The sequence below is a fragment of the Glycine soja genome, chromosome 13 (genome assembly GCF_004193775.1).
Source record: "Glycine soja cultivar W05 chromosome 13, ASM419377v2, whole genome shotgun sequence".
Lineage (NCBI taxonomy): Eukaryota > Viridiplantae > Streptophyta > Magnoliopsida > Fabales > Fabaceae > Glycine > Glycine soja.
Window position 1 is genome coordinate 22,217,378 of NC_041014.1, and position 142,379 is coordinate 22,359,756.

The 142,379-nt window shown below is 31.5% G+C and overlaps 18 protein-coding genes, 2 long non-coding RNA genes, 1 other non-coding gene and 1 pseudogene across 35 annotated transcripts in view; 8 read left to right on the forward strand and 14 right to left on the reverse strand.

The window, feature by feature from the left end:
* Positions 1–706: 706 nt before the first annotated feature.
* LOC114381156 (protein ELF4-LIKE 3-like) lies at positions 707–2,628 on the reverse strand. Of its 3 annotated transcripts, none has more exons than XM_028340340.1 (2): positions 2,435–2,628; positions 707–1,294 (listed from the first exon to the last, which is right to left on the reverse strand). In XM_028340340.1, the coding sequence occupies exon 2, from the start codon at positions 1,243–1,245 to the stop codon at positions 901–903; it is 345 nt and encodes a 114-aa protein (XP_028196141.1). In that variant the 5' UTR covers positions 1,246–1,294; positions 2,435–2,628; the 3' UTR covers positions 707–900. The 3 variants fall into 3 exon arrangements, with proteins under 3 accessions (XP_028196141.1, XP_028196142.1, XP_028196143.1); XM_028340341.1 differs by lacking the exon at positions 2,435–2,628 and adding an exon at positions 1,429–1,549; XM_028340342.1 differs by lacking the exon at positions 2,435–2,628 and adding an exon at positions 1,415–1,536.
* A 4,860-nt stretch (positions 2,629–7,488) lies between these two features.
* Positions 7,489–8,666, reverse strand: LOC114381708. The gene is made up of 3 exons (XM_028340935.1): positions 8,652–8,666; positions 8,047–8,413; positions 7,489–7,927 (listed from the first exon to the last, which is right to left on the reverse strand). Exons 1-3 carry the CDS (start codon positions 8,664–8,666, stop codon positions 7,920–7,922), a joined length of 390 nt encoding a protein of 129 aa, XP_028196736.1. The 3' UTR covers positions 7,489–7,919.
* A 3,749-nt stretch (positions 8,667–12,415) lies between these two features.
* LOC114381709 (stress-response A/B barrel domain-containing protein UP3-like) lies at positions 12,416–13,072 on the forward strand. Its single transcript, XM_028340936.1, has one exon. It carries the CDS (start codon positions 12,416–12,418, stop codon positions 13,070–13,072), a length of 657 nt encoding a protein of 218 aa, XP_028196737.1.
* Positions 13,073–13,705: 633 nt separating this feature from the next.
* Positions 13,706–15,403, forward strand: LOC114381819. Of its 2 annotated transcripts, none has more exons than XR_003660084.1 (3): positions 13,706–14,122; positions 14,485–14,618; positions 14,992–15,403. It is a non-coding gene; the product is annotated as an uncharacterized LOC114381819 (long non-coding RNA). The 2 variants fall into 2 exon arrangements; XR_003660083.1 differs by having other exon boundaries at positions 14,485–14,593.
* Positions 15,404–16,739: 1,336 nt separating this feature from the next.
* On the reverse strand, positions 16,740–17,858 carry LOC114382012. The gene is made up of 2 exons (XR_003660140.1): positions 17,469–17,858; positions 16,740–17,380 (listed from the first exon to the last, which is right to left on the reverse strand). It is a non-coding gene; the product is annotated as an uncharacterized LOC114382012 (long non-coding RNA).
* A 5,650-nt stretch (positions 17,859–23,508) lies between these two features.
* LOC114382022 (transcription factor MYB23-like) lies at positions 23,509–25,211 on the forward strand. The gene is made up of 3 exons (XM_028341255.1): positions 23,509–23,746; positions 23,849–23,978; positions 24,456–25,211. The coding sequence occupies exons 1-3, from the start codon at positions 23,614–23,616 to the stop codon at positions 25,105–25,107; spliced, it is 915 nt and encodes a 304-aa protein (XP_028197056.1). The 5' UTR covers positions 23,509–23,613; the 3' UTR covers positions 25,108–25,211.
* A 5,047-nt stretch (positions 25,212–30,258) lies between these two features.
* LOC114382002 lies at positions 30,259–33,903 on the reverse strand. Its single transcript, XM_028341233.1, has 11 exons — positions 33,767–33,903; positions 33,560–33,627; positions 33,377–33,432; positions 33,210–33,285; positions 33,062–33,107; positions 31,863–31,976; positions 31,720–31,751; positions 31,523–31,583; positions 31,201–31,292; positions 30,887–31,123; positions 30,259–30,645 (listed from the first exon to the last, which is right to left on the reverse strand). The coding sequence occupies exons 2-11, from the start codon at positions 33,602–33,604 to the stop codon at positions 30,496–30,498; spliced, it is 909 nt and encodes a 302-aa protein (XP_028197034.1). The 5' UTR covers positions 33,605–33,627; positions 33,767–33,903; the 3' UTR covers positions 30,259–30,495.
* A 2,195-nt stretch (positions 33,904–36,098) lies between these two features.
* On the reverse strand, positions 36,099–39,293 carry LOC114382754 (mediator of RNA polymerase II transcription subunit 20a-like). Its single transcript, XM_028342354.1, has 5 exons — positions 39,167–39,293; positions 38,950–39,092; positions 38,700–38,878; positions 38,534–38,623; positions 36,099–36,476 (listed from the first exon to the last, which is right to left on the reverse strand). Exons 1-5 carry the CDS (start codon positions 39,178–39,180, stop codon positions 36,246–36,248), a joined length of 657 nt encoding a protein of 218 aa, XP_028198155.1. The 5' UTR covers positions 39,181–39,293; the 3' UTR covers positions 36,099–36,245.
* A 9,658-nt stretch (positions 39,294–48,951) lies between these two features.
* Positions 48,952–51,626, reverse strand: LOC114382009 (growth-regulating factor 1-like). 3 transcript variants are annotated; one of them, XM_028341241.1, is made up of 4 exons: positions 51,017–51,626; positions 50,351–50,834; positions 49,417–49,905; positions 48,952–49,328 (listed from the first exon to the last, which is right to left on the reverse strand). In XM_028341241.1, exons 1-3 carry the CDS (start codon positions 51,204–51,206, stop codon positions 49,419–49,421), a joined length of 1,161 nt encoding a protein of 386 aa, XP_028197042.1. In that variant the 5' UTR covers positions 51,207–51,626; the 3' UTR covers positions 48,952–49,328; positions 49,417–49,418. The 3 variants fall into 3 exon arrangements, with proteins under 3 accessions (XP_028197042.1, XP_028197044.1, XP_028197043.1); XM_028341243.1 differs by having other exon boundaries at positions 49,417–49,899; positions 51,017–51,625; XM_028341242.1 differs by having other exon boundaries at positions 49,433–49,905; positions 51,017–51,623.
* A 3,369-nt stretch (positions 51,627–54,995) lies between these two features.
* LOC114382274 lies at positions 54,996–68,329 on the reverse strand. 7 transcript variants are annotated; one of them, XM_028341576.1, is made up of 20 exons: positions 67,911–68,318; positions 66,640–66,933; positions 66,146–66,334; positions 65,868–65,951; positions 65,211–65,270; positions 64,215–64,259; positions 62,973–63,172; positions 61,750–62,223; positions 61,111–61,237; positions 60,817–61,014; positions 60,586–60,672; positions 60,012–60,074; positions 59,423–59,497; positions 59,261–59,311; positions 58,672–58,749; positions 57,392–57,526; positions 56,958–57,065; positions 56,268–56,333; positions 55,279–55,369; positions 54,996–55,190 (listed from the first exon to the last, which is right to left on the reverse strand). In XM_028341576.1, the coding sequence occupies exons 2-19, from the start codon at positions 66,925–66,927 to the stop codon at positions 55,301–55,303; spliced, it is 2,397 nt and encodes a 798-aa protein (XP_028197377.1). In that variant the 5' UTR covers positions 66,928–66,933; positions 67,911–68,318; the 3' UTR covers positions 54,996–55,190; positions 55,279–55,300. The 7 variants fall into 7 exon arrangements, with proteins under 7 accessions (XP_028197377.1, XP_028197374.1, XP_028197376.1 ...); XM_028341573.1 differs by having other exon boundaries at positions 54,996–55,369; positions 66,640–66,927; positions 67,911–68,317; XM_028341575.1 differs by lacking the exon at positions 67,911–68,318 and adding an exon at positions 67,237–67,880 and having other exon boundaries at positions 54,996–55,369.
* A 5,489-nt stretch (positions 68,330–73,818) lies between these two features.
* Positions 73,819–79,160, forward strand: LOC114382377 (12-oxophytodienoate reductase 3-like). Its single transcript, XM_028341752.1, has 5 exons — positions 73,819–73,998; positions 74,112–74,252; positions 75,217–75,347; positions 76,924–77,106; positions 78,193–79,160. The coding sequence occupies exons 1-5, from the start codon at positions 73,919–73,921 to the stop codon at positions 78,852–78,854; spliced, it is 1,197 nt and encodes a 398-aa protein (XP_028197553.1). The 5' UTR covers positions 73,819–73,918; the 3' UTR covers positions 78,855–79,160.
* Positions 79,161–82,815: 3,655 nt separating this feature from the next.
* Positions 82,816–85,073, forward strand: LOC114381274 (12-oxophytodienoate reductase 3-like). Its single transcript, XM_028340496.1, has 4 exons — positions 82,816–83,061; positions 83,145–83,275; positions 83,868–84,050; positions 84,175–85,073. The coding sequence occupies exons 1-4, from the start codon at positions 82,853–82,855 to the stop codon at positions 84,816–84,818; spliced, it is 1,167 nt and encodes a 388-aa protein (XP_028196297.1). The 5' UTR covers positions 82,816–82,852; the 3' UTR covers positions 84,819–85,073.
* Positions 85,074–85,625: 552 nt separating this feature from the next.
* On the reverse strand, positions 85,626–85,707 carry TRNAS-GCU. Its single transcript has one exon. It is a non-coding gene; the product is annotated as a tRNA-Ser (tRNA).
* Positions 85,708–87,232: 1,525 nt separating this feature from the next.
* LOC114381710 lies at positions 87,233–88,089 on the forward strand (annotated as a pseudogene).
* Positions 88,090–88,609: 520 nt separating this feature from the next.
* LOC114382573 (O-fucosyltransferase 35-like) lies at positions 88,610–94,475 on the reverse strand. Its single transcript, XM_028342092.1, has 9 exons — positions 93,806–94,475; positions 92,799–92,939; positions 92,569–92,641; positions 92,404–92,474; positions 92,233–92,321; positions 91,613–91,745; positions 90,952–91,184; positions 89,408–89,884; positions 88,610–89,280 (listed from the first exon to the last, which is right to left on the reverse strand). The coding sequence occupies exons 1-9, from the start codon at positions 94,274–94,276 to the stop codon at positions 89,088–89,090; spliced, it is 1,881 nt and encodes a 626-aa protein (XP_028197893.1). The 5' UTR covers positions 94,277–94,475; the 3' UTR covers positions 88,610–89,087.
* A 4,026-nt stretch (positions 94,476–98,501) lies between these two features.
* LOC114380834 (F-box/LRR-repeat protein 15-like) lies at positions 98,502–102,518 on the forward strand. Of its 2 annotated transcripts, XM_028339902.1 has the most exons (6): positions 98,695–99,053; positions 99,321–99,754; positions 100,082–100,243; positions 100,843–100,918; positions 101,629–101,784; positions 101,940–102,518. In XM_028339902.1, exons 1-6 carry the CDS (start codon positions 98,727–98,729, stop codon positions 102,084–102,086), a joined length of 1,302 nt encoding a protein of 433 aa, XP_028195703.1. In that variant the 5' UTR covers positions 98,695–98,726; the 3' UTR covers positions 102,087–102,518. The 2 variants fall into 2 exon arrangements, with proteins under 2 accessions (XP_028195704.1, XP_028195703.1); XM_028339903.1 differs by lacking the exon at positions 101,940–102,518 and having other exon boundaries at positions 98,502–99,053; positions 101,393–101,766.
* Positions 102,519–103,454: 936 nt separating this feature from the next.
* LOC114380937 lies at positions 103,455–105,477 on the reverse strand. Its single transcript, XM_028340071.1, has 9 exons — positions 105,328–105,477; positions 105,044–105,248; positions 104,880–104,929; positions 104,622–104,658; positions 104,480–104,548; positions 104,262–104,366; positions 104,024–104,177; positions 103,837–103,913; positions 103,455–103,725 (listed from the first exon to the last, which is right to left on the reverse strand). The coding sequence occupies exons 1-9, from the start codon at positions 105,402–105,404 to the stop codon at positions 103,660–103,662; spliced, it is 840 nt and encodes a 279-aa protein (XP_028195872.1). The 5' UTR covers positions 105,405–105,477; the 3' UTR covers positions 103,455–103,659.
* Positions 105,478–106,865: 1,388 nt separating this feature from the next.
* Positions 106,866–107,822, reverse strand: LOC114380728. Its single transcript, XM_028339742.1, has one exon. It carries the CDS (start codon positions 107,783–107,785, stop codon positions 107,153–107,155), a length of 633 nt encoding a protein of 210 aa, XP_028195543.1. The 5' UTR covers positions 107,786–107,822; the 3' UTR covers positions 106,866–107,152.
* An 813-nt stretch (positions 107,823–108,635) lies between these two features.
* Positions 108,636–111,644, reverse strand: LOC114380729. 3 transcript variants are annotated; one of them, XM_028339743.1, is made up of 6 exons: positions 111,487–111,644; positions 111,267–111,416; positions 110,259–110,411; positions 109,871–110,046; positions 109,534–109,663; positions 108,636–109,047 (listed from the first exon to the last, which is right to left on the reverse strand). In XM_028339743.1, the coding sequence occupies exons 2-5, from the start codon at positions 111,402–111,404 to the stop codon at positions 109,561–109,563; spliced, it is 570 nt and encodes a 189-aa protein (XP_028195544.1). In that variant the 5' UTR covers positions 111,405–111,416; positions 111,487–111,644; the 3' UTR covers positions 108,636–109,047; positions 109,534–109,560. The 3 variants fall into 3 exon arrangements, with proteins under 3 accessions (XP_028195544.1, XP_028195545.1, XP_028195547.1); XM_028339744.1 differs by having other exon boundaries at positions 108,636–109,056; XM_028339746.1 differs by having other exon boundaries at positions 111,495–111,643.
* Positions 111,645–115,816: 4,172 nt separating this feature from the next.
* LOC114380929 lies at positions 115,817–117,452 on the reverse strand. Its single transcript, XM_028340061.1, has one exon. It carries the CDS (start codon positions 116,783–116,785, stop codon positions 115,913–115,915), a length of 873 nt encoding a protein of 290 aa, XP_028195862.1. The 5' UTR covers positions 116,786–117,452; the 3' UTR covers positions 115,817–115,912.
* A 6,857-nt stretch (positions 117,453–124,309) lies between these two features.
* LOC114382214 lies at positions 124,310–127,103 on the reverse strand. The gene is made up of 2 exons (XM_028341482.1): positions 126,711–127,103; positions 124,310–125,059 (listed from the first exon to the last, which is right to left on the reverse strand). Exons 1-2 carry the CDS (start codon positions 126,962–126,964, stop codon positions 124,609–124,611), a joined length of 705 nt encoding a protein of 234 aa, XP_028197283.1. The 5' UTR covers positions 126,965–127,103; the 3' UTR covers positions 124,310–124,608.
* Positions 127,104–142,104: 15,001 nt separating this feature from the next.
* The window catches only part of LOC114381711, a 3,621-nt gene continuing 3,346 nt past the window's right edge, over positions 142,105–142,379 (forward strand). Inside the window, exon 1 of the mRNA XM_028340938.1 lies at positions 142,105–142,155. Within this exon, the coding sequence (XP_028196739.1) occupies positions 142,105–142,155 (51 nt within the window). The remainder of the gene's footprint in view (positions 142,156–142,379) is intronic.

Here is a 142,379-nt window from a genome sequence, read left to right on the forward strand (position 1 = left end):
TTTAATTTCCCAGCCAATACCAGCCATTGGGCATAATAAAATAAAATTTTAAAAAAAATTAGTCAAAAGCTCCTCTCATCGCTTATCTGAGATTCTGTTCTTGTGGTGGCGTGTGATGGGGAACTAAAAAATATTTTATCTTATATTCTAAAGCTGCTTTCTTCCATCTGTTTCAGAGCATCTTCACACATATGTATGCAGTTTTCAGTTCTCAGTTGTCACTCCCACAGGGAAACACATGAACAGGAAAACCAGGTGTAGTTTTCTTGGTAAGGAAACTCTGGCTACATGGGCATAGGCCAAAAACAGTATGTGCAACCCCTTCTAACTGTCAGTTCTTAGCTAAAGTAAGAGCTAGCTGGGAACAACATTTTGGTTCAAGATATAAAGAGAATAAAGGTATTATATTATGAGTTTCCATCAAAACTGTCTTTAGCCCCTTTTGACAAGCAGAAACTCAAGAAAAGTTTATCAAAGCTAAAAGCTCTTATCTCTTGTAACACCTAATCATATCATAGAAAAAAACATTTAAACAAGAAAAGGTCCATCTCATGTTCAAATCCAAAGGGAAAAACAATCACGTTGAATAGGAAAGAAAAATGGGTGGTTCTCATTTACCTTTAGAAAGACAGCAGCATGATTAAGTTAGCACACAAGCATGTTACATTACTATTAGATCCACAGTCACAAGGTTATTATAATAATATTGAGAAGAATTCTGGAAAATCATTTCTTTTTATTTGAAATGTAGTAAACAGTAAGTGATGAGCTAGAGAAAGTTCTGTAATACAAGAGGGCTTTTGCTACAGAACCCAATCTTGTTCTATCCCTCAACACAATTGTTATGTCGTGCATCCCCACCAAGCAAAAAAAAAGGACAGAAAAAAGAAAAAAAGCTCCCTAAAGAGGCCTGTGTCGCTTGTGGCCAGCTTTGCCATCAGATTTCACAGCACCACTTGAATCCCCTTCGGAAGAAACTTCCATGGATTTGGTGAAAGAACTTGAAAGATCCGCATAAAGGTCAACCACTCTTCTGATGTTGTTGTTGAGCTCCCTAATAAGTCCAACGTTTCTGCTGAGGTTGTCAGGGACCTTGGACTCATGATTCTGGTTTATCTCATTGATGAGTACCCGGTTCTGATCCAAGATGTTCTGGACTTGAACAAAGCTTTTCTTAAATGTCAGCAAGATCTTGCTATCAATCTGGGTACCATTGCCAAGACCAGAGAATGTGTCACCCTCCATAATTTTTCTCTTTTAAGGAGTCAAAAGCTTGATCGAGTCAGAACCAGCTCTGCATCATGGTCGAAAAGAAGATGATGAGAAGAAAGAAAGAACAAAAAAGATGTGAAAAATTGAAAGCGTTTGGAGATATTTTTTTAATTTATCCATACTCATATCCTCCTATATGTACCTGCCTGCACTAACCTAAACAGAGAGACAAAACATAAGCAGTTTTGGAATTGTTTAAGGCATTGGGCAGATGAGACAAGCTCTGTAGTAGAAATCATGACCACCATGAGTTCCTTTTCCAGAGGAATCAGATTATAAACATCAATTATTATTATTGTTATATTTATATTTATTATCATTATAGGTATTTCTACTGTTGCTATTATTACTATTATTATTATTTATATTGATGGGGTAATTTAAAAAAAAAATGATGAGATGGGAAAAAGCCGATCCCATTTTTAAAAGGAACCTTTTTATTAATGTACTCAGGAAATACCTACCTAAAGCACAGAGTTCCAAAGAAGAATCTAAAAGCCACCCCCCACCCCCCAAAAAAAAAAGAGTCAATGATGCAGAGGAGGTGATATTACGAAGTACTATTGCAGAGACAGTACTATTTACCTTTTTCAAGCAAAATTACGGAAAACAAAAAGTAAAAGAAGTAACCGTCCAAATAATGAAGAAAAACAAAATCCCATTTAATAATCTCAGATTGGCAAGAGTTAATAGTACTCAGCAAAATCCGAATTAACGTGTTAATATCAGGAATTAAAATGTTCCAACCCCGCTTCTTGGAAAACTTGCAGCAGCATAGCAAAAATTGCTTTCAGTAGGAAACAGAATTTTGGTCAAATAAAAACATTTGAAGCCCAAGGCATCTCAAAACCAACTAAATGCAATATCTGAGATCTCTTGCGAATATTTCAGAAGAAGAAGAAAGGAGAAGAGGTGATAAAATCAATGTCTCGGTGAAACGGGGATCAAGAAACTAATCATGAAACAGTGGAGGAAACGTTGTCAGATAGAAACAAAGACTAGAGAACAAAATTCACATTTTATGGAAGCATGGCATGGCAAGTTATTTATTTATTTGTTTGTTTTGCCAAATTCATATTAAAAGTTAAATTAAATAAGTGATTCAAAAGGTGGTGGTGGTGTTGTTAATAATATAATAATTGGTATGAATGGAAAATCGTACCTTGAAAATCTGGAACATTATATGGAGGGAGAAGAGACGGAGATTGAAAGGGGGGAGACGAGGGATTCCCGAGAAGCAGTGAGTAATAAAGATTGGCGATTGAATCGAATCTGCGGAGCAAAGGGGCTGTCCTGTGAATGAATTCAGAGAGAAGAGAGAGAACAGAGAATATGTAGATTTGACAGTCACACTCGGACCCCTTTGTGTCTTAATATTTAGTACTATTCTATAATGAATATCCACCTGTTTTCTCTTTTTTTTTTCTTTAATAAGATATAGCAGTTTACTAAAAGGTATTTCCAAAATGAATTTTTTTAAAGTGAATTATTCAAGTTATTTTTTTATAATACTTTTTGGTTCCATAATGTTATGTTGTAAAAAAATTATATATAATTTTTTTCTAATGATAAAAGATTCTAAGAAATTTCAATAATTTTTTATTTTTTATTTTTTTATTTTTTATTAATTATGATTTAATTGTGGTGTTATTATATGTTCGCAATATTTTAAATTTGTTTTATCCAAGCATATAATAAATAAAAATGTTAATAACAAAATATTTGATACATTATTTTGGAAATTTCTTGAAAATTTTAAAAAAATACGCCTCACTCTATTTGATTGCGTTCCTTTATGGTTTTATAATTTTCAATTAACATCAAATCATCAATCATTGATAGAGTGTGTTAAGAAAAATATGTTTTAGGGTATATTGGGAACAATTATTATGATATTATAAGGAGATGTTTTGTAGGTTTTTTTTTTAACTTTCCCAAGAATCTATGAATCTTATATTGTAAATTTTAAACTTTTACATTCGGTATGCATATTTTAAAGTTGATTCTCAGGAATCCAACACTTCTAATATCGTTTTTTAATTGAATTTCTATTGATTTTTTAACCAAAATATTCTCATGTGAAAGTGTGAGAATTTAATTTTTCCAAGTTAAAAAAAAATTAGTGTGATAAAAAATAATTAAATTTTTTTGTTACTCTTATTATATTATTTAATTTAATAAAAATTTAAAAAATTTGATAGAAATATTATGCTAATATTTTATTTCCAAATATATTATATAAATATTCTCATAAATATTTATGACCAATAAAATAAATTTTAATAATTTATAGAAATCATAATTTTCAAGAGTTACAATTTTTAGGAATCACGATGCACGGGTACAAAATATTTTTTTCCTATACCAAACACTATCTATGTTATAGTTTAGGTTGTACCAAAAAAAAAAAATAATCAAAGTTTTAGTTTTTTTTAGTGCAATCAAAGTTTTAGTTGATAACATATTTTTTTGGGTGAATCTAGTTGATAACATATAATATTGTAAAAATATGTAATATTTTATATTAGTTAGGGTTCTTTAAGTTTCATTGTTCAATATTTATTTATTTTTAGCGAAATAAAATAACACTTAAAGAAATTTAATTTACAAGTCCGTATATATAACGGAGAATATATAGAAAAAAAAAATAAAACTTCTTGTATAAATTTGTGTCCTTCGGAAAATTAGTTGTTGATGTTTGACAAAAAGATACCCTGAGCAACGATAAAGAAATTACTCTATTTATCATTTGATGAAGAAAATGGACTGTGGATGAATTCTTATAAATTTTTTAAATATTTAAATTCAATTCATATAAATAAATAAAGAAAATCGCTTTAATCTTTTGGAAGACAAAATAATATGTATAGTGATAATATAAAGATTTTTTTTTTACCGTTATTCAATCATAATTTTTATGTACCAAAAGTTCATTTATTATTGTAATAATTATATTATAAACAATAGATATTAATATTATTAATTATAAAATGATTTTATCTGATTTAAATGAAATTATTTGAAATGAAAAAATATATGTAATTTAGACAAGATAAATATAATTAATAACAGTTAATTGATTATGTAAAGTTTTTTATATATATGAAAATGAAACTCTTTTCAGAATAAAAAAATATATTTATTTTAAAGAAATTTCATTTCATTTGTTGTTTTTTTAATTAAGAAGTATGGGAGAAAAAGTCTTCGTCCGACGGAAGGAACACTCGAACGATATTTTTTGGTTCACGACACGTGGCTGGTTCATGATGTAGAGATTTCCATGATGAACCCTACTTTTGCCAGCAAACCATGTACCAATTCTTTCGTTAATATTGAGAATCAAACATATTATGATGCCCAATGACACGAGTTCAAAATATTGTGTCGGCCGTTTTAATATTTTATTTATTGTATTCTATTGATACTTTTAAAATACTCATTTATAATATGCCAATATCTCGTTGACTTGATTAAATCTAAATTTGATTTTTTAAATAACATATTATATTTTTTATTATTTATATTAAGAAAAAAAATCTTACTCAAAATAATCAAGTCAATTTTTTAAAATATTTTTTATGTTAAATTATTAATATTTTTGTTAAATTATTATCAACAAAAATAATAAACATTTTACATCAATATTTTTTATTCAAATTTACCCTCAAGCACTAAATATTAACAATGTTTTGGTAGCAACAAAGTAACTTATTTATAGTAATTTTTTAACGGTATGTTTGAAATGATAAGAAGAAAGTGAGCGAAAAAAATAAAATAAACAGTTAAAATTTTCTTCCTAAAGTCAATTTTTCTTTTTTTCAACTATCCAACAGAAGATACAACATTATATTTTCTTTCTTCCCGATTAACTTAACATAAAAAATTGTACTAAATTATGAATTTAAATAGCTTATGGAAGTAAATTATTAATTTTGGTTTAAGGAAAAATAAATAAGAAGAAAGAGTGATGAACTAAAATATTGCCTAACAAATTAACAAAAATGATCGTCATCTATTTTTACAAATTAATAAATATTTTTATTAAAATTCAAAATAAAAATATTTTTCTTTAATAACTTTTTAAATGCAAGGTTTAAATTTACTTTTGATGCTCATACTTTTACTGTCATACGATTTTCATCCTTGAAAATTTTTTCTTCTACATTTGATCCCTCACATTTTTATGGTTGAACAATTTTGAACCACCGATTATTTGTCCTTAACTTTTAACATAAAAATATTGATATAACATGTTAGTTATACTCACATGATTACATAACAAATAACAAGTAAATGTATAATACATAAGTGACAATGTGCTAATGTCAACACATATCAATATCACGTTAGAACACTGTTATGTAAACATGTGTATCCTCTTGTCAATATATTAGTACTATGCCATCATTAACTTGTTACATTAACAAGTTTTGTAAAAAAAATTGATGACAAACAAAGGATGAATCAAAATTGTTCAATTTTAAAAAAGATTAAATGATGGATCAAAATTATTCAACTTTAAAAAGGACTAAATGTGTGATGGAGGAAAATAAAAAACCAAAATTTCACAATGATAAAACGAGAGCAAAAGTGAATTTCAGCCTAAATGTTATAATATTTAATAGAAATTGTTTTAAACTTGTAACCATTACGTTAAAGATAATAATTAATGAAACTAATTATAAAAAAATAAACTCATTGAAAAATATATGAAACATGTACATATCTGGTTTACAAACAAATACTTTAAACTTTACTTTCTCTTAATTAATCTATTTTTTTTGGTAACACGACGAGTATACAATATCTTAATTAATGTTTAAAATAGTACTACAATCGATTGAATGAATCCATCTCTTAAATTTGGATTCTGACCTAACCGGAAAAAAAATCCTTGATTCTAAATTTATACGAAGAATCATAATCATTCTTCTAGTTCTATTTTCTATTTACTTTCCCTCACCTTTTAAAAATCTCAGAGTACTAGTTGAGAAATGAAAATAAACAAATAAAGCATGATCTGCTCCCTCAGTTTCCCACGGTCGGCTTCGCCGGGGAAGGAGGCACTAGAGCCCAGCGAAAATCACAACATTCCAACATATAATGTCTCTCTCTGACAAGAATCGAATAATTCTGCATTTTGAAATAGAGAGACCATGCCTTCTCTTCCTTCACTTTCCGTTTCAACTTCCATATTTCTCCCGAGTCATGCAACCGGAAATTGAGAGAGGTGCTCAATTCAATTTGTTTTATTTTGAACAACTAATAATTTTGAATATATATTCATTTATTTATTTTGCGAGGATAGTTTGGATATCGAGTATCCATCGACCGTCGTCTTCTATCTTGACTTGTTAATCCTGTCCTGACCTCTGGAAAGTTCTTTAACGTGAGAAATCTTTTTAACACCTCACTAATGTAATAAATACTGATAGCAACAATTTACATAATTTGATAATGATATATTAAATATTTTTTCCGTTGAAATAAATGAGAAATGCTTAAAAGGATATTTAACATGAGAGAGAGAGTATTTAGAAAATATGTTATTTTCAATTTATTTATTTAATTCAGTTACTGGAATCATTGAATTTAAATAATTGATTCGTGTGGTGGGCGTAGTGATGGTGATATGAGGTTTAATAAGATATTTTATGGTTAAGTTGCCTTCTGTAATAATTCCCATAAAAAAACGTCGTGCTTAATAATTGGATGGATACCGTATACTATAATTGTACGAGAAGTGGAAATCCAAACGGGTCAACACGAACGTGATTCTCCATACGGAACGGCGACGTCTAGCAAATGAGAGTTTTGTTTGGGTGTACAAGGAAATCTGGGGGCGAATGAGAGAGGCACACGTAGAGTGATGACTATTCTCCTAAGTGATTCATTGATAATGTGGGTCCCATCTCAGTTGGAGAAGTGTGTCACGCTCACGCCCAAGCCCAAGCCCAAGCCCAACTTGCTAACTGGACACGCTCCCCAACACAACATTCATGCGTCTGCCCCTTCACGCTACCCATTTCCCAAAAATATAGACGCCTTTTACCTTGTTTTTCCATGAATTTGAGTGATAAGTAAAATGTTCTTTTTGTCCTTTTTTTAAATTTGATAATTTGTTTTTTATAAAAATTATTTTTATCTTTCATCTTTTAAAATCAATTCAAAATAGGTTTTTTTTTTTTTTTTTATCAATTTGAAATTAATGGCGTCAACAAGATATTATTATTAACCGTTAAAAGTCAGTCCCAAAATATAATCTCTTCCTCTTCTCCTTCCTCCACTCCCTCTTCCTTTTTCTTCTCAATCAACCCAACAGAGTTATTCCTAAACGAGATTGAACCAGAAGATGATAACGGACAAATCTAAGACCAAATCACAAATTGGAACAATAATTTTTTCACTTCACTATTAAAAACTTAATTGGAGCCACCGTAATATTCATCAGAACCACAATCAAGAACACAAAATTTTCCACTGCCAGAACAAGGAAAACGTAGACAAAACAACATGGTAGCACCAAGTCGGAGGCGGCGGTTCCCCTCTCACTAAACCCAAAACTGCCCCACACCACCACGTTCTCCTCCCCTCTCCATCGTTGTGTCTTATGTCGTCACCAATCGCGCGTCCTGTGTCGTTGTGGATCACACATCTGCAAAAAGACACCCAAAAATTTCAAACCCAAAATCGCAAAGGAAAAGATCAGACCAACACAAATAGACTTACACCAGTGGCGCAACCAAAACGTGATTGAAAAAACAAAGCAGCGACCTGCATACGACGAAAACCCATTCTGACTATAGCGGCGCAATTTGAAGCTCCGACAGTAAGGAAAGGTGCGAGTCCAGAACTGAATTTCATACATTTGCAGAGAATATGGAGTCAAAACCAAAGATGGCGCCTCCTCTTCCTCTTGCGTCAAAGTCACGGCAACCGCGAGATGTGAAAAGGGCGACAAGATGTAAAGGGCGATGGTGATGCAAGGGAGGTAAAAGGAACCACCGGTTAAGGAGAGGTAATTGGAGGATCTGGTGGTGAAGCAAGAGAGAATGTGATTTGGATTTGTGATTTTCAGTGTGGGAGAAAAGAGATTAGGGTTTATGGAGTTATCAAACCTTTTTCCGTATTGTAGCGACCGCTAGTATCTGAATATTAATTAACGTGTCACTGAAGTATAAAAATGAACTTTTAAAAAGATTAATGATCAAATTAAAGAAAATCAAAATAAAAAAATCATTTGACTAAATATATATATATATATAAGGAGAAAAATACGGCGGAAAATAAATTAAATTAATTAATAATATATATTATTTTTTCAAAATTATTTTTAAAATTATTTGATCTCTTCATTTCATTTTTTTCTACTTAATTACTCCAATCCTAGTCATTTAATGCAAAAGATAATTTAAAAACAGACAAATAAATTTCAAAAAACTGTCTTATTTATAGAAATAGAGTTAATAATATGATAAGAAAATAAATGTATAATATAATTATTTTTTTCATTTTAATGTTTTATATATATTCTGTAAAAAAATTATATGAATCCAAATATAGAAGCATAGAAGCTTGCATTCTGTTTTTCAGGATATAAGCAAAATTATAAAAACAATACAATTTGAAGCTAGTAACGTTCTTTTCTGTCGATTTTGGAGAAAAAGTTCCGTTAATCATAATTAATTACTTTTTAGGAAGGCTAATAATACAATTTTAGCCTATTCTTTTGAATATAAATTTGTGATTCCAAATAAATTGTAATCAATACTAGAAAGAATATGTTATACAATGTACTGCTAACAATTTTTTTTTTCTGATTGATCGCGGTTAATATTTATACATCATTTAATTCGTAACTAGCATCGTTTTTATTAATCTCCGTAAAAACAGATAAAGGCAGCGGTTGCAAGATTTGAATGCTACATTGACTTATTGTGGTCACTAATATGATGGGAAAAAAAACTTCGTCATCTCTTGATGTTAGGTTAAATGTAACCCAGAAAATGATATCGATAACGTGAATGTTGTGTAAGTAATGATCGTGCGAACTTAGAAGGGAAGAAAATGGGCAACCATTTAATTTTGACCTTGTTTGTTCTTTATCATCTTTCCATCATATCTGTTTTTTTTATTATTAAAAAAAAACATTGGTTAGTTTCATTAGGATTGTCGCATTCAACTAGTCAAATTAATCAAGTTTAGATATTTTATTTGAGATTAAAGTTTATTGATGAGTTTTTAATTTTTTTTAAAATAAGTACTTTTGAAAAAATATTTTTTAATAAATAGATGGAATTTTCTTCTTGAAATAAGCAAAAAAATTACATATTTTAAGTAAAAATAGTTTAAACAAACACATTAAAAAACATAAAATTACTTATTTTTTTTAAAATAAATGTTATTTTGAAAAAATAATCTTAGACAAACTTACGCATACAGAAGTGTTTCATAGGCTACATCATTGTTTTTCAGAGTAAAATATTATACTACGAAGATATGGGTTTTTCAATGTTACGCGACTCCTATTTTAATTTCTGCATTTAACGAGATAAATATTGATTTTATATAATTAAAATTTATGAAGAATAATTTTTTTAATATATTATTTAGATTTTATATTTATACTGAATTAAATTATTAATAATTTATTCTTAAAAATTATTAAATTTTAATTTATTGATTTAGATTAAAAAAATGGTAGTTTGAAACAGTTAAGAAAAATAAAATGGAAAGACAAGGATGAACGAAGAATAATTCGATATAGTTGAAAGATAATAAAAATAGCAGGAGAATATTTTAAAATATACAATGATATAACTTGTTAACACATTCATACTGCAACAAGGGTATATATGTTAATAAATGCTTGTGAGATTTGCTAATTTATACATTATACATGATGACTCTTATTGATCCAATCATTGAATTTTTCTTTTATATACAAGACATATATTATGAGAAAAAACATCTTATATGAGAATGAGAATTAAATGTGAATATATTGAAGTCTCACATCCAACAAAGATAATACCGATATAAATTAAATAAGTGGGGAACAATCCTCATTTTATAAATTAGTTTTGAAGGATTAAGTTAAGCCCAAACCCATATAACTATACATAAAGATCAAAATTTAATATCATGTTACTATTTTAAAGATTATATAACTTTTAAGTATTAATTTTTAACCATTCATATTTGATTATATAATTTAGATTTAATTTTCTTATTTTGATATAAGATAGATTTATCTCACATCAACACGTCTTTTTTTTATATATATAAACAAAGGATGTATCAAAATGAAAGACACGTCAGGCAAAGATGGGTCTTCGAGTGACTGTATGTATATGGAGAATCCAATTATTCTGTTTGTACTAGAATTCTTGTATGTTGCTTTCATTTGGTGTGTAACATGATAAGTGTGGATCTAGGATGTGTAATTTTTCTGGCCTTCGCTAACAGGTCACAATATGGCTTAACTGTGCTGATAATTCGTTTGGGCTTTATTATTTGATGTGCAATCCACTTTTCCTTTAGCAGCTTAGGTTTCTCTTGAAAAAAGGGGATCGTACCCAATCGAGAAAGTGACGAGAGGGAGTGTATCTATAAGGGTAATGTATTTAGCAACTGCCAATGTTTAAAGCACAAATAAATAAGAATCTTTTAGAGGCAAATTCTTTTCATACCGTGGCAAAAAGAGATAAAACAATATGTTGTAGTTTATAGTAATGCTTGGTGAAGTTTTATTCCAACAAGTTTTAAAAATAATGTACACCTCTTTCTTTCTCTAGATGTATGATAGCATATTTATGTGTTTGTGAGACATTTTTCTATTTTGGAAGCTGAATTGGATGGGAGTCACAAGCTTAATGGGCTGAATGAGTCTTGACTCTCGAGGGGTGTGGGTGTGTAAATTGGCCAAAGTCAAAGTCAAACAATCAAAGGAGTGATTGATAACTGTTTTTTGAAAACTGGAGTCCAGAGGGGGGTAGTGACAGTGAGATTTGACCAAGTGTGAAAGGCTGAGAGCAATCTTCCCTTAATTATCTATCTATATATTTATATACAAAAGTTTTGCAATAACTTTTCACTTTTGACATTAATCCACAGAAGATGTCGATCATCGAGCATGTGCTGTTGTTGAAGGTCAAAGACGACGTTGCTCATTCACCTTACAGTGGGGCCATTCTTGCGCGTCCGAACCTCCTCCACCTCCTTCAATTTCACTCACTTCATCCACGCGCTCGAGGAGTGAGGGACGGAAAAGAAAAGAAGATAGATTAATTAATGCACTATTATCATTTACTTAATTAAAAAAACTGATTACAAATGTAAAATAGGAAATGTTTGTTTTTCTTTCCTCTAATTTTTGTTTGCTTGTTATTAGTTTTTCTAAAATTAAAATATATCATTATTTAACTTAGAGTTAGGTTTGATTAACTCAAACTTAACATCCAACTACATTGTGACATATTTTCATTTTAAGAGAAGTGAAAACTTACCAGATTTTTTATAGGCACTGAAATCAAACTTTTCAATTTTTTAAGAACGAAATCCATTGAGTTGAAGTAAGGTCTACAAATTGTAAAAAATATCCTTTCCATTCCACCACTTTTGACTTCAAAACTCTTCCGGGTGGCCGGCTAGATGTTTATACTTCATAATATTAAATGCAAGAAAAAGATCCATAGTGATATAATGCTTATAGCCAATCACAGGGAAGGAAGATCCATATATTATGCAGGACTTCTCTGCTAGCTTGCACTATATATATCGTCGCCAGCGTGTTTGGAAATTCTAAGGAATCAAGTTTAAAAAGTTGAAAAGTAGTCTTAAAATCACATGTAACGTGTAAAATCAAACACGCTGTAGTAAAATATGCTTAATAGAGTCACAAGCAATGGGCTATGAGACATACGGGATTAGGTGAGAGGAAATTAACGTCTGTGTAATTAAATTGGTCAAACAAACAAAGGAGATAGATAATTGTTTTTGAAAAAACTAGAGTCTAGAGTGAGGTTTGAGAATTTTTTTTGGGAAGGATGAGATCAATCTTCCCTTATCTATCTATTTATATACAAAATGTGTTGCAATAACTCTTCACTTTGTAACATTAATCCACAGCTAGCAACAGAAGATGTCGATCATCGAGCATGTGGTGTTATTCAAGGTCAAAGAAGATGTTGCACCGTCGGAGGCAGATACCATGGTGGAGCGTATCAACTCCCTAGCCTCGCTGGAACAGCTGCTTCACCTTACCGTGGGGCCATTATTTCGCATCCGAACCTCCCCCCCTTCGTTGAAATTCACTCACTTCTTCCACACGCGTTTCAACTCCATGGACGACCTCCGCTCCTATGTGGCGCACCCAGCCCACGTGGCCGTCGTCAAGGCCAACACGCCCTTGGTCGACGACGCCATGGCCCTTGATTGGCTCGCCGAGGTTCCCGGCGGCACCGTGCCGCCGCCGGGCTCCGCCTTGCGAGTCACGTTCTTCAAGTTGAAGGAGGGTGTTGAAGATCGTGTAAAAGATGAGATTGTGGGGGCCATGAGAGGATTTCAGCGTGAGTTCAAACAGGCCATTCAGCTCACTTGCGGGGGAAATTTCTCTCCCGCGAGAGCCAAAGGGTTCTCCATTGCTTCCCTTGAAGTTTTTCCTGGATTAAGCGAACTAGAGGCAGCGAAGGAGCTAGGGGACTATCATAAGAATGAGAAGATCAAGGAGCATCTCGAGAGTGTGATGGTGCTTGATTATGTGGTACCATCATCATCCAAAGCGCACTCAGCATCTTAATAAGGAGGTTATTTTCATGTAATAATAATCAGTTCCTGTATGAAAACCTGTCTCATTTGCTTTACTACATTGAATAATCAGCATGCTTTATATGGAATGAGACTACTTCACAAAATAATAATGACTGCAAAATTTGGTATATTTGATGGCTTTGCTTTACGTACTAATTGTTTTGTTAAATTTTTATTAAATTGATTTTGTGCTCATTATTCTTTTGGTGTTACCGTGTTAGCTAGCTACTTTCGGTGGCTAGCTATATATATACGTTTAACGTAAATTGAATAGCCTCCTGATTTAATTACACGATTCTTGTGTAAGTAAAAAGGAAAAAAAAAAAAAAGGACACGTGAGACAAGGAACCAAGCATCGTTACACTAGGATTATGAGAAGATCTGTAGAACATATAAATGCGCAATCATTGTTTTAAAACGTTGAACTGATCTACTATTGCTTGTTATAATAATAATGTGGGAAAGAAATACTAAAGTACCATATATCATGGACAGGTATAAGTAGTCAGTTTTTCAAGTTTTGGTACACAGTTATATATTAATGAATGAAGTATTCCCTGACTACAAGTATGCATGTAGATAATTAACCATTTTCCAAAACAAAAGTCTGTTGTATAAATACCTCTAACTGTTTCTTAGTTGAGGATAGTTTAATTAAGAAATTTGGTAACATATATGTGAAGAAAGCCATTTATGCTTGCTGGTATAATAGATCAGAAGAAACTCGTATTGTGATATTTATGGTGATTTCAATCTTGAAGCAATGTATGGGTATATTCTTAATTTTTACCAGCCGTTGTATACTTATGCTGCAGTACTATGATGTAGTATCAGAAGAAAGTGAGGGAAGCCGTTGCTATGATTTTTCAAACACAGACAAATTCCTAAACAGCTGAACCAAAAATCTGGATCAGATTCACTAAGCGATGGGAAATTCATTTTGTCGGTGGATTGGATGAGGAATCTTGAAGTTGGTGTATTCCAGCCCTTCTCGAGGATGGAATCAATTTGCATGTTTATGCGGGAACTATGATCTTAGGTCAATTTATTTAAACTTATTTATTAAAATAAACACTTCTTTTAATAAAATAAACAATTTTTTTTGGTTTTGTAGTGTATTTGTCTAAATTATTTCTACTCAAGAAAAATAATTTTCTGCTTATTTTAAAAAACAAATCTTATTTGTTTCTTAAAAAGCGCTTATATAAAAAAACATTTATTTTAAAGTTACTTTTTTTAAGTTTAAACAAACTCTTATGTATGACTTAGTATGTGTATACTCTTAATTGTATTTAAAATCTGTTGAGAAATCTAATATTTCGTATTTATTCATATTTATAACCTTTCAATGAATGAGTTGACAAATCCTTTTTTGTGGTGTGATGTAATTTCAATGAGTAGGTAACTCGAGATGGGTTCATGCCATGGAATGGTCTGGTCAGAAAGAATTTGCAACTTCACTTGAAGTTCCTTTTGTTGTTGATGGATCAGAAGCCGGATTATTGAAGAGGTATGGACCTCTAACTTTCCTTAAGGTATTTATTTTTCTGTCTTCACCCACATACACATATAGAGACACTTGAGCGGTAAAAACAATCAATAGCATCTTGAATTAGCCATACTTCAATATTACTTTCTGTGTGAAATACCCCAAAACTTCTAAAATGTACATACTCAGCTGTGCTAATTACTCCAATTTTAACATTATATACCAATCATTAAGGGTGATAAAGGTAGAAAAGATAACTAGTGCTTTTAATTCAATGTTAATGATCAGGATAGAATGTTAAAATTAAGGGCGATTCACAATAATGAATAGTATCTATTTTGTGTCTGCTAAGGTGAAATGCAAAATTGTGTTTGTGCAGTGCTAACAGCTAAGTTCAATATTTTCTGTAACAAAAACAGGTCCATGATGCGGGTCACATGGTTCCAATGGACCAGCCCAAGACTGCATTAGAGATGCTGAAGAAGTGAACTAAGGGAATCCTTGCTGAATCTGGAGCTGATAAGGAAAAATTGATTGCTGAGATGTGATCTCTTTTATTACTTATTTAATTAGTATAGAAAAAGGAAACATAATTGATAAAAGAAATTGCAGTGAAGTTTGACCATTAGGTAGTTTGTTGGATGTGATACTACTCCCAAACTCCCACTATTTCTGAAGTGACAGTGTACTCAGAATTACTATCATGGAAGAAAACTACTATTCAAAAGAAATTCCGTATTTTCTGCTTTAGATGCTTACTTTTGTTTCATGTAAGATCAGATTTCTGTGTGTAGTGTGTACTTCTGAATTAGAATTCTTATTTATTGATCATTTATGCTTGCCGTGAAGCATGTTATAATTGAGTTTCACTTATGATATAGTCTTGTGTTGACTCGAGACCATGTATATATATGAAATTCTGAAAGTTGGAAACTAGATATTTAGACAAGCAGTTGAGAATTGGAGCAGCATTCATGCTAAGTTAGGCTAGGAGCAGCCTCTAATTTAAAGGTTGATAGTTGATAACCACGAAAGCAAGATAAAATTGCATTTTTGAAGGGATATCAGATTTTAACTATATCGCAAGATAAATCTGTTTATTATATTTAGATAATTTTGCTGTATATCTTACTCTTATTGGATCTTTTTATTTTTTATTACATTACGTCACATTTATATTTCTCCCCCTTCTTTTTTTTTTCCTCTCTCTATCTCTCTTTTCTCCACTTATAAACCCCAACAAAAGAGATTACATAGTCCAAAATGTTCCTTTTCTTTTACACTAACTCTTAGTAGGAAACGGATTAAAATCGTTTACAGTTGTGAAAAAACTGCATTGGTCCTTTAATTTAATTTATAAAATGATAAATATATCTTTAGAATTTAGTTTAATGAATTCTAAGGATGAGATTTAGAACTGCTGCACATTGCAGTTCATTTTTAAACTGCAGAGGTCCCATTCTCTGTAAAAAAAAGAATTTTCTTCCTCTGCTATTCCTTTCCATCTTATTCGTTCATTTCTCAACTAGTTCATCCTAAGGAAACCAAAACTACTAATATATGAAATGAAGGACACTATATAACTAAAGAGACATATGACGGACCATTTTTAAATATATAAAACTCTATTAGAACTGCTAAAGTGAAGATCCTTATTCTTTGCCTACAAATTTACTTACGTACAATACGAAGGAGGAACTAAAGTTTATTCAGATGCAAACAAACACTAAGCCCAGAATCCACTGATATTATCTATTTATTACTTAAGCAAGTTAAAGGTTTATTACTCACCTGGCCTATGCTAATTACACCCAAACACTCCCCAATCCCTGCCTCAACTATTATTACACAATGGCTGGGAATTCTACAAACCTCAGCATTTGCAGAGAGGTTTACCCGGCTAGAAAACACAATGGAAAGACCAAAACCTGTTTCGGATTTATTGTGTTCCACCTTTCTCTTAACCACCAAGGGAAGAAGAGGAAAAGTAAAGGAAGAGATACAAACAATGACTATTTGTTGAAAATTATATTACTAATTCAAGCAAATGGTGTGCATTCTCAAGTAAACACACAATGATCAACATAACAAGCTTATTACACACCTTTGCTTGGTTGCAGTAGCAGTCCCCTTTCTCCTTTTTTCATATTAGTATAAATTAGAAACATTTTAAATAAATAAGAGCGACTTCAATCTTTATTAATTAAAAAGAGAAGCTGAGTTCCAAGAATAGTAGTTTCATCTGTATGGTCACCCCGGATACATTTTCATCATCATCATCATCATAATAATAGGATTGATGTTCTAGAAGCTGTTCCTCGTTATTAAATTTCACCAATCCATTTCTTTCATAAGTTTCGCTAATATCATCTCTTGTTGTAGAGCATATTGGAACAAGCACCCAATAGGAATGTTACTGGTAGACACATCAATAGTCTTGGTCCAAGAAGACAGCACTTTGTATTCTTTCATCACCCATATTTATGTATAATGGTTCGATCACACAACACATGGACTGAGCGATTCTCCAAGTACACCACCCAAATTACAAAGTTTAAAGTTGAAGTCCTCAAAATCAACTGATAAGGTACCTGACAAAAATAATCTATGTTCTGTTGTCTTCAAAAGAAAAGGCCAACCAATGAATGATACCATTCAAGTACGAACCAACTTCGTGTTAGGAACAGATGTAGACAAATAGCATCTTGCTGACGCTGAGATTAATGTCGAGAATAGGATGCTAAAACCACCACCAAATAGTAATCTGTTGATGGATCATACCCAGAACCTCGAATAAATATGGAGAACCTGAAACTCATAGTGGACGACTGAACAGGTGACCAATATACAAATCTGTGAACATCTGTTGACACTATTGGGGCCAAAAAGAACATACTTGCCTGAGCTGGTGATTTGTGAGACAGAAATGAGATTTTTCTTCAAACCAGGAACATGATAGACATCACTCAGTTACCATCAGAGATGAGGGAAAGCCATGAGTTACACACGCGTTTGAAACGGAGAAGAGATTTCACCGGCAACCGCAGTAAAATTTCAATTATCAATTCCTCCGGTAGATACACCACGTTGTTCTGCGTTCTCCTTTCTCCCCCTAAGCTACTCTGACTCTGCATTTTAGGGCTCTTAATTTACCATGTTGCATAACTCAGATAGATATAGAGGAGCTATAGGATACAGCAAAGAAAACACAGAAACCGAACGCAATGTGTGAGCAGGCCCACAAGTTGGTCCAAGACAAGTTAAAGGATTACTATTAGTCCCAATAAAATTGCTCAGTCAAAGACAATTCCAAACTATCATTTTTTCACCTCATCCTTCTCACTTCCCCTATCTTTATTCCTCTTCCTCTTTTCCTTTCTTCATTCATTCTTTCTCTTTTTTCTTTTCCTCTGTTCCCACTCTTCACTCTCTCATACTGTCAGATTTTTTTTTCATTTTCGTGATCAAACGGAATCATGATTTTGTTAAAAAAATTTACACAACAAAATTACGATTTTATTATTTTTTGTATTGTTGTTGCACCACAAAATCACAATTTCCTGATACAACAGACCATGTTGCACAAAAGAATTGTGATTCCATGGTGCAACAATAACATTAAATACAACGGAATCATGATTTCATTATATATTGTTTACCAGAGTTATATATTGTGTACCGGAGTTACACTTCGTGGTATTGTCATATTTTAATCTTCTTATACAATAGAATCATGATTTGTTTATATAATATTTTTTGGGAAGAGATAACCATGGAATTTTGAGAAATTGTAGGACCAATAACAAAATCTATTGGGACCAATAGGAACTCCTCAAGTTAAACCATAGGATACAGCAAAGGAAAGACAAGGCAATATGTGAGCAGGCCCACAAGTTGGTCCAAGACTAGTTAAACTTATGTTATTTATATCCCACCTTTTAAAAACATACCTCCATTGAAAATGTATTACCCAGAATATCTCCTTGAAACCTGGTTTGGTTTGGCCAGCCGGACCGGTCAGGACCCGGTGGCTTAATTGGATCGATTTTATTATTGGATCCGTCACACAATTGACTCAGGATGATTCGGTCAAACTCGACCAGTTTTTCTTTAAAAAATGAACTACCTTTATAACGTCATTTTGATGTATCATTATTATTATTAATTGTTATTTTGAATTTTGGAATATGAATGAACTTTTTTTACTCAAATAATGATAATTATATATTTATATATAATAGATATATATAATTTTAAATTTTTAATATATATCGGGTTAAATCAGATTAATTACCAGTCCACTATCTCGACCGAGTCAATTATCCGGATTTTACAACTATGCTGTCTTTTGTGCTATTTGACAAAGGAAACTACATTTTTTAGGGTTTAGGTACAATCATAGCAGAAAAAGAATTGCGAAAAAAAATTAACAGTTGGGTTCTAGATGAATCCATACAACTGTAGAATTTATTTCTATGTGGTACAAAATTAAAATTTAGTTTTTATTCTTCTTTTCTTTTTGTTTGAATAAGGTGAATTGTAACGATGCTATTCTAACTAAGCAATGCCAGAAATCATCTATATTTCAGAGTATTCCAAAACCCTTACGATAGTTTCACGCATTTTCGGTAACTCTTCGGCTTCAAGGATAAATTCTCCCCTTTGTGCCTCATAAAAAGAACTAGCATGCCATTTGATGTGAACCATTTTTTCTTGGAATTTATTTCAATCTCAGTAGGTTTTTGAGAGTTACTATCTTATTGATAGACTTTTAATATTAGGATTGCTACGAAGGAAACAATATAAAATCTCAAAAATGCTTTAATCTATATCAGTAAAGCTCTTCTAAGTTATCCCTTCGATGGTTCCTTTCTCCATATAACTAAGTGACTTCACATGGCATGACTTAATTTGCATAAACTTTAACTTGGTGATTACTTAAGGAAATAAATAATGAAAAAGAGAGTTAATTTATGTAAAATGTAAATACAGAAAATTGTACTTTCCATGTTAATGATAATATTTTTTATGATGTTATAATTTATCAAATTTAATTACATATTTTACCACTTAATTATCATAATTTCAAAAATTGTATCACCTAACCTTTTTTCCACACATTTTATCATCTAAGTTTTTTCTTTCCACATTTTACAACCAAGTTTTTAATTATGATGCACTTTACCACTATGTTTGTAACAAAATGTTGTTTTTGCAAGTCATTTTAAGGAACATGTAGGCACTTCGTCGTTACACATTTTAAAAATTGGTAAAATACACGAAAATAATAATAAAAAAAAACATAATGATCTGGTTACGGTGAACTACAAAACAACTGAGGCACCGATGAATCAGGCTTCTCTACTTGTGGTAGCATGTTAATCACTTTTTTTTAGGATCTTTCTCTCTGTACTCTTAGGCTCCAACCAATTTGTTCCTTCGATGGGTTTCAGTTGTCTTATATATATATTTATATATATGATTAGTATATTTAATTATTTTAGAATCATTGATTTAAATATATATCATCAGTAACTTTTATTTTTATAGTATGTAAAATGTATTTTGATGATAATGCAATTGAGCTGTTATAATGAAGGTACATAAAAATATCTTGCTTAATCGTATAAGTGATTATCATGTAACCTGCAAATGTTAAAATTTATGCTGCACAAAATATTTTTTTACAGCCTCCGTTGTTGATCTCATATTTTCAAACAGTGGTTAAATACAAAGAAAATAGTGTTATTTTTTTATTTGTATTTGTAATGCCCAACTAATTTTCAACATTGACGGAATTTTATCTACTTTAGTAAGTATATTAATTATTAATTAAAGTAAATTATTAGTATATTTAACTATTTTAGAATTATTGATTTAAATATTTAATGTAATGAAAAGTAAACCAGTTATAGTTAAAAAGCGGTCATATAATTGATTATGGATATATAGCTGGTTTTTGAATTTTTTTATATATTTAGTACACTTTTACAACCAATTTTATGCATTAATATAACAATCTTATGTTTAATAAAAATTGATTTTAAAAGTCAGAACTGAATTTTTAAAGGCCAAAACAATTATTAATCTAAGATATATAACCAATTATATAATCGATTATAGTTCTATAACTGGTTATATATTTATTTAATTTTCTACTAATAAATATTGTTAATTTAAATAATTAGCTAATATGTATTTTAACTTCTGGTGAAAGTGATATGATATCTCAAGCGGCTTTCAATCCTAAAATAACACAACTTATTTCAATTATAAACTTCACAGATGATAATATAGTAGTTAATTTTTGATCAGCCATTATACAATCATTTCGTGATCTACACAATTTAAATCAATAAACCTTGAGAAAACCTATGGAATAATTCCATTCCAAGGAAAATAGATAACTTCCACCAGAATTGCATGCAACAGGGTAGGGGGCCATATCTAACTTTCAATCTCAAATTCTTAATGAATGGCAGTTGAGTTACCAGAATTAGGAGCGGAAGAGCCTGGTGTTTTACAGTTTGAAAGCAACCCTACCAATTAAGTTAAGGCTTTCTTTCTAGGAACTACTAATGTACGTAATCTCGGGGACCCTATTTAACGTAAGATCTTCGTCCCTTCTGCTCGCTCATATTCGTTGTTCTGATGAAAACACAATGACACTGCCACACTTGCACCGTCGTTACTGCTTCTCTTCTGTCAAATTATACCCGTTTTTTTCATGCACGTGTTGTATATGCAACACTTTATATTTTTTTTTCTTTTCCCGGTTTTTTAATTTTATTATCATTTATGTACTCGTCGTGTAAAAATATAATGCGATTTTTATCCATATATACTTATGGGTCACATTCAATTATATTAAAACAAACAATGATTAACATTGGACCCCTGACGAGACTTGAGTTGCTTGTACTATATATACTTGGTTAATGGTTAATCATCGGTAAACATAACCAACGACGACCGGGAATTCCTTGCATGCATTCAGATGATAATACAGTATAGTACTCCTTGTATTTTATAATTAATTTAATGATAAATGTCAAGGCTATATATATATTCTTTTAATTTTTATTTAATTTATGTCATTACATATTTATAAAATTTTAACGCCCACTATGCCGCTAGTATAAATAGTATAGTTGAAATATATTATTAATTTTTTAATTATGATTTCAAATGATAAGATTTAAGGATAATAAATTTTTTATGAGTACAAATAGTATTTAATGTGTATCATATTATTATAATTTTTATGTTTTTTCTGTTTAATATTATTATATTTAATATAATATATATTTTAGTTTATTAAAATGGATTGATACTGTAAATATTTTTCCAGTGTCATCAAATCATATATATAATCAGGTACTTTTATATTTAGGTGATTTTTAATTTATTGATATTGTAAAAAAATTATAGTGAATAAAAGATAAACATTAAAAACTAATTTACTTTTGACTGCTATTTGTTTAACAAAGTCACATATGGCAAACAGTGGAATAATAACTCTTGAAAGTGGACAATGCAGAGCAGTGTGACGTGCTACAAAAAAAGAAAGAAAATGTGATTAAAAAAACAAATGTGTGAGGAACACGAATGGTTGAAACATCTTCCGGGCCATCTTGGTCACGACCAAAAAAATAAGACTATTGAAAATCTGAAATGTGGTGCACCCTGTACGTACCCTCATTTGACAAGCCTGCCGTAATGCTTCACAGATTTGAGGAGGCTGCTGCAACAAACTTTCCAACACCAAAAGCTCGGTGAGAAAGTCAGTTTGAGTGTCAATTTACAATACCTAATTAGGTAGAGGGTGAGAAGAAAATTATCATAATGGTGCTTCCAATTTGGCTTTTCTTTTAATCATGCAGACTAATTAGTTGGATTCTTCATAATATTTTTGTGACGAGAAAAAGACGATAGAATGAGATGCAACATTTACGTATGATTTTTTTTTAAACTTTTAGTCTCTATACCAGATGCTACATTAGACTTTCATAGGTAGATATTCCTTTTATAAGAAGATATAGAGAAGATAAAATAGAATTTTATTCAAACATTCTAAAAGTGTACAAGAGATGTATATACAGAGTACAAAAGAATAATAAAATCTTAAGTTATTTATTAAATTATTTGTAACTTAAATTAAGTTTGAATTTACATGACAACAAACTAAAAGATAAATTAGATTAAATTTTTAAATGACATCAAACTAAAAATAAATTTAAATTATCATGTAAGCAATTCCAATACGTAAATAACCCAAACGGTAAGGATGAAATATAATGTTAATTTCGAATTGGGTTCAAAATTGTTAGGATCTTTTCATATATATAGGGACTAATTTATAAATGTGTCAAGTATGATTTTTCGAAAGTCGGCTAGAAAGTTAAAAACAGTGAAAAGTGCAGATTTTTCGAAATATTCAACTACCAAAGCAAAACTCGGAGAATCATATATGCGATCCATGGATAGTTTGGAAATGATGTAAGCCAAAGTGCTGTTCATGTTAGTTGTTAGCTAAAATTAAATATAATATATGCATAGGTAAAATGAATGATATATAGATCATGAAATTAGTAACTGAAATTTTCATTTCGCTATGATCATTTTCTCAAAAGAGTAGCAGACTCTCAAAGTTTTCAACACACGTAATTAATGATTTGAAGTAATCATTGGGTCCAATTCTAACATTGCTCCGCGAGGACAAATTAAATGAGCCGGCCCAGTTGCATTTGCAACTGAAAGCCTCGAATCGATACATATTTCAACCTGAATGACGTATAATCTTTTTAAAATTATTTGAATCTCTTGTCACTTAGTGTCATTGTAAGAGTTGCGACCATATTAAGTGTGGACCACGTACACCAAAAATATACTATAATAAAGTACGTACGTAATTGCTATATATATAAGTATCCACACTGCAAAACACCCCACAGCTAGCTAGGGGAGAGCCAGTGAGGAGGAATCCAACAACAACCTTATCAGTCGGCACACAACACAAAAGGAGAGAGAGAGAGAGAGAGATGGGGAGAAGCCCTTGTTGTTCAAAGGAGGGTTTGAATAGAGGTGCTTGGACAGCTCATGAAGACAAAATCCTCAGAGAATACATTAGAGTCCATGGTGAAGGAAGATGGAGAAACCTTCCCAAAAGAGCAGGTATTCGTTATGCTACAAGATATGTATCTAATGATATATCTCATTAATTTGTGGTTGTTTCATGCATGCTAATTTTTTGTACATGGCTGGCCATGCATGCAGGTTTGAAAAGATGTGGAAAAAGTTGCAGACTTAGATGGTTGAATTATCTCAGACCAGATATTAAGAGAGGCAATATATCCCCAGATGAAGAAGAGCTCATCATCAGGCTACACAAGCTCCTGGGAAACAGGTCTCCATTTTCCCATCTTAATTAACATTTCTTTCTTCTTATAATAATTCTAAATCCTTCAACACATCTTCCTATTAATACTAAATGTATTTTATATTTCAAAGACATTAAATATATTTATTTATTTTTATAAATTAAAATAATCATGACGACAACTTATTCCAAATAAAGATGAAGTTAAATAATTTTATCGTACTTGATGTACAATTTTCTTACATATGTACTTCAAGATGAATGGTTGCAGGTATTAATTGCACCAATCAAGTACAATATGAGAGTTGTTTAACTTTATCTTTACGCGGGCTAAGCTATACAATCCAACCCCTAAATAATAGGAAAAAATGTAAGAAAATTGGTAGGAGAATATAACATTATTACTCTGGTACGTATGACATGGAGTCACGAGAAGGCCATGGTGTTTGATATAAATAGTAAGATGTTAATAGGTGATAATGAAATGTGTCATTTTCTGTGTAGATGGTCTTTAATAGCTGGGAGGCTTCCAGGACGAACAGACAATGAAATAAAGAATTATTGGAACACCAATTTAGGAAAAAAGGTGAAAGATGGCCACCAAACCACTGCAAACAACACACAGAATCCAATGCCCCATTTGGCCCCCATTCATATGGCCACTTCCTCAATCTCCCTATCTCCTCCTAAACTAGATTCTCGTGTTGTCCGTACAAAGGCTACCAAGTGCTCCAAGGTATTATTCCTAAACCCACCCCCTCACCCATCAATGCCGAACAAGTCCAAGACTGAGGCAGAGGCAGAAGCAAGGCTTGTGGATGGTGTAATTAGTAACCAAATGGAACACACTACATACGACAATGGGTTCCTGTCGTTTCCAGACGAAGAAAAAGAACTCTCAACAGATTTTCTCATAGATTTCAACGTGGGGGATGTTTGCTTGTCTGATCTACTCAACTCAGATTTCTCAAACACGTACAATTTCAGCTGCACTAATGTTAACCACCACGAGCAGTTATCGCCTTGTTCGGACCAACCTGATGCCATGTTCTCAGATGAAGTTCTCAAGGACTGGACACACAGCAATTTTGCAGACGAAGCGAATGCTTCCAACAACCTTCATTCTTTCATTTCGTTTGAGTCTACTGAGGAATGACTAGTGCAATGATATAATGACAACAAAAATTGTACGTTTGTACTAATGTCAATATGCCTTCTCCAATAAAATTCGCCAGTTAAGTCTCTTTATTTTTTGAAAAATATTTGATGGACATATAATGTGTTATCTAACACCTAAAAAGAAAGTAAAAAAAACTATAAATATAACAAATTTATGAAGTGATAGAAAAATATAAGAGATATTGATTATGTGTTTAAAACTAAAAGAATGATTAGTGTCCGTTAGAATATATATAGGAGTATTTCTTTCTGTGCTTCAACGTATTTGACGTTTATGTAAAGCTAAATAGCATGGTGGCTGCCAAATAGAACAAACAAATAAATAAAATGTTAATCAGTGCTCACTGATTATAAGTAAAATTGAAAAAAAAAAAGTAAGATAAATTTCTCTGAGATCCATCATCCATCTAAGTTCAGATTCCTACTTCACATGTATGATTTGTAGCCGATTACTGCTTTCTTACTCTTTTTTTCGTGTATAACCTTAGCCAGTAACATTACTACGTTTTCTATTTTTATTTTTTTATCAAATAATCTAAAAATATATCTCACTTTTGATTTTACTTTTATTTTCCTGATGAACCGTACATATTAATAATGAAAATGTGTAGTTTAAAATCTCACATTACACTTCACTATAGATAGTTCTTTTAGTAACTCGATGTCTGGGTATAACTCCACTGTATAACAATTAACAAGTGAAAATTGAAGTACTATAATCAAAATCAGTGCGAAGTACAAGCAAATCGGTGGGCCTCGTTTTCAAATGCAACAGGGCAAACGCATAGGGCATTTTGTCGTATGGAATCTGTTGCATGGGCCAAGGTTCTTTAATTAACATCATGCAACATTAATGACTACTGAGATACGGAATTGTGGGGATGGAAAAAGAACACGTGATGGATGCTCTACATATAGAATCTGATGGTTACCACAAGGTAGGCCATTGACCTGGCCTTCAGTTTTTTTTTCCCACAAATACATGTTTATTTCTAATTTGAGTTCATCATATCAATACTAGATCATGTTCACGTATATAGCCAATAGGGAACTCTACATATATATCAACCTATCATCCCTGAAGTAGATGTACATATTATTATGCTAACACTTTTGTCAGTTTGTGTACTCGTAGAAGTTGATTAATGGAAATGCACACTGGGCGTACTAGATAACATTAGAAGTTAATTAAAGGACTGAATGTGAGAGTTCACATAAATTAATTGAGTGCACTGACTCGCTTGATAATAAATTAGAGACATAAAAACAAAATTTGAAATGATTAATACTACCAATATTTTATACAGTATTATACAAATTAATTTCATTGAGTATTTAACTAATTTAAATTAAGTCGGATAACATCACTAAAAATAGTATTAATTCCCTCTTTCAAGTTTTACTATTTTTTTAAAACATAATTGCACTTCTAAAGACATTTGAAAGTCTTAATTAGTAAGTTAAAACAAATCTTTGGCAGTTGATTTACCTATTAATTCAGTGCTAATCACCTTCTCATTTTGAACATTAAAATGAAGAATATTTTTTTTTTTTGTCAAACTTCATTTTCGCTTATCCCTTTTTCTTGTCTTACCTCAATTCATTGAATTCCAAATCATTTCACTAAATGCATTAAACCAGACAAACAACAACTCTCCCACTTTTCCTCATTTTTAGCTTAGACAGGTATAAGTTCTACTCCCCTCCCTACTTTCCCCTCACAAATAGTAGATATATTGCGCTTGCGAGGGAAAAACGTCTTTTCTATTTCGCTGTAGTCGGATGTTGAAAAACTCTGAAAAAGTAAGCTCCGGGTCAGCTTAATCGAATCATAATCTTCACATATATATATTCTTTGAAGTGACTTGTTTTGAATTAAAAGTGAATTTTGTAAAACACTTATGCATAAAATGTATATTGGCGCAAGAACAAATAAACTTTATGTTGTAAGATCATGAATTTGAAAGTTCAAATATCATGTCCTAAAGACAGGTAGTATTCTCTAATAATCTAAATCGTATAAATTAAATAACATTTCAAGAGAAATATGTATAAATAGATAAAAATCTTGATTATGAGTTATATATTGTTTTCCCCTAATTTCTATTATAATTTAGAACTCTTAGTTATCAATTAATCGTCTAATACTATTTAATTTAATTACAGTTTATGGTCAAGGTATGAAAATATTCTCCCCCTAAATTAGTCTTGTATTGGTCATTTGAAATTCAATTTAGGGTTATTGATGAATGATAGAAATGTTTGTAAAAAGAAAATTCATGCCACCAGTTTGGTTATACAAGCTTTATGAACCATATCATTCTATAGATCAATTATGAGTAGATGATCACTAACAATAATTAACTACAAGTTAGAATGATCAATTCCAATATAGCAGTAAAAAAATATAATCAATTAAATAACATCGAAGAACTTTATTAAAATGAGGAACTAGAGTACATGATACAACTACATCACAATCTGAGCTATAAGAGTTTAGTCCATCATGATCACAATACAACCAAACATCATACAAATAAGCATTAAGGAAGAAAGAGATAAAAAAATCCTTACAAATTAAGACCCAATTGTCCTCTATAACTCTCAAAACCCTTATTGTGTATAACGGAATAAAAAAAACTCTTCTAACAAATGCCCCCAATTTCTATTTATACTACTAAAATTAAAATTGCAGCGTGGAGGTTAGCATGGGTCATGCTGGGTCAGATGTATGACGTTGATTCCAAATTTGTGAAAACTTGTGACGCCGATTCCAAATTTTGGCTCCTGAGTAGCATGGGCCATGTTGCCATGCTCAGGTGTATGACGTTGATTCCCAATTTTGGCTCTGGAATAGCATGGGTCTTGTTGTTAGTAGCACGGTTGAGCTCGGATGTGTGACGCTGAAAAATCAGCATGGCTATGCTAGAATAGTATGGCCTGCAGATAGGGGTGGGAATAGGCTAGGCCAGCTTACAGGGGCCTACAACCTGGCCTACATAAAGTCTGGCCTGATCTGACCTATTTAATTAAAAGGCTAGGCTCAGACTTTTTTAAAAGTCTATTAAATTAAATAGGTCAGGCTTAGGCTTATTAAAAAGTCTTATAAGACTGATAGACCGACCTATATACATATATATATATATATATATATATATATATATATATATATTATATTTTTTGGGTACAATTAATATTATTTTTTAAAAAAACTAGCAGATTTCATTCCTATAATTAAGTAAAATTTTAATTACAAGGTGTGAGTTTCTTTATATTTCTCATTATTTTTATTAGTTTTCTTATTTCTGTTAACAGTTCCTTTTTCTATTCCTATTAGGTTTCCTTTATTCTAGAGCAAATAAAAATCATATACTATCATATTCTACATTCTTATACAAAAATCATATCATATCATATCCTATTACGTTCCTATACAAAAATCATATCATATTATATCCCATTACGTTTCTATACAAAAATCATATCCTATCATATCCTATCTTATAGTGGATATGGAGGAGCTAATGATGAAATGACATTACTATTAATTTTATTGGTAGATATTTTATGCACCGGTTCTGTTCAAATAGAATGAAGATGTAGGCTTTATTTTTTTATTGTAATAATTAATATGTTGGTTTGATAGACTTGGATGATACTACCTCAAGTATGAGGTTTTCTTTTGTTTTAGATTATTTTATATCATTTGGTGATTTCTGTTTATATTATTAATATATTTTTAGGACCACCAACTAAATTAACGTTAGATTAAAAATTAAGACAAATTATATATTAAGGTCTTGTTTAGCCTATTATAGAAGGTGTGTTATTTTATTTTATTTTTGGTAAAAACAACTAGCAATATTAAAAATTTATTGTGAAGAAGATTTTTAAATAGGCTATCAGGCCAGGCTAGGCTTTTAAAAAGGTCAGGCTGAGCCAAAATAAAAGTCTTTGATAGGTTATAAGCCAGGCTCAAGCCTCAAAAATTAATCGTAGGCTAGGCTCAGGCCTTTTAAATCCTGGCCTGACCTGGCCTATTCCCACCCCTACCTACAGGTACAACATGGCTTATGCTCTTTAAAGATGTGCAAAATTTCCTCTTTTCTCAATTTATCAGCTTTGCTCAGTGGTTCATACTTAACACATATTCATAAGCTCTAATAATAAAATAAAGTTAAAACAAGATAAAATGGGAAAAGTTGGGGTTCAAACACAATCAAATAAAGGTTTATCAAACTCCCACATATTTCTAGATTGTGATATCCAAGCAAGATAAAAAGACATTTATTTAAAAAAAATCTTTTTATATACCAAATGCAAATTAACTTGCTAATATTAAAATCTCTTAAAATAAATTATTTTTCAAAAATCACTTTTCTTAAGACACATGCTAAATTATTTCTCAAAAACCACTCTTTTTAAGACATGCTACAATAAACCCTTTTAATAGGTAGTTCACCGTGGATCATAATTTAAAATCATTAATAATATTACAATATAGTCCACACATAAATAATTACATATGAATAAAAACAATTATTCTTAAACTTTTGCACGTGTACTACACCATTTTTGTCTAGATCACATTCTTTTATGGGAGATGATTGTCAGTTAAATAGAATTATTATAATGATAAAACTTTCCATTCAAATATTTAACACAATTACATACTTAATAATTGACTTATTTCATGGATTTATTTTATTTTTCATTCTTAAAACATTTTAGATAACGTTTTAAATAGTAAAAAAATATTTTAATAAAAAAAAAACATTATCTAAAATGTTTTAAAGATGAAAAATAAAATAAATTCATTTTATAATATAAAAAAAAAAGCCTTAAATTCAGGTAAAGTATTTAAACCATATATTTCTTGTATAAACTTTTCATTTTTTTTTCTCAATCAATCATTAGGTGTAATCGTTGAAGGTTCGACTCATACTAAAAATAGGATTAAGATCACGTCACTGCTGCTACTGCTCTATTATTTTTGTCCGATACATTGCAACAATAACCCAACAGGCACCCCGTTTATATAGTCTCTCTGAAGAGGACGTGGAATACCAGATTCTCAAATATATGCTTCACGAACTTCCTCACTCAAAACAAAAGTCACCCCAGCATAAAGTACAGAATGAGTTTTATTTATGGGAGCTAGACAGCCAATAAATAAATAAATAAAGTAGCCAGATTCTCACTTGAACGTGACACCACGTAAAACACACAGTTTTATAGGAACTTGACTCCTGAAAAAAATACAGAAAAACTTATTTCTATTTTCCTTTCTGAGTGACGAAAAAAAAACTTCAAACTTATTTCTATGATGTAAATGTAAACTTATCCGAAAACAAAATGCATTGAATTACAAATCAGGCAAATTGTCAATTATGGCGTCTATATCCGGGGTTATAGAAACACGCTTGCTGATCTCCCCAATTGTGCAACAATGTTTTTGAGCGGTATTGATAGCAACCAAATCTTGGGCACAGGCACATTTCATACCCGAGGAAACCTGCAACAAAATTTTAAAATCAGAAACGTACAAGTTTAGCTTATAGAGAAACCAACATTACAATAATCAACCTTATTAACTCATTTAACATACAAAAGGGTAAGATCACTCTAGCAGTATGACTTTTGACGATGTTTAAATTTTATTTTCATGATAAAACATTGGTATTGAGTATTTAAAAAAAGATAGAATAACACTCGGGTCTGCATCCTGTAATTTATCTTGTGAATGCAATACTTACATCATAAAGGGTATTGCCAAGCTTAAGCTTGATTGCACCACTTTTGTATACAAGCATTTTACCCATGAAGCCAGATGATAACTCGTTCAACTCACAGAGCTCCTCCACGTTTTTTGAACCCCCATGAGGTCTAGACTTCACATTAACATCGCTGCTTCCAGCAGTAGCTGATTGTTTAATCATAGGCAATTTTGTAGGCAAATTAATAAAGAACATACTTGCCTCTGGGTTGTGCTCCTACCAACAATTTGTTCAAAACACTATTATAATAAGTAAAAGAAGTTAAATTGATAAATTTAAATTCTTGTACTCACCAAAAGGTCAAGCTCCATTGCTGAATTTGATGCATTTTCATCATAAGCTCTTGGCTCTGCAGCCTCCCCAAATTCTTGGTCATCAAGAAGAGCTATCAGAAAAAAACATGTGAAGTTAAAGTCACTAGCCCACTAGATATTGCAGAGTATACATATTGTATTAGTTTCAAAGTACCAATGAACTAAATTCTCAACTCCAGTGGGAAAAAAAAAAGTAAACAGCTTAGATTAGAATCAATGAATGTAACTAAATTCGTTACAATTCTGCAAAGGAGCATAACAAGTTTTGTTACTCATTTCCAAGATAGTTCTTCGAATATACCTGGGTTTCCAGAATAAGGCCTCCTCAAGGGAAGAGTTACTGGATAATTACTGTCATAGTCCTATAGCAAAATCCAACAACCAATACTTTAGAATAAAATAAGCATGAACAATTACATCTCCAATTAAAGACAAACCAAAAAAGATAAAAACATTAGATAAATTAGACAACATATTCGTTTCATTCAGTATACTCACCCATGGCTCTTGGTATTCTTTCTCTTTCGCCCCTGCAGTTAAAGCATCAACAGAATATAGTTAATAGGAGGAAGGATCGTGCAGCGAAGAGCACAACATCTTATAACAGTCTATAAAATGAAAATGTATTGATGGTGGCATACCATTAGATGCTGAACTCTGATTGATGTTGATACTGCTCCCACCCCTGGGAATACCATATGATTTCATAGAAGTTGATTCGCCACCATAACCAAAAGCAATTTGAGAAGCTAACACTGCATGCAATAAATATGAACTATGCCATTTTAGAAAACAGAAAGAATGATGCTATTCTTGCTTTAGTGAAAAGGGAGTCATGTCAAGCTTCATTCTGAGATCTCTTCATAGACAGAAAGATACTACGTATCCAAATCATGCTACTTCGACATTAATTTTAATTAATGAAGTGCAAGGAACTTGACATGTAGAGAACAAACATTTGAGAGAGTCAATGATAACTAATTGATTCTCCAGTAGTTTGGCATGGCATGAAACATATTCTCAATAAACATTCCTATCGGTATCAGAGCAGTTATTTGTAGCAACTTACTTAACCACCAACAACAATAATGAAACCGATTGACAGTAGGTGCACACAACATATGACCTATGACGAAGAGCTATTTAAGGAGTTTAACAGAACAGAAATGTGAGACTGTGAGAGTAGGCAATGGAGAGCATATAATAATAAGAGAGGAATAGGAACAAAAAAATTGATACTAATTGTAGGGTAAACAGAGGAGTGAGAAAAAACTGACGCTCAAAACTGTATTGTTACCTTTTTTTTTTTTATAAGCAACTTTATTGTTACCATGATCTAAATAAAATACATAACTAAAGAAGCTAATAAATTTCCTAAAAATCAGAAATAGATAAGCCGAATAACAGACTTAGTCCGCTCCTAATTATGGGCAGGTTATAAAATAAGCACAATACATGCTCAGAGGGTGAATGAGACCTTACAAGTAAGAGCATTTCTCCAATAATTATATACCAAAACTGAGATATTGAATATTTATAAGTATCCCCATCTTTGACAATCTAAATATTCCCCATGTGTTGCACGGGTTACCCACACTAGTATTCTTAACAATGCCCTCGTTGTGCTTCTCTATTTAACACGGTCACATAAAATTTAAACATTTGTGTGCACATTCATTTTGAGGATTTATTTGAGAAGTAAGATCTGTTTTCATGATTCAGTTACCAAGAACAAAAAGATAAAACACCGCTTAAGATGATGAAATCAGAAAATCAATGCTGAAGACATAAAAGTCAAAGAAAGTTGGATCAGAGAATTTCAGCAAGTAACATATTAAACCTTTTTTCTCAACCTTGTACTTTGCCTTCACCGCACTCTCCCTCTCCTACGCACAATAAATAAAAGAACATTTCAATAAGGGAATATAAAGTCAGAGAAAAGTTGAATAAGGGATACCAATCAAATTAAAAGTTAAAACCATATATACATGGAAACGCTTCAGCAGATTCTCCTTAGCAGCATGTTCTGCATCAGCATCAACATCAACATCATCAACCACTTCACTGCAGAAACAGAATAGTAAGAACTAAGAAGCAGAAGATCATTAAATTAATCTGCATTACACGAACTATTGTCAAACCAAATAATCCATACGCTTTAACTTCTTGCTTTATCACTCGACGAGGTGGAGCTCTTGGTTTAAATTTAAGCTGCAATGGCACAGATTATTTGGCAAGAGAACAACAGTAGATTAAATCATATTACTTTGTGATGGAAAACAAAAATTGTATTGATAATAATGATAAGTAATATATATTGAGCAGATTCAAGGAAAACCTTCCTTGGGACGCCGGCACCGTCCTTTCCAGACTCTGAAGCCATAAGAATCTAATGTTGATCTCAAACTGATAAAGAAAACAAATTCTGAATAAGATATGGCTAAACCATAAAAACAGAGAATGTTGTTCGGTTATTAAATGGAAAAAAAATAGTATGTAGATTTTCTGAAGACACTTTAAAAAGGATCCTTGGATAGATACATACAGAACACAACGTGAGACAGATGGTGTTTGATGGAGAGAGGAAGCTATCTGTGTTTGAAAGCAATATTACGAAATACAAACTAATAAGCCGCTCTCGTTGCTTCGCCCCACTACTTAAAAACCTACCCGTCCACAATGAAACTCAACAAATGGAGAAATAGGGATTTTTATTTTGGTTAATGGGAATATTATATTCTGTTATTGAAAAGAAATCTAAATCTGTGCTCTGTATATTATTTATTTATTTTTACAAAATATACTTTATCATTATCTTTTTTATATGTCTTATCTTGATTATCATAACTTGGGACTTGAACTTTTTTTTTTTTTTATCATAGCTTGAAATTACAATTAAGTGAATATTTATTATTTATTACAAAAGAATCACAAAATATTTTAATAAGAGTTTAATAATATAATGTAAAATAATTTTAATTTTACATTATTATTCAATATAATCATATGACACTGTATAACTTATTTTCTCTTATGTGAAATGTATTATTCAAATGATTGTAAAATGTATTACTCATGTAATTGTGTTTGCTTCAATTTATTCTTATTGAATAAAATATTTTTCTGTTATAAAATTTTTCGATTTACTTCCTCTAAAGTGAGGAGAGTGTGCTTTAGAGAATAAAGTACGCGCTGATAACCATTAATTAGAAAATCCAGGGTTATGATTGCTATAAATTTTAGATTTTGTTATACATGTATCTGATTTTATCATAATCTTCAATCATGGATTTTCTAATCAATTATTGTTATTGCGCTTTATCTTCTCTTTTTTTTTTTTTTTATAAAGTGAAGTGCACTTCCTCAAACTACTAGTATAATTCTCTTTGTATTAAGAAAAATATTTTTGTGAATATTTGATTTTTTTTAACTGTCTATTGTTTTAATTTTTAAAAAATAACCTTTTATCACAATCTAACTTGTTCATTATAAATAAAAAACATAATTCAAATTTTAATAATATAAAAACATTTATCTTGTACAATAAAGACCAAAATATTAGTTATAAAAGTAAACGTTTATCACATGCAATGCACAACACAGTAGATTAAAATATTATTTTTTAATAAATAATTTTTTTTATCAAAGATGATATTAGATATGAATAAATTTAATTTATTTTTATGTATTCGGAAAAAAAATGGTATTGGCAAGAAACTTTATAGTTTACCTATTTTTTATCGTAAAAAAATCAGAATCATAATAAATCTAAAAAAAGATTAGAAATATCTTTTGAATCATGGAATTAGTTGAATGAATTAAAATATTTTCTTGATATTATAAAATACTTGTAAAAAGTATCAATTTGTTTTATTTCATAATTTCTTGATGGTCTTATAGACTTGATCTATCCACGACTAGATGTGTTAATTAATTTGGACAAATTCAACATATATTCATCTATATATGAATGTTTTAGGCTAGGGAAAGAAAGGCAACAAAACTTTAGATTAAGCCAAAAAAAAAAATGAAAAGCGGAAGAATGAAAATGTTATGCTGTGAAGGAATGAAAAAAAAATACAAAAAAAAAAAACATGAACCTGAAACACTTAATTGTGGGTTTTGAAAGCTGACACTTAAAAGTATCGCCTAAGCATTTGCTTATAGCTTATTAAAATAAGCTCAACAAATCTTTTGGATCAGTCCTAAGATATTTTTATAAACCCTCCGAACCACTCATAGCATAAGATAAGTCTCAATTGAGTTATTAATAAGCTCTTCCAAACGGGGTCTAGTAGGTCTATGAACTTTTACTCAATTTTTAATTTGATTTAACTTTTACAACATAAACACTTACCAAACATTTGATTTATTGGATTTTCGGGAATGTTATTCCTAAAAAAATATTAGGAGAATGACATTTGGGTATTAAAAAAAATATGTTTAGTTAACAGTTAAAATTGGTTAGAAATCTTTTTTATATTCCTGCAAATATTTAAAATGTGTTTAGTTCACATTATTTTATCTAAGAAATATGTTATATCACAAAAATATCATTATATTAAAAAATTATTATATTTTATATCAACAATCAATTGTTTACAGCTTATCGTGAGTCCATGCATTACAATTACCAAAATTCAATATAAAAACTCATACAACACAATGATTATTAGGCAACAATATATATATATACATATAATTTCAAGTGTTGTTAGCTTTTTAAGATAGCCTCCTAACACACGCTTATTTAAAATAGAAATATGATTTAACTATAAATGTTACAATAGCAGAAATAAAATCAGAGATAAGTAGACACAGAGTGACATAGTGGGTATTGATAGTGAAGGTATAATAAAAATTTTACACAATAAATATGATTTTATGACCATCTCAGGAAATATTTTTTTATTACTTTCTAACAAACATTATTGAAATATATATTACCATCTCCACACTCACAAGAATCCAATAAGATTTCATAAAATAAATATCCCTTACATACCCTTCAAAGGTCCTAGTTCCTAGTTCCGTAACTGTGCAGATTGAATCAGTTGGGCCAATGCAGCAGCATACTGAACAGCTGTATGCTGAGAGGTATAATTGTCAGAAAGCCCATATTCTGCATAATTTGGTTCTGTATGCATGAACTGACCGGCTAATGATTTTTTAGACACGACTTCTTTCCATATATCAATGAACTCTTCCAAAATTTGCTTGGATTTTTCAACTGACGAGATAGGGAGATACTCAATCTGCAGAAAAAGAACATTGAATATTTAAATTATAACCTCCTCTAGAAGAAAGACAATCTATGTTTTAAAGGAGAAGAGAGAGTGACAACGGTCAAATTTGTAAGGAAAGACTAACCAGATCAAATATAAGGTCTTCTCGTCTTTAAGCAAAGAAGTCATCACATGAGAGAGTTAAATTGTTTTGAATAAAAGTTTTGTATTCATATATATATATATATATATATATGAATAATCTTTTAAACTTTTTAATTCATATATAATAATTAAATTTTCATCGAGTCTAAACACCATGTGGGATACGGCTTTTTTGTTGTTGTTGAGTCTCAAGTAGAAGTTACATTTATCAAAACATTCTTAACTAAAAGGCACAAAATAAAAATAATCACATCACATTGAGATACTATTGGGTATATTTTTCATTCTTCATTTACGTTGAGTTAGTTACCAATTTACTATTGCTATTGTAGCCACTCTAACAGAGCATCGTGCACACCATATAAGGTGCACACTTGTCAAGATGGGTTCACAGTATGCACCACCACACACACCACCTCCAAAAGAAAATGTCAAGATGCATCACTCCATTTGAATCCCAGAAATGAATTTCATTCCAATCTGAGTAAAATCTTACAACAAATCTGATGGAGGAAGAATAATCAACACCAGATAACACTGTATTCTCATGATGAACGAGGGGAATGACTAAGTGAACAAACCAATGAAGAAAGTCAACTGGATTTAACTTTAAAAATGAAGCTTTCAACAAGGGGTTATCATTCAAAGGTTTATTATTCGACTCCTTAGATTACATAAAAGAGTAAAAAACTTGAATCAAAAGGAAACCAAAGGATAAATAAATAAATCTTTAGGGTATGTTTGGGAGTAAAAAAAGAGGGGAGAATATTTTATTTTTAAATTAATAATTATAAAATATTTAGATAAAAGATTAAATCATTAAATTTATGTTAATTTATCATTTTATTTCTTTCATTTGGAAAAAAACAAATTAAAGAATATTAATTAGAAATGAAAAATTAATCCTCATTTCCCTCTCCATCCAAAAAATTAAAATCCTAAATATGTTTGGATTAATGAAAGAGGATGGAATAGAGGGAAATGAAATATAATGGCATTACGTTCCATTGTTTGGATTGGTAAAATGAGAATGGAATATAATGAAAAGTAATGGAACCTTTTCCATTGCTTACTTTCATTTTTTCCTGCCAATTTGGGAGGAATGACATGGAACAGGAATTGCTCCATTCATCATAACATATCCAAACCAAACAATGAAACGGAGGTTTTCATCACCTTCAATTTTATTCCATCCCATTTCTTTTCATCAATACAAACATAGCCTTAGTTTCATACATGAGTACTAGACTATTCATGCATTCAATTCTTGAATCACACATATAAAACACCATAAGCTATCTCAATATTCAGGAGATACTCGAAAAAGAGACTAGCTAGACACGAGACAACAATCATTACAAGTTGCTGTTCTTATAACAGATGACATATGTGATGGGGAAGAAAACAACAGCAATGGATTCTGTACATTTCATTTCCAAAGTTTGATACAGGAATACTCAAAAGATGACACTTATTTAGACCACACATTTCAGTTTAGCACAGAGTATTTAAATAGCCACTATAGCATAACAGAAATCCTCCAATTCGCTATTGTGACTCCATTGCAGTGAGGCTCCCGCAAAAACTGTTATCGCAGCTGCAACAGACATCACAGTTTCGTGACTGGGATGCGAGAAAAGTCACAATGCCCCACTCCCCCATTCTTTTTAATGTTTTCATGCAGTTTATTTTTATCTGCATACAGCCGAACTTTTTAGCCACACATAATTGATTTATTTCAACCACTATGTGACTTTCACTATTTCCCCGCGACTCTATCCACTATATGATATAGCAGATTTTTGGCTTTCCACCATTTTCCACAATCTGCTATTTAATAACATTGGATCACCATACCATAATCACACCAAGAACAAGTAACGAACATGTATTACCACTAACTAGAATTCAGAGTGAGTCACCTCAATCATAATTCCTCTGAGACTCTCCGCTTGACTGGGAACAACTTTAATCACCCTGATCTGAAAGTCACCCAATTTATACAGCACTCCCTGAACCACCACCATCATCACACAGATTGAGCGAGCAAAAACAAAAACACAAAAACAAAAACAGCGGAAAACGGACCTCGAAATGAAGGGCGACTTTGGACTTGTAGGACTGGAGTTTCTCCATGATAAGCAAGATAGAAGAATCGGCCTCGAGAACAATCTTCTGGCCGCGAATGATTAAGTAGTATTTGTTCGGCTGCTCCAGCATCGATATCCCCAGAAAATCGCGAGGAAAATCGATGGTCACCGATTGGTCTGCGAAAGAAAGGGTTTCAGAGAAAACTAAAAACCCCAAAAACACAAAAGCAAAGAGGTGGTAAGGTAACCTCGTAAATTGGGTCTGTAGAAAGTGAGGGAGGCTTTGCATCTTCCTTCTTTGACGCCGTTAAGGCTTTCGACGCACTGCGAGATCTCATTCAGGACTTGGCTGTTCACAACGCTTCCTTGGTTCGGTTGCCAATGCAGAATACTAACAAACCAAATACCATAAATTAAATCACTTTTCAAAAATAACAAACAATTTGGGATTCATTTTGCTCATACCATCTGATGGGCATCCTCGCTTCTCGTTTCAAGCCTTGCTGAATGACTCTGTCTTGTGTTTTGTCTTCCTTTCAATTTCATCTCACAAGACCTTGCACTCTTATGATACCAACTCTATTTATAATTAGGTCATCTTATCAGCGTTGTTCTTTATTTACATTTAATTCAAATTATATATTTTTATCCCTCATCTAAAAAATTAGACATTATTTTTATAATTTTAAAAGACTGAAAACAAAATCAAATTTACATAAGAACTAATTCAAAAAAATCTTACTTTTTAATTAGATTTTTAAAAATCACTAATTTTTTTAAGCATGTTTAATTACTTATTTTTCCCTACTAAAGCTAATAGCAATTGGTGAGGTGGGTCAAACCATAAAAAGGAGACTTACCCCCGTAGGTAGGACTTTTGACTAACATCATCACAGATTTCAATCCGATTATAAGATTGATTTTTTATCTGTGCTTGATCATATTTAAAATTATTCACACGTTACTTTTTCAACCATTCAATACTTCAGAACTATAAGATGGGGACAATTAGATGACATGAATTGTTAGGCATGCGATGCACGTTTGACAACAAAGAGTGTTTTTTTTCATCGGAAAATTTCGTTTGAACTCTGAGCAATCAAATAAAATAGTCATCTAATAATTAAATATTTATTTAATTAACGTTTGAAGTGAATGTAGATATCTATTAATTTATAAAGGAAAGAATGGAGTTCATATTTTTTGTTTACTTTATTTCTTTTCTCACACGTGGGTATGTGTAAACACTTTGATTTTGGGTGCACGCTAAACACAACACTTAGGTAATTGATATGAATTAGCAGGAGAAAGACAAACTCATAGGATGGATGAACAAAAATAGAGGATGATGATGACATAACCAACAAGGAGCCACAAAATCAAATGAATCAAGATATGATAAATTGATAAGGGCTAAGGAGAATGTTGAGAGGAGTTCTTGCCGCTGTTGCACGTACTCAAAGATTCTGATGCAAATGGTGAGACGGTAGTTTTCTTTTTGAATTGGAATATTGACTTTTAGAAGCTCTTCATTTTTGTTATCCAAATACTATCCTCTGGTTGCCATATATATCTTGCCAACATTAATTAACAAAACTGGTTGTTAAAACATAGTATGTGGGATGTTTAACAAGTGTGTATCACTTAAATATGTTTTTATCTTTGATATATATTAGATTTTTAAATTTAATTTTTGATAAAAAATTTCTTTGAATTAATTTTTAGATATTTAAAAAGTTTTATTTCATATTTATATTGTAAGTTAACTAATGACATGTTCGGTTAATATTTAATAATATAATTTATGATGGTTTACAAACCATCATTATTTGTTTTAAAATAAAATTCTTTCTCTTTTTCGCCTCTCTTTGTAGTCTCCTCCACTCCTCAACCAAATTTAAACGAATATATCTGGTTACTCCTTCTCCAACGTCTTCCTCTAATGGTTGTACGTCTTCTCATGAACTAACTCTTTTTCAATCCCCTACCTAATCCCTTCAATTTACCCATTTCTTTTAATTAATCAGATCTGAGAAATCCTAATTTCTCTAACCCTAACAAAACCCCCGAAATGGAAGCGTACGTTGAAATGGAAGCCGCGAACAACATCCTCAGAGCACAGACCATGGAACTCATCGACCAATAGGTTTCTGGATTCCATTCTCGAGATAACCAATGAGGTCGACGGCAGTGGTGAATCCTTCGAGATTCTGCAGATTGCAATGGCGAGCTCAGTCGACGATAGTGGTGCAACCGTCAGAATCGGGTCGGGCCTCGACGGGCCCCCATGATCTCAATTCGGAGGATCCTGTTGGAGAAATTACTGTCATTGAAAGCCAACCCGAAATTGGCATCGGAAGAGGAAACACTGCGAGAGTAATCGGAGGAGGAAGAGTTCATCACCGTTCCCGGGTTGAGTAGATCCGAATTGAAATCCTTCATCCTCTAAACCACACAACACAATCACCGCCCCCCTCCTACCTCTGCAACTGCAAGCAGAGAAAGGAAGAAGAAGAAGAACGCAAGCCTATGTCAATGAATGAATGACGGTGAAATAGAAGAACAGAAGATGCTTCTATTGTGTGTATTGAAGTTTCAGTGATTTGGTGCATGGTGGGACTTGTGTCTAATGAGCGTATTCAAGTTATGTCTCAATCAAACAATGGTGGGACTCGTGTGTCAATTATCTATGTTCAAGTGTCAATGATTTGGACTATTTTGATGAATTGGTCTATGTTGTATTATTTTTATTTAATTTTTGTTACAAAAACAACATAAAAGCACAAGTTGTGAATTCTAGCCTTTTATAAGAAAGGGATGGTGGGAAGGCACCTGAGGTGTTTGATGAAATGATCAACACAAGTTTATTTATTTACTTTAATTGATTTTAACGGCTTTTAACTGTTACAAAATATAAATTTGATTAAAAAAAATTATTTGATGGTTTTTGAGTCATTACAAATATTTAACGGACATATTATTACTCAAAAGATCTAAAATAAAACTTTTTAAATATTAAAGAGTCAATTTAAAGAAAAAATTTATCATGTAAAATTCAGATATATACTAAGAATAAAAACATATTTAAACCTTATTGTATTATCATTCATTTTGTTATTAATTGGTCCAACCAATTTATTATGATAATAAATAATTTTATTAAATCAAGGAGTGACAAAGGCTACACATGACATGAGATAATATTAGTGTTTCAAGTTATATGAACAATCCTAGTAAGACTCACTATTAACTGTCTCTTTGTTTGGCAAGGTTTTATTCCCATTGCTCTTCTTTTGTCTTTCTTTTTAGTAACAAGGCTATTTTCCCACCTACTGATGAACCATTGGAAAACAAATAAAGTAGTATAGATATATTGTACTCCCAGTGACCTCATGCAAAAAAGTTATTTCAAATATTACATATATAAATAAATCTAATTAATTTTACTCACATGATATAGTTTTTAAAATACTATTCATTTAATTGTAACTTTATTTTCAAGAGTTTTATTTTATTCATGATATTAAGTTTCAATAAAAGATATTTTAGGAATAGTTTTATTTTTAGTTAAGATTAATAAAATTAAATGATTTCAACTAATTTTTTAAATATTATAAAAATAAATATTTTTACTTATGGGTTCGTAGGGAGTAACTGTACAATGCTGTTCTAAATAAATAAGGTTATTTTATCATAAAATCGATACACTCAATATTTTTAAAAAAAATATGTACATTATCGTAAACAACAAATAAAATGGGTGGCACTTGGGAGGAGAGTCTTTGTAACCCATTCCCATTTTCTTCTCCAGGTCCTAAATTCAGAATAGCGGTCTTCATCACATGAATTTCTAATTTTCTATCACAGAGAGAGGGAGTGCATGAACTGCGTAAAAGAGAGCGAAGAGCCATATAAGTTTGGGGCTTAGTAATGGCATATGATGCAAGGCTGGCGCATTGGGAGAGGGTGTCGTAAATTTGTAGGGACCATCTTGAGAATTTTTTCAATAGCAGATTTCGTGATGACCCAGTGGCAAAGAACCTCATATATTCATTCCTCACGTGCAAGACCTGAATTCAATATTTGCCCAGGCTTACCTGTGTTTGATTAGAGTTATCACATTAAAATTTAAGTGAACTTGATTTTACTGGTACGTGAGGGCATGATCTACTTTTAGTTATTGGGAGAATTTGAGAATACTCTCTTTTAAATTTAGGAAAATAGTTTTCAGGGATTTTTCCTTTTTTCTTTTTGAAAGATGGAAGATTGGAACAATTGATCAACCTATTGATATTGAAAGACTCAAATGATTCTTTCAAATGTCTAATTTTAGTCTAATGAACTTCTTAGGTATAATAAGAAGTCTTATCAAATAGAGATTTTTTCTTTCAATTGTTAATACAATAGATAAGGTCTGCTATTATAAAAAGTAGTACATAATTAATTGTGAAATATCGATTATTTATTGAACCTTATGAATTATGTGAAAGTAAGATACTTCAAATTCACCAATATGAGAGTTTTATAAGATTCTCATTAAGTATAGAAATTTGATAATGCCAATAAAAATTACTTATAGACATTAAACTAAAGGAGATCTTATGATTAATGTGTAAATTAACTAGCGTATAATTATTTTAGCTTGAGTTTAAGTAATGTATATATAATTGCATTAGTTTTGATGCTCATAATCATCTTATCCAACTTGAACATAATTTATCTTTAGTGAAAAAATAGTGTGATTTAGAACCACTATTTCATCTATGACCCCAATCAATAATTATGTGACACATGGACAATAAAAACATATATTAACTAAATTAAAGATATACTCAACTAATAAAAATTAAGTGTGTTATCCCTTAATTTAAGGAATCTTAATCAATTAAAATATTAAATTATTTGCTTATCACATAATAATTATTGGTTGAAATCATATATAAGTGATGATATTAAATACCTAATAATTTTATAGTATTAACCAATGATTAAAGAGAGACCTCATGACTTATTATTTTAATTAAATCGTGTAGACACTACTTTTGATTTAGATCGTCAATACATTAATGTTAAAAGTTTATTAAAATATGATAGTTAAAAAATTGTTTTAATTATATTTGTCCGGGAGTTGAAAAATAAGAAAACACTCTGAGTAAAGTTTAATCATGTTTGAAAAATAAAATAGTATTATAAATATCAAAACATTTACACAACATTTTTCAGTGCAAAAATAATTAAGAACATTCTTCTAAATTGGCTTTGATATCAAGTTTTCACTCAAATATGACTTTTTTTTCAAAATTATCAAATATGTTACATGAACATGCGTCATCAATGGATAACCGACAATCACACAAATAAATTTAATATCATATTTTAATTAAAAAATTTAAAACTTAAGTTTGTGATTTTTTTTTTCATTTATATCTAATTAAATTTTTTTCATTTCTACATGTGATTGTATTCTGACATATAAAGAAAATATTTTTTATTCTTTAGTATAGAGAAAATAGAAGAGAAGAAAATTTAGTTTTGTTAAAATAACACTTACCTATTCACAAACCATTTGCTTATCATTATATTTAAAAGGATATAAAGTTAACTAAGACAATTAAATTTTTTTTCCTTCCCAAAAGAAATAATTCTACAAGAGTCAACAGTTTTCTTTTTATCATTTTTTCTTCATACAAATTTTTTTTCATTTTATTTACTTTTATTTTAGCATTCAAACAAAACATTGGAATGAAGAATATAATTTCGATCCATAAAATCTCATATTCCCATATACATCCATAAGTTTGGGATATGGTTATTAGTGAAATCTCAAATAAAGCCCACAACTAGTATTAACGTAAAAGAAAGTTATGTATTGATTTGGAGTATAATAATAAAGACGAGTGTTGAGAGTAAGCGTGAGGAATGAATATTGAATGTAATTATAATTTGGAGAGAGATTGTTTGAATGTCGGGTAGTGAGTGGTAACTGAGGGTGTGAGATCAGATGGTTCAATGCAAAGGAAAGGATAATAAGTGTACGTTTAGTTCTGTCCCTACTGATTTATATTTAGTGCTCAAGTCCTTCCAGCCCTGAACCCTGCAAGGCACTACTTACCCTTTTTTTGGACCACTCACTCAGAACTCTTTTTTGTTAAAGCTGACCCAAAGATATGGCTTTCATTTTTCTGACCCACTAGTAAGCAACTCATCACTAATCATCAGAGCCATGCTTCTTCTTTTTTACATCACCCTATGGTAAGAAACCAGAAATTATTGCATGTTCAAAAAATTTGAAGATTATTACCGTTTAATTGATTTGATATTTAGAAATTTTAATTAAGAATTTGAGATTTAATCTTGAGTTTAGACATAGAGTCGCACATTCAGAGTTATTATTTTATCTTAAAATGGATTGACCTCGTATAAGATAGTCTTCTTGGGTATTAAATATAAACTTCAAATACATATTAATTGTACATAAAAAAAAGCTGATATTATGATCTTGACTAAATTAATTTAATTTTATCAAATTCTTTTGGTAAATTAAAAAGCTTTCCCGCATATCATGTAAAAATTGACTGAAATTATAAATACATAGATCCTTTTGATGCACACTGAGTTACAATACAAGAAAATGTGTGTATTGTTTGATGAACAATGAAGCAAAAGAATATAAAAATCACCAAATATTTTTATTATTATTAATTATCTTAATGTGATTCATATTAATATTATTATTATTATCATTATAAAATAAAAAGAGTGCAGAAACGAGATAATGGGGTGGGAGAGAGAGAAAAGAGAATAAAAAAAATGGGTATTTTAACCATTAAAGTAATTTGTATGGAAAACAAAAAATTATCTCGTGACTAATTACGTAATAAATAATCAGAATTTTATTCCCTTCATTAGCATTTAAGTTGTATTGTCTCAGGATATATTTTAAAATCAAATATTAAATAACTAGAATTGTCCAATTCAATAAGACTTTTTTTTTCTTTCGAATCAAACGTGTATCCATAATCTTATACTCAAACTATGGAATAATTTGTGGTGGGATGGACTACTATTCCATTTTTCTTTTTTTACTTCAGAGTGAAGAGAATGGTATCCTTCCCCACCTTTCCACGGCATTATTAAAAGGTGAATCTGTGTACTTGCAGAGAATATGCATTATGGTTTATATATACATCCTAAATTTATAGTCTAGGAGGCCAATTTGAGTTTTACCTTACTTCAAAGGTTTATAATAAGAATTTGATGGTAAATCAATTCAACAATGAAATTATTTTAACTTAATTATAAGTTTTGAGTTTAAACATTAAATGCGTATCTATATTAAATATTTGGAATGAAATTTTTTAATCTTTATAATAATTTATTCATGGTTCAAACAAGATTATTTTCTTTAAAAGAATTTTATCATCGGTAAAAGATACATTTGGTACATGTTTGATTCGAAGGTTAAAATGTTATATACATTCTAATATAAATGTAACCAATAAAAATAAGAACTCAGACTGTTGAAAAAAATACTTTTACCTCAAACTTAATTTTGCACCTAATAATCAAACATGCACCTAGTTTTTTTTTTTTTTAAAAATGGTTTTCTCTAATCACGTTAAAAGAAAAAGTGATAACCAAAGTCTAATAGAGTTAGCCCTTTTGGTTAGGCAGGTGAATGTCCAATCCTCCCAAGTGCCTCCACTTCCCCTGACCCTACCCATGTGGTAGGACTTTCTTTGATATTATTAAAAAAAAAAAAAGAATTATAGGATTTGGATAGGGGGAAAGTAGAATATTCTCCTCTTTTCTCTTATTTATCTGTAATGTGTACGAGAAATGGAAAATAGAATAAGAATATTTACATTACACTTTACGCAATACACACGTTCCCATATTTGAAATTAATATGTTTTGACGAGGATAGGATAATTATGTGTGTGTTAGGAGTGATTCACGTAATATATATTATGCCGATCGAGATTTACCGTAAAGATAAAATTATGTTTTTAATTTAAAAGTTAAAACTATTACTTTTATTTTAAAGATTACAAGAATATTAGGTGAGAAACAATTTTATTTGAGTTGAATATGATTATCAAGAATGACAAAATTTTATAAAGTATTTCATGTAATTTTATATCCAATATTCAAATTTAAGATTACTTATTAAATCAGCACAACTTGTTACTAATTTATTTACACGTTGGGTGATTACTTTGCTTATACTTATCTCCTTTTCTCTTCAATTATGGAGTGAGTGATTAATTATATATGTCATTACTCTGTTCCATTCATGTTTAACTTTTTTATTTCTTAAACAAACAAACTAACTAATACAATAGCATTTATCCTTCGTGTTTTGTTCATCTTGGGAGGGGAAGGGGTATCTTCTCTTAGAAATAAAGGTAAGACACTACTATTTGTGTTTTATTTTCTGTTTCTCCTTTTAATAAAACTGACAAGAAATGCGCTGATTTAAATAACACTAAATGTCTTTTTTTTATCAATTATGTTTTAGTGTTTTTATTTTAATATATTAAATTTTAAAATTTCACCCTGTTGTTAAAATTTTCATTTTTATCTTTTATGTTTTTAAAAGTTTTATTTTGATAGTTTATTTTATTTTTTGCTAAAACATGTTAATACTTTGTTGATAATTTAAATTTTCAAATAATTAATTATTTAATTTAATTTAATATCCCATCAATTTTTTTTTATATATCTCGACACTCAAATTCACTTACACTAATAGACTAAATCCTTTCGTGTACAGTACAGTATGATTATGCCCTTCTTCATTACCAGCGTTTCCAAAACTCTAACATTATGAATCGTTATCTCATTTTTAATTTTAAGTTATTTTTACACGACATAGTATTACATTTTAAGTAAATATGTGTGTGAATTATTCCATATTTAAAAGTTATTTAATTTTCATCCAATTTAAAATAAACCTTGGCATATTTGGGAAACTAAGCTCTGGAAACTTTTTTTTTTAATTTCAATATTTATATTTGTTTATAAATCTATAGTAACATTGCTATAGTTTAAAAAATCAAAAAAATATTTCAAAGCATTTGTAACATTTTAGTATAAGGGTTTTCTTTATTCAATATTCAAAATAACTATATTTTTCAAGTGGCACTTTTATTATAACTTTTTCACAAATTACGATAAAAACCGCTTTACAATTAAGGATAGAGATTACATTAATTAAGCCTTATTTTAAATGAGCTTGACATTTTCTATAAAATAAAAAACATTGAAATTTATTTTATTTATTTATTTAATATATTTTTTTAACTCTGACTTAATTTTTTTAAAACTTTGATCTTATTTAAAAGTTTGACTCAACCTTTCAGTAGAATAATTTAATATACAAAAAATAAGTTATAAACATTTAAATAGACTATTACAAAAATGATTTAATATCTTATTTACATTTAAAATAATCGACTAGAGTTTCTAAATGAACAAGTAGTAATACGCAAGCCTGATCTTGGTTTGTTTAGATGTTCAATGAATCAATGGTAGCAATAGGGATATAACTTAAATTAAGCCGACTCTAGCTGTTGGCTTGATCTTTAATTATGTCCATTAAAAGTTTTAACATTGAATCATCCTAATTAACAGTATGCGTAAAAAAAACAGGATTATGCAACTAAATAATTGGCTCTGATCCCATTAGAGAAGGAATAATGTGAGAGACTTTATTCAACCCCAAAAATTAGTTTAATCTGAAATTTTTTTTAGTCATGCGAGATTTGGATTATTTCTAACAAAAATTAACTCTTAATTAAGTTTAAAAATACAATTTTATTTTTGGTGCAAAGTTTAAAAAGACAATGGGTACTTATAAATTATAGCAACGCATTTTGGAGGGAACCAAAACATATATGGTAAGCATCAGGGGACACGATTTCCCCGAATGTAGTTTTTTACGTAATAGAAAATCTTGGTGTGAGCATCATCTCTGATCTTACTATTTCATTTGGATGTTGTCCACAGAACTGAGGCACATGCACCCAACCTTAATCATTGAAGGCCACTTCTGCTGGACGGTGAAGCATCAAAACAGCAACTAATTCAATAAAACGACGATAACAAAATCATTTTGGGCAATAGCAAAAACATTTTATTTTTGTTGCTATAATCAAACCTTGTTTCTTAATCATGCGTGTCTCCCCTCATTAGTTTTCGTTTAACCTTCAATAATGCTACCAACCATATTCAAAGAGTTTCAGAAGTGACAAACAAGCAAATCCTTTCCCTGGGACCATAAAAAAGCATCCAAAATAATATTGTACTACTCAACAGAGAATGATGAACAAGCAAAAAAGGACGTGTCTTTGAGTGTTAGCTCAAACCACAAAGAACACAAAATGAGAGAGAGAGAGTAGAAACAACATTGAAAGCAAATAGCACACAAACACATTGGATCCCTCCATGGAAACACAAATCAGCTTCAACAACATTTAAAAACAGATGGAAAAAGGGGGAGCAATTAAAGAGAGATCTCACAAATCACAACATGATGTGAACCCCACCATGTAAGTACATTTTTGGCCTTTGATTCAAGTACAAGGACTGAAGGACCCCACTGTTGAAAGCTAAACTCAACCATCTGCAAAAACAAAAAATGCAAGTCATAAACAATTCCCTAGCTACTGATGACCCCATAATGAAAAAGAAAAAAAGGAACAAAGACTTACAGTTATAGTTCATTACCTCGTTGGGTTGTTGAATTGAAAGTTGCAAAATCATGAGTAGAAGTTGGAATGGAAATTGAAAGCTGGGTGGTGGATGATTTATCATCCAAATCAAGCCACGATCCTCTGCTTTTAGGGGGCCATTCATCGAAGAAGCGATGAACGGTTTTCTGAGGTTCTTCTTTCCCAAGTTTCATGAATGTTTCGCACTTGACATCACTGCCTGATATGTAGCAACCTTGATCTTGTTGCGGCTGTTTTGAGTTGTTGCCATTGAGGCTCTGAAGTTGCAAGTAGGAGTACTCGTTGTTGTCATTGGATAAACCAGAGCAGTTCCTCTGTTTCGAAGAGGAAGAGGAGCTTATAGTCAGTGGTGTGAGTTGCCATGAATCTTCCATTGAGGAAGCAGAGAAGCTTCTCATAGTTCCAGAAGGTTCTGTGAAGAAGGCATGCTCGTCCACCTCCTCCTTCAGTCCATACACATACCTGTTCCTTTTTAAAGAAGAACAAAAACAAAATCACTCACAAAACACTCCACTACTTCTTCAAGCCAAGCAGGCTTGTTAGTATAAACTTCTCAATAAATACTTTACATGTACGTATTTTATAAATTAAAATTAACTTACATATTTTAACTTTTATAAAAATAAAAACCCTCTTAACTTCTTCAAAAAGTGAAGTAAATTAGTTAGTTTTAATTTATGAAACAAAGAATCATGTCAGTTTAGCTAAAAAATTTGAAAGTTATGAGTTATTTTTTTATTAAACTTGGAAAATCAAGTAGAGAACGTGTAACCAAACATGCTAGATAGATGATTGATTTATTTTGCATTTTATGTTCTGCTTCAAGTACTTGTTGAGAAGCAGCTATGTAAAGAAGACCTATGTTATGTAATGTGTAGAGTACAGCTTTTTGTTATCAGAAAAAAAAAAGAACCTGCAGTCAGTGTTGTTGTTATTCTGAGAGCAAGAAGCAGTGTCGAGAAACAAGGGGGCACTGTTGTCTTGAAATGACAAAGCAGCACCGGAAGAGGGCCTCGAAGAATGATGATAGAGGAAGGAGTGGGAGGAATGTTGCTGAGGGTGAGGGTGATGATGATGATGATGGTAAGTGTCATGAGAGAGAGAATGAGTGGTTGGGGAGAGTGCATGTGAAGGACTGTTTTTGGTGATTGATAAGATTGTTGTTGGGGTTGAGGCATCTGTGTTTGTTGCCACTGCTGCTGTCGTTGGTGTTGTTTTCAAAACTTCCACAGGCTTTCTTGAACGATTTTTCCCTCTGTGCATGTGCCTCTCACAGTACTTTGAATCTGGATACGCCTCCTTTGAGCACCTCCATTTCTTTCCATCTGTTCTTCTACACCTCCCTGGCTCCGGGTCTATTTTCCTCCCCAACCCCATTGGCAAATAGTTCCATCCAACTGCATGCACACCAACACCAAACAAGCACAAAAAAACTCAACTTTAATGTTAAGACCAAGACCATTTTTGTAAAATCATATGAATAATAGTGTATCCGCTAGTTTAGAGTTTGTTACTGATATATTGTATACTAAAAGAAGAATGATATTGATGCAGATAGAAAATGATAAGATGGGCTTACAGTGTTGAGGGTGGTGAGGCAATAGTCTTGAGGAGTCCAAGTGGGTTGTTCTTTTGATGGTGAAGAGAAGGTCAGGGGGGATGGAGATACCTGAAGCCATGTATTTGTAGATGAGAGCTTGGTGTTCAAGCTCTTGCCACTGGGAAGGAGTGAAAGGGAACCTGTTTGTGTTAACGTTCCTTCCATTCATTATCGAGCTGAGGGGAAAGGGAAAGGGAAAGAACAGGGAAAAAACTAAAAAGGAATCAAAGAGCACAAAGGCTGGTGCTGGTGGGTGATAGTAACAAATGAAACAGAAGCTAGCTATTTCAGACACACCTCACAGTGCAGTAGTAAGTTAAAGAGAGGACAGGTTTCAGGCTTAGGCTCAGGGAGAAATGTGAGGAGAGGAGTTTTGAGTGTTATTGCTTCTTGTTTGTTACTTTGGACCCTTGGAGTAGAGTAGGTATATTTATTTCAGGGACCATTGTGTTACAGTAATAAACTAATGGTTCTGATTACATAGCTGCATGCCAATGCACAAATGCACACACTCTTTCTCTCTCTCTCTCTCTCAGCTCCTATTAGTATTATGACTGCACCTCTCTGTTGCTACTGCTTCTGCGAATAAGCTGCCTCTCTGGCAGCCCTTGTCTCTGACATCTTTACGGAAATCCATAAACTAAAGGAGAGAGAAAGAAAAGCTCCTAAAGACAAAAAAGGAAATAGTTATTATTGGTATTATTGTATATGAAACTATTTAAAGAGTTGGTGTTTGAAGCCAATGCCTGGCTGAGAAGATTGTACGGTTGGAGCTTTTACTGCTACTAACTCATTTACTTTTTCTGTTCCTTTACCTCAGACTCAGACTCAGACCCCCTCCCTCTTACAATTTTTGACCTTTTTCCTTTCGAGAAAGAAATGTAGAAAATGAAATATGCACACTTGCACAGTACAGATAAAAAAAACACTAGAATTAGAATCCCCTCCCTGTAAATAATTTTTTTCAATAAAAAGAAAATGAAATTCTTACTAATTTTGCAGGTGTATGGATATTATTTAACTGGGGTTATTTTATTTTGTGTTGTCCTTTTGCTAGTTCCGTTGAAACAAGTTGGACGTTCTGTTAAAGCAAGGGTACTTAGGGAATCCAAGTTTCAAATATTTATTTGTACTTGTAGTGGTTAGTGCTCAGATACTGTGAACTTTATTCAGTGACTTGGTATTAGAACTTGATCCTCCGTTTACCCTGGAAGTTGAAGATCATTCCCATAGAAAATTTACACAGAAAACAAAACACCAAACTTTATGTAGGTCCGTACTCAAAATGAAACGGCCCTCACATGCTTAAATATGCGATATGCCACTTTTTTCTGTTTTATGTAAGACAGAAGAAAATGGCAGAAAGGAGGATTGTTTGAGTTTCATAACCAATGGGAAATTGTAGAAAACACGTGTTAACTATTTGGCTCATCTAGTCTAAGCTAATAAGTACCACTGTGTCGTGATGGTAACTTCTTATTATCAATAGCAGAACACAACACTACAATATGAACATAAATTGCAACGAAAAGCTGGTCAATAGTGTTAGAGTAGCCAACCAAACATGGTCCAAGTCAGAAGGTTTGATGGAGCAAAACCAATTCAACCAAAAAGGGGACACATAACTACGCAAGTAAAACGAGAGACATGGATTGGCACGACCATTTATGTTGTTTGGTTGCATTAAAACCTTTGGAGATATTCATGTGTTGTAAGTTTTGCAGTACAAGTGTGCGGTCTTCACTCTTTAGCACGATTTTTATCCCCCTAGTAAACACAATTGCCTAAACACATTGTCTCTACCTTTGTACAACACTCAACTGCAACCAGCCAAAAGAAAAAAAATATCCTCATTTGTGTCTATCTACTTTTCTCTTTCTTGGACGTTTATTAATTCTCAATTTTACACCATACCTTAATATAACATCTAACTCTTTTACCTTTATTTCGTTTAGATACTCAAACTCTTTGTCAACGTCAATGCTCACAAATTTTAAGTACCTAACTGGTTAACTGACATAAATACACCATGTCGCACTATATAATTTTGTTGATATAAAAGCATGTCGGAATAAAATGATATTGCACAAGCCAAAAATATTGTATTTTATGTGCATTGAAACTTGCAAAGTGAAAATTGTGAGGTCATTTCACGTAAAAAAATATTCCCTTCTGATATACAATTATAGTGTATTACTTCTTATACCATGAATGTTATAAAAAGGTAGAATATCCTTTGATAATAGCAGCATATGTTAGCAACAGCATCCATTATCTTCACCAACAGTTGAAGAACGGATTAATATTGAAATTTGAAATTTATAATGTCAGCTAGATGATTCGATCATAACATTTATTAGCAATAGATTTACAAAAATGTTTCAATTTTAATTTTTGTAAACGAGAAAAAGTGGTGCTAGCTAGCAACACCTGTACTGGTTCCATTATTTGTTTCACTTTATGAAAACACAGGGTCTATAAGCATGCCATGTACTTTATATTTTGCACTCATTAAAGTACAAATGCTTAATCAAAGCTCCACAAAACTACCAAGTTACTTAAAACGGTGACACATTTAAGAAGTAAAAGGTCCCAAGCAGGGACACATCAAATGTTTCCATTAATGTAACAGCTAGTAGGGCAAATCCCGGCATCTTTGCTGTAGCATTCTGGTTTTGAATCAAGCAGAACTGCCATATCTTGGACTTCTTGGACCACTGTCTTGCGTCCACACAACCCATGTCCCCAACTTGCAATTGCAACTTGTATCTATGTGTAATGCCAAAACTCATCACAAGTGCAAATTCAAGGCGTTAAATTTGAATACAAAACTTATGGTATGGCGTGTCCTTTAAGTTCGAGAAATTAGTGACCATCTCTTCTTCTCTTCTTTTTTAAAGTTTAGTATAATCAAGGGTTAGAAAATATTATAAAGTTTGACATTGTCAGCGATTCACTTTTACCCTTATTTTAAATAATCTAGGAAACTCTTTAAGTATTTTAATTTGAAAATTATGTTCATATAAAACAATTTATGACAAGGAACAAGTTCAAAGAAGGTTATATCAACTACCCATTTGCTTTTCAAACATAACTTTTTTTCCCTCTTCAATTACTATTACTATAGTTATGTTTGTATAAAAGTTGAATTCCATTGAACAAATAAGTAAATTTTTTTTGCTCTCACGTTTGCTGCTTTGAAAAGTGAGAAATTGAAGCATAGAATGGAATTTTTAACTTGTGATTAGTTAAAGGCTTTGGTAACAGTTATTATTCAGATATTTTCTCAAAGCAATATATTAAATCTGGTTCATTTCGTAGAAACATTTTGAGAAGTTTACTTTGATTCATTTTTTTAGGATTTCTTTCAATTGTTAGTTGTATTAATTTCTTTTCACAAAAATATCCTTAATTGTATAACAATTTTCTCCTGATAAAAAATAATAAATATAATAAATCAATTTCTTAAACCCACTCTCATTAGAATAAGAGATCATTAGCTAAAATTTTTTCTTAAATGAAAATGTTAGGTAAAAAGAAATTAAGAAAATAAATTTTAACGGTTTTAAAGATTTGAGAGTTATATAATATATTGAAAATTGAATAATATTAACTAAATTCACTACTTTTTTAAATTCTTGCTAAGTGATTACGAATCCTGTATACACTAGTAATTGATTACCTCAATAGAACCCTCTGCCTTAATTATATATTCAAACGCGTTAAAACTTCTAACAAACTATTAGTGGCACCGACATCTTCGGACAGCGTGAAAGTCAAGCATATTTAGGGGAAGGGCAAGGGGATACATCACTTGCCATCTCTAATATGAAGTTTTTTGCCACAATGCGCAAACACGGACTATATGGAATGAACTCACAAAAACAAACAATTATCAAATCTTTTAAACAAACTAACAAGACCCGAATCCGGATCTTAGTCTTAGGAGCATAAAACATTGGTCGCAATAGATTTAAATTTAGCATAAGATTAATCATCTCTTAGTCTTGTTGCATGGGGGGAAAAATTACATAGAATGAAACCCTTGTAACCCTTTTAGGCTTGAATACAACATTCAAATATATATTTACAGGTACCCCAGACACACAAAGCCTAAGAAAAAAGGGCCCGGGGACCGTTTTGGGGGCAGGGACTGCATGAAGGGGGGAAATTTTAACTCAATTTAGGAAAATTATAAACACTGAACTTGCGTTCAAGCTTGAAACTAAATATAATATTACCATAACGTTTTGCATGGCAGCCCTATTCCTTTTGTAAGAAAGAGAGAACAAGGTCTGTATACACAGAAAAAAGCTGTGTATCCACGAAAAGCTGTTTAGCACAAGGCAACAAAGGGGGGAAATAATACAAAAAACTGAATTAGTAGTCTGAATACAAATACCAAAACAGAAAGATCTCAGTTAATATAGAAAACGCTTTATCATCTAAATAACGCAAATTAGACAAAACCAGCTTAAATTGATTTGAGAATGCAACCATACGATGCATATGTTCAATTGACTTTGAAAATTTTGCTTCTCATTAAACACACTCACATGTGTTCTCACACATACTTATGGGTCAATGCATCTAATAATAATAAAATCAGGTTTGTCATTGCTGGAGACTAGCACAAACCAACTCCCTAAGTGAGTGTGCACTTGAGATGCTAGCCAAATGGTCCAACCATCCAAGTGCACAAAACACTCTTTAGATTTGTACTCAAGGTTTTGAAGAAACCTTATAGTGTCCAACTAGACTTGATGCGGTACATGAAGCTTGCCAGTGCACAATGATTTTGAAGCACCGAAAAAACAAATGATTGAACCAACTTACAGGGTCAACAGTTGAATATAAAGTCAAACCCTCTGCAATACTGCAGCTGATTAGGGAGACCTAGCTAGTCCCTACAATGTGATTATTCCAGTTAAACTCACTTAACAAATTCCACATGTTCTCAGCCTGAAAGGTAGTGTCTGCTTATTTTTTAAAAGACAAGGTTTAGCAAAATACAGCTTAGTGCAATACTTGTGATCCAAGAAATTAATAATCTGGAAGTTTCAATAACATTTACATACTAAGTGCAGATTTTGGAGTAGCACTCAACTACGGGAAATTAGAGATAATTTGCAAGTCTTCTGATCATTTTGAATTTTTACAAGAAAATTTGACTAAATTTTGCATATATAGTTTAGCACAAGGTATGGTGTAAGCTCAAGAAGAAACAAACCTTCATAAAAGGCCAATCACGATATGGGAATGAGTCAATGAAACTCTCCTTCAGAAGCAATGATACCTGAAGGTACAAACCACCATCTCAGATCTTCCTCATATTTACTAAAATATGTTATATTCAATGCATGCCAATGTTTATAAATGATGGGAAACTTTAATGCATGCCTTTCAGTTACAAATTTTTAAATTATACATAATCTTGTTTCAATTAACTTGAGCAGAAGGCAAAGCCCTGCATCATTATTCTGATAGAAGAGGTTAGGTGACAGATAAAGGTTGAGCATTAGATGCATTATCTATGGAGCACACCTAAGCTTATCTACCTGTCTCTAGATATTCTAGGACTTGGGTCACTCGTATCACTGAACTTGAAATTATCACCAACAAAGTATCATCAGCAAATCAAGGTGGTTATTGGAAACAATTTCACTCTGCTTTATTTGATCAAAGGAAAAATTATAAGTATGAACTGACTTGAATATGACACGTACAAATTTACCATCCATAACAGGGATTAATCACATAATATATAGTTGATCCTTTTTTAGGGGTAAACATAAGACCAAGTCCAAGTTGGTTCTAAATCACAATTCTCAGTCAAATCCTTATTTTCAGAGAGGTTAAAACAATTGAGATAAATATCAAAATGTCTAACTTGATTTGTTGGTGAGACTAAAATACAGACCTTATCGTCATTGGATTGTACATTGGTGATTGTGTGAGAACGGATGTTACAGCAAAGAGAATCCAAGTAAGATCTTAACACTGAAAGGAACCCCTTCGCAGCTTCAATCTGTAGGGAAACTAACACACATGAGAACACACTTAAATGTTGAGACAGTTTGACATTGCCAAGTGTGACAGAAACAACTGAAAAGTAAGAAATATCTGAGGATGCACAACATAATGAACTACTAAGAAACTGGATAAATGTTTATTGCAAAATAAATATTAAATCACTTTGACAAAATACATGTAAGCATGACTAATGTCTGTAATAATCATTAATCAAGATACCAAAGGAGGCCAAAAAGTAAGGAATGAGAGACACAGAGAGCAATAAAGAGGAAATCAGGAACAGTAAAATGGATAATGATGATTTCATTAAAATGAGCTCACCTGCACTTCTGTGCATTCATATACTGGTCTTTTCCTACCCAAGTAACTTTCTCCTACAAGAGTTTCATGATAAGGACGTAAAGAAGAGACTAGCTCTTTCTGTCTTGGCAGTTGGGGAACTGTTGGTGACTTCACCTATTGCAACATAATAGCAATGTGATAAGAAATTAAGAAACCATGTGAGTCTACATTGATGTTAGCAGATAAGCACATGAAAAGCAATTAATTGTGCTGTATGTGAAAATAAATGGCTAGCAGTCTAGAAATCGTAGAAACACAAAACAGCAATTCGAAGGCAGCTCTTTCTGTGATCTTCAAACCTGCAACAAATCATTAGGAACTTCAGATATAAAATATTCAACCCATCTAACCACTTTACCAAATCAATCCTAAGCTTTAACTCTAGCCTCCAAATTCTTAATTCTCTTCCTCTCATGGGTTACACGGTCAGCATATGAAGTATCATTTGACGAATTAATCAAACTTGCAAATTAAATTATCAAATTACAGAAATTGAATGGCCACACTACACAGGCTAAGCAAACACAAACTTAACTCCAAAGCTATAAACCCAAAACTTGAATAATGAGTCTTTTTTTACCAACAGCAGCAATCAAGCCTTCTTCCACTAAGTGGGGTTGCTTAATGGATCAAACGACATAATGGTCTACCATAAATCAAGTCTATAGACAAATTATTGACCTCTAAATCCTTCTCAATGGTTTCACCTATAGTTTTTCTCAATCTCCAACCTTTCCATCTAGCAATTCAGCTACCTCCATTTCTGATTTACTCTCCTTACTAGAGCTTCTACAAATCTTCTCTGCACATGCCCAAACCACCTAAGGTGAATTCTTACCATCTTTTCTACTGTAAGTCCTACCCTGTCTATTTCTCTAATCAACCTGTAAATAGAGAGAGAAAACAACAGACATTTGATGAATTCCATGTATTTGAATTACATGGAAGAGCATATATTCATATTAGGTGTCATAAATACAAGGATAAGTACACATAATTACAAGAATATACTGTTCTCTAATTAACATATTCTTTCCTATTTACGTTATTACCCAAAATGTTAATTTTCCAACAGATTTATAAAACTTGAATGTAAAAAAAAGGAACCAAAAACATAAAAGTTGAATGTATTTCACATGCAAACAGAACAAAACATTACAATACAGTAGAACAAAAATTAACAATAGGCAGAGTAATGCTTTCCTTCATTTGAAGCAATGGCTTTATAATTGTTGAGATAAAAAGGATTTGATTTTTACCAGGTTTCTATCGGCATCAACCAGAATAACATTGGTAAACTTTGACTGAACTTCACTGGTCTTGTTCTTAATACCGACCTATAAATTAATTTTGTAAGCAGTCAGAGACATCACAAATGGTATTATCAATTGAAAGATTAAGTTAAAAAACAGTTGAACTTGAAACCAAATTTAAAACTGCACTCTTGTAGCAAATCTAATGTTTTTTTTCCAATGTATGAAAGATAATACTAAAAGTTAGACCAGCTTCAATGTAATATATCCAATGAGAAATGCTAAGAATACACTCTCTCTTATTGGTTGAAATTTATTGAAAATTAACAAAAATTATGGGTTGCACATTCTATTTAATGATTCTCTCTCCTGATTTTGTAATTTTCAATAAATTTTAACCAATATAAGAGTGTTAGTAAGAGTGTGTTCCTAGAACTCCTCTATATCCAATACCCAAGTAATAAATTGACAAATGCAAGGGCAAGCTCTGAGAATGTATTTAGAACAAAATATTTTAAAATGCAAAAGCAACCTCATAGCCCTGCTTCAAGCAGATAATATTCCTATAAGTTAAAGCAAAGAACTGAATACTCACTACATAAGGGACAGGTGCATCTAAAAACTCAAGCATGTCATTTGGTAAAACCTGGAAAAACATGTTCTCATCAAATACCATAAGGTACATATACAAATTAATAACATATTAACATGTAAAATTCACATTCACTTTAATAGAGAAAAGAGAAAGAAATCAAACTGGCATTAACAGGCTTTGCCACCGGTAAGGCTGGATTAGCGGAATAACTGATAAAACTGAAGCAGATAGGATTCCCTGATTATGAAAGAAAATTTTAAAAATTATAAATCAAGCCAGAAAAATTATTTCTAATATGTACCAAGGAAAAATATAAATGATTTTTGCACTTAAATTTACCAAATTATTTCCCTAAAGATTGACTGTGAAGCAAAATTGTCCATATTAATCCAGATAATTATAGATATGCATATTTCATTGAGAGTGACTGATTTGTAAAACTAGAGAATAAGAATTCTGTTGCAAGATAATCAAATCATGAACATGACTTTAACATTAAAAATAAGCTGCAAAATGAGTAACATATGCACAAGAACTTGTACCAGGCAAAGAAAACAATGAGAAGAAATAAAAATAAAAATATAACTACTAATGTTCCTAATAGAGCAGGGACCTAACAACAAGGGAACATATATAACCAATGACCATATAACTTTACAGAAGACCATGATGATGATTATAAACAGGATACATTAATCCGTAATCGCTGTCACAAGATCATTGTAAACTTAATTTTAGGTACAAGACATACCAAATTAGAACAGACAACAACTATCTGCTTCTCTAGTAGAACTCCTGCAAAGAATGTTAACACCTGCAGTGTGCAGAAGAACCACACAATCAATCAAACCAACTCATATACAAGCATTATGAAACTATTACACTTCAATCACTGCATTTCAACTTCAGGAAATGCATTATTGTGTCTCTAATTTAGCTTACAGTAGAGGTGATCAAGTAAACAATTTATACAAGATCTTCATCCTGAATATAGAAGCCATGGCGATTAATAAAGAAATAACTCCACAGATAACAGATTTTACATGTAAAAGATGTATCCACAAATTCCTTAAATGCTGAAATCATGATAAACTTAGCACTCATGTTACAGCTTGAGCAGAAGTCCTCCTCCTCCTCCCCCCCACCCCCTCTACCAACTAAAAACCCTCTACCTGCATATAAGCTCAACCTTGAAATGATGCTGCCAAATCTATTGCAGAAAAAATTAATAACACATATACTTGCAAGATCAGGCATGATGATATCAACAATATATGGAAACAAAACAGATTTCATAAAGTCTTAGACATAAGCATAAAACTTACATTTTCAAGTCTCAATGTACCGCACAAGCAAGCTACAGCCCATAAAGATAATGCATTTGCCTCTTCCACCAGAAGAGCAATGTGTGCCTGAGATTAACAAACAACAATGAAGTACTGTATTTACCATAAACATGTGACTATCAAACAAAATGCTCCTAGAATACTGAAATTTCAAATCTAAAGTTCAATGAAAGCAAACTTATCCACTAAAGATTCATTATGACAACATACATCAGCTAATCCCAGACCAGTACTGGACGTTTTCAAATCAACTGTTGAATCAGCAAGACGTAGAACTGTCTCAGCTGATCTGTGATATTCCAAGGGATGCAAGTGCTCCAAAGGATGAAATGTAAGTGATGAGCCCCTGGCAGGGCAACTTAAACGGTAAAACTCGCTTACAATTTGTAGTGGTCCATGGTTATTTTCCTGGGAATTGATAAATTACCGTCAGCTACAAAATATCATCATGAATGACAACTGACAAGTCAAAAAAAGCTATACATGCTTTGTCAAACTACAAACCTTGGCCCACTCAAGAATATCATTTAAGTCATTTAAATCCTCTTGGCCAGAGAAAGATGCTTCCTCTGTCTCATTATCATCAACATCACTCCTAAAATTTCTGTCTTCACAAGGCGAGCCTTGAAAACTGCATAATAAGGCAGAACATACCTTTAAGATGAATCACCTAGTAGAAAGGGACAATTATTTTATTCAGGACAATTGTCCTATATAAGATAACTGCAAAATCACCATAATTTTTTTTAATAAATTTAGAAAATTATTGGAAGGAAATAAATAAGAAATATAATGAAAAAGGAGAAAAAGTTATTCTCTGAAGAAAAAGCAATCAAATGATAAAGGAAAAAAAAGAATCACAAGAACAACACATACAAAGCAAGGACATTAATAAAAAAGAGCACTCCAATCCCTGTGCATGTCTGTCAAGGAGTTCCTACTAAGAAACGTATAAACAAAAATGAAGGGGGCTATGAAAGCAAGCTTTGGATTCAAATGTTTCCTTAAAAGAGAGAGAGATAGACCATTTCACTTCAATGAAAGATCAAACACACTATATATACTAGGGAAAGAGAGTAAACACACCAGAAGTAAAACAAAACTTATTTCTTAACAAAACAACTAAGCTCCAGAGACATGAACCTGCAGGAAGATTCAGAACTTTCATACTGGCAATAGCGCAGAAGGGGCAAAATAGCATTAGGTAAATGTTTGTCATCTGATTGTTTGTTGGTTGCAAAAGCATCTCCATAGTGATCACTATTTTCGGAATTTGCAGGCCCAGAATCTTCTTTGGCTGTTGTCCTATCATTTACAGGATCAGTAAGCAAAGCATCGTCATAATTGATTCTCTCCTTATATGTCTGCAGCTCCCCATCAACCATTAGATGCTCTGATTGACCATCATCCACAATATTTTCAGGTGTAGACTTTCTCACTCTTGATTGAGAAATTACTGTATTTCCACCAAGTCTGTCTTCTATTGGTCCATCACTCACCAAAACACTCTCCAAGTAGCCCTGTAGGTTTTCTTCCTTATGGTTACCTTCATCAAATTCTAAATTTAAATCTCCAACACCTTTTGTCAACCGCTCTAGCCTTTCTTGTGTGAAGATGCTACAGAGATATTAGCACAATGAAATAAGCAAAAATCATGAAACCACAACTTCCCATCATGCTAGAAAGTAAACAATTTTAAGTCTCATGCATAAGTAAACATCGTGTGAGCATATACTGTCCATAATCTGATGCTAAAGGGCAGACGAAAGAAAAACAACAAATAAAGCTCCTCTTTTTATAAGTTGAGTACTCATTACACAAGACCAGAAATTTGACACAACAAACTACATCGTGGCTCTTGGGGAAGCTTGTACTTTTTTAATTATGATCAACCAATTTAAACACAGTTAGTATTTCTTATTTCCTGCAGAAAACTGTGTTAAGATGCGTATGTGAGTGTGTGTGCACATGGGTGTGCATATTCTGCCCAAGTAGGCAAGTACATAAGTTGACCGTCTTTTAAATATCTTATTATGAGTGCATTAAACACTCACCTAGTTTTTAATGGATTAATTTGATGAAATGCAAATATTCCTTCTATTATGAGTTTATCTTCACATCAATATGCTTAGTTGAACAGGCTGACAATTCAATTTTGCAAAATACTATCATACATATAATGTTTCAAAGGTACTACGGATTAATACTTAACACTTTTTTACTGTTTTGATGCATACAGGGAGTTCAAAACAGATCTACTGTTTACTGACCATCCCTTAAAAATTTACTACATTAAGTGCACAAAGAAATTGCAAATATCTTCTGCATCTATTTCCATCTGATGACTCTTGATTACAGATACCTACCTATTCAATACACCAAAGTGCAATTCAAAAGCTGGGATCCTTGAAAGAATGCAGTAACATCTCTGAGTGATTAATATATGTCGTCTCAAAGACGAGTAAGAAGGCTGCTTATCAGAAATCAGAGATAGCAATCCAGAGGGCTTTTGCACTAGTTCTTCAACTAAGACACAACACCCATAAAGTGTTGAGTTTTCAGCACCCTTCAAAGGTAAAATAAACAAAAAGAAAAAAGAAAGTAACATTGTGAGGTAACCAATACAATTTCAACATAAAAAATGAACAAGGCATTACTTGGTAGGGTAGATTTGGAAAGAAAACAAAGGAAATGGTTTATGCATATATATATAAAGGCATTATTTGATCCGAGCCTCCTAGGAATTATCCTGGGTTACTTTTTCGTCTGCACTGTAGCATACATACCCCTCCCCACACTAGGTCTTAGACCCCCAATGCACATCAAGAAAAAGACTATACTCCAAACACATCAACCAATATCCTTTCCTTTCTTTCCAAATTCACTCCACCAAATAGTGCATGCATTATGGTAAGAGAAATGTTAGCAAGACTCTCTCTAACACAGTCTCCATGATTGGCTGAAATTTATTGGAAATCACAATTTTCTGTGGGGACCACTTGTTATTTAATGAATCTCTCTCTTGATTTTGTAGTTTTCAATTAATTCTAACCAACAATTGAGTGTGATAGAAAAAATGTGTTGCTAGCACTCATCTTAAAACCAACAAATAAGTTACACTAGTAGCAAGAAAATTGTATTCTTGCATAAGAGAAATTGAGGGTTTATATCTTGGATGATGTAATGAAAACAGAATTAGCACTAGCCACTAGCAAATGCGAGGTTGATTTTTGCATCATATAAGGAGGTAGACATTATAACCATCATTAATACATAGATCAAGGGGATTAGGTCCAAAACTACTATGAAAGAATCCCTAAAACTGCTCCCGCAAAAAATCTCTTCAGATGGCTTGCTATCAACTAGTGCTCAAACTACTCTTAAGGGTATAATATTGTAACAAGGATAGATCCATCCAGAAGAAAGAGAAATGGAAATATATGTGAAGAGTACATTCCCACATGTAGTTTTAGAATACAATTTGAAAAGTTGCATGTATTCCAAATAACATCCCTAGAATATTTTGATATTACGAAAAACAGCGAAAGCTCACATAATGACCAAAAGAGGAAAATGTAACTGGCAACAAAGTAACAATAAGATTATACCTGTAACCTGAATACAAATGACAGATCCCTTTGTTTAAGGTGTTCCTGCAATTCACAAACAGACCTTTAGTTACCAATATTTAACAACTTAGATATTGATGGGCACCCCATAGTTGGTCCTGATAAACCCCCAGTTCAGGCACCAAAGAGGGACATAAATGACAAGGGTAGGATGGAAATTGAGGTGGAGGAGCCTGTTGGAGAGGGACCCTAATAGAATGAGCAGGTGGCAGCAGATTAGTGGCGAAGGGAGTGAGGGGAGCATGCGGAGTGGAAGGAATATGAGGGATGGAATGGGGGACCAGAGGAGGCATTGAAGCTGTAGGGAATTTCTTGTAGGCTTTTGCCTACGGGTAGAGTAGCATTCTTGCTTCTGAGTTATCTCTAATTTTTTATTTTCTATTCTATCGGTTATTCATATTGTTTCTGTTATGGTAAATAGAAAACTGCTCTACACAAGTATACATTTCCCTTTAATCCCAGTGTAAAAACCAGGATCTATCTGATTCTATCAGATATCCTCCAACTGTGTCAAATACAAAGTTTGATAACACTTCAGAGTAAACAAAATCTGATTATAAAGAATTTGGATGCTCCTAGAGTTTTAGAGGCCTGAGTCTATTTTCATTTTTTCTCTTTTTTAAGGGGGGTCATTCTTTTGGTCCGACCTCCTTTTTTTATTTTGGGCTTTTTAATTTTTCTGGGCCAGTCTCTTTTTTTAGTCTTCAAATTTTCTGTTGGATACAGGCTTCAATACCATATTAGAATTTGCGAGCAGACCCTTGTCCAAGAGTGAAGGAGAGTGTGTATTAGTTGGTTTAACTTGAATGGCCTGTTTGTCTAAAAATGCTTTGATATTGGACTCAGTTAATAATTAGTCAATCATTCAAGAACAGAAGGAAGAATATAATCATGCATTAATCAAATATTAAATTAAGAAAATAATTTGCATAAATTAATATTAATCAAAGCTTAACATTGCAAGGAAAAAAATACCTGCCCAAAAAGAATTTCATTCAACTCACTCATGGAAGGGGTTCTCTCAACAGCACAAACCTAAAATAACATCAAACAAAACTAAAACCTCATTAGAAACACCACATAACTTATTCACATATGAAAATAAATAAATGTAAGACAAGACAGACAAATAGATGCCTGACTCCATAGATTATTTACTGTATAAATACATAAACTACTATTAATGCAAATAATTTAAATACAGGCAATATTGTCACTATTGATCACTCCGATTTGTCAGTTACTATGCTTTAATAACACTGCATACCCACTCTAGGTGAATGGACATAATTTAATATATTACACAAACACAAATGATGTTCTCTTACTCACCCTACCCTGACCCTACCCATTGCCACTTATGTCTTATGCTACACCCCAAGTGAGTAGAAGATGGAACCTCCAACATTGTCAGCAAATGCCCCAGTCTTACAGATGGGGCCAGTGCCAATGAAGCTACAAGCTCATTGACATCTATTTTTATTCTCAATTTCAGGGGAAAAAGAACTCAATGCTTGAAGTCATTTCTGTTTTCATCTACATATAGCTTTTATAATATTAATAATAATGATAATATTTTGACATAGAAAATGAAGGAAAAAAAGATTGAAGTTCATTAAGCATACATCTAACCTCTAAGCCTCCAGGGAAGCAGAAAGAAATAAGATCCTTGCATTTAAGAGGCAGCTGTTTTTCTGGAGGGTAAACAAATAAGACCTGAAAAATTGAATACTGTTCTTGGTCCATATATATATTTCAAGACAACTAATATTAAAGACAGTAGTCAATGAAGTTCTAGTAGTCATTGTAGTAAAACTTGAATGGTAACACAGTTAACATTAGTACTAGTACCATTTGGCAATGAGAATAATAATTATGAAAGTTCAGTATCTGCTACCAAAGATCACAACCTGAGGTTCAATATTGGGTTCTACACGAGATTGATTCTGATAACCGAGTGCACTTCTCAATTTACCAGAGCCTTCAAACTTTCTATCAACATATTGCCTTTGCAGTGCCTGAACATCACAATTAGGAGGAAGTCCAACAACCACCATGCTCTCAAACAGTTGTGAGGGCTCCTTCCAAGACCTATGGTCCTGTGAACTCAGATAAGATGGAGTGTATGAGAACAATCAAGGGACAGTATAGTTCGTGAGATGAGATGTGCCCTAAGGCAAGAAGAAAATATATAGATCCTAAAAGCTTATAATGGCATTGAGAGTGGAGAGCTGAAAGTTCAAATATGTAACAGATGCAAGGGCTGAACTTCCAAGGAAGAGGAGCATTCAAAACCAAGTGTTTCAAGATACTACAATAACAATCAACTTAAGCTTTCTTTATAGTTCATACACAAAGGACTAGACATAAATCTGGTACATTGAAGCTGAACATTGTACCATACCATGTACTGCAACTGAAAGTTTGCAGCCCATTGACGCTTCAGACTAGTCAGGATTTCAGGATTATAATTTGTGTTTTCAACATTAGGAGGGTGTGAAAAACCTTTTAACATTTTTGCAACATGATACTGCAGCCTTTGAAGTTGGCTACCAGTGTTATCATCTTTTGATGACAGTGGAGAGTTAACAGCAGCTGCAACAGCTCTAACCACATCCTCTCTTGTCTGCATAAAAAATGAAGCACCCCAACTAGGACCAGCTGACCCTTCTTCCTTTGACATTCCAGTCATCTGTGCCTTCAATAACATGGCATTCAATGACGCAAATTATCAAGAATTTCATGTAAGCAACATAAACTCTAATAAAGTATCTCTCAAAACTAGAGCTACATTAAGTCTAAAATCCATTCTGAAAGATGAAAATGGAGGAGAATAATTACAGCCAGGAACAATTATACTGATAAGCCACCAAAAGTTGAAGCTCTTGAGCACCGATTGTAGTATGCTAGCTCACAAAGCATTGTGTGGAAAAAGTAAAACTTTAAATTTATTTGCTATTTGTATCATTTACTACTCTTGTAGAACCGATCAAGTGATTACCACTAGGTCAGAAGCTATAGCAAATGGCAAGAGTGCAACTTTATTTCCTTAAGAATTCTCAGAGCTGCATCCAGTTTAAAGTGCTGCCCCCATTATTGGTGTCATAGGTTGGGATGTTAAGTCCAACAAATATAGTAAGGGGGTGACACTCACCAAATAAAGCCAACAACTCTTAAAAGACTTACTTAACTGATTAAAATTTATGTTAGCAACCTATTTATTGCTAGTAACTGCACCAACTGAACATACGAGACCAAATAAACAGTGAAAGTAGTCTATAATGGGTCCACAACTAATCATGGCATACCCCATTTTTCCCATGTCTCCATACAAGCAAAAGCTGCCACATAACTAAACATAATTTGGATTACTTATAAAATTAACTAAAAAAGATAAATTAAAAAAAAAACTAAAAAAGAAAAAGCCCAAAGAGGAAGTGACTATCTTATACATCAATTTTCATGATCTTCTGCTCAGTCTGTTACACTAACTGAGAAACATAGAGGAAGAAAACGCGCGAATTGAACGAAACAAAACAAATAAAAAAAATATAATTGAATAGAAGCATAACATACAACTTGGTAACACAATGCCCCAGCATGAAAATAAAAACAAACAAAATGATATGAATTGAAGCGGTAAAAAAAGTTGACATAGAGAAATGGAAGATTGACCTCGAAATAGCAAAAGAAAAGAAGAAGCTGGAAAGCAGAGAGTTGGGGCGGCCGTTAGCGAAGCTTTAGGGTGATGAAGTAGTTCATTCAGGTAGTGTTGGGTTGCGGAGTGAATAATATATTATATTGGATTTGGAACAGAAAGAAGAAAAGGGAAATAAAATAATAAAAGGAAGATTGAAAAGTGGTACAAGGGTGGAACGAAAGGACAGACAAGTTGAGAAAGCAACGAAAAGAGGAAGAGAAAGAGAAGAGAAGAAGGTCAGTTTCTTATTTTGCACGCCTTTCTTTGTTTGCTACCCTCCTCCTTCTCTCTTTGGTTGGTAACAACCAATGCATCCTCTCTTTCCTTTTCTAAAGATATACTATCATAACTCTTCTCTTTGCCTCTCTTTTTTAATAAGTATCTCTCTACCAATATTAACAAATTTCAACCCAAATGACTGAGAGATTATTGCTAACACTCCTCCATTGATTTAGAAATAAGTTATTGGAAGGGAATTTTGAATGTTTTTTTTATTTGAAATAAGTATGGGTAATTTTAAATATATTAATCAACCAATCACAAATATTTGAAAAAAACTCTAACAAGTATTTCGTATGATGTTTTTCAACTTAAGCAATATTTCCATATAAAAAGTACCACCAGGAGTTGTGGGACCTAGTAAAGAAATTAAACAATTGCATTTTGACTGGTGTTTCTTGTGAGAAAAAGTGAACCCAATAATGTGAGGTAATTTATGGGACACATTCAATAAATGTTTTAGAAATAGATTATTAAAAACCTTTTTGTTCCATTCTTTTTTATATATAAAACCCCTTTTATTTTTTTAAAAAAATGAAATTTTGTGATGTGTTTGTTTGAGATTTAAAAAAATATAATCATTATCAAATAAAAGATCGTTTCTAATTTTTATAAAATCTGAAATTAAATATATATTTTTAGAAAACTTGATCAAATATGCCCTTATAGTCATAGAAAAGGGCTTTTTTTTTAAAGAAAAAAAACCTGAACCAATATGCTTCTAAATCTCAGGAAAGTTCACCATAATTTACTCATTATCAACTTATGGTTTCGATGAGAGCAACCACAGCACAAGCAAAAGGGACGAGGCCGTTTCTCAGGTGGCAAAGAGGTTGGTCGTTTCCGTGAAAAACTGAGAATGCACTCACAGCATGGAAGGTTGGTGGGGATGATAATAATTCTATTTTCATCTAATTGAAAAACCTTACTCCCTCTTGTCTCAAAAACAATTGATTCATGGTAACCAATAAAATTAATTAATCATATTTAATTGTATCAATTTTAATTAAAAATATTTTTTTAACTTATTTTTTGTTGGAATATATAAAAAATAAAAATAAAATTTATTTAAACTAAAACCTTAATTAAATGAATGATAATTTAAAAATAATAACATTAAAGATAAAATTAATTGAAATTTTCTTATATTTAAAATCAAGTATATTTTTCTTATATTTGAGATGAAAAAAACAACCGGAAAATTAGAGGTAGTTGTAATTGAATGGGTAATGTTAAATGCGAAGACTTTGTTCTCCCCAACCATACCAGATTATCTTTGGTCAAACGTGGAGGATTCAGCAAATAAAAGTTTCATTTTTTTTCTTTCTCTTTATTCAATTTTGGTAAAAGAAGTTTTTGAATTTCATTATTAATAAAAAAAACCATAATACGTGACTATTAATTACTAACAAGGGCAATTATTTTCTTATAGCGTTATTATAATCGTAATTGCCGAAAAGCAAAGTCCAAATTAGTTAGGATTAGTGAATAAAAAGATGGAATGGCTTGAATATGATGAAAGTGACCAAACTATGGGGACTTTTCTTTGCAGTGGTTATGTTGGTAGGGACCCATGGGGATTATCTTTCTTCCATGGCTGATGGCAAACATAATTGCATAATCTGACTAACAAATGTTGGGAAAACCCTGCTTTCATTTGTACTTGTACTGTGCATCTTCAGCTTGCCAGTGTTTTTAATTTTTTACACCACTTCGCTTCAGTGATTTGTTGAATAAAGGAAAAAACTATTCACAAATTTGGTCGGAGGAAAATATTATATGATTTCCAAATTTAAAGGAAGCCAAATTTTTTTTGTCATCCTTCAAATATTTAAAAAATGTTTTCTTTTTAATCTTTTAAAGAGAGGACAGAAATCATTATATTAAAATCCTTCAAAATTATTTTTTTCATTCTTATATCGACTTCTAATTCTAAAAGGCATTTTAAGATTAGACCCCTTATTAAATCATTTAAAAAAACATTTTTTTCTCTTTTGTATTTTTTCTATGATATAATTTCCTAATTATTCCAAGTATCCTGCGTTTACCGAACTAATTGTTATCAAAAGGATCTTTCAATTGTATCAAACCAATAATCTTTCAATTTAATTTAAAGTTTAATAAGCTCGTATTATCAATGTAAATTACAGGATCAACTAACAAAAAAATATTTTTTTTATAACTTTTAAAATAATTATTATAAAAATTAATAAATCAATCATAAATAAAATTTACCGTTAGATAACAATGTATCTTTTGTATACTATTATTATTTTTTTATTTATAGAGCGTTTCACTTTGATATCCTCGTCAAAATTTAGTCGAGAAATTCTACATTTGCAAGGATAGTTCTAAAAAAGTATTTTATCATGGGTCATTATTATTGTACATTAACTTTGGTTTCACAAATATATATATATATATATATATATATATATATATATATATTTTTTTTTTTTTGTTAGCAACCTTGTACAACATATGATTAAACATTAAATACGACATATCTTTTATAGCAAAGACTAAAGCCTTAATTCACCGCATACATTATGAAAGACTAATCATTTCTACTCGATCAACTCAATTCCCCTTAGTATCAAACATTTAATTTTACTTCCATTCCACTCTCACCCATTTTTTTTTTCATTTTTTGTTACATCATTTGTCATATTTACTAGTTTTTCTTCCTTCTTTTATTTTTTCTATTTATCTCTCTTTTCCTTTCCATTTTACACCCCATTTTTAAAGTGTACATGTAGCATTCTCTTTTTAGAAACTACATATATCGTACAAATTGTTAGATCTACTAGTTACATTCAATTCTAGCTTAATTCCCCCAGTCTATAATGGTTCCAACTTACTACGCTAGAACGAGAAAGAACTTCTGTAAACCTAGTTAGTTACACTAAAGTTGGATTTTGACTAGTATTCTAGCTTCGGAATATGCTAACTACACATGTTGATGGGAGCGTTAGTGATATGTATGATCATAAAAACTTCAGAGAAAAGCATGTTTTGATATTGATTATTATCATCAACGGGCGGGAAGATGATATTTAATTAAAGCATTAGTCGAGGCATGCAGCAAAGATTTACGACAAAGTTATCAAATTTGGTCTAGTCATTGACTTGAACGAGGTTTAGTCATTGACTTTGATAAGATAATAAGTCAAGTGATCCAATCAGTAAATCAATAATTATTCATTTTGAATCAATATATATATATTTAAAATTTTAAAATTATACATATATCTATTATATATAAGTATATAACTAACATTATTTGATTAAGAAAAAAATTTATCCATACTCTAAAATCTAAAATATCAATTAAAGTATTAAAGTTGATAACACAAGTTCATAAATAATAATTCAATAACACAATTATATAAGTCTTAAATTTTTTTGGAGTGTTTTTTTTTTGTTTACACAAAATGGATTTTAAAAACCGACATGAGTCATTGAGTTTATCCCATACCGGGGGTCTGGTTAGATTATCCCGGATTAGATATATGACCAATCCAATAATCAAACCGACCAAATTATACCACTAGACCTGGGTTAGACTAGTCTAATGAATCAATCGAGTTTTTAAACTATGGTAGAGAACCTTCATATTTTAGCCAAATGAAAAGTGAAAACCAATTAACAATGCTCTTTCGTTCCATTTTATCAATAAAATGTTTGAAAATATCATTTTAGTTTAGCCTCGTCGTCATCGTAAAAAGCGGCAAGCAACCCCCATACAAATATTGCAAAGATCAATTAAAACTTAACAATTCCACCAATATATATGGTTTTCTAAAATTGTATTTTTTTTTTTTGAGAGAGAGAGACAATTCACCTAAATGTAAACAACATGGTTTTCACATTTTGTTCTCATATATAACTTTTAATATATATATATATATATATATATATATATATATATATATATATATATATATATATATATATATATAAGGTGTTATACCTAATAGGTTAATAGTTTAAAGAACTGATAGTATTGTTAGTTTTAACAACCAATATTTTAAAACAGAGTAATCAAAGGCATACACAGATATGAGATTTAACAAGATTTGATAAATGTATTTATATTTTTTTTTGGCGCAGAACGATTATTTCTATTATTGACAAGCAAATAGGATTACATCAGCCACGCTTTGATTTTAATTAGTGTAACACTATTAAGGAGCATTAATGCCGTGTATACAGATGCTATGATGAAACACAATATCTATAGCACTTGAACCAGTTAAGTTTTTTGTTTTAAAAGTGGGTTGTGAATACTTATGATTAGAACTGTCAAAAACAAGAACAAGTTATTTATGACTTTTTCCTTTCTGTTAAAAAAACTATCAAAATGATTAGAAGAAAGCGTTATTTTAGTGAAAATTGTGGGCGTAAGAGGTAAAGAAATTTTGTATGTGGTTGTAAAAAAAAAGAGGAAATTTTGTATCAATAGTCAAAGATTTTGAGAATATTATTTTAACTATTATGTCTGGCAGAAAAATTATACACACTAAAATGATTTTTAGAATTAAATAAACAATGACCATTGACCCGCCCCCCAAAATAAACTGAGTTGGTCTCATATTATTTGGGTTCACATATGGATGGCTGGAGTCCGAAGTCCAAACCAGTAACTCAAGCCCAATTCTGTATACTTATTTTCAATATTAATTCGCCTATTCCAATATATTTAAAGAACCAAAATGAAGTCTTACCTAGATTTAACTCGCATTATTACATCTGATGTCAACGTATCCGAAGGGGCACAATGCTCTGGTGTATCAAAATATAGAAAGTATTTTATTAAAATGGTTGTATTGAAAATTATGAGAGGGTATTATCACACTTTTCAATAAAAAAAAAGTACTTTTAACTATTTAACAACTATCTTTAAGTACTTATTAGTATTTTTCCAAAAAAAAAAATAAAATAGAAGCGACTATATTTTATCATATATAATTAATATTATATTAAATAAATGATAATTATCTTATGATAAAGTTTTTTTACACACAATAATTAATTATTATGAGAGGAATGAATGGTGATTAAGTTTAGCTTTACCCCGAAACTTAGGAAAGGCAAAAGCCTATATTAGAGCAACAAGTAGAGACTGTTGGTATTGGTCGTATTGGATATTGGAAGAGGAAAGTGACAGGGGAAAGAAAAACAGCATCCATCATAGAATTGACCAGGTGGAAACATGCACGCCAACATCATGCTCATCCTCATCCTCTCTCTCCACTACCAGTAGTATGTGATTCTGAACCCATTACCCGTTCCATTTCTTTTTACTTTTAAGCTATCACCGTCCACTCACCAGTCCAATTTATTTTTATTTTTTATTTTTTAAAATTAATTTGATTTAATTATTTATTTTTTTAATTTAATTATCTAATTTTTAAAATTAATTTAATTTGATCTTATCATCTAAATTAATTTAAATGATTTTACTTGTCTAAAAAATAAATTAGTAGAGATAAAGTAATTTAATATAAAATTAATTAAATAAGAGATTGAAGCACGTGTAGAGATAATATTAATCACGTGGAAGGAACAGTCAAAGCAGCAGCATATAAGAATCCTTCAATAATTGAACATCAGGGACTCCCTCTTCTTAAGTTGTTCCTTCACCTTTCTTATATTCAGGAAAGTAAGATCATCTGCATCGCCGACGCTTCTAACAATAACAATGGCCGATAATGCAACAACGCAAGGAAGCAACACCCTATTTTCTCCTTACAAGATGGCCAAATTCAACCTCTCTCATAGGTCGTCACAGTCACACGCACTTTTCATTTAATTCTCTTGATCTTTACAATTTTCTTAAATCTATTCATTTTTACCCACAAACACATGAGCGATCTGACTTGGATTTTGTGCAGGGTGGTGTTGGCTCCTATGACAAGATGCAGAGCGTTGAACTGGATTCCACAGGCAGCGCTTGCTGAATACTACGCTCAAAGATCAACACCAGGTGGATTTCTCATCAGCGAAGGCACCTTGATCTCCCCCACTGCTCCTGGGTACTTTACCAATCTCTTTCCATTATTATTCTTTTCAACAATATCATAATAATATATTATTCATAATTTCATGTGTCTATATGTTTTTTTTTCGGAACTACGATCCATCTCATTTACTTTAACTGTTGGTGGGAATATTATTTGTTTTATGATTTTTAATTATTAAATAAAAAAAATCACTTCATGATTTATAATGTTAAATATGTAATTCACTTTTATTTAAATATTAAAATATTATTGATTGCAAGACTGTGTAAACATTAGTCAATTGATAAAACATTTATTCCTTGTGCTTCAACGCAAAACTGTTTGTTTTTGTACTAAGTCTAAAATGCTCCTCTTTTTTTTTTGCCTTAATGAGATTGAACGGTCAAACAACGCGTCCTACGGTGGAACGAGTTCTACGTGGGTGCTGCTCGTGTTTAGTATCTAATATCGATAAGTATTAATTATTAATTTTTATTTTTTTAATAAAATGGATTGAGCCCACAACATTTTTCTTATATTTTTTAATCACCCAAAAAAACCTTATATCTCCTGTGTACCATTGACTGCTGCAATTAACAGACTTTTATTTTTGTGTAATTGTTAACGGGCTAAGAAAAAAAAAGTTAAAGATGTATCAAGTAAAAGAAAAAAAAAAGTAGAAGTAAAATTAAATGTATACAAATTGTTTCATGTTGTATGAAAACCGATTTCGTAAGCCATTATTTTTAGGTAATAATTAAAAATAAACAATTTTTTTCATTATTTAAAATTCTTGTAAATTTAATCAAAAAGTATTTTCAATTTTCTAATCATTATTAAAAAATAATGATAAATAAAACCGTTAAAGAAGGAATACATTTTGTATATGGAATACTAATTTCTTTGTAATTATTCATCTTCATTTAGTATTTTCTTTAAGGTGTGATTAGTTTGGTCATGGTGGGACTGTTTAGTGGAGTGGTGGTTTGATATACAGGTTTCCCCATGTTCCCGGGATATATTCAGATGAACAAGTGGAGGCGTGGCGAAACATAGTGGATGCCGTGCATGCCAAAGGCAGCATTATCTTCTGTCAACTTTGGCATGTTGGCCGTGCCTCTCATCCAGGTAACTTGCCCCTAGTTCTCATGCACCCAATTTTGTGTTATTCTGGTCCTACTCCTCTAGGCTCTAGACCTAACCATTCCCTTTAAAGAGTAAACTAAGTAACTTTGATAATTGATAAAAAAAATAATCAATCACTAATATCTTGTAGAAAAGCGTCAGTGACACATTCTCAACATTTTTTTTAACATACATTTCGTCAAAAAGTTCATTCAATGAAAAATGAATTGAAACCCATCAAAATTTATAATTTTTAATATATTTTAACCAATAATAAAAAATATGTTAGGAGTGTTAGAGATAGGGGAACAACATAAAGAAGGAAGTTTTGTCTTTTTACATGTTCAACTCTTTGAGTGACATTTGTATTTATTGTTGTATTTTAATCTTTATATTTTTACATGTACATTATGCATAATCATGTAGAGGTAAGAAAATTGTTTTAAAGGTAAAAACTTCTTCAATGCATAAAACTTCTTGTTTTAATCGATTACACAAGTGTTTGTAGCTTGCAATGAGATTCTCATTCCAAATACGGGAACCCTTTAATCAATTAAAATGATAATATAATTGATTACTTCTTTGAAACAATCTATTAAATTGACTATTTAATCGGTAGTTATAACTGTTTTCTCTATAAATAACCACATTATGAGCTAACGTTTTTGAAAAAGAAAAAGAAAAAGAGAAAAAATTGAATATTGTGTGCGACTCTTTGTTTTTTTTTTTAAGCTCTCATGGTGTTTTTTGTGTGAAAATCTAATTCAGTTTGGATTAGATAACCCAATCATCTTCTCTAGATAGAGAGTAAATCGATGCAAAAATTGGTGTATATCTTTTTGAGAAAGAATTTTAACAATGGATTTTGTGTGAAGGGTGATTGATTAAACATTGGTTTTAACAAAGAATTTTAACAATGGATTTTGTGTGAAGGGTGATACAAAGAATTTTAACAATGGATTTTGTGTGAAGGGCGATACTATCTTTGGAACAAAAATTAACTCTGATTTTTTTTTAGTTTGATTTGATTTAGAAATCAATTCACTCTTGTGAGTTCATCATCTTTTTTCAAGGACAATGTCTTATAAAATACTTTTCTAAAGAAAAAATTTAGGTGCAGTTTTTTTTAATCAGCATAGTTTGTTAGTATTGTTAGAAATGTCGGGAGGATTTGACCCACCACCTTTTCCCCTTTCCTTCTCCCTTTAGGTGCAGTTAGAAATGTCACCATTGAACCAATCTTATATCTCCATATAGGTGCAGTTCTTTAAGTATTTTTAATGTCAATCAACAGTTTGTTTTAATGCAAATATACATTACATCATTAGTCATTACTGAGATGAAATTCTAATTTTTATTAAAAAAAGCTCTAAATTTTTTTGAGAAACTGCACTTAAATTGTGTTCCTTACTTAACTCACTCTGCTTAACTTTTAGATTTTGGCATAGCTGATTTTAATGAATTGCACCGAAAATTATGATTTGTTATTTTCTTGATGTTACATTTCCTTTTCAGTTATCTGTTTGTTCAGTGATTCACTCATTTTGCACTTTCATTGATTGCTTTACTTGTGAAACAGTGTATCAACCTGGTGGAGCTCCACCAATTTCGTCCACCAGCAAGCCCATATCGGCGAGGTGGAGGATTCTGCTTCCCGATGGGTCCTATGGTGTGTACCCAGAGCCTCGTGCACTTAGCACTTCTGAGATACCTGAAATAGTGCAGCATTATCGCCAAGCAGCAATTAATGCAATTCGAGCAGGTTAGTTTCTTGAATTCTTACTAAATATTCTGAATTAAGATTATGTTAATGTATGTGTTGAAATGCAAGTGTCTTTAGATTGTCATTATGATATTATGTAAAATGTGTTAGAAAATAAAACAAAAATGAAGGAAAATAAATACGAAGAAGATGCACAGTGTTGAATTAAATAAAAACGCCCCCTGCACAAATTCTGATTGCGCTGCGAAAGGATCCCCGAACCTTATGAATACCAATGCTTTTGCTCTCACAAAAATAAGGTTTTTATAGGAAAAGAAAGAGACAATCTTTGTTGGGAGTATATTCTTTTTAGAAAAGAGGAAAGAGATATATATATATATATATAGACATTTTACATTAACAAAATATGACCGTTGGAAGTATGACTGTTGAAAAATCAACCTACAGTTATCACAACAAACATAACAAACTAATTGACTCGTTAAAACAAAATCTTAAAAAAATCTAAAATAAATATTTTATTTTATAAAATAGAATTAATATATATTTATAAATTTTAAATTAAAACACAAATATTTATCAACAAAATGTGTACATGATCTGCTTCCATTGCCTGATGTATTTTCCTTGTAACTTCTAAGAAAATTAAAGGAAGAGACATGATGGTGATTATATGCTGCGTTTTTAATTCTCCTTTCGTCTCATTTTTAAGGACTTTATAGTAGATTCCAATTCCAAATGTAAAGAAAAGTAAAGTTGGCCTATCCACTTTTCTTTTTGTACAATGGTGGCAATACATTATTCAAAATTTCCACCACTAGCTGACTCTACTGGGTTAAGGTTGGCCTGGCAATGCATCTTAGTGTTATGTTCTTGGCACATATAATGTTGCATAACACCAGTTTCAATGCAGCTGGATGGAGATTAACTAGTCTACAGATCTATTGCTGTGGAGTTCTTTAGATTACTAGCTTGTGTTTGTGGGTTTGTTAAATGGAACACAATTCAAACCAGTTTTTAACATTTAGTTTTCAGAAGCTGAAGACAAAAAAAACTTTACCATCATTAGTTGTTGTTTGGCCATTATTAATTACGCATATATGATCGAATGTGACATATATACAGGTTTTGATGGAATCGAGATTCATGGGGCACATGGGTATCTCATTGATCAATTCTTAAAGGATGGAATCAATGATCGAACAGATGAATATGGTGGATCACTAGCAAACCGGTGCAGGTTCCTAATGCAGGTGGTTCAAGCAGTTGTTTCTGCTATTGGTGCGGAAAGAGTTGCTGTCAGAATTTCACCAGCAATTGATCACCTTGATGCCATTGATTCTGACCCACTTAAGCTAGGCTTGGCAGTGGTTGAGAGACTCAACAATTTCCAGAAAGAACTGGGCAGAAAACTCACTTATCTTCATGTTACTCAGCCTCGATACACAGCTTATGGCCAAACCGAGTCAGGTAGACCTGGGAGTGAAGAGGAGGAGGCTCATTTGATGCAGAACTTGAGAAAGGCTTATGAGGGAACATTCATGTGTAGTGGTGGCTTTACTAGGAAGTTGGGAATGGAAGCTGTAGCTGAAGGCCATGCTGACTTGGTATCCTATGGTCGACTTTTCATCTCCAATCCAGACTTGGTTTTAAGGCTTAAGCTTAATGCACCTCTTACCAAGTATAACAGGAAGACATTTTACACCCAGGATCCTGTTATAGGATACACAGATTATCCTTTCCTAAGCAAAGAAAGTGAGACAAAGGAGCCAAGGGCACGCCTTTAACTGTAATGTTCTTTGACTTTTTGAATAGTCATATTGTCGTCATATGTATAATTAATTGGAGTATCCCAATCTCAAGTGAATGTCTTCATTATGAAAATCTTATTGCCTGTATAGTCATCTATATTGCCTGCAAGCTGCATCTCTGTATTTATTGTTGAATTACGTTGTATAATAATTTTAATCCAATATCTGTCTGTCCCTTCTTAATATAGGGGACTATGTTTCTTTTTTTCTTTTTCAGCAAGAGATTAATGATGTAACCAATGAAACCTGGGAAAATTATAATGCTATATAGCTTCTGTCTCAGTAAAAGCTCGATGCGGTCATGTAATTTTTTTTTGTAGATTCAGGTTATCTATATTTAATATACTTTATTGGTAAAGTAAGTATGTAATAACGTTAAGATCTGAAGTATGGGTGTAAGGAGATTGCACTCAACCCTTGAATTCTCTAACTCAATCGGACCCAATTATATTTTTAGAGAGAGTTAAGTCATTAGGATGAACTGGATTGAATTTTTTTTAATGCACTCAATTAGATTTCTTTTTTCTTTTAAGCAAAGGTAAATTTTATTAATACCACTTAGTTTAGCACAAGAAGTGCCTAACAAAGCCAAAAGCACCTTACATCGGATTGATCAAAATGACAAAAAAATAAAAAAAAAATAAAAAAGAGTGCACTTAGTTGGAATTGGGTTGAGTAACATGTCCTTGAGTTTCAAACCGGTTCTAACCCAATCCCAATCCAACCCGATTACATATATACTAAAAAATAATATTTGTCTAATTTTTTCTAGACAAATGTTAATTACTACCTTTTGGATATTGTTTAAATAAATAAAAGGAATTTTTTTTATTGAGATACATAAAAATACGTTATTCATAACTTTTTTTACACTTCCTTATGATCTTTATGATAAATATTTTCTCCTTTTAATTTCTTAACTAATATCTTAAGGCACTGGTTAACAGAATCCTTCTTCTTTTAATTTCTCCTATTATTATTTTCCATTCTATGTGTACAATTGAAATAGGATTTCACTATACACTTGTATACCAACAAATTTTCGTTGTTGGCCCAAGATCCCCGACCACCTCAATCACCATCCAAACTCATTGACAACAACATAGATTCAACAAGAACAACATATTCAATCACAAAACTTGCAACAAAAAATGGGGGCAAGGGGTGTGCGAATCTCAATATGAGCATTGACATTGGTGGATCGTGCACAATGGACGAGAATGGGTCATGCTGCAATGTTTGAGGATGAGGGTGGGGTCACACACAATGGTGGCGGATGAGGGTGGGGGCAAGTAAGGTGGTGTGAGTGTTTTGCATTTGGATTGGGGTGGGGGAGACATTCAAACTGAACCAAACTATTCGTAAACTCAGACTTGATCAAAAAAATCAAAAACCGCTTAAACTGCAAAACAAAAAAAAAAAACACATTTTTTGTGGTTTGATTTGGTTTGTTATAAAAAACTGAAACAAACCAAATAAATTGCATATTATAACTATATTATTTTTTATTGTGATAATTGATGATAAGTATTAAATAATTTATTACTTTTTTTTTGCTTTATAACCAAGATGTATATTTTACTTTCATATGTTAAAAAAGAATGTATTTATATTGTTAAAAAAAATAGTATTAAATATCAAGTGAAACACAAATATGTTACAAAAAAGAGTTAGTGATATTATTTTATATTAATGCTAAATAAAAGTGAAAATAATATTTTTTAACTAAAATATTTTTTAAAAAAATTAATAAAAAATAAGATTCTTTTTTTAAAATAATATAGCATAATAATTATGTAAGTTTAGTTGATAAATTTTAAATTGTGATAATAGAATAAAAAATAAAAAATGGTCAAAATCCCAACCACAAAAGTTTGATTTAGATGTTATATTTAAACCGAACTAAATCCAACTGTAAATTATATTTGAGATTTCAAACGCAACATCTAAATTTGTTTTGTTTTAGATTTGTTTATAATTTAAGTATAATATACTTACTAAAATCTGTACATTTTTGTTTATAACTCTTCGTGGTGCAATTTGTGGGAAATGATGGTTGGAATCTTCCTTTAAACAAGAGTTATTATATAAAATATGTTATGTTTTGCTTGGTTTTGAAATCAGTTTTAACATCTTAATGTGAAATGTTGTATCTTATATTAATTTTAGTTCTCCTCAACTAAGTCCTATAATGTTATAACTAATTATAGTATACATTTAATTTTACAGTTTACTCGTGTGTTCACACGGTTACTGATCTAGTTTTATCTACAAATCGAATCAAATCACACTACAAACACTTTTGAATCTAAGGAGAAGGGATGGAGGTGTAAGTATTTGGTAGGTGGACAAAACAGGAATTCCACAGTGGTTGGTTGTGTCAATAACAATCTTACAAGGAGAATAGATGTTCCATGATTCACAAGATCAAAAAGCCCACAAAATCCAGTGGTTAGGCTGGCCCATGGACAAAAAAATTCTTAGTACATGCAATTATATAAAGCACTCTATTTGTAGTATAAAAAAATGCAATTCAAATCAAATAACAGGAATTTTTTTTATTGAGGTTAAAATAACAGGAAGTTAATTAAAGACCGGTTTGCAAGCAATTCGGTGAGGCATTGCGTCACGAGTTGCCAGAATAGTCACATTAGACCATAATGTCAATGTCACTGATGGGGAAAATGCATCGGTTGATTTGACCAGAATAATGAATCAGGTCCTTACTGTAATGGAAAATAATGAAGGCACCGGGTGGGAAAAAGACAAAAGTCAAAGGAAGAAAACAGTGGGAAAGAAAAAAGCTGCAGTCACGTGATATATTTTTATTTAAATTTTTTAATTAAACTATTTTTAGTCATTTCAATTTATTAAGTTGGACGGTTAAGATTTTACTCTAACTTTTTTTCCCACCATGATTTTAGTCTAGCTTAAACACCTGCAAAATCCATCTGAATATTAGAACTTGACTTAATTTTTGGTTTGATGTATTTTTTGTTTCAACTATATATATTATTCAAGATAAATTGTGCAAGACTAATTATTATAAAAAATGCCGATTCAAATAGAAAGTGAATCTTATCCCCCTCCCTTCTCTATCTATACATAAGTTCACTGCTCTTTTTTTTTTCTCCAACTTTTCCTCTAAAGAAAGAGAAAAAATTAAATCAAATATTGGTGTATTTTTTGTTTAAAAAATTTGATAAAACATTGACGTTAAAAGAATTACTTTTTTGAAGGGTAATGTATAATCATGTTTAAGCATAAACATAGGTATGTACTTAAAAATTTTAAGAAATTAATAATGGATAAGTTATTTACTTTTTAAAGAGATTTTCTTTAAATATATTTGACTCAGCTTCCTATTTTAAAAACAAGGATAAAAAAGAAGAGAAAAAAGTAAAGTCAAACACTATTGTATAATATTTCTTTTCAAATTTTGATTAAAAAACATTTAAAATAATGTATAATAATTTTTAAAGCACAAATATAGGTATGTTTTTAAAATTTAATAAATCTGCTATGTTTAAAATTTCTATTATACTAAAAAAGGTAATTTTCTTATTGAATTTGAATTCAAATTTTCAGCGTAGTTTTTTTTTATTTTTTATTCATTTATTAATTAATATCTTAAAAATATTATCAACTAATGACTCTTTTAGGATAGGTATTAGTACGAACCAGGAATTGATCAAGAGTTCCATATAAGGGTAGGTTGAGAGTTCAGGCACGTTTCTTTCAAGCAGTTTTTTGAGGGATGAAACTTATTTTGTCACCCCCAATAACATCATGCATGATGTCATGATAGGCAAAAGAATAGTATTTTGGCATTAATAATACGAAAGATGACATTTTGAACGTGGCAAACCGACCACACGTACGTGGAATACCCACTATGAATCCCATGCATTGCAGTATATATATAACAAAGTTGATTGCATAATTCAACATATCTCCCTCTTCTTAATTCAACAATGGCAGATAACTCAATTAGCTTATTTTCTCCATACAACAAGATGGGCAAATTCAACCTCTCTCATAGGGTGGTATTGGCTCCCATGACCAGATGCAGAGCGCTCAATGGGACTCCACTGGCAGCACATGCTGAATACTACGCTCAGAGATCAACACCGGGTGGATTTCTCATCACTGAAGGCACCTTGATCTCTCCAACTTCTTCTGGGTATTTTATTTCTTATTCCTTTACAGATCCAAGCTGTGATTGATTAGTAATTAAGTGGTGGTTTGATCACATGCATGCTGCAGGTTTCCTCATGTTCCTGGAATATACTCAGATGAACAGGTAGAGGCATGGAGAAATGTAGTGGACGCCGTGCATGCCAACGGCAGCTTTATCTTCTGTCAACTCTGGCATGTTGGCCGTGCATCACATCCAGGTAACAATATTCATCCATGCACCTTATTCTAACTCTCAATTTAGTGTCCTTTATTTTAGATTAATTTTCACGTAACTCATTTTAATCGTTTATGATAATAATAATAATAACAATTTCATGACTTTTGCATTCTATGAAAAATTGATTATTATATCTTTGTACATTACACCTTTGCAAAATTCATCTTGAGCCTAAAATTTATTTTAGATTGTTTTTCACATATTTAGTTTCATATTTTAAAAAAATTAAAATTAATTCTGAAATAAAATAACTTTAATTAATTTTTGGATTGGATAAAAAAAATATACTGAATTTTATTTCAAAACCAATTGTAACCAAAATTATACAAATATAGATGATACGGCTTCAAAATCAATTTTATTAAAAAACACATCCAAATCCACAATTAATATAAACCAAACGGGTTGGTGGTGAATTCCATTCTTAATTTTGCACACAAATATGTGCATATATCATATATAACATCCTTAATTATGTTTTTGATATGATATGACATTCAGTTTTCCAGTAATCTGTTTGTTCATGCACTCATCATTTTGCACTTTCATTGATTGCTTCACTTGTGAAACAGTGTATCAGCCTGGTGGGGCTCTACCCTCTTCGTCCACCAGCAAACCCATATCAGACAAGTGGAAAATTCTCATGCCCGATGGCTCCCATGGCATCTATCCAGAGCCTCGTGCACTTACCACTTCTGAGATATCTGAAATAGTGCACCATTATCGCCAAGCAGCTATTAATGCAATTCGAGCAGGTAATTCATTATTACTAGTTAATTTGTTTCACTAACATCTACTAGTACTTTTTTATATTATTTCTTACTATTAAATTATCAAGGCATGCATATACATATATGATGAAATGTGACATATATACAGGTTTTGATGGAATCGAGATTCATGGAGCACATGGGTATCTCATTGATCAATTCTTAAAGGATGCAATCAATGATAGAACAGATGAATACGGTGGACCACTAGAAAACCGGTGCAGGTTCTTAATGGAGGTAGTTGAAGCTGTTGTCTCTGCCATTGGAGCGGAAAGAGTTGCTATCAGAATTTCACCAGCAATTGATTTCAATGACGCCTTTGACTCTGACCCACTTGGGCTAGGCTTAGCAGTGATTGAAAGACTCAACAATTTGCAGAAACAAGTGGGCACAAAACTCGCTTATCTTCATGTTACTCAGCCTCGATTCACACTTTTGGCGCAAACCGAGTCAGTGAGTGAAAAGGAGGAAGCTCATTTCATGCAGAAATGGAGAGAGGCTTATGAGGGAACATTCATGTGTAGTGGAGCTTTTACTAGGGACTCAGGAATGGAAGCTGTAGCTGAAGGCCATGCTGATTTGGTATCCTATGGTCGTCTTTTCATCTCCAATCCAGACTTGGTTTTAAGGCTTAAGCTCAATGCACCTCTTACCAAGTATAACAGGAACACATTTTACACCCAAGATCCTGTTATAGGCTACACAGATTATCCTTTCTTTAATGGAACAACTGAGACAAAATTAAGTAACTAGCTAAGGCCATGCATGCCCTTTAATTTTAATCTCCATATGGCTTTTTGAATAATAATGTTCATAACATTCAAAACTCTTCAGTTGAGTTTATCCTCAGACAAACAAATTAAGTGGTTCATTCACTTGTTAGGGTATTTAGATCTTAGGTTAATTAGTCTCCGGCATTTTGATTTCATTTCAATTTGTATTCAGTCTTTCATTTTGAATAAAATAATATTAAGTTTTTTGCCTTAAAAAATATATAATTAATGGAAATACTCTTGTTTGACTATTGTACATTTCAATTTCTCTCTAAACCACCTGTTATCTTCTTTCAAGCTCTCGTATGAAATTAACTATAGTAAACTGTTAAAAGATTAAATAAAAATTACTATCTTAAAGGAAATTAAATTTAATAATTTTCTATAAAGAATAAAAATATAGAGACAGACAAGTAATGTCTGTCCTTCTGCTGGTACGTATAGTTAGAGTTTTCTAATCTCAACTGAATGTTTTATTATAAAACTTTTCCTTATATACTTAAAATATATTGCCTGACGTAATACTACTTAAACAAATTAATAATCTATAATTGCTGCAAGATGAAATTTTTTATGAAAAAACATTATTAGCAGGTAACAAAATTCTAGTATGAAGTTTTTATTTATTTTGAAAGAGTGACACAAACACTGTATCCTGTTATGGGGTTTTGGAGTTCTTGAATGATTCCGGTGAATAGGGTCACAACGTTTGGTTTTGGACCTTTGGCAGATGCGTAAGATAGCAAAGTAGTTTATTGTATCAATAACAAATAAAAAAAATGTTAAACGTCGCCTGAGAGATTCGAACTCTCGCGGGGAAACCCCATGTACTTAGCAGGCACACGCCTTAACCACTCGGCCAAAGCGACTAACATGTTATTTGAACTTATTCTCATTTAATTATAACTTTAGTCATAATATCTATCAGTCCATTCTTAATATAGTGAACTATCTTTTTCATTTTCAAGCCCGAGATTAATTATATAACAAATGAACCCTTGCAAAAATATGAGGCTATTTGATATTTCTCTGTATATGCTCGACTAAGGCAATCTATTATTTTTTTAGATTCAGATTAATTTAGATTAATTATTTCAATAGATTATAGATCGTTACAAATGAATCTTTTTTACACCATTTATACGTATAAATCGATATAAAAAATCATACTCGTAAATTTGAATGTAATTAAAAAATGATATTTTAATTTTACAATGATGAAAAATGTTAAATTTTTTAAAAAATAAAAAACATATTGTAATCTAATAAATATACCTCTCTTTCTAACTAGTCCCAATTGAATGTGGAAAACACTGTGACTTGTCCAAGACATATTAGTGTTATAGTACATGCACTTGTGGTACATGTACTCAGTACTCCACTTTTCCCTAATTAAGAAATAATTTATACATCCTCTACCTCGACGTCCTGATTTTTTATTTGCCTATTCAATCAATTTCTAATGTCAGTTACCGCATTATGATTTTCTTTCTGCTAGACAGTGGAATCACAATTTTTTTTTAACTCAATGGATTTGAAAAATGTAAGACTTAGGTAAGGAACGTGCATGGCAGCTCATCAGTAATTTGTACACATGAGAAGCATACACCTTTTTCTTGAGAGGTCTATTTTGGGTTCATACATCTTTGACAATTTAGCAGTCATGCAATGGTTCTCTTGGCAATATCTCATAGACACAATCGACAAGGACATTCATGCTATGACAATGAAAGTGATATCAAAGCCACCTTTTTCTTGATTTTGGTAGGGAGTGAATGGCCACTGTTGATTCGTCAATGAGAACCTTATCCTTAGTATTTTTAGCATCCAACAAAATTTTTATGTAGCAGCTAGCTTTGCAATTGTAGGAGGGACCATTGACCAAGAGCAAGAGATGCTAAGATTATTAAATTACATGAAGATCTTTCATTCTTCAGTTGCATGTCAGGGGACACAACAAGTAGACTTTTTTTTACCAGGTTCCCTAGAAGATGGGGGAATTTAAGGCAACCGCATATATATGTCCTTGCTTAATATCCACGCTAACACGCAAACAAGGCTTGCAGAAGGGATAGCTGTCAAAAAGTCTTTTTATGCCCTTAATTTCTTTCTTTTGCAATGTGGACCATATGTTCTTCATTTCTTACTACATATCCTGTACATATGGATAACCTTTTTTTCCATTCTTACTATAATAACACTGGTTTGGTCGTTTGGTAAGTGGAAAAGTAAAAAAGGAATGTCCTTTCTTGAGTTGGCTCATTTGGATAACATAAAGAGTAAGTGTACAGGATCTCAAATATTACATTTTTACTTTTACCCTTAAACCTCCGGTGCTTCTACTGTTATCTCTATTCCTCCATTACTAAGTTCTGCATAAATATCAATATCACCATGAGCATGGTTGTTCAATGTTCACTTAAGACATATTGAACCAGAATTAAAAAGAACCACATTAACCAGAAAGAGATTTAAGTTTAGGCCAGTACCAATAATCACTCATGCAAGAAGCCTGCAAAGGTCACAGCAGATGATTTTGCTTACAGTGGCCTTGGCATTGCTGGTAACACCTCAAACATTATCAAAGCTGCAGTGACCCCTGCATTTGATGCTCAGTTTGCTGGTCTCAACGGCCTCGGCATTTCCGTGGCATGTTTGGACTTAGCAGCAGGTGGAGTTATACCACTTCACACTCATCCTGGAGCTTCAGAATTACTTGTTGTAATAGAAGGGAGGATCCTGGCTGGATTCATTTCTTCTGACAACACTGTCTACATCAAAACTCTTGGGGGATGTTATGGCATTCCCTCAAGGTTTGCTTCACTTCCAAATCAATGCAGGTAAATCTTCAGCCTTGACAATTGTAAGCTTCAGTAGCTCCAATCCTGGTCTACAAATTTTGGACTTTGCGTTGTTCAAAAGTAGTTTCCCCACACCATTGATAGTACAAACCACTTTCATTGATGTTGCTCTGGTGAAGAAGCTTAAGGGTGTTCTTGGAGGCTCAGGCTAAATCATGGGAAGTTATCCATGAAAGAGACTGAACTCAAGCATATTGCCTATTACCTTTAAGTTTATTTATCTCCTTGGTCTACAATTTGGATTTAGTATGCATGTGTAGGTAGGGCTCTTCTTTCTGCAAACTTTGTAGTTGAGTAATTAGACTTAAGCTGATTTGGTTGTTGTTGTTGTTATGTTTATTGTTATCAAGTTTCAGTTGAAGGCAGATGATTTCGTACTTGAGAATATTGAGCTATGAGATGAATTTAATATGTGGTATTTTCTCGTGTATATTTTGTACGAGTAACGACTGTAAAACATTTTTTCTAGCCCACTTGCAGTTTTAAATTTGCTTTTTCAAAAAATCTATGAATCCCACTTCTTATTAAGTAGGTCTTACAAATATTTTATGCAATAATAAGGAATGTTTTGTTATCGTATTTTTTTTTATAAATTTGATATGAAATGGAGCAGATGTTTGAATTTGACCCAGTTTTTTAAAATAAAACACATGGTATGTCTTCAACTCACAAGGAAAAAAGAAATTCAATAAGCTGTTTATGTTTTTTATGGATACATCACTGTTGAGCACATGGGGTGATGTATTATAAAATAACTCGTATTTTCACCATACTATTATTTGATAAAATTTATATAAAGACGTTACTTCATTTAATGAACTCGATATGAATTTCACACGACAATAAACAATATATTAAAAGAAATATTTTAAAGAGTACATTGCTAGTATTACTCTTCTAAAGAAACCTGTTTGAAAGAACTTCAGATCAATAAAAACTAGATTTCTATTTTTTCATCTTATTGTACAACAAGAATACAACTTATTCAGTTCCATCCCCTTGCTATTAATACAGGTATTGGATAAAATATAATCAATAAAGAAAGAAAAAAAATCATTCAAAAGTGTGGTTAGAGAGATGAGGTTTGCTTAAAAACGCATGGTGTTTAATTTCTATTGTATTGACAGTGGTATATTCTGGCCTGCCCGTGCTTGATCCTTAAATTTTAATATTGTAGCTAGGAATCTCAGTTTCTTGCCCCCACCTTGGTCATTTGTCACCTTATCCCAACAGTCAGACAATCAATAGCACCTTACCAGATAGCCCAGCACATTGCTATCTCCTCAAGGCAGAAGGATTAAAAAAATATCGCAGCACAGCCACAATGTCTTTTGATAGCATTTGCAGTGCCATCATAAGACAGACAATCTTCAGGGGAGTCTCTACTGCTATCTTGTTTCACAAATACATCCTGGTAGAGGATTTGCATAAAAACTTTCCTCCAGTTTTGGAAATTCTCCAGTCTCCCTTGGATATGGAGCACCAATCCGGTCTGTGTGAAGCTTTTTTACCTTGGAGCTGAACTTTTTCCATGAAATTTTTCCTTCGTCCAACTGATCAACAAGTTTAACAAAATTCATCCTACATCAACCATTGAAATCAACTATGATGAGAATGAACAGGAATCAGTTAACACAGGTCTAAAATGCATATCAATAAATCATCTTGCTTGAAGTAATGAAGAAGAAATAGGTTACGAATATATTACTTGTCTGGATTGATGGTCTTCATGAAGTTTTCAAAGCGCCTATGACCTTGTACGGCCTTTGCCATATTTCCATCATAAGTGTAAAGAAATACATCACTCTTAAGGGCAACAACATAGTCTATACCAGCCAACATGTTCTGATGATTCTTGAATGAATTCAACTCTTCTTCAGAGGACAGAGAGGAATGAGAGAAAATGTTGGGGAAATCGTCCTCAAGATATTTCATACTTCCTCTTCCATATGCTTCTCCAGCTACTAGATAAATCCTGGTGTGTGATGGAAAATCCAGTGCTCTAAGTAATAGGGAAGTCTCCCTTGGAGTTAACGGACAACCTCCAAGCAATCTCCTCTCGGTCCCATTAATCTCCTTTTCCTTCCAGTGACCCACTTCATATCGCATCTGTCTCAGTTCTTCATCTTCTTCTGCAGTCAAATTGTGACTGCAGCCTGTAAATGCAAGCATATCCTTCTCATATCTATAACAAATTGCGATAGCATAAGGTTAGAGGCATAACATTTATTTAAACTTGACAGAATACGAATATCTTTTATGAGTCGAGAAGTTGAGGTCATCGATTGAGTCCAAAACTAGGGTAACGCTTGGCACTCTTATCCATGAGACAACTTAGGGAATCTGATTCAATCAGACAGTTATTTAAACTATAAGTGCATATCATATGCAAAAATATAGAAGCAGTTCAAAACATCTGATTCAATCTGAAATGCACATTGATGATTAATCAAACAGCCAATAAGCAGCAAAAGAACTGTAGGGTCCAAATCTTCGACTTTCAATAAAAAAAAGAAGTTCAATATGGAAGCAGCTCTAAACGTAAACAAAATCTAGCCATGTCCAAAATTTTCATGATCATAATCAGGAAAACTTTCATGTCAATGGGTCCTTCACCAAGAAACATGCTATTTTACTTTGATCTTATTATAAATCCATGTAGGTTCAAGTGAGAGATCACTTTTCAAGGAAATAATAGATCATTCCATAGGCTCTAAACAGTTAACACTAGATCCAGCTTGGGAAAACCCAACAACAAAAGCTAGCATTTGTAATTGGAGAGCCTAAGGCCTTGTAAACCCCACACTAGAATTTCATTCTTCCAATGTGGGGCTCAAGTCCATACCTGGCAATTGGATCCTAATATTCTACCACTAACCTTTTGACTAGTCCTAGGCAGACATTGCTATGTCAATATCACCATCCATGCTCGTTTGCAACTAAGAGATACGGTGAAAAGCTCTAATACCAATTGATAAGAATCTTGGAAAAACCATACCACAAAAGCTAACCTTTGCAGTTAGAGAATCAGGGGCCTTATAAATCCCACAGAAAAATCTCGCACTTCCAATGTGAGACTCAAATCCCGTGTCTTCCAATTGGATCCTAACCCCCACCCCAACCCTTTCTTTTCCATCTTAAGATTATCTCCCACAAATTCATATGTATGCATAACAACAAAAAGTGAGAGAGAGAGAGAGGCAGAAATAAGATCCAGCCTTATTCGTATCAAAATATTAAATTGTAACTTGCCTCAAATGAAGGGCAAGATAAGGATTTCCATTCTGTTGCATTCTAGATACCAGTGTGTTTCCAAGTTCTTCAACTGGAGCTGAATATTTCAATGCTCTGTAATTTGCACGGCATCTTAGTTTCTGTATGGAACGTGGAATGTCATTGTTATCAAGCCTGGAATCGGTATGAGTGAAATACATCACTTTGTGCTGCTTTAGGAGGGGAAGAACCTCAGTCTTATAATAAGGAACCTGTAAATAAGCATTATGTATATATTCAATTATGGTTATTAGAAACATTATGAAAAAGGCACAAAATGATATGGTGTGCATAAAATAAAAGCATTATGACACAATGAGTATGATGGTACATATAAGGCTATCATTTGATAGTGATACTTTCATATTCTTAAAAACTCAACTGGCTACCTAAAAGACCAGGTGGATGGATGACTGACTTCAATAAAAACTTCGTACCCCATTGCCCAGAGGCTCTTCGCTATGCGAAGGTATGGGGAAGGGATATTGTACGCAGCCTTACCCTTGCATATGCAAAGAGGCTGTTTCCGGATTCGAACCCATGAAACAGCCTCTTTGCATAAGAATGCAGAAATCAATTAATCAGACATATCTTTCCAGATTTGAAAAAGAAGTAATTTGAGAAGACAGGTTATGTTGACCTTTGACCAAGATATTGGAGTTTTTGGGAAAGGCTCAATTCCAGCATAGGCAGGAGGTAATTTCTCAACTATGTGGACATCATTCTTCAGCATATTAATAAAATGCTTCCAATCAAACAAATCCTTGAAGCCACTGCAAATATATTAAAACAAATTAAGTTGTAGATCACAAAAAGTATTCAACAGGAGAATGGAAACCCATCACTTGATAACAGTGATAAAAAAAACGATATAATACATAAATGAGAGATTAGGAAAACCAGACAGATCTTTCTACTAACAGTACCCTTTCCATTAAAGAAATACTTGTGATAATTGTCTAGAAAAAGATGTTGATTGTAGGATTGCAATTGATGGCATACTTCTAAAAAAGATGCTGCAAAAGTACTAAAGGAGTAAAACTATATTCCTACAACATCTGTTGCACATAATTAATCATCCTGCAGTTCTATGCTATGCCATGATTTGAACAAGAATAACACTATCTTATATCAATTCATAGAGATAATCACCATTAATTGAAACTGAATATTATTTTAGGCTTGCAAGAAACAAGGACACTGTACATTTGTTAAAAGATCCAATTATCTAATTAGATATTAGGAAAGGGAAAAAAAAACCTGTCATCAGCCCAGTAGGAGGTGTGATCAAGAGAAGGAAGAACAAGTGTAGCCTTCATAATTTTAGCAACAGCAACCATATCACATATCTGCAATGAAATGTAGCGAAATTAGGTTATGCTTGCCACCTAACTTTCTAAAATTTACCATAAAAAATGAACACTGCCAGACCCCAAATCTCATCTGATTCAGGCCACCATTTGCATTTACGAGAATGTAGCCATTGGTCTTTGCATCTAGTTCTGCCAAAAAAGAATGTTGAAATTGAGAAGAGACAAATCTTGGAATAACCCATTGCATGACAAGAGAAAGTTGTTTGATAATAAAACTTCATACTTTTGTGATTACTTGGAAGATCTATGCATTTGGTGAAATTGTCACTGTTGGGTTTGGACCAGATCCCTGAATCCTGAATAAAAAGCAAACTTTCATAAACAAAGAGGCAAAGACGTATCTTTATAGGCCTATAAACAACCATTTTCTTTTCATGGAATATGCTTCATTGTTTTATTTGAGAACCAAACAAAATTAAGTCTAAAAACTTGAGATACACATTTGAGACTTACTTCAGTCATGGCAGTATGGCTCCCATCTCCTGTTGCTACTGTTTTTAATGTTCGTTCAACATCACTTGCTCCCCCCCTATATGCATAACCAAGGGAGCTTTTGTCCATTAGATTTAGACTAGCAATGGAGTCAGATAGTTCCTGATAAAATGGTAAAATAATTTACTATGTAAGATAGGAGATGCAAACACCACCCCACACCCCCAAAAAATATAGTAACACAAAAGAATACATGCACATAGTTTTGAAATCAGATCGTGATATATCTACTTCTTATTCCACCCCAGATATCTACATAGGCTATTTTCACAATTGGTGCAATATGAGTTACTCACTGTCTTCCGTAAACAGCAATAAATTCACACCCTGGTGCACAAGACGAGACTTCCACCAAGTGCATAAACTCAATTAAGTCGTGTAAAACTGTGGGACATAAATGATACAATATTCTGCAACAGTTTAGAAAGTGGGGCATTCCCGCCTCTATTCCAAACAACCCAGTTGCTCAAATAAAACCAGATAGTTCCAAACACAAAATTAAATTACCAAAACTCACTAAAGGACCCCAGTTTTAGAACAAAGCATTAGCACTAGCATGTTCATTCACAAATTAAAAGCCGAATAAGAAATCCCACATTTTGCAAAATTACATTTTTCGCACCTGAGAATTGAAGATTTGTTATAAATAGCGCCAAAATTTCAACAACAGATGTCTAGATCAGATGAAACTAAATCTAGTTTAAGGAACTAACGCAAACTTTCTGCAGCTACAAAAATAGATCCACAAGAAGCATAATAAAATAGACAAAGCCCCCACCTCCAGACAAACTTATGGATAATAATAATAAAAAAAAAACACTCAGCAACTCCGAAAGTTAAAATTTTGATACCAGTCTTCCAAAAACTTGATGAACCGTTATCTCACTAAGAATCATAACATCATCAATAAATGTCGGTTAACAGTTGCCAGCTGGCAGAGTAAGATACTATGAATCTATGATGCTAACCTTGTTGGATTGAGTTCTTTCAATAGCAGATCCAAGCCAACCGGTGGCACATATCTTGAGAACACCCATGAACAAGCACACCCCACAGAACACTAAGAACATCCAGTGCCCAATTTTCTTCCTTTCCCTCAACCCCAAATCCTCAACGATGGATGCTAGGGGCTTCTTCAGCAACCCCCTCACGTGCACTCTCTGAGTCACGTGATGGTGGCTGTGCTTCCCCACCGGAACTCCCTCCGACGCTTCCTCCGATCTGGGCGAGTTGATTTGAAGCTCAACTTCGCCGGCGCCACTTCCGCCGGCGCCGCCGTGGGAGGTGGTGGCGGCGGTGTTGGCGGCGATGTTGTTGTTGTTACGTTTGAAGGAGTGGGCGCGGCGAGTCATTGGACCCGAGAAACGCGGGCTGTTGACTCGCTGGGAGACCCCATCGGAAGTGTTGTGATGGTGATTTGATTCCGAGAATATCGCCATTAGAGTTACAGTGAAGCTTTTTTCTGCAAAACTTGTATATTTGTACTAGTAATTCATTTTCTTCTCTTTCTCTCTCTCTTCTTTATTACGCGTCCCAAATTCGGGACATATGCACTCCACTGCTTCAAAGATTGTTCCTGGTCCTTTCTTTTCTACTTGTGTTGGAAAAGAAAAATTAAAAATAAAATGTCTCAAACTTGAGGATGGTAATCATTCGTGTTTGTGATAATTGACATGACTTGCTACTTATAATTAAGGAAAGGTGGTAAGTTGTGCATGTCTGTTTTAGGATGTAATTAATAATAGTATAACTTGAGTTTTCACTCTAATTTTTAAAAATATTAGTATAAATAACCAACAAGAATTGGTTTAATTGGTAAAAATAATCTTTCACCAAATATTTTTTTGGTAAGAATCATGCTAATAATCTTACAAGAACACAATTGGAGTCAACAACAGTTTGAGTGTGTTTGGTAAAATTAATTTAATTGCTCAAATTAACTTATAAGTTAGTAAAAAAAATGGAATAAATTTACCAAGTGACTTATCAAACATACTTTAGATTCTATGATTTAATGTATAAATGTTTTTTTTTTAAAAAAAAATAGTAAAGAAAGGGAAAAAATGGAAAGAAAGAAAAATAGATAGGAAGTTAAATTATTTGGGGAAACATAAGAGGGGGAAAATGTAAGAGTTGTTTTTTCTCTTATTTGATTGTATAAGAAATATGATAGAAAGAAAAAAAAATGTATATACAATGATATAAAATATCTCTAACACGATATTTTCATTTTACAAAAAGCAACCTTCCCAATGCTTTATTTTCAATTACTATTAGGGACGAATAAAAATTATGATGAATAAAAAAAATTCTTTCCATTCTTATTACAAGAGCAACCAAATAGATTTCAAGAGTTTTCATTTCTCTCGTATATATTATTTTCATTTTATGAACAAAGAAACCAAGTGGTAAAGTCTACCTTGTTCCTGGTTAAGCTTCAAAACTTAATTAACAAAGCCAAACTTTTTTGTGGAAAAAAGTAATAAATAAATCTATGTTAAAATGTTGTATCATTATTCATATTCACGGAAGAGAGAGGTTTATAAGCTTTACAATGTGAAAGCAAATAATAGATTGACGCACAATTTCACTAGTTAAACTGATTTATTTATTGATATAGTTTTCTAATCGTTGATATTTTCTTTTTGAAAACAGGTCATTAATAATGTCGGTGAATGAATGAATATTGAATGATATAAAAAATCTAAGAAAATAAGATTTTGGAACCGGAAATGCTACCTGTTATTGACAAGCATTAATGGATTGTTAATCTGATTCTGAAATTATAGTATCGCGTTGTTAGCTGGATATATAAAAAAAGCTTTCACGCACACAAGAAGGATTGGTGTGCGTGAAATAATGGACATGTATTTTGACTGCAGAACAGATATTGACTTAAGCAATCGAGTTCAAAGCAATTTTGAAATTTTTACATGCATTTTTTATAATTACTTTGTGCTTCTTTTAAAAAAATTCAGAATTTTCTTTCTTTCCTTTCAAGATGAATGCACCACAAAAGAGTGTTAATGTGTAATGATCCAGATTCGAAAAGGAATTTTTCACACACTAGAGAGAGTGATTTAGGTATATATATAATTATTCTAAAAAAACAAGAATAATGAATATGCATTATATCTTTTTAAATAGTCAAAACTAAAAAGGGATATATATATATATATATATTGTATTTTCAAGATTTATATAGCATAAAAATGTGATTCTTATTATCTTAATATATTTGGAGTTACTAAAATAAACCCATACATTAAGTAACATTATTTTGATAAAATTAGTTTCTAAACTAATCAAAATAAATTATAAATTAATATAATAAGTTATCAAACGCACCCTAAATATTCAAACCTATTTCCATCAATTTTTTATAGTAAATACTCGGCTCTCTGAACCCATTCACACTAAGCAAATATTTATCCTATTGATTGTGACTTGTGAATATATATATATATATATATATTTTTTTTTTTTTTTTTTTTTTTTTTGCGTACGCATTGGATATGTGTAAAATTGTAATCTCAAAATTTAACTCTTCATCTTGTAAATTATAATTTATAATATAAAATTAAATGAAAATATGTTTGAAATTTCAAATTGAGATAAATGGACATAAATGGTATTTAAGTAATTATCAATATAAACATTAGACTCATATTCGGGTATTGTTGTGTTGACTTTTTTTGTTGAATGTATTATTGTGTTGACTGATATTTTTTAATAGAATATTTGGAGATTATTAATTAAAGAAATGTTCAATGGATTTCATTTCTTAATTTATTGTTAAAACTAGTAATTATTAAATACTTTCATGTATCGTATTAAACACCTTTAATTGTTAAAATAAACATTAAATATTTTTATATTGGAAATATTATAAATAACATTAAATATTCTTTGAATCGATGTCTAAAACACATTCATTAAAATTCATTTACATATTGAATTTAATGATAATGCATCATTCGTTAAGAAAAATTAAGTTTAATATTACTCAAACTAATAATTTATTGATTAAATATTTTTGTATTAAGCATAAATAAATATGCATATTTATATATGATTTATCAATTTTTTTCATTTATTTATTTAAATAATACCTTAAACAAATAAAATTGCCAATAATGGTGTTGCTGGTGTGATTTAATGTGATTTTGACTTTAAAATTAAGTTGAATCAAATAGAGAAATTAAGTGCTGTTTAAATTATTTATGAAATCTAAATCAAATCAATTTTTTTGTAATTTGAAAACTCTACTGACAAGTATTAAAAAAATTATTATTAACCGGATAAATTTAAATAATAACTAATTCAATCATTAATATTATAAATGGATGATAAAAATTTCAATTTAAAGTAAAATAATAATTATTTTTAATTCGTTGAATAATACTTGAATAATAATCATTTAACTTAATGAGATGAATTCTGTTTGATTTGATTGGGTTTTTGTGTTTTAAATTACAAACCAAATAGAAAAACATAATTTGAAAAATAAAAAGATTTTTAATTTATTTTTGATTTTAAGCTCGGGTTGATTGGATTCTTAACCGTAGTTGACAATGTTTTTTTGTTTATGTTTTATGAAATTGAAAGAATTGTTGTTTTTAGTTTAAATTTTGTTGGGTTAGTTTTATGGGGAAATGGTAGAAAGTAAAGAGAGAATGGCATATGGAAACATTGGAACGTGCGGATTAATTTGACATAATGAAAGGATGAAGGCGTGGCGGGAAAAAAAGCATAGCACATCGAAGGTGTACGGGACAAGTTTCTTTTCTTTCTTTCTCGCTCGCGTGGCCACCAACCAAAAAAAACACCCAATCAACACCACTAACCACTCATGACCACCAATAGTCCAATTCCAAATCTTAGAGGGTGTTTGATTTGGTTGTTTTCTGTTTTCATTTTCACTGAAGATAAAAAACGGTAATGAAAATGTGTTTGGTTTGATTTCTGAAAACATTTCTAGTGAAAATGAAAACAAAAAACAACTAGAAAATGAAAACAATAAATTTTCGTTTTCACATAAACCTTATTTTGGTTAAAATGAAAGTGTGATGACAATGAATATAATTTTAAACAAATATAAAAATATAAAAAGACAATAAATCAATATATCATAAATTTTCAGTATTTTTATTTCATGAAAACAGAAAATAAAAAATCAAACCAAACATGTTTTCAGAATTTAAATTTTTGAAAATGAAAACAGTTTTCAGAAAATGGAAACAGAAAATGAAAATGCAAACCAAACCCATCCTAAATTACCCGGATTCCGACATTGACACTTTTCTCGAACAACCAAACCCTCAATTGTTGCCCTCTCTGCCTCACTACGGATCCAACCCCAAGAGAGGAATTGACCCCACCGCCGTTGATTATTTCGACGCCGCCATATCCTTCAAGAGTGGTAGAATTAACAATGCCACCCACGACGTTGATGATGGTCAACACGCCACCTTTGAACTTCAAAACCCTACTTCTCTCTCCCTGGATCCTGGAGGACCCAGCGCTATTAATAATGATAATCACAGAGGAGAAGAAAAGCAAGGGAAACGGCCACTGTTTCAAATTGATTTTATATCTAAGGCTCTTCTTGAAGCTGAATTAGGTTTAGCGCAGAATTCTGACGATAAGGCCGACATGGAGCCTGAGAACGAGAATGTTGATATGCGCTATGTACCAATGAGCTTTTACCGAAGGAACAGGAACATGGAACGTTTCCGTATGATAGCGAAGAAAAACGCGACTCACTATGCTCGATTCGACTCGGAGGTTGAAGATGAAGGGACATCATCATATCTTAACCCTCGAGGAATTGTTGACGGTTCCGAAACTCCATTTTCGGACGCGACGTAGGCGATCAAGGATCGAGCGATGAAGAAGAAAGTGTGTGACGCCTGGGTTCCCAAGAGGAATCAAAAAGGGGGGGAGAAGGGCTTTTTTTTTGTGCCCTCTCTTCAAGAACTCTGCCTTGAAATGCTTGCGGATAATGCTGATGCAATGGTTTCGCTTGAGGGTGTACCGGATGAGCTGATACGCAAGCTTTGCAACCTGCTCTGTGACTCAAGAAAGATGAACACCCGATTTCTTGAGCTTCTTCTCAGTGGCTCTCCCACGGAGATTCGGTTAAAAGACTGTTCTTGGTTGACGGAGGAGCAGTTTGCCAAATATTTTCAAACGTGTGACACTACAAGATTGGAGGTGTGTTTGTTGTCAAATCAATTTGATACCTGTTTAATGTTTCATACATGACAATGATACTTATATTAGTTATTACTTATTACTATGACATGACAGATTTAACTTTTGTTGTTGAATGTTGAATTCCATTTAGCATCAGTGAGTACATGACAATGATACTTATATTAGTTAATTTTTCTGAAAGATTTGACTAGCAACTCCTTCCAGGTTTTATTTTCAAAAATCTTGTCAATCTGACTTCAGGTTATTTATTTACTTGTGAAGTAGGTGCTGCAGCTTGACCAGTGTGGAAGGTGTATACCTGATTATGCATTACTTGGTACTTTGAGACAGTCACCAAGGTGGTTGCCAAAGTTAATTACACTGTCCCTCAGTGGTGCGTGCCGTCTGTCAGATAAGGGGTTGCATGTGCTAGCTTCTTCTGCCCCAGCACTGAGATCCATTAATCTAAGCCAGTGCTCCCTTCTCTCATCTGCCAGTATTAATATTTTGGCTGATTCATTGGGATCCCTTCTGAAAGAGTTATATCTTGATGATTGTCTTATGATTGATGCTGCACAAATTGTGCCAGGACTGAAGAAACTTAAACATTTAGAGGTGTTGTCATTGGCTGGCATTCAAACTGTCTCTGATGAATTTATCAAGGACTACATCATTGAATGTGGTCACAACATGAAGGAGCTTATTTTAAAAGACTGTCGGTAAGTACCATAATTACTCTATGGACTGTTCATGTCTGTAATTTTCCTGAGAACTGATGCTTTTATCAACTGACTGTATGGTTCAAATAATGTTTGGTTAACCATTGACCACTCTTTGAGCATGGATTAATCGTTATTTCTAATTTTGGTCAACTGTTAATCACTCTTTGAGAATGAGATAACCATTACTTTTTATAACTTTGTTAATTCTTCCTTACTTGGAATTACGTTTGACAGGAAATCTGAAACTCTGATTTCCTCATTATCTTTCATTTCTTAAAATTATTTTTCACTTCAGCTTGTTGATTTATGTTTCTTAACATGCAGAAAATTGACTGATGCATCGATTAAAGGCGTTGCTGAACACTGTCCTGGATTGTGTGCACTTGATCTTATGAACTTGGACAAATTGACAGATTTATCCTTAGGATATCTTACAAATAGTTGTCGAGCACTTCATACATTGAAGCTCTGCCGCAATCCATTCAGGTGTTTTCTTGTTTTCTGCTATTTCCTCTGTCTCATCATACATTTGCATATTGCTTGTCCATAATCTGTCTGATCTTTGCAAGAGATGACTCGCTTATAGGAGTTTGTAGCTTTTAAATAAGATGGTTATCTTTGGTTTTGTAATAATATGAATTCTCTGTAGGAATGGTTAATGATTAATTTCCGATCCTTTTTTAACATTGCTTTGATGTATCATGGCTTCCAAGACTCGAGTTAGATTTCTGTTGTCCCTGTCTTCATTAAGATGCATCACATTCTGTAGCTAGGGATAGGGGCTCACATTTCTCCATAATCTATTTGTAGGGTATTTGTTATTTCTTGCCTGAATTGGTATTGGTTTTGTAGCCTTTGAAATGCCTCTGATTGACATTCCTTTCTTGAAGTCTTGGACTATCAATAGTCAAATATGGCCTTTGTATTTGGGGATTTGTGGACATCTATTTATCTCTTATTATTACCATTTATGCATGATACAATCAGCGTGTCCTGTGGAATGGTCATTAAGAGTGCTTGTATTCGTGATTTCTTATAAATTCTCATGGATGAGTAAATTAGACACAACTTTTTCTCCACTTCAGTGATGAAGCAATTGCTGCCTTCTTGGAGATTACTGGAGTGTCCTTGAAAGAACTTTCACTTAATAATATTAAGAAGGTACATTGCTATACTTGCCTGCTGACTTTTCTCTCCATTGGCTCGTGTGTTTGTGGATGCATGCACTGGAAAGGTTCTCTGTGCTCATAAAAGGATTAATTAAATTATTACCATTCTAGTCTAAAAAAAATTAGGTAATGTTTTCAAAGTGCATCTACTTCTCTATTATGTATTCTTTGATTGGTGATAATTTTACTCAAGCAGACATTTCAACATGTAGCTGCAATTTATTTCCTTCAAAAATTAAATTCATAAATAACAAAGTAACACTTGTATGATAATTATAAACAAAATATGAAAGTTCTTTGATGTGAAATGATGCTGTATATTATTTGTCTGGTTCTGTTATGGAATAATATGAAACAAATCTCTGCCCCCGATTGGAGGAAGACATTGCCGCTTCAATTGACACTTGAATATTACTTAACTAATTGAGGTCGCCACTAATCTTTATTCTATTTGGTTTTCAATTAGCTTCTTGGCCGTGATAAAAAACTTCGTACCCCATTGCCCAGAGGCTCTTCGCTATGCGAAGGTATGGGGGAGGGATATTGTACGCAGCCTTACCCTTGCATATGCAAAGAGGCTGTTTCCGGATTCGAACCCATGACCAACAAGTCACCAAGGCACAACTTTGGCCGTGATGACAAACAAAATCTTATTTATAATATTTCATTTTCTGACTGGGTGACACATTTGGTTTAATCCAGGTTGGCCACCACACAACCTTATCACTTGCTAGGCATGCAAAAAATTTGCATATTCTAGATCTATCTTGGTGCCGGAATTTGACAGACAATGAGTTGGGTTTCATTGTAGATAGCTGCTTCTCACTGAGGTTGCTTAAAATTTTTGGATGCTCACTGGTAAGTATCTATCATTAAACCGATCTCAAATGCATTATGTGATGAATCTGTTGTGGTCATGGGAAAATATGTAAAATGGTCTGATTCAGAGACTTTATATAAAGAAATTAGATGATTTTGTAGGTAAAGATTTAAAAGGTTACATATTTTTGTAGGTGACAGATGTTTTTCTGAATGGGCACTCAAACCCAGAGATTCAGATCCTTGGATTGAAGATGTCTCCTTTATTGCAAAATGTCAAAGTGCCCGAACCCTGTCAAGGTCCTCTGCGTTATTCACCAGTTTCAGTAGATTTGGTATAAATTAGCATTAATAATATGAAACATATGGCATTACTTATGGTCATTTCTAGTTAAAGCAGACATAACTTTCTGCTAACATGCTGCTAACTCTAGAGGCAAGGAAACCACTGTGTTGCCTGTTTTACCTTCTGTTTTAGTGATGCCATTATGTACAGACTATTTTCTTTTATTAGAGTATTCATATTCATTATGTACAGTGGATATGTATAGAAAATGCAATTTCGTAAGCTGATTGAGGCAGATAATAAAGTTTCTTCCTGAAAGATGGAAGAAAACTTCAGCCCGGTCTCTACAGTGAATTGTTCTATGGAATAGAGATCAAAAAGAAAAATGCATATTTCTGTGCAAGTTCAAAATTGTGCGGTCATTTGGCAATTTCCTCTATTGTTATTTAACTTTGTTTCTGAAGAAGTAATGTTTGGAACATTTTAATCATATGATTGAAAAGAATCAGGACTTGCAAAAAAAATTGGCAGCCTGTGGTGTACCTTGAATTTGATTGCTCCAATCAAACTTTTTTTGTTCTTGAAAACGTATTAGATTTAGTTATAAGTTTTTCGTATTGAATTGAGCGTCTTAGATATAAATAAATTTCAAATTTGTTTTAATTCAAAATAATCTTGCAAAATCAAGGGCAAACATTGTATAGTTTGCAGTTGAACATGAGAGCCGGTTAAGAGTTTGCACGATTCGTTCGCTACATGGGTCAACAAAAGATTCGCAGTCAATCTGTGTGAGCACGTGACTGAAATCCAGAGTCAAAAACCTGTGACTCAGGACTTGTTTGGGTGTAAGTTTCTCTAAAAATACTTATAGAAGAAGAAAAAAATGAAATGAATTTCTCCATTAGTTAAAATGAGTTTTTCATTAACTAATTTGTAAATGTCATCTCATCTTTTAGAGAAGTTATATTGGTGAGTTTCTAAAAATTAACTCATGAAAAACTTATTTTTGCTTATGGAAAAGTTCATCTCATCTTTTTTTTCTTCTTATTTTTTTTTTAGAAGTGTTTTTAAAGAAACTTACCCAATGTACAAAAGTAAACACCGAATGATTTTGAGTCTCGCATTTCTTTTCGTTATTTGAACTCAAGTTCATGCTAAGAAGCTACTTTTTATTAATGCCTGTTTTATAAAACTAGCTGTCTTTTTTTCCGTCTAATGCTTGTGTTTTATGACTAAGGATGACTTGAAATAACAGCAGATTGTTTTAGTTCATGGTTTTTCCATCTCAGTTTTGTTAAAGACAATATTAATTGATTACTTAAACGTTAAAAAGAGGAGACAAACGGTGGAAAAAGGACAATATTTCTTTGAAAAGAGAAATGAGTAAAAACAGAAATAAGGAACATCGGTATAACAAGGACAATATTTTGTTGAATCTTCTAAACAGATGTATGTCACACGGTAAAGTACAGATTTATGATTGTTGATTGAAGAATCAATTGTTGAAACTGTGATGAAAGCATGCAAGTGTGTAACAAAATATAAAATTGTGAAAATCTCTAGTAGTAAAGGAATTTGGAATTCAGGACTGTTCAGCTATTCTATCGAAGCACAATACCTTTTGTGCACTACATCTGTAAGCAAAGCAAGTATGTTTGACTTTTCAACAACAGGGGGCTTGCCATGTTAACTACCTGAAAAAGTAACAAGAGCGAAGAAAATGTGTGAATTATTATGCATTTTATGAATAACTATAATCCATTTAGAGAACAGGAAATATAGAATGAATAAACATTTTGTATTACCTCAAACCCCAAGTTTTGGTACAATATTTGGGCAGGTTTATTGTTTCTGTCCACATGCACATACACATGTGCCACACCTGCTCAATGAATTCAGAATAGATGGTAAGCGCGGCTTTCTTATTTTAACATGCTATGTAATATCAGACATTAGTTGTAAATGTTACTCTCACATTAATGTTCATATTACCACTAGATTTTGCAGACTCCACAGCAAAATACAACATGTTGCTGGCAATACCCTTGCGACGAACTGATTTGGCAACACACAAGTTTGCAATATAACCATATCTGCTTGATGGTGTTCGTTCGATTTTACAAAAACGAGGAGCATCCACCGGTTCCTGTAGAAATTATTAGTTAGAAATGCATTAAAACCATCAAAGAGGAAGAAAAAAAAACAGTGATATATATTATATATAGCATACCCCAGGAAAGGTCTCCCCTAGCCGCAAATATCGGATATTCAAATCAAGGGTTCCTACAACACTGCTTATTATTGAACGTTTTACATTCTTGTCCTGCTTCCTCACCTGATAAATTTGACACCAGACACCATGAGGGAAAGTAACTAAAGAGATGTTTTATCAAATAATCTTACCTTTGAAATGAATTATATGTCTGAATCTAAGAAGAATGTTTTTACCGTGATGATGCATGTGCTACTCTGACCGTCTTGTTGCTCCTTGCACCGCTTTTTTATCGCATCAAATTCCTATGCAAAAGAAACTCTTGTTAAGATCTTTCCATTACACAAAGTACACAAAGTAATTAGCATCAACTCCTACCTGATCAGCAAAATTCCTCTTGTGATTAACAACATATCTGGATAAAACATAATGAGAATTAGTGGCGCACAGCTTTTCATATATTTTGATTATTATTTTAATAATAAAAATGACACAATCGGTTGATCCAATTAAACCATATTTCTAAATAGTTTCACTTTCATTTTCTTGAATCTTTATCACTATAATGAAACAAATTATTTTAATTAATGATCTCTATTAAAGAAAAAGGAACTAAACTAATGCACCGTGTCATACAGTTTATGTGTTCGACTTGCCCACTCTTCTGCCCTTAGCCACGCTGCTGTCTGCACAATAAGAAGAAATGCATAAACGTAGAAATAGCGGGAAAATAGCATAATGTATATAATGAATAGAGAAGATTAAAAGTACATAGAAAGAAAAGAAGAAACGAAACTTACCCAATACTCTTCGTGAAGCAGGGCTTGTCGTGCAACGAAATTGCCAAACTCAAATCTATTGTGAGGATCCAATTCGTCATCCGAAGGTTGCAAGCGGCCAAAATTGAGATCGCAGAACCTCACAGTGGAGACAGGTGATGTCAAACTCGGAAGTTGCACCGAAACTTGCTTCTTCTTCTTGGTCAAGAAATCAGTATCGATGGTCCTGACACAACACAAAGAAGCTAATAAGTAAAAGATCATACATTCAACGGTTTAGAAGAAGCAAGAAAAAGAAAACTGACATGGCCAGAGAAGAAATGCGGAAGAACGAACTCTGGAATTGTGGTGCGTGAATTGTGGAAGAAATGGAACGCATCATGATGATTCTTGACCAAGAGGGAGGGAGAGTTTGACACAAGAAGCAAAAAGCACGTGTTGAAACTTGAAACTACACCTATTTTTGTTATGCTTCTGCTCCTTCGTTTTGTTACATATGACATGGGTATTACTACACAGTTTTATTTATTTTAGGAGTACGTAACTAATGGATCCACTGCCTAAGGATTTTCTTATTATCTAATTACAATCAAACGATAAATTTATTCAATTTTATAATAATTATTTTTCATTTTATTGAGCAGAATAATTTATATTTTATAGTGTGCCAATTGTTTTTGTTTCATATCGATGATTAATAATCATTGAACAATGTACAGACAAAAAGGAGATTTGTGGTTGGAATTGGTGGGTGGCTCAATGGAGTTTGGACTGAATTTCATAGCATTTTGAAAAGAAAGTTGAGCATCGTTGAGTATAATTGAAATCCTTAGATGGAGATCAGCAATTCTATTGAATATGATAATTTGACAACAATATCTTAAGAATATATTTTTTAACACGTTTTTTATTAGTTAAAATTTATTAAATAAGAAGTGTAACTTATACAATTTTTTATTTCTAATAAATTAAAAAAATAACAAAAAGTGTATTAAAAAAATACTAAATATTTCTCGTATAAATTAGATCCACTCTTGCTTATCTTGCTTCTGCAGCCTAACATATGAAAGTTAGAGACGCAGAGAATGAAGTGAGGAAAACAAATAATGGAGAAATGAAGAAAACATTGAGAGAAATAGAGAGGAACGGATAGAGTTCATGCTGGAGAGATCTAGACTTGTAAGAAAATTCAATATTTATTTTCTTATATAATACTATTCGAATTCAATATTGTTTGGTATACTGTTTAAGAAAAAGTACAAGACTTGAATTTGATGTCTTATTTAAAAATATTAAATGTGCACAATTCAAATTAATCACTCAATAATAATAATTATGTTTATTTATTTATTTATTTATTTTAAATTCATATTATTTGGCGGATTATTTTTAAATCATTAGCTAGAGCAAAGTTTTGTTTGATCACAAATCGATACAAAATATGTCATCATATTATAATTGCAACTTTGGAAGCAAGAAATACTTAAAATTCAAAATCCAAAAGACTCTTAAGTTGTCTTAACAACTTGAGGTGACAATCAATTTTTCAATACGTTATTCAAACAAAAATTACATTACAACTAACTCAAATTTATCCGAAATCAAATTTGTAAAATAACAGTGATTCAAAATTAATTTTACAAACTCGTACTAAATGTGTAGTGTGTCAGAAACTGTTAGCATGTTTGGTTAAGCGTCTTATAAAACAGATTCACGTCAACTCAGAAGCAACAAAACTCTTGTTTCTGCGTTTTCTCAAAAAAAATTACGCGAAAATCAGAGCATACGCACGTCCCAGACGTGAACACAAATTGCACTGTTGTTAAGAAAGGTATTGTATTTTGTAGGGAAGATCCATTTACTCACTGCATTCAGTAAAAAAACATGGCAAATGGGACTTTGCATATTGTTATTACACAACACGATGGATTTTCGTTAAACAACAGAAATTCCCAGGTAACTCGTACCTTGAATGGCTCACGACATTCAAATTCAATGGCCACACCCACAGTGACCCCAAACAACCAACACCAACAAAAGGAGAACAAATAAAAAAAACAATGATGCAAATATCTGCACTGCACTAGTACGAGGTAGAAGAAAGAAGACACAGTAAAATGTTGAGGAACCTCAGGGTTCAAAATCAGTCTTCACCCACTGCCCATACTTGCTTTTCATTTTCTCATCCAACTCCTTAGCTTTGATTTCTGCCATCTTGGTTGCATTAGCCATGGACTCCTCTTGCACCTCCGCAATTCTTCTACTCCTCTTCCTCGCGGAGGCCGCTTTCTCTGCTTCCAGTTCCTCATAATCCTTCACCCAGCAACTATGCACTGCACAACTCAGCATCAGCACCACACACTGCAGCATGCACATTGCCATCAATGCCCCACACTCCAGCCTCACCAAAACTTTGGCTTCTTTGGGGTCCCTTGGTGACTTCAGAAGGGACATGCTAGCTTTCTCTTTTGTGAACAAGGCTAATATGGTCAGCACCTGTCCTATTAATGAGGCTAGTAGAAGAGAAATGTGGGTGAGGAAACAGAAGTGTGTGAGTTGGGAGTAGAAGCCCACAAAAGATGAGAGGAGTGAGATGCCAGAGACCATTAGGAGAGCCATGCCAAATGATGTTGGGGGCATCTTTAGGAGAATAGTTGGTGCAAATGAGGAAGCAGAAAGTATGAAGATTGAGAAATTCAAACAGCTAAGGAGGAGGTTGGTGAAGGAACATGCCCTTCTGACCTTTGATTTAGAAGAAGCCATTTCTTTATCTGCTTTGCTTTTGGAAGAGGGTGGAGGATTTGAATTTATAAGGAGGTAAATGAATGGTGCCGTTAAGAATGGGTATAACGGCTAGCATAAGAGAGGCCCCACTTTCTTTACTGGAGGGTGTGCAATATTCCCTCCGAAGGCATTCAAACCGTCTCGAATAAGGAGAAACTGTGCACTGCAAAACATAAGCTCCTGTCTCTGCCACCTGATGATGATTAGGAATCATACTTGGAGCTATGTGGTAACAGTAACTGGTAGTCTAGTACGCATACGAATGTGACAATAACGTATATATTACGCATAGCATTGCTCCTGACGCAGTTTGATACACGGGAATGTGATAATAACAAAAATACTATTCATAGCTGGCAAGATCAGTATCATGTGTTTTTGGCTCAACGTCCTCGAGTATTATTACATATTCCATACACATGAAACCAAAAGCTACAAAGATGAAAGAACAATCTAAACGCGCTCATCAGGGAAAGTACCCAGCATGCAACAAATGTTCAACTTTCAGGGGCGGATATTTCAACACAAAGAAAATGGGATTACTGAAATGTTTTTAGGATTTGCAGGTATTAGTTTGGCATGCCATAAGTTTCCAACTGATGGTGTGTTTGGAAACTTATTAAAAAGGAAGAAATCACGTGTTAGATGTGAAAGTTATTGCTGTTAACTTCTGAAATTCACATCCGAAATATGAAAAAACACATCCATGAAACCAAACATGCTATAACATTGTCAAAAGAACCTTCTGTGTCCCTGCCCTGCCTCATGCAGTTTGCAATTGGTTTGTACGGCACACGGCACACGGCACATGCCCATCTAAAATCTTAAGTTAGTTAGAAAAGCAAACCACGATCGAGTGTTATATTTATGCAATCAAATTTCCACACACCCCCACACCCTTCTTCTCTCTGGCAAAGCAGGGATATTTGGGGACTTAATCAAGCAATTAGCAACGTCTCAAATCGGGATCTGAAACAAATACTAATTACAGCCACATGTACAAATTAATAAATTATTGCACGGACAAAACAAATTAATAACTCGACACTGTTGAAATAATGTATGCACAAGGCAAATAGCCCTTTGAATACATGAGTAGTAAAACTCCCTATCAGACGCTCCATAATTTTAAATTGGGGGCCATGTCACAATTTTTAATAACCATCGCGGTATCATCTTGACTCCATTTGAGGCAAGGCATTTCAGGCAGGTAGGACACACTTCAAAATTTGACTTACTCCCTGCAGAAACTATACTCAGATTAGGAAAGCCATCAATCTCAACAACTAGTAGTGACTAGTGAGTTTATCATGAAGCTATTTAATTTTGCTGTCACCAAAACAACCAGTGCAAATTTTCATAACAAAATAGTGTTCTGTGCTAATTTTTATTACAAAAATAATCTGAAAAAAAAGGAATGCAGCAAAAGCATAATCTGCAGAAACTTGGAAAAGAGGTTTAATTCTTAATAATTGATAACAATACGTAATTTTTTTTTTCTTAAGTACAGTTTTAGATTCAGTGTCCACATAAATTGTCATTGTAGATATTTCTGATCTTAATATATTTTTCTTTATAAATTATAAGAGTAATAAAATGTTAATATATGTTTCTTCATAAATGATATGTTCATCTTTCACCATACATTTATTCCAGTGTCCTGTTTGCTGATGTTACTGTCTGCAACCACTACTTGGAACTTCTTTCAAAAGGGAATGGGGTCATACCTCGTGAACATTATCTTCTTAACCAAATCAAGGAGCATCAGTGTGGGTTAAGATGGCCTCAACTCTATCTAATGATGCTTGTAGCCGTCCTGAGTGCATGTTGAACATTGGCTCATCAGTACCCAATGCCCTGTTATGGATTAAAATTTTAAATAAATCATTCACGAAACAGAACAAAAATAAAAACTAAAACACAATAAGAATCAGAAATTTAATAGAATAGCTCATCCAAAAATAATTTATCAGAGTATACTTTCTAAACACTGATAAATGTATTTTAGTTTCAAAGCTATTATTCTGATTATTTTTTCACTAAATGCAAAATTACAAAACTTACCCAGTAATTTCAGGAAGAACATAGTCTGCCCTCCATCCAAACCGTAAATCAAAACCGGGAAACAAGCCAACGGAAGTCTTATTTCGGATCCGGGATATACCATCTCCACCCAAACAAGTGGTGAGCTTCCATTTCCAACCAGTAGCATGCATTTGAAAATTGTGTCCTACACCAACCTGCACTGTTTATGTCAGTGTGAATCATTTCAAACGAAATTTTACAGAAAGTGGGAATGAACTTATCATGACATCAATAATAAAAATGTGGGAATCAATATATATAAGCACATGAAAAATGACACATTTAATACTATTTTAAACATTTTTAGCAATGACAAAAATAAATATAACAATAATGTCATGAAAAAGAAGCATAGACACCACTCAACCTGAAGATTAAGAAATTTAGTGATGGGGATCTTTTTTGAAAGAACACGAACATCTTGATGAAGGGGCTCATAGATTATCTTCCACTTCCATTCAGGTGTTAAAGGCTTCAATACAAGCTTTGCTTGATATTCATTGACTGGGGCATTATAGAACTGCACCCAAAAAAAAAAGGATCTCCTGAATAAGTAGTCATCACAGGTAAATAATTGACTAGTAAACAAAAACTCCACAACATTAACCTTTTAATTGACTAGTAGTATCATATGTATTCAAATAGTTAAATTTCATAGAGCATCAATACTACGAATTCTAGAGTTCTTTTGGGCACTTCATGTATGTTCGCAGCAGATGGTTTTAACCATGTAGGCAGGATTAAAAACAATAGTCAACAGCGGCCAAATTAAGGAAAAAAAAATAATCTAATTCCCAGACCATGCATGATAAAATAACAAATGAAAATTTAAAAAATAACTAGTTTTCAAACCACTTTACAAACTTAAAAGTCTTAAGCTGTCAGAGAGCATGAATTGAAGTATGGTATTCTTATAGCCCCCCGTTCCAAAATCTAATCTAACAAGGTAATTCTTGGAACATTGATCATAAGGCAACAGACACGAGTAACAAATATGGATCTCCTACCTGATATCTTCATAAACAAAACTAACTGTTACACTAGCAAATTACACAAAAATAAGAATAAATTACAGTCTGCCTCCCTATGGTTTAAAAGAGACAAATTCCCCCTAAGCTTTGCTTTATTAGCCATTAGCATATAACCACCAGTAGGTTTTTCAGTTCAAACTATCCTTCATGATAAAAAAAAAAAAAAAACTTGACAACATGTATCTCGCTAATTGCTTACCAATTTCAAGCATGTTATATTATATATGTATAGAAACCTTAACTTACATTACATGCAACAAATAGTGAGTATGTAAAGAAAAAAGAAAAAGAGTTAAATTTGAATGGGTATGAAAAGAGTGAGTGTGAGTGGAATGGAAAAGAACCTCCATGTTGAGACCAACTCGAATGCCCTGAAGTTCTTTTCGGAACTTGAGAAATAACTCTGAAGGCATTAAATTGATGTTGTATAGCTCATCCCACGAAGTGGGTTCCTCCCCGTTTGGGTTTGGCACCGATTCCATTTTTGTTCAAACCTGCAAAAACCACTTAATGTTATTTCATCAATAATATTGTTGTAATTTTGATTATCCAAAAGCGGTTTACCCCAAAACCTGCACAGAACTGCACTGCACGGAGATGATGGAAGAGAACCAATTTGGCAAACTCTCGAACTCCCACTGCTACTCAAACCCCTTATTCTTCGTAATTGGATTTCTTTTTGTTTTAGTGAGTTTCACTCACCCTAATTGAATTGCTCCCAAATACCCTTGTGCTGGTTAAATATGAAAAATTAATTTTTTTTCCTCTCGTTAAAAGTACACAAATTAGGGTATTTGGGACACTTTCACTAACAAATGTCATCTGTCCTACACGTGATTATCATATAATTGTGACATGGCAAAAAATTAATTTTTTTATTTGGTTTTTAAATTTCACAATTTATTATTATTTTACTTCCTAAATTTAACTATTCACATTTTGATGGTTGAATTTTACTTTTAAAATATATAAATAATAATAAATAACTTAATTTTAAAAATTAGTATATTTATTTAATTAAGAATAAAATTAAAATGTAAAGAAATAAAAAAAATAATCATTTTATTCAACTAAATTTGGAGATAAAATTAGATATTTTTGTTTTTTCATCTTTTATTGTATTTTCTTTTATTTTGCATATTCCAACATGATTAATATAATGAGTAAATAATATTTTATACTCAATTTTATATGTCATATATATTATATACTCCAACATAATAAACAACAATTATCTTTTTTATTGAGAATATAATTAATGAATTATATTTTTTACTTAATTTTATAAGTCATATATTTTTAACTTATAATGAGACTTAATTAAAAATTTAAAAATATTTTCAAGGACCAAAATAATAATACATAATTAAGTTTATTAACTAAGATGTTACTGGATAATTAAATTTAGGGACTAAATGATAAGAAAATATTAAATTTAAAGATTAAATAGAAAAATCAATCTTTTGACACCTGAACACGTAACAACTCTCACATCATCATAAAAATTATGATAGGCACAATTGTTAGAGTTAATAATGAAAACTAACCATAAAACAAAGTTAACAATAGAATTTTAATTTTTCATCATTGAAAGACCTAACTATTAAACTATTAATGCCTAACAAATTGAACAACCAAAATTGATATTTATCGTTAACAATACTGAAATTTTCCTTTTCTAGTTAATTTCATTTAATTATTTCTAGGAATTGAAGTCTAAATTACTGGTTAAACTAAAACGAAAACTAAAACCTTTAGTAATTACTTATTAACATGTTCAATGACATCAAATTGTTTTTTTAAATCTATACTCATGATATAATTTTTAGAAAATACTTTAAATTTTTAATATATATAATTCTCATGTTTCCTATTTTCAAAAGTTAATTAATTCTTTAAGGTAGGTTCGGTTTAGTACAATAAAGTTTTTTTTTTCACAATAAAGGAACTTGTTAGTGAATCCGGGACCATTAAGGACAGGTTCTTGCTGCTGCCACTTTCCTGGACAACCACTGTTATCAGCCTCAAGTAGCAGAGAGCTTAGCTTATAAATGGAGCATTGAAATTGCAGACTATCTTTTAATTTGTTGCAGAATGTTGTTTATGAAACAGATTGCCTAGACCTTACAAATGCATGGAACAAGTCAAAGAACCAGAACTTCTGTTTTGCAGGAATGTTGTGATATGTTAGTGAATCCACATAATTTTTTGTTAGTTCATACAAAGAGAAAAGCAAATTCTATTGCACATATATAGGCTTTCTAGAATAGCTTTTAGTACAGGTGAAAGATACTGGGCAGAGGAAATTCCATCTCAGTTATTTTTTTGATGTACAGCATGATATGGATCTGTTTTTGGATCCAAATAGTTAATGATATGCTATCTTTCACTTAAAATAAGAAGGAACTTGTTCAAAAAATTTTCCCAGAGAAATTTATATTTAGTGTTAAAAAAATTGTTTGATTTTTTTAATGTCTGAAATGCTTTTAATAAAATACCTTTTATGAAAGTTGTTAAAAAAAAATTAAAAACAATTTTCCAAATGCCAAAAGAATATACATTTTTCTTCAAATCTAATCGATTTTCTATTTTTTAAGAATCATAGTATTGTTTAATTTTTTTAGCGTCTGAAATGCCTTTTTTTTCGTTAATCACATTCATTTTTTTTATTCCTCAAATTAAAATGCGTACTTTTTACTCATTTAAATATGAGCATATTTTTTTAATTGCTCCTCTTAAATAAAAAATTAATCTCTCAAATCTTGGTGGACTAAGAAATATATTTACTTGTTGAGAAGCTTTTTAAGGTGCACAAACAGAAGATGTAGTTTTCAGTTGTTGTTTTTTTTTTTGGCTAAATGTGTTTAAAAAGTAATGTTCTCTTATCCTTTACTATTTTATACTAATATTCCAGTCAAAGACTTTTTTTTAAAAAAAAAAAATCCTTCTTATTTTAAATAAAAAAAACATAGTTCGAGCATCATTATCTAGCTAGAGTGAAGGATATCTATACTCTCAAAAAAGAAAATCAAAAGCCATTAACTAGTATTGGGATTTTTGTTAATTTTATATATATATATATATATGCATCTGAAACTATGTGCTTGAATTGAAGGTAGCAATCCAGTAAAACTAGCCTATTATTAGCGTTGACTATTGACTAAAAGTATATATTCTTGTTATTAATGATATATTATTTGATTTGACTGATATATTATTTAAGTTAATAGTGATGTATATTAATTTAATAATTAATTAATATATCAATTAAGTCAAAAAATATTTCATTGAAAAGAGTACTTTTTCTCAAAATAAATAAAAATTGATAAATATTTTAAAATAGTCCGATAACATTTTCATAGATATCATAATATAATTGATTAGCACAAATATTATATTTAAAATCATTAATATATTATTAATTAACTTCGATATTGTATCTATTATTTAAAATAAACAGCCTTTTATCACCATAAAACATTTTAGAAAAAGAAAAAAGAAGACATGTCAGATATGGTGATTTTTTTTTTACATTGACATGATGACTTCTTAGATAGGGTTAATTCACTCAACTCTTTAGAATAATCAATGATGTTAATTTATGTGGCTCACTGTAAGTTGCCAACTGAATTGACATCTTGTACATGACAGATGCTTATATGGTACTGTATTTTTTTTTTCATAAACATTTTTTAAATACATTGTTAATAATCTCGATTATGCAAGCGCTGTAAAAATGAATTTAATGGAAATAATAATACACTTTGCATTAATGCAACAACATCAAACGGTATGAAATTAGGACAGGACTTTTCGTAGAAAGGCATTAGCTTTTCTTTCTTTTTTTTTTTTTTGACAAAGAATTTATTTCCGGGTATATTTTAGAGAACGAATACATTTTTCAACCGTTTGTTAAAAAAGTAATAATCAAAATTACAATAAAATATAAATATATGTATAATAAATTAACCATAAAAGTTGTTACAATTTCAATTTAATTACTAAACATTAACTTAACTCCCTCACTTTAGAAGAGGCCTTTAAAGAAATGAGAAATGTAGTTTGTACAACATTTTTTTTTTATCATTTTTTACAAAAAAGAAGAAGATATAATTAAAGAGAAAAATTGAGTGAAATAAGATATAATTTGTGGTAAAAAGAGACAAATTGACATTATAAAAAGTATTCTTACCAAAACAAATTGTAAAAAAGTATTATAACTCTAAATGAATAAGATGCTTGTGGTATATGCCTTTTGTTTTCCGTTCTCGCAAAAACTCAAGTCAAAAAGCTTCTGACATGAGAGTTTCTTTTGACTATTTCACGAGCTTGGACAAAAAGCTTAATTAGACAAATTTGATAAAATTAAGATTTAAATATAATTTTCATCTTTATTAATAGAATTTTTACTTATTTTGTGTTAAATTTTTAATAAAACAACACTCTTTTTTTTGTCATTGATATTTTATTTTAGTTCCTAATAAATTAATGAATTTTATCTTTAATTTTAATAAATTAATAAATTTTATTTTAATTCTGACTAATAATAAATAATAAAAATTTATCAAGGATTAAACATAAAATTTTTAATTTAAAAACTAAGAATAAAAAAATTATTATTCTATTAAAAATTTAATGTAAAATAAAAAATTATTAAAAAATAAACATAAAAATTAAATATTTATTAAATATCAAAACATATGTAAACCTAAAATTAAAAACATATACAAACAACACCAAACACTTCTCGAAAAACCTTATAAAACTAAAAGAAACACATATATAAAATAGGAAAATATTTGATAGACATTCGGAATGCTATTCAACACATATAGAGAGAGAGAGAGAATATATATAAATATAATAGAATTTAAGATGTAATAGAAAGAAAAAATAAAAAATATTAATGAAATATTTAAAATTAAAAATAATTCATATATTATTACTAAATCCATTGGATTAAAAGCAAGTTGTGTCTCTAATCTAGGGTCTAGAGCGTTGTTGCAAGCAAAGTAGTCCTTGTGGCGTTTCGTTTAGGCACAAACTTTCGAGCCCACACATGCTTCCCATTGATGATGAATTTGGCTTTGTTAGCCCCTCTGAGTATCATGTCAATGGTGGAAACGGCGCGGAAAACAATGCGAGCGAAGAGCGCTTGTTCATTTGGCTGCACTTCCTGCATGAACAAGGCCTCTATGCAATCCCCATACGCTAAAGCGAAGAACTCTCTCACTTCCCACTCTTCCACGCGATAACCCTTGGAGAACGTCACGAACAAAGTCCTATCTTCCGCTGGCCCAATTGACCCAAACCACACAAGCCCATGATGGTAATTATAATTCTCTGATGATGATGATGATGAACTACTTTGTCTTGTTGTTGTCACCACCTTTTGTGCTGCTGCTTCCGCTGAGTTCCTTATCATTGCTTGCTCCATGATGTCAGTGAATGCCCTCACACACACGTCTTGCATCACTTTAGCCACCCCTTGAAGCGCGCTGCTTCGGTTTTCATACACGAATTGAAGACTGATTTCCTTTTCCACCAGGCTCTGGAGAAGGGGAATCTCGCTGCTCTCAGAAGAGAATAAACAAGACATTAATAAGCTATTGTTGATGCAATTCAGGCACATGACTGTTTCATCTGCAACGTCGTTGATCAAGATGTTGGGCAAGGCCAATACCCTCTTCACCACGTTGCGAAACCCCACCCTCTCCAGCCACAGCCACATTGCATGGACTTGCATGGACTCCTCTGGATCGCGGAAAAGGCTCACCACAAGAATCTTGTAGAGCTCTCTGTCCATTCTGTGGAACAGATTGAACTCCTCTTGCGTGACGTAGAAACAAGACCCAAAATCCATATCAAAACAATGCAAACACTATAATATGATCCTAATAAGTATATGCCAATAGTTTGTTTTAGTGTCTTAGTTCGTAGCACTGATATATATAAATACTAGCAGGGAAAAGGCCCTTGGCATTACTTTGTGTGTGAGAACGAATGAAAAGGTATGACCATTGGTCATAAAACATGTGTTAACATGCATGTTTGGTGAGTGGGGTTTATGAGTTATGACACTTAAAAGTTGAAACTCTTGCCTATTTACCCTAATCGGTTTCAAGAAGACCATATGAAGGTTGCCTACCTCAGATCCTCTACGATGTATAGCGAGAAGAATGTGAAGTATAAGCAAGAACAAAGAAAAATGAGACTGAAACCGATAGTTTCTGGGACAGTGTGCCAAGAGCATTCAGAGTGGCACTAATATATGTTTTAGTGCTAAACAATAAAATTAAACGGCTGATTTTAGTATACAGATGTGCAAGCTCAGAATCAGTTACACACGGTTTTGGTCATCATAAGAAGCAGAAAACTAGTTAATTTGGTCAAGGCATTGGTCAAGGAACCTTTTAATTTTATTCATAGTAATCATAACACAGTTGGAATCACAAAATACAATACTGCATATATTTGGCCTCCAACAAGTCCAAATACTCATAGCAAATTAATCCTACTATATAATTCTATTAATTACTTTTCTTAATACTTTATAAAAAAAAGTATTAATTACAAAAATATCTAGGAAGTCATAGATTTTTTTTTTTAAAATTACATGATTAAAAGAGTTGAGTTTAATGTTATTGGGACCAATTTTGAATTGCTTATAGATACAAATTTTTTTTACTACATACTTAAAGCACTTGTATATAGTATTACGACCAATAACTTGTTGAGATTAGCATATCTATATTTATATATAAGTCAAATAAATTTGAGAGAAAATATTTAATATTATTAATGTAATATTTATATAAATATATAAATTAATAATTTATTCTCTTATATAGATCAAATGACACATTGTTTCTAGTTAATGAGTATTTTTAAAAATTAGTTTATAAGATTATTAAAACAAGCTTCAAATTTATATTAATAAAACATATAGAAAATAATAAATAAATAAGACTTGAAAAAATATTTAGAATTAATTCTATTAATATAATATTTATATAAATACAGTATATAAGTGGATTTTTCATATATAGAATAGTATGACATAATTTTTTATTTAATTAAGATTTTATAAAAATTAATTTTGTAAAATATATTTTAATAAATAAAAAATCAAATGAGTATTAGTATAATATACAAAATTGATTTTTCATAAAAAAAATATTAGGAGAAAAGGATGGCATGCAAGACCATGAATTCTTCACTAGATCTTGAGATTTAATAGACGAAAATTAATCAATATTTATAACAAAAATAAACTTAAGAATTATATATATATATATATATATATATATATATATATATATATATATATATATATATATATATAGGGAGAGAGATATTGATATAATATTTATACACATGTATAAATATTTTTTTCTTATATAGGATATGTTAGATAAAACTAGATAGAAGCTTAAAGATTAGCTCGAAGTTGAAAATTAAAAAATTAATTTATTAGATTATAAATATTCAATAAAATTAATTATTAAAGTGGTTAAAAAGTATAAAATGATAAAAAAAAAATTGTAATTATTTAAAAAGGAAATAAGAAAATTTGATAACTATAATGAACATAAAAGAGGAATAAAATGAAAAAAATTAGAAATTAATATTTAAAAAATATTATTTTAACTAATATTTCAAAAAATGTTAGAAATTACTAATAAAAATATGTTTATGAAACGGTTAAACAAGTTTTTACTTAATAAAAAAATGAGAAACTAACTGAAATATCTTTTGAAATGTAGTATGAAATAATTTTATTTATAAATTAATATTTTAAAATTATACTTTACGAAATATATTTTAAATATCTTCATATATATAGAGAGAAAGAATTAAAATATATTTGATGATTAAAATCTTTGTACTTTCTCATGAGTTGATTGTTATGCCACATAATAATTTATCAACTTGTCATACTTTGATCATCAATGTTCTCCAACTTCGTATTTGTAATTGGTTACTATAATTTTTTTTAACTCTCAACTGAAAATACTTTAACTACTCCAAAAATATAATTTATCTATTTTTCTATTAAAAAAACATTCTTTTTCTTTCATTCTTATCTAATAGTATTATAAAATTTGCCTAGCTCTTACCACGTGTCCAATGTGTTTAAAAATTATTTTAAATATAACTTTCAAAATAAAATTGTGATACATAACCGTCTATAACTAAATGCCAGCATAAATATATTTATTACTATCATTTTAGTTAAATTCTCTCTCGGCCAACAGTATTAAAGAAACAGCAGGTGTGCAGCAAAGTGAACCTTCAGAAGCATAAGCAATCTAAATCTAACACCTCGGAAATTTCATAGAAACAACGTGCAAGCAAAGAAACAAATCCAACTACTCAAAGGAATTAAGAATTGAGTATGCCCCTGCCATTAGTCATATATGGAAAGATAGGATTTAATTTAAAATTAATTGGTTTATTGTTTCTATAATTACATGCATGTTATTTTTTTATTATAGGAGAAAATCAAGTTTTATAATTATTACTTTAATTTTGTTTCAATTTGTTTCCTTGATTTTGATTAATGGCGACCACTTATTGTTAGTACAACAACTATTTAATTTTTACTCTGTACATGTAAAAATATATATACAATATAAACAATTCTTTTCTTTTTATATGGTATCAAATTTGCCTTAGCCTTACAACACCTTAAACACGATCCTTCTATGTCACCCACCACTTCCACTACCACCAATGAGTTAAAAGAACTCATGGAGTTCAACAACAATTTTCAGTTTCCAATCAAGCTTACTGCTACCAATTACCCTACCTGGTACAAATAGGTTCATGTTTTACTCATTGTTCATGACCTTGAAGGCTATGTCACCGGAAAAATTTTTTGTCCACCTGCCACCGTTGGTTCTAGCGATGCTGCAGCACCAAATCCTGCATATTCCTTATGGATTCGGCAAGATAAGCTCATTTATCTTGCTCTTCTTGGCTCTTGCGATTCTGAAGCACGATCTGTCATGGCTGCTGCCGACACTTCTGGCGATGCTTGGGTAGCCCTTGCACGTGCATTTTCTAATCGATCTCAATCTAGAATCATGTCTCTCGGAGAATGTCTCAGTTCTATCACCAAAGGCACCTCCTCAGTTTTCACTTATCTACTGTCGATTCACAATATTGCTGATGAGTTGGCTCTCATTGGCAATCCAATTGACGACCTTGAAATGGTCATACATACTCTGAATGGTCTAGGACCAACATTTCGAGAGTTCACTACCTCCATTCGCACTCGTGATTCACCAATTGCCTTCAATGAGTTATATGATAAATTGGTGGATTTCGAGATGTATTTACAGCGTGAAGAATGCCTCTCAACTCCCATCCTCGTCACTGCCAATGTTGTTCAGTGTCATCAACATGGTCAAGGTCATGGGCACTCTTTCCATGGCCGCCAACACAACCATCATGTTCACAGTTCTGTTTCCTCTTGCAATAAGAAATCAACCAATCTGATCACTTGTCATTATTGTGAAAAGCCTGGTCACTCAGCAAAACAATGCTATAAATTCATGGTTATCCAAACAAGGCACACCAACCAACTACTAATGTTGCGCAAACAACTTCATCTCACTCGCCTCCACACTCATGGCTCTTTGACTCAGGGGCATCTCATCACATCACCAATGATTTGACAAACTTGACTCTCAAGGATGACTACCATGGAAATGACAATCTTCAAGTTACAAACGGTAATCAACTTCCTATTACTCATATTGGCTCCACCACTATTCCCACTAATGGTTCTCCTTTAAGGCTTTCAGATATTCTTTATGTTCCAAATGTCACCCAAAATTTGATATCGGTCTATCAACTGTGCCAAACTAACAAAGTTTCCATTGAATTTTTTCCTAGGCATTTTGAGGTAAAGGACCTATGAACGAGGGAGCTTCTTCTGCAAGGATTGAATGAAGGTAAAAGACCTATGAACGAGGGAGCTTCTTCTGCAAGGATTCAATGAAGACAATGTGTACAAGTTTAACCCAACTGCACCCAGCCCATCTACCTCCTTCATTTGTTCCAATTCATCCATCAAACTATGGCAACAACGACTTGGTCGCCCAGCATCCCCTACTCTCCTACATGCACTCCAATCCAACCACATTCCCTTTTCTGGTTCATTAGACAAATGTCCAGATTGTCTTTCCAATAAGAGTCATAAGCTTCCATTTTCTAGGTCCTCTATCTCTAGCTCGTATCCATTAGAAATTGTGTACTCTGATGTTTAGGGACCTGCTCCAATAAATTCAATTGATGATTTTCGTTATTATGTCATTTTTGTGGATCATTTCTCCAAGTATGTTTGGCTTTATCCATTAAAATTAAAATTTGATGTTTCAATAATTTTCCCAGTTTTTAAAATCTTGGTCGAAAGACAATTAAACTCCCAAATCAAAACTCTCTACTCTGACAATGGGGGTGAATTTATTAAACTTTGACCATTTTTACAAAATCATGGCATCTCTCACATGACAACCCCACCTCATATCCCTAAATATAATGGTGTTTCTGAACGTAAACACCGTCACTTAATTGAGACTACTCATTGCCTACTACACCATGCATCCCTTCCTCCCATTTTCTGGACCTTTGCCTTCCAAACAACAGCCTATCTAATAAGCCACTTACCTATACCAGGCCTCAATATGACCACACCACATCACATTCTATTCAAAACACCTCCAAATTGCAACAAACTCAAAATCTTTGGGTGTCTTTGCTTTCCCTGGCTGAAACCATACACAAATAATAAACTTGAACCAAGGTCAGAACCATGTATATTTCTTGGATATAGTCCAACACAAAGTGCCTATATTTGTTTCAATTTTAAAAATAATAAATTTTATCATTCTAGGCACATTTGTTTATCCATACTCCTCTAAATCAAACATCTCATCCATTAATTCAAATTCAAATACTTAACCAACCTCCTCCAATTCTCTTCTATTAATTCCATTAATTTCCATTCCTCCCTTTCCAAATGAAAACCCACTTAACATTCCCAGTCACGTGATTCAATCCTGAGTCAAGTCATTTCTCTCCCCAATAATAACTCACCTCATACCACCACTTCCTCACCTAATATTAGCCAACCCGTAACAAATGAACAAGTGTCTCATATTCATAACCCCACTAACTTCCCTCACTTCACTCAAGCTTCCACCCCACCCACCATTAACTCACCAGATGGCACACCTCAACATCTTGACTTACCCTCTCCCGAACCTGTCCATGTTTCATCTTCATCTCAATCACTTGCAGTGGAATCACTCTCTCGGTCTTCCACGTCAACTATATCTCAACATCCCATGGTCACTCGTGGAAAAGCTGGAATATTCAAACCAAAGAAATTATTCTCTTTGAGCAAACATCTAATTCTGCCAGTTGAAGAACCAACTAGTGTATCCAAAACACTACAATGTCATCAATGGAAGCAAGCCATGTCGAAAGAATTTACCGCTCTCATGAACAATGGTACATGGTCTCTAGTCCTTAGTCAACCTCATTTTAATGTCATTGGAAACAAATGGATGTTTCGTTTGAAAAGAAATCTAGATGGATTGATTGTTCGTTACAAAGCCCGACTTGTAGCTAAAGGGTTTCATCAACAACCAGACATTGATTATAAAGACACCTTCAGTCCATTTATCAAACCTCAAACAATCAAAATAGTTTTGTGCATTGGGCTTTCTAAGGGTTGGAACTTAACACAAATGGATGTCAATAATGCCTTTTTACATGGAGCTATATCTGAGGATGTTTACATGTCTCAACCTTCTAGCTCTATTCATCCACATTTTCCAAATCATATATGCAAGCTCCATAAAACATTATATGGTTTGAAGCAGGCACCTCAGGCATGGTACCAGGAATTAAAGTCCTTTGTTGTTGCCTCTGGATTTTTCAATGTTAAATATGTTTCTTCACTCTTTATTTATAATCAAGATCATGTCATTGCTTATTTTTTAGTCTATGTTGATGATCTTCTTCTTAAAGGAAATGATGTCACTTTCCTGGCCAAATTCAAAGTAGCTCTTGCTACAAAATTTTCTCTCAAAGATCTTGGGACACCGAGCCATTTCCTTGGTGTAGAACTTCTTCCTTCCGCTAATGGCATGTTCTTATCTCAAGAACACTACATTCGGGATATCTTGCAAAAAGGTAACATAATTGATTCAAAGCCAGTTGGAACTCTAATGTCTACTACCTACTCGCTTAGCTCACATGATGATACACCTAATTGTGATTCATCTTTATTCTGCAGCATCATCGGATCCTTACACTATTTATCCATCACCAGGCTAGATGTTGCATTTGTCGTAAACAAGATGTCGCAATACATGCAGTCACTTACAACTACTCACATGCAGGCACTCAAGCGTATCCTACGCTACCTCAAGCATACCATCTCACATGGTCTACAACTCGTTTCAACCAAAAACCTTGATTTCACTGTCTTTTGTGATGCAGATTGGGGTGGTGATACAAATGACAAAAAAGTCTAGAAGTGTCTATATTGTCTATCTTGATCCAAATGCTATATCTTGGTCTTGCAAGATACGATCCACAGTTGCAAGATCCTCAACTGAGACTGAAAATCGCACCATTGGATTAACGGCTTCTGAACTTCTATGGCTACAACAACTACTATTGGAACTTGGCATCAAATTGACCAAGCAACCAACTATCTTTTCAGACAATATTGGTGCCACATATCTTTGTACAAATCCAGTTTTTCACTCAAGGATGAAGCACTTAGCTATTGATTACCATTTTATCCATGGCATCGTTGTCAAAGGTGAACTCAAAGTGTCTCATGTTCCTTCCAGTCATTAACTAGCAAACTTGCTAACTAAGCTGTTTTTCCGACCACACCATGAGTTTCTCATCACCAAGATTGGCGTCGTTGACTCCTGCTCCATCTTGCAGGGGCATATTAGTAATAAATGCAAATATAGGATTTAATTCAAAATTAATTGATTTATTGTCCCTATAATCATGTGCATGTTATTTTCTTATTATAGGAGAAAATCAAGCTCTATCATTATTACTTTAACTCTATTTCAATTTATTTCCTTAATTTTGACTAATGATTGCAACAACTATTACTTTAACTCTGTTTCAATTTATTTCCTTAATTTTGACTAATGATTGCAACAACTATTTAATCTTCTGTACATGTAAAAATATATACACAATATATATAGTTGTTTTCTTTTTACAGCCATAAATTCGATAATTCAATTGCAAACATGTTTTTATTATCTTCGGATCCTTTTTTTAAATTGTCGACTGCTGACAATGTCTTTCAGTAGCAAACAACAAAAAACAAATCCAATTATGAAATCTTGAGATTCTCTCCAATTCTGATTATTCTCAACCTGTTAAAGTATGTTATCTATGCAAATTGTGATTACTCTCAACTTGATAAGCAGGCTTGCCGCACGAGTAAAAGATAACCAAAGGCTGAGATATAACAATATACAACACTCTAGTCAGGTGGGTACACATAGGACACTGAGAAGTTCACAAAGTACTGTGCCGTTACAAACAAACTCAAATGTGAACTAAACTCGCTAGGCACTGGACACTGGCTATGAACTAAAAGCTTATATTGGTGCCAAAAATTCAGTGCACTTAGTTTCCACTACAAATAGCCAAACCAGATATATCATGAGCCTCAGCAACAGAGTGCAGATCAGTCCAGGAATATGACCTCCAAGGAGGATTTCGTGCGGTTGAAGAAGACGGTTGAGGCAGCGATGACCTATTAATAACGCGCGGATGAAGAGGAGGAAGAGGGCATGGAGGAGATATTGAAGTGGAGCTACTACCCTCTTCACTACAGCTCAGAGTGAGACAAGATGTTCCTCCTCGACCTATGTTTGTGGGTTGCTTTGATATTCCACCAATATTTGCGCAACTGCGACTCCTCTCAATTGAGGAGTTACGAGCTATTAAGTTCTTGCGTTTCTTGGCATAAGGATCCTCTGGCTTCACAATCTCTTCCATAGAACTTGCAGCTGCAGCATCTGCTAAGCTTGTGAAGGACCTGGATTTGCCACTATAGAACTTGGATATGCCTTTCCTGAATTACACATAACAATATTACATTCGTTAATAAAAATGTCACTCATTATAGCCCATTACATACAACTCTTGACATCTTAGGAGTAAGGGTGACAATTGAATTGTGTAGGAGTGCTAATTTTTAATAAATTTATTCATAGAACTTTAGGATTTTCAATAAATTATAGCTATAATGAAGAGTGTATACACAAAAGAATACGTTAAAAGAGTATTTTGGATTCATTAATCCATTATCTTTTTTTTTTTGCTGTAGCATTAATCCATTGTCTATCCCCAGTACATACATCATATCTACATTCAATTATTATATAAATAAATCAATGACTAGAAGTAGTTTTAGACTCTTAGGCAATAGGTAGTTAGTGATCCAACCAAACTATGTAGTGGATATCCGCAAGGTACAAAGTCAAAGAGTGAAATGTATTTGGACAAAAGAGTCCAGATGCATCAAAGTATTTCGGAAGAATGAAAAATCGTTGGATAAAAGAAAAAAGAAAAGAAATATCATTGGATAAAGGAAACTTTAAATGCGTCTATAAGAAACCTTAGTTAATTTATCAGAGAGAAGTGATTATTTAGTAAACAAAGTATGATTTTAAATGGTGGTTTATCGGATTGGGACGTGGATGAGTTAAATGGTTTGGGCCTTAAACTGTTCCTATAAGTAACTTAAAAAAAATAAGAAAATAAAATGAATTAAACTTTTCGCATAAGCTAAAATCAACTTATTTTATGCACTCAACCTTTATAAAAAAATGTCTTTTCTTTTAACTTGACTAAAAGCATAAGTTGATTTAATTTGTGGAGAAGTTCAATACTTTTAAATTTTTTTATTTTCTTCTCTATAAGTACGACGTTGATAAATTTTTAATGAACTCTAAATGCATTAGTGGTTTATTTTTATCCATCAATTTTATATTAATTAAAAACCCATACAAGTCCATCCATTTGCCATCGCTTAGAAGCCAATATATTATGTTGTATAGTTCATGATCTACTCTACAAATGCATCATTATGTAGTATTGTTTAATTTGTCTTCTCAAAGAAACAAGCTCACCGTACAGCTATATTAGAGATAACAACGCCCTATAATATCTAAACACGAACTTTGCCCTTTTCCCCTTAACGCACCAACATTATATAAGATGCTCTATCTCAACTCACCAATCTTTTGGTGGTGGTGATCCATTATGCTTTTCAATTTCAACACTCCTTTAAGTAGACATGTGGAACTATATATATATATATTCTGTAAACCACTAACCCCAACCACAAAAGCATATCACTAAATTAATTAACGCATTATCTTATCTTAAGTGAAAGAAAATGGAATACAACTGTGTGGATTTTTTCTCAAGATAAATAATAGCCACAAACCCACGACCTAGATGCTCCTTCCCGTAGTGGTTTATCAAGATAAAACAAGCGAACTGAATCATCACCAGTTGACATCGCTGGTAATAGTCCGAATCCTTCAGGGGCAAAACAGTCAATTTATAATCCCCTAATGAACCGATTGATTAAGACAAAAAAAACTGAGCAACATAACAGAGGCCCAAGACCCCAAATCAACGATACTCTATTACCAACGCGAAAAGTTTGAAGCTTTTGGAACACCCAGAAAAGAAAAACAAACAAAAAAACTTACTTGACGGGTAAATCTTCCTCTAGATCGTTGATGGTATCTAAAGGGCCTTTGAAGGAGCTCTGAACCTCAACTTCGCCGGCGTCTTCCCGGTCGGAGGAATCTTCCGACGAGGTGCTGTTCCTTCCGATGGAGGAGTCGGAGCTGGAGTCGGAATCATCCGCCGGAAAATCCCGATCACAGATCGCGACACAGTGGGCGAAGGAGGACCGTCCGATCGTAACTCCTCCTCCGTTATTCTCCATAGCAAACGGCATCGTTTTGGCAGAGACGATAGAAGAATGAAGAAAGGGAAGGGATCAGTGTGAAATGAAATGAAAGACGCAACGCAACAGCAGAGAGGAAAGGAATTAGTTTGTGGGGGTATAAATAGCGGGTGTATAGCACATGGATTTCAGATTTTTCTCGCCATTGTCGATCACACATAAAAAAATAGAACAGTGATTGATAAATCAATTTTTTAATCAAAAGTGTTCAATTAAATTTATAAGAAAATAAATAAGGAATAAATAAAACCGTGAAGGACGGTGACATCTTATCCTCATTGAGTTTAATAATAATAATAACAGCATAACAAGTTTCTTCTTCAGACCATATGTTAGTTAAAATGTGCTGTAAAAAAACTATTATTAAATATTTTGTTTTAAACATAATAAAATATATATTGAATAATCCTAAACTAATGTGTTTTAATTCTTCTATAAGATTACTGCATAGAAGATAGAAGATTATCCGTTTGCAAAATAATAAAGCGCACTTATTTTTCTTTTTCTTTGTTTGTTTTTAATTGGATGTTTCTAGTGAGGACCGAGAAATGGTTGACTGTGGACCGTTTGATTAGGGATTGGATATGATCTTCGAAATGGATCAAGTGGATCCCACATTTCTCACCCACCATTTCGTGTTTATTCCCTCCTTTCTGCTTTACCTTTTATTTAAATATTTAATTATAGAATATATTCTCTTAAGCCATTTGCCCTTCTCACTGATTAATGATTATAATTGGTTTTCCCATAAAAATCAACATATTTCGCCTTTATTTAAGTGTTGAGAAATTAAGAATCTGGTAAACTCATTTAACTTTTATCTTGAAAAAAATTGACTTTATGCTTGTATATATTCAAATAAAAGTTGTATTTCAGAATAAAAAAATGTCAGAATAAAAAATAAAATTTGTATTTATTTTATGCAACCGTTAACAAGTGTCCTTACATATTAGTTAAGAAACTTAAAAAGAAAAATTTTCTTACATATTAGAAACTTAAAAGAAAGTTTTTTTTATTTATTGAAATGCTTAAAATTTTATTGTTCATAATTTTTTTTTATAATTTTTATGATAAATATTTTTTATTTTATTTCTTTAATCAAGCTCCAAAACACTGGTTAAGAAGACCATTTCTTTTAACACCTAAGCATCTTATAACTAATATTTATAGGACGAATTAAATAATTCAAAAAAAGTAAACATTTTAATCGTTAATAAAAAACGAAGGAATTTTAATAGTTTTATAATTTATTTTTTTAGAGAAATGATAAACGTCCACTCTATCTTATGGTGGATTAGGGTTGAAGAGAAGAAGAAGAAAAAGAAGATAAAAGTGAGTTGTAAAACACTAAAATGTATAAATATCATAACTTTTTTATGTGTATATAAACAATGTCAACTGCTTGTTATTAACAATGTATACACTGTTTTAGATGAAATATATCCGTATTGCGCAAAAGAGCTTTATATATATATATATATATATATATATATATATATATATATAAAGCTTATATTTTAGTTTTTGTCATTCAGATACAAAAGGCATTTCATCTGGTCTTCAATTTTAAAATCTTTAATGATATTTTTAGATAATCTTTAATAATACAAATATACTTGAATTGCACAAATTTTATTGACTGAGCTGGATGTATGTGTAATCTTACAGTAAAAGCATTTTACCAATGCTTTATTTTATTTTTTGTTCAGTATAAGATTGGTAAAATTTTATAGTAAAACTCCATTTGTCTATTTTAGCATTATAATTTATTATAAGGTTGGCATTTATAATAAATAAATTAGGAGTAGTGTGATTGGCGGTAATGACTAATTTTTTGTGGTTGATTTTTATTTTATAAAATTAATAAAAATACGTGGAAAACATCAACAACGAGGAGGTCGCACGTTGCTGACAGAGGAGTGGGCGGCGGGAACTTGTCCCAAGAGCAGAAACATAAGGATTACGCCACGTGTCTCCCAAAAACATGGATTGTGACACGTTTCGTTACAAACCCATTCTAGATAAGGTCTGCAACTAATTCTCTCTCTCACACCCACACATTTCACCCTTTTTTGTCTAGGCTTTTTTATGCAATTGTTGAATTTTAAATTTTAAATAATTAAATATCACTGAAATGTATGTTATTATTGTTCTTATTTTCTTTAATTACTTTATAAAAAATAATTAACTAAAGCTATATTATTAAATTTGTAAATATTTATATAATTTTTACAGTTGTCTTTAAAATGATTTGAATTTATCTTCACTTTAAAAAAATATTTTAAAAAAAATTAATATAGTAAATAGTTTGAAAAAAGTATAAAAATAAATTTTAAATTTATATTAAAGCATGCTAATCTTTTTTAACTTTAAATAATCCAGATCTAGTAAACTTCCGCCCTTACATAGAAACGCTGAAGCACGAAAAAATTGTCGGAGGCCCAGACCCTCTCTTTTGCCGTTTATCTATTTGCTGAATGCACTTCTTCCGGGAATATGGCAAATTAAAGTGAGTTTTATTAAGATGAGTGTTTTTTTTATCCGTTATTAAGATGAGTGTAAGTAACTTTTTTTAATTGCTTTTTTAAAATATTTTTATCCATTAAACTTTATATAAGTCTTACAAGTTTAAATATTGATAAATTCAATGAGAAATAAAATTAATAAAGTCAAAAGTTCATCATCAATAATAGTAATAATAACACGAAGCAAAATTTTATTATCCAAATTCCAAAGCAATGAATAAAAATTTAGATTATTTATGCCCTTTCTATTTTTTTGTTGGATGTATTTGATGTTTCAACTTTCAACTATTTTTGAATATTACGATGGAATATTAACTATTAAGGGTTATTATGGTTATATTTATATTATTTATGTTTGCCTACATTTTTTGTTTTCGGTAAGTCAATCTGTTGGTCACCCTCTTATAACTTTTTTTTTTCTTTTGTTTTTTGAAAAAATTAAAACAAATCAACCCAATCTAATGATTAAGATTTTCAACCCACTCTAAAAACAGGTTCAATCCAACTAACACAACCTACTCTCTAATAGGTTTGAAAACTAATGGTTAGCATAATAACCCAGTTTGTCATTCATAATTAGTATCCTCTTTTTATATAGAATTAAATTCAAATATTATGAGATATATACCAATTCATATATATTACTTAACCAACTAGGCGACTGTTGCCTAATAATGTCTTCCTTTATACTATCATGTCATTTTGCTTGTAAAATAAAAAGAATTGGCCTTTAGGCTTTAACCATCCCAATATTAAATTCAAGTTGTTTTTATATTATTCATATAATAATTTTATAATATTTTAATATATTATTTATGATATTATTTTTTATATCTTTATTTTTTTTCTTCTGACGTAACTAACCTTTTCATATACTTTTCTTTCTTTTTCCTTTTGTTTAAAATGGAATATAAACGTGTCATATTAAAAGAATATTCGTGCTTAGAAAAAACGTACTCTTGCAGCATTGTCAATAACTCCACCGGGTCCTGTAAAAAATACAAAAAAAGTAGCACCACCACTCCGTCAGGGCATCTTGGCAAGATGTTTTGGGGCCTGACCGCCATAAAGTTCCGTATGGTGTGGAAATTCAACTCATCACATAAAAAATGCCATCCATGGCATATGCTATGCACTGCATTAAAAAAAAAATCTTCTTTATACTCATTTTCATTTTATTATGGGAATGAGTTGCTTTATTTTAAATTCAAGCGTAAGAGCGTTAATCACTGATGTTTGTGGCAATTGACCAAATAAACTAAAAGAACTAAAAAGAACACCAAAATTGTCTCTAAAATGCTGCAAGTCTTTTTTTATACCTTTTTAAATAAAAAACTAATCAAATTTAAGTGTGAAAATATTATTAAATCAACTGAACTAAAAAGTTAAATAAATACCGTATTACTGATATAAAATGAATCAATGATGATAATTTATTTTTCTTTCATTATTCACAATTATGAAATCATACAAAATTCAGTTAAAACATATTTAGATAATATCACATATATTGATATTTTGATCATACTCTAAAATGTGAAATTATTTATGAATTTCATTTTAGAAAAAATATTTTACATCACATACATTTTTAAAAACATTTATATTACACATTATCAACCAATAAATTATTGGTACAAATGATATTAAATTCGATTTTTTAAATAAGATATTAGGTTAATTTTTTTTACATGTTGTGAATATTAAAATCTAAAGAAAATTAGGTTCTATTAAAGTTATACGCATTTGTCAAAAAGTTAAATATATAAAGTTATACGTTCAGTTTTTTTATTTTATTTCCCCTTTTTTCAAATCTACTTTTAAATAGTAATAACACTAAGTTTAATAAGAATGATGAGTTCAGATTCTTTAAATAGATTCGAATTACATGGAAAAGAATATATAGATGAATGAGGGATTTCACATAAATATATTGTATTTTTTTATAGGTTTAAATATATATTTTTATTTAATTTTTTATTTATTTTAGTATTTGTAAAATGTATTTTTTATTTTTTATTCTTAAAAAATTTTAGAAAATATTTTTTTAGTGTTCAAAGTATTATATAGAGTGTTTTAAAAATAAAAAAATAAATATATTTTATAAGAATGAAAACAAAAAAATTACAAGGACAAAAATAAATAAAAAACACTAAATTGGAGAAAAAAATATTTAAGCTTTTTTATACAAAAAAAACTACATTTAAATCAGCTTATAGTATTTGATTTGAAAAAAAAATAAAAATAAACTATTAAAGTATTTCTTTCCAAAATGCGTATTACTTGATTGATACGATAGATTCGTTCATTAATTGCACGAAATGAGGCAGTAACAGTAGAGTTGGCGAAACTACCTCGTCAGGAAGAAGCATCAGTGAGCCCGTGGTTGCCTTTGAGCGTGGCGGAGCAATTCTGAGGAGCACAATTTCACATCAAGTAATAGCAACACTGTTATGGATGAAGTGTAGGACAAACAGCATGGGCACCACCACTTGTCCACTAATTCTGTTATAACAGAAAGACATGCATTCTGTTATTTCTTTTCTTTTATTTGCTCCGTGTTAATGGAAAGACAGAGAAGAATTATGAAAGTACCTGTTAGTGTAGTTTAGTATAGTGTAGCTTAGCCTGGTTCCTAACATCAAGTCTAAATCCAAGTGAGAAAGAGAAGAGAGTAAAATAGTGAATCAGTGATTGATAGCACATACGATTGACGCCGAGCGTGTAGGTGAGAGACCTCCTGTTGGTGGATCTGATGAGTTTATGATTATCGGAGAAGATCCGGAAGCGGTGGCGGATCTCGTCGACGGAGTGTTAGCGCTTGCCGTGCCGGCGAGAGAAGCGGGCCAAGGAGAGAGCGTGGCGGCTCTGTCCGATCACGTCCAGAACCTGCGAGTCCAAGTCCGACGCCAAACGGATAGGGTTGGCGTCGTCGAAGGGGGAGCCCGCGGCGGGGACGGCGGCGACGCAGAACGCGAAGATCAGCAGTGTCAACCGTACCATCTGTTGGCTTCTTCAATTTGATATTTATTTTGCTATCGCTCTATTGGCTGGTTTTAAAGACGACGAGGATTGGCCACAACTTCTATGCGAAATGACCGGATTATCCTTCACTGAATTTCGGCATTGCTTATCTTACATGAGTAACATCGTTCTCGTGAGACACAGGAGGGTAAATTTATTGTACTAGAGTTAAATGCTTCATTATTAAAATGGATATGAACTTGTTTATTTGGATTAAATTATATTTAATCTTAACTTAAAATGTCACCCTTCAAAATACTACTTCCATCATTAAAGTGTGATATTTGAGAAAAAAATTTATTCTAAAATAAATATTTGATTTGATTTTTTAATATAATATTAATTATTACTTCTAATAAATAATAAATGTTTAATTTTTTAATATAATATTAATCTTAAGGTTAGTTTTATAAAATTATTATTATTTCTTATTTATTTATTAATTTTTTTATTTTTTATAAAATAATTTAAGACGACATTTATTTTAAGATAGGAAGTATAATGCTTTTTAAGCTTTCTATAATGTATTTCTTTTTAATAATCTTCTTTTTATAATAGACATTAAATATTATTTTTTATTTAATAATTTCTTTATAAATTGTTAAAAAATATATTTATATATAATTTCCTTCTTGGAAATGTCTATTACTAACCGACGGTCAATCTTTATATAATAAATATATTTGCTTTTATTAGTGATTTCTTTATAACTTTCCAAAGAGATTGATAACAATACTAATCTTTATACCGTAAATATTAAACATGTTTATTTTTGTAAAAATAATAGTATGTGATTAAATGATAGTATAAAACTATTTAGACTAGTGAATATCTTTTTCTATTTTCTAGGATATCTTATTTATTTAAAAAAATCATTCTAAAAAAATAAATTTATCTTTTTATTTAATAATTTGTTGGTAAATTACTAAAGAAAATTAACGGAAAGATGTAGTAACATTCTTCTTGAAAATGTCTATCAGCTAACCTCCCTACAAACTTTCATATAGTTACTTATTTTTATGTTTATAAAATATTAAATATTTAAATTTTATTTAATAACTTCTTTATAAATTACTACGTAGATTGATAAAAAAAAAAGGTATAACTTTTCTCTTGAAAATTTATATCAACTAATCGCCCTACTAATATTTATATGGTAAATATTAATTATTTTATATTTTAATATATTAAATATATTTGTAATAAATTACTAAAAAATAGAATATATATATATATATATATATATATAACTTTCCTTTTGAAAATGTCTATCAACTAACCACGGCACTGCTATCTTTTTTTCTCTCTGGCTATAAGATATTCATAACTTATCAAATGAGTTTACACGCAGTCATTAACATTATAAAAGCTTTTATATTGTTGTTTAATTAAAACATATTTATTGTATAATTTATAAAATAGTTATTATAAAAATTATTAAATGTTGTGCTATGATTTTAATTTTTTTTAACTCATTCAATACGTGAAACTTGTTATATTAAATTTATTTATATAAAATTATGTAATCTTATAAAATAAATTACAAATTCATAAACATTATAAAAAATTGAAAAGTGAATCCCAAAAACATATTCGACATCAAAATTGAGGGGAGATTATCTTATTATCGGATTTGTAATTTATAATGGTTATAATAATCATAGGGCTATTTCATTATGTACTCCCACTATTGCATCGTGCACCTCTTACTGTATTTCAGAAAATTAATTTCGAAATATAAACTCATTCAGAAAATGGACTTTTTAAAATACAAATGGGAGGCACAAGATGTAATAATAGAAGTGCAGGAAACAAATGCCTCAATAAGCTTAGCGGGCCTAGCTATGTATAATGAGCTGGTTAGTTTGACCCAAAATATTTGTTCACTCTATCTCTTTGGGCCGTAAGAATAAACTTGTAGTATCACACGACACCTGCTTTTTACACTCCATATTTGGTAAGTACTCCCCATCCCTCCTTTTTATATTTTTTCAACTAGATTTTTCCTTTTAAACCATTATCGTACTCCTCCCATGTGCTGTTGGTTATGTACCTCCTATCTTCATTATTTTTTAAATCTTAATTTTGAATCATATTTTTGCCCGATATTCATTATATAATATTTACATTAAAATAGTGTCATATCATCAAATAATCAATGACAATGACTCAAAAGCACAAGTTTTAATATATTAGGGATAAAACACAACTGAAAATTTTATTAAGGTCCAAAAAAGATTTATAAAAAAATCTCCAACATATTTAAGAGAAAAAATAAATCAATATATTTTATTTGTTGTTACACACATTTTAATGTTGATATGGTAAATCGTGCTGGTTGATTCACCAGACAATTACCCAAATGCACTTAGCATGTCTAAGATTTAATCATGTTGGGAATTTTTCATAAAGTAAAGTTGAGTATTGTTGTGACAAGAGGAAGAGGAACACTTGAGTTTAAAGATATGGAAGATCTATTAGATACAAAGCATGTCTAAGATTTAATCATGTTGGGAATTTTTCATAAAGTAAAGTTGAATATTGTTGTGACAAGAGGAAGAGGAACTCTTGAGTTTAAAGATATGGAAGATCTATTAGATACAAGACATGTAAAAGTTTAGACATAAAAGAAAAGAAAAAGAAAAATTAGGAAACTATATATGACCGATATATCGGGATAAAATTTTTAAATAATTAAGAATTATACGTACCTAATATTTTTATTATTAGAAATTGCTTTGATACCTATTTTATTATTATTTTTACAAGCATATTATTTGAGTTGATGGTACAAATATGACGTGTTAGTGTCTATGTCTATACACTATTTCTGACGCCTTGTGACAATGATTCCTCACAGAAGGAGAAATTGCTTCCATTCAAAGAACAAACAGTCTGAAGAGTAGTCTTCAAATAGATGCCAAACCAGAATTCCCATCTCGGTATGAAATTGGATCGTAGAAGATGGCAGAGCTATCAAGCATGAAAAGAGATCACCCCAATCACAAACTAAATTCTATTTTTGATATTCAATGATCTATGCACACGCACAATGAATGTTTTCACCAAAGTCATTTTCTTCACAAAAACAACATATTTGACCACATGATATCAATACTTTTGAGTAAATTAAAATAACTAATATATTCAGTGTTATTTAGAAATATAACAGCTGAGAGATTTAAGAGAACAAACAAACAAAAAAGAGGAAGCCATGTGAACTTGAAATATTCGTATTTTTTGTTGTTTCCAAAGAGAGAAGAAGTGTTAGGGTAAAAAATTGTCCACAATCATTTAATCACAATTTATTATATTTGTTAATTTTTTAATTAATTATCTTAAAATAATTCAAATAATAATTTATAATTGATTAATAATGTAAAATTATTTTATGCTATCATTCTATAAAAATTAAAATCTTTTGAATATTCATATATTATATACGTACTTAGAGTCAAACGTTATCTTATTTAATTAAATAAAAATTGTCCTATACCTTTTATTTTCCAAGAGGTGGAATGCATTAAAATTTTACAATTTGACTCCAACCCTAACCGTTCTGGAAATGATTGACCAATTATTAAATAGAGTTGTCTTTATTATAGCAAAATCAAAATTCCGCTGTGGATGAGAAGCAAATTTCTGGAGATTTTATTTAATTCAACAAAGAAAAATAGTACAAATCAGCCGTAACTATTAGCTAGACACGATTTATAATTTACAGATAATCAAATTGTTATCTAATCTTTACTAATAAAAAAACTACCGTCGGTCATGTGTTAGTTAGACAATAAATTGAACTCTAGTAAATCATACACTCATGTATAAATGATCAAAATTTAAAGTTAAATTGTACTCGTAGAAAAAACTATAGACTTGGTTTTTTTTTATTTATAGTTTTTCTTATAAGAGAAAACTTTAAATTTTATTCTTTACAAGTACATAGAGTTATGTTTTGATCTAAATAGTCAGCACTATTAGTCAGTCACATGGTTGACGGGGTGTTATTAACCCTAGCACAAGAACTTTCTAGCCATGTCAAACCGCAACAAAATTTTGGTTAAGTTAATTTTTTCCTATTTAGTCTTTTAATTTTTAAAATTGATTTTTTTAAATATAAATTTTTTGACTGTGTAAAACCATTTAGTGGCGATCTTAAACTGTCACAAAGCATAATTTCTTATCATTTAAATCGAAGAATCAAATTGAATAATTTAAAAAGTTTGAGAATTAAATTGAATTTAAAAAATTAATTTAACCCAAGATTTTTTTAGGTGAAAAACCAATAAAAAAAATTAATTTTTTTTGGCAGGAGTAATATTTTGTCGTAAATTTTCATGGCAAAATATGTGTTTAAAATTTAGAAAATATTTTTTCTTAAAAATATTTTAAAAAATAGACTCAAAATTAAAATAACAAATCAATGTTTTTAATCCTTTTATGAAAAAGAAAACACAATCACACTTTAGCTCTATATATATCCTAAATATTGAAAATTTAAAAATAAAAAGAGAAAATAAGCAATCAAATGAAGCATTATCTTTTCATTCTGACTGCCCAATTCATTACAAGAAAAAAAGCTCAAATTAACCTAATTCTTTACAGAAACCAAGTTATTCAGTCGTAAAAAACTCTATCCATGCTCATCCTTGTGCGGAACCATGAATCCATGGTGAAACAGCCGAAATCTTAAGTCGCTGGCCAAACTATACAGAATTATTGCTTTGAATCTTAAATGCCTAACCCACAACTAACATCTTCGGCCCGAAACCAATTCATATTCTACCATATATATGTATCCAATCTGGTAACCTCGCAAAGCTTGTGAACCATAGTGGATCTTGGGACCCTAATTGAATTCGATAAGGCATACGATTTCCGCAAGAAAAAAGTGTTGCTTGATAATTATATATGTCGATTGTCGACTACCTCATGAAAAGTCAAAATGTTAAGCTTTTGTAATGATGGATCGGTATACATGACCTACGTATAGTATTAAAGAATTTGTGTGATTGCAACCAAATAAATTGTGTGGAGTACGTTTAATCATTATGCATGACCATGGTGATATGGTAAGGTTTTAGCTAAATTTGGATTTACAAGGCATTTTTGTTTTTGCGGTTCAAATTCTACCATTCTTTTTTACTAATTTTGGAGCTACATGAGAAAAAGAAAATATGGTTGATAAAATGCATGTGCTCACCTTGACATGTGACAATATGTTTAGAAATTTTGGGACCTTAAACAAAGTTACTAGAAAGACTTGGCTATATATATATATATATATAAGAACAAAGCCAAAGCGTTTCGGACCTTAATTAGTTTTTTTTATATGTGTGAACTTATGAGGATATTTTTTACTAGAAGTTAAAGATTAACCATTCGAGTTATCGAGAATTATTTAAATAACTAATATTTCCCTCAAATAAGATCCATTTCGAGGATTGTAGTGATTAATCCTATGCATCCAGCTAAACGAGGGAGAGAGCATCTGTTAAGGGAACTCTAAGTAATAAAAATTAGCATCCTCTGTCCACCGTTCTTAATTAGTTGAGAAGTCTGTACAAATATTTTCCTTCCACAATGGTCAAATTGAACAACCTTATCAAAACTCTTCATATATATCCTGAATTTTTCTCATGATGAGTTGATCACACAACATACTTGTGGTGATTATTTTATTAAAGTTGTAACATGAATAAAGTCTCACTATATTATTTTTTTTATTTAATCATCATAATTAGGATTTTTTACTCTCTAATAAATTTTTAGAGTATTTTTACATATTTCGATCATTTGAATCGATTATGAAAATAATTTTCTATCTAAAGCTTAATCATACTTAAAAAAATTTCATCTAATATGATCAAGGTTACACGCTAATCGCTGTCCTCTTCAAAATAATCATAATTCATAAAGCTCTACAAAAGGTGACGTGATGATGACCAATAAAATCATGCAGTATTGTCCACATAAATTCCAACATCGATATCAAGCTAAAGCTATCGGAAAAAAAATTAAGATCAAAGTTATATTATATATACTTAAAGAAATTAGGTTACCAACATTTATTGGTCAGAGACTTAATGAAAAAGGTTTAAATTCTTTGTTCAATTTTAAGATTAATGATGTGTTTGAAGAAAAATATTATCAGAAAGGTTCCACTTGGCATCCTGTATACCAAGAGTCTCTAGAGTCTCTCTTTCATTGTTGTCAATGTTGCTTGCAGTGAGACGCAATCCCTCCTCAGGTCTGTCATCATCATAAGCATTTTCAATATGCCTAATATGTTATAAGCAGATTATAAGTCGTCAACCGTGTCCACTTTAATTTTTTCTGCAGCAACCCTTCCCTATATTTGGTTCCAATTAGAGTTCAGCAGATTAGATCGATGGAGCATAATGATGGTGGATCCCATTTTGACAATAGGCACTGGCCATAGAAAAATTACTATTAAAATCTCATAGCAGCCGGAGCCAGGAGGAGGCCCAGCATATGCATAATTTTTAAATGGTGAATTTCATTGAATGATGATTTAGTCGTAGGAATTGGGCACTAAACTATTCCATAATTTTGGTGCCAGCGAGTTTTTAATTTTAATTTTGCTAGGAGTAATTAGGATATGTGGTCCAAGAAAGACAACTACAATAGCATGGAGTACGTTGACACGACCCAGTTCATTTGATCAGATCAAATCAAAACCATAGTGTATTACAAGTCAGCACGCGCAAGAACGCATCCAATTCTTTCTCTCTCGTTTGTCGTTCAAGCTCACTAGTGACAAAATTAATATAATGGGTATGTTTAAGCACGTTATATTATTCTCTGAAATATATTTAAACTTTGTCTTGTTTTTTTATTATTTTATTCTTTCTTTTTTGGACTTATTTTCAAATTTTAATATGTATTGAATACTTTATGTTTTGAATAAATCAAATGCACCAATTAAATGATGTATTTGTACACAAAAGAATTTTAATTTTTTTTATCTACTTTTCTTAAATCTTCTAAACATTTTTTCTTTCTATTTTATATTTTTATTGTATTATTTAATTATTTTTATTTTAGATATAATGATATTTAAAAAATATTTTACTTTCCCTTTATATATAATCTTTATTCTGGAGATAATAATATTTTTTTAAACAATTTTTTTTATTCTCTTCATTGTAGACGTAACTGAATTTTTTAAAATAAGATATTTGACTATTATTTATTTTAATGATTAATAATATATTTTAAAAATAAAAGATTGTATTTGTAATTAAATGGATTTATTAATATTCTTTAAATATTATTTTGATTGTAATTAATATGAAAAATAAAGACTATATATTAAGCTTTGTTAATAGAACAAGCTTACGAACATTGTGTAAGGAATTCACAACTTAAACTTTGAGATGCACTTATAAATATTTTCTCTTGTTAACATTATTAATTATTGTATATATTTTTTTATCTCATGATTCACATTTGTAATTCTTTTAATGTTTAATTTATTTTGTGAAATTAATGTTTTGAAATATATCATTATAAATATTTTATATAATTTCCATTTATATATTTATTGTCATCTTCTATTATATATATATATATATATATATATATATATATATATATATATAAATAATAGAAAATTAGAAAGACTTTAATTTACTTTGTGCAACAACTTTGGCTTTGGCTTTGCCCTGCAGATTTGTGCATTTCTTCAGTCCTACTATATCCAATTCTCAATGGCACTTGCTCTACGATATTCAAAAGATAAAAATTCTCACAATTATGGTTTAACTTGTTTTAACTTTTTGTTTTCATTATAAATGAGCTGAGGATAATAAGAAAGGGCCACAACACAATTAATGACTCACAACACTATTACAAAAAGTAGTTTTAACATCGGCTTATTAACATCGGTTTTTTACAAAACCGATGTTAAGTTAAACGCGGTGGCATATTTGTAAATAAAGTATTATTCTTAACATCGGTTTTCCAAAAAACCGATGTTAACTAATGATGTTAACATCGGTTTTTTGGAAAACCGATGTTAACATCATTTGTTAACATCGGTTTTTCAAAAACCGATGTTAACGTATAATATGTTAACATCGGTTTTCCAAAAAACCGATGTTAATGCATACACGTTAACATCGGTTTTTCAAAAACCGATGTTAACGTGTAATATGTTAACATCGGTTTTCCAAAAAACCGATGTTAATGCATACACGTTAACATCGGTTTTTTGGAAAACCGATGTTAACATCATTAGTTAACATCGGTTTTTTGGAAAACCGATGTTAACATCATTAGTTAACATCGGTTTTTGAAAAACCGATGTTAACATATGATATGTTAACATCGGTTTTCCAAAAAACCGATGTTAATATAAATTTTTTTTTAATTTTTATATATTTTAAAAAAATCATATATTGCGTTATTAATTATATTTTAATTAAAAATATATAATAATTAAGAAACAATTATAAATTCAAAAGGTAAACATTTAAAAATTAAACTAAATTTTTAAAATGAATTTCGTAAATTTAATTTTATTATTATTTAATCAACAAAATTATATGGTTTCTTTATAGAAATTAAAATCTTGCGTAACTTTTTTTTGTCAAAGATCGATCTACTGCAAATGTCCAAATGTAGTGTGTGACTACTATCCAAGTAAGTGTAGGGTCGGATTGATTAATTTTTTTTATTCGTAAAAATTAAACATAAAAATATATAATAACTATTCAACCAAGAAAAGACAAAAAAAAATAATTGTTTAGTCAGATCTCTATGACCGATAAAATAATTTATTTCAATGGACATATTTCAGAATAAATATAAAATCATTGTTATTTATAAAAAAATTCTAAAAATTAATTTAAGATATGATTCTTGCATAATATTAAATACATGCCGTCAAAAAGATACATATTTTAGGAAAAAACGTTAAAGATACATATATATTTACTGAAATATAAAAAATATAATAATTTTTTAAAATTCAAATAGAGTATAAAAAATATAAAATTAATATTTTTTAAAAGGCATATCATTCGTCAAAATGAAGTTGATTGATAAAGTATATAGGCATGTTTTTAAATTATATGAAAATGTGATTGATTAATGTTGGTTTGCTCATGAATTGCTTTAAAAAAAGTAAATTACTAAACCATGAAAATCGAACTAATTAACAAATATAGCGTTTCTCTTTTAAAAAGAAAACTAGCTGTTTTTATTATTCTTTTTGATTTATATTGGCGAAGAGAAATAGGCCTGTTAAAAAATTCTAGTTGGGCTAAACGGTTCAAAACTGAACTGGGCCCAAATATCAATTGTCCATTCACTGATAAATTAATTTGAGAATGCAAAAGTCAATTAAACAAGTTATAGTTAAAAGTGCAAATAATTGACTTATATTACAAAAAGAAAAAGAAGATTCGTACCAGTATCTAACTTCAAATTGAATTTCAATTTCCAATGGGGGACTGATATATTGACAATCAACAAATTGCTTTTGAAACTCAACAGTCAACACGAGCAAATTAAATTAATAAAGGGAAAATGATTAGTTTGGTCGGTGGCGCAGTCATGGATGAGAGAGACACTATTCCCTTGGGACACGGGGACGGAGGGAGAACTGTAAGGTCAATTCATGAGAAACTTGTTAACAAAGGGAGTAGTGAATAAAATATAAGATATAATATGATAAAAGAAAAATAAAAAATCTTTAAAATATAAAAAAAATTTACGTATCATTATTTGGTTGAGCCAAACTACTCTCCAGAGCTTTAGCTTCAGCCTGTGAACTCTGTGGGCCTAACAAAAGCATCTAAATAATGATATAATAATAAAAAAAGAGAAAC

Bases quoted from the DNA above. Each gene is read 5' to 3' on its own strand.
- LOC114381156 (XM_028340340.1), bottom strand. From the start codon at position 1,245: ATGGAGGGTGACACATTCTCTGGTCTTGGCAATGGTACCCAGATTGAT.
- LOC114381709 (XM_028340936.1), top strand. From the start codon at position 12,416: ATGTCGATCATCGAGCATGTGGTGTTATTCAAGGTCAAAGAAGATGTT.
- LOC114382022 (XM_028341255.1), top strand. From the start codon at position 23,614: ATGGGGAGAAGCCCTTGTTGTTCAAAGGAGGGTTTGAATAGAGGTGCT. The intron at 23,747-23,848 runs GTATTCGTTATG...CCATGCATGCAG, and splicing joins AAACCTTCCCAAAAGAGCAG to GTTTGAAAAGATGTGGAAAA. The intron at 23,979-24,455 runs GTCTCCATTTTC...TTTTCTGTGTAG, and splicing joins CACAAGCTCCTGGGAAACAG to ATGGTCTTTAATAGCTGGGA.
- LOC114382002 (XM_028341233.1), bottom strand. From the start codon at position 33,604: ATGGCTTCAGAGTCTGGAAAGGACGGTGCCGGCGTCCCAAGGAAG. The intron at 33,433-33,559 runs GTTTTCCTTGAA...GTGCCATTGCAG, and splicing joins GTGCCGGCGTCCCAAGGAAG to CTTAAATTTAAACCAAGAGC. The intron at 31,584-31,719 runs GTGAGTATACTG...ATTTTGCTATAG, and splicing joins AAGAATACCAAGAGCCATGG to GACTATGACAGTAATTATCC.
- LOC114382754 (XM_028342354.1), bottom strand. The intron at 38,879-38,949 runs GTTACCTTACCA...TTTCTTTCGCAG, and splicing joins CTACAGACCCAATTTACGAG to ACCAATCGGTGACCATCGAT. The intron at 38,624-38,699 runs GTCCGTTTTCCG...GTGGTGGTTCAG, and splicing joins AAGTCGCCCTTCATTTCGAG to GGAGTGCTGTATAAATTGGG.
- LOC114382009 (XM_028341241.1), bottom strand. From the start codon at position 51,206: ATGAATGGAAGGAACGTTAACACAAACAGGTTCCCTTTCACTCCTTCC. The intron at 50,835-51,016 runs GTAAGCCCATCT...GTGTGCATGCAG, and splicing joins GCCTCACCACCCTCAACACT to TTGGATGGAACTATTTGCCA. The intron at 49,906-50,350 runs GTTCTTTTTTTT...TTCTTTAAAAAG, and splicing joins AACAACAACACTGACTGCAG to GAACAGGTATGTGTATGGAC.
- LOC114382274 (XM_028341576.1), bottom strand. From the start codon at position 66,927: ATGACTGGAATGTCAAAGGAAGAAGGGTCAGCTGGTCCTAGTTGGGGT. The intron at 65,271-65,867 runs GTTAGATGTATG...ATGTTATTTTAG, and splicing joins GCTTCCCTGGAGGCTTAGAG to GTTTGTGCTGTTGAGAGAAC. The intron at 58,750-59,260 runs GTGAGTATTCAG...ATTAATTTATAG, and splicing joins ATGCACCTGTCCCTTATGTA to GTCGGTATTAAGAACAAGAC.
- LOC114382377 (XM_028341752.1), top strand. From the start codon at position 73,919: ATGGCCGATAATGCAACAACGCAAGGAAGCAACACCCTATTTTCTCCT. The intron at 74,253-75,216 runs GTACTTTACCAA...TTTGATATACAG, and splicing joins ATCTCCCCCACTGCTCCTGG to GTTTCCCCATGTTCCCGGGA. The intron at 77,107-78,192 runs GTTAGTTTCTTG...ACATATATACAG, and splicing joins AATTAATGCAATTCGAGCAG to GTTTTGATGGAATCGAGATT.
- LOC114381274 (XM_028340496.1), top strand. From the start codon at position 82,853: ATGGCAGATAACTCAATTAGCTTATTTTCTCCATACAACAAGATGGGC. The intron at 83,062-83,144 runs GTATTTTATTTC...TGCATGCTGCAG, and splicing joins ATCTCTCCAACTTCTTCTGG to GTTTCCTCATGTTCCTGGAA. The intron at 83,276-83,867 runs GTAACAATATTC...CTTGTGAAACAG, and splicing joins TGGCCGTGCATCACATCCAG to TGTATCAGCCTGGTGGGGCT.
- LOC114382573 (XM_028342092.1), bottom strand. From the start codon at position 94,276: ATGGCGATATTCTCGGAATCAAATCACCATCACAACACTTCCGATGGG. The intron at 92,940-93,805 runs GTTAGCATCATA...CCATTTTATCAG, and splicing joins AAAGAACTCAATCCAACAAG to GAACTATCTGACTCCATTGC. The intron at 91,746-92,232 runs GTTTTTTTTTCC...ATATATTTGCAG, and splicing joins TCCTACTGGGCTGATGACAG to TGGCTTCAAGGATTTGTTTG.
- LOC114380834 (XM_028339902.1), top strand. From the start codon at position 98,727: ATGAAGAAGAAAGTGTGTGACGCCTGGGTTCCCAAGAGGAATCAAAAA. The intron at 99,054-99,320 runs GTGTGTTTGTTG...CTTGTGAAGTAG, and splicing joins GTGACACTACAAGATTGGAG to GTGCTGCAGCTTGACCAGTG. The intron at 100,244-100,842 runs GTGTTTTCTTGT...TCTCCACTTCAG, and splicing joins CTCTGCCGCAATCCATTCAG to TGATGAAGCAATTGCTGCCT.
- LOC114380937 (XM_028340071.1), bottom strand. From the start codon at position 105,404: ATGATGCGTTCCATTTCTTCCACAATTCACGCACCACAATTCCAGAGT. The intron at 104,930-105,043 runs GTAAGTTTCGTT...CTTATTGTGCAG, and splicing joins TGCTTCACGAAGAGTATTGG to ACAGCAGCGTGGCTAAGGGC. The intron at 104,367-104,479 runs GTAAAAACATTC...CAAATTTATCAG, and splicing joins GTAGCACATGCATCATCACG to GTGAGGAAGCAGGACAAGAA.
- LOC114380728 (XM_028339742.1), bottom strand. From the start codon at position 107,785: ATGGCTTCTTCTAAATCAAAGGTCAGAAGGGCATGTTCCTTCACCAAC.
- LOC114380729 (XM_028339743.1), bottom strand. From the start codon at position 111,404: ATGGAATCGGTGCCAAACCCAAACGGGGAGGAACCCACTTCGTGGGAT. The intron at 110,412-111,266 runs GTTCTTTTCCAT...TTTTGGGTGCAG, and splicing joins GAGTTGGTCTCAACATGGAG to TTCTATAATGCCCCAGTCAA. The intron at 110,047-110,258 runs GTTGAGTGGTGT...TAAACAGTGCAG, and splicing joins CTAAATTTCTTAATCTTCAG to GTTGGTGTAGGACACAATTT.
- LOC114380929 (XM_028340061.1), bottom strand. From the start codon at position 116,785: ATGGATTTTGGGTCTTGTTTCTACGTCACGCAAGAGGAGTTCAATCTG.
- LOC114382214 (XM_028341482.1), bottom strand. From the start codon at position 126,964: ATGCCGTTTGCTATGGAGAATAACGGAGGAGGAGTTACGATCGGACGG. The intron at 125,060-126,710 runs GTAAGTTTTTTT...TGTGTAATTCAG, and splicing joins GAGGAAGATTTACCCGTCAA to GAAAGGCATATCCAAGTTCT.